Below are 131,425 nucleotides of genomic sequence, written 5' to 3'. Positions count from 1 at the left end.
GGGGTTCTACTTTCAAACAAGTCTTTGTACCTTATCCAAACATTATACAAAGCTTTCCTCACCATATGGTTCTTAAAACCTTTGTGCGCTTTTACCTTGTCATACCATATATATGCATGCCAACCAAATCTGTTATCAAATCCTTCAAGATCCAAAATGTCTGTATTCTCGAGGAGCAGCCAGTCTTTCAACCAGCAAAACGCTGCTGATTCATAGTAAAGTCTTAAGTCCGGCAGGGCAAAACCCCCTCTATCTTTTGCATCTGTTAATGTCTTAAATTTTATTCTCGGCTTTTTGCCCTGCCAAACAAACTTCGATATGTCTTTCTGCCACCTCTTGAAACAGTCCATCTTGTCTATTATTTGTAATGTCTGAAACAAAAATAACATTCTAGGCAATACATTCATTTTGATAACAGCAATTCTGCCTAACAAGGAAAGTTTCAGCCTTGACCATATGTCTAAATCTTTCTTGACTTCTGTCCAACATTTATCATAATTGTCTTTAAATAAATTCACATTTTTCGCTGTCAGATTCACCCCCAAGTACTTCACTTTTTTTGCTATCCCCAAACCTGTTTCATTCTGGAATGTCTCTTTCTCTTCATTTGTTAGATTTTTCTCCAAGACTTTAGTTTTTTGTTTATTCAATTTAAATCCTGCAACTTGACCAAATATCTCAATCAGTTCTAAAACTCTTTTTGTACTAGTGTTTGGCTGCTGCAAAGTCAAAACTAGGTCATCTGCAAATGCCCTTAGTTTGTACTCTCTCACTCCGACCTGAATTCCTTTAACCAACTGGTCCTTTCTAATCATATTTAACAATACCTCCAGGACCAATATGAAAAGTAGAGGGGAAATAGGGCATCCCTGTCGTGTTCCTTTCTCTATAGCTAACTCTTCCGTTACCACATTATTCACAATTAGCTTTGCCTTCTGTTCAGAGTATATTGCACCTATACCGTTTTCAAAACCTTGGCCTACCCCCATCCCATGGAGATTCTTTTTCATAAAACTCCAACAAATGTTGTCAAAGGCTTTCTCCGCGTCCACAAAAATCAAAACCGCTTTTCTGTTAATGTTCATTTCCAGCAGTTCCACAATGTCTATTATATTCCTCACATTGTCAGACATGTGTCTTCCCGGGAGAAAGCCAGTTTGGTCCTTATGAATCTCACCTATCAGTACTTTCTTCAGTCTTTTTGCTAGAATGTCTGCAAAAATTTTGTAATCCACGTTTAGTAATGATATTGGGCGGTAGTTCTTGACCTGATTCTTTTCAGTCTCAGTCTTTGGTATAAGTGAGATAAAAGCCTCTTTCCACGTTTCAGGTGCCTTTTTCCCCTCCAGAATTTCGTTACAGACTTCTTTCAATGGTTGCACTAAGCATTCTTTCAAAGCTTTATAATATCTGGCCGTCAAACCATCTGGTCCTGGAGACTTTCCCAGTTGTGCCTTTTGAATGGCCTCCTCTATTTCTTGTTCTGTTATCTTCTCATTCAAAGTCAACTTGCCCTGTTCTGAAATTTTAGGTAGTCCATGATTTTTAAGGAATTCATCTATTTCTTGTTCGTTCACTGGCCCTTGTGTGTATAATTTCCTAAAGAAACTTTGGAAACAATTGCTTATCTCATTTGGCTTATGAATATTCTTTCCCTCTATCTCCAAACAGGTGACTGTATTCAATTTTTGCCTCTTTTTCAATTGCCATGCAAGGAGCTTCCCGCATTTGTCTGCTGACTCAAAAGTCCTTTGTCTCATTTGTTTAATTTTCCATTCTATCTCTTGATTTGTCAGTTCCATGTATTGCGTCTGGTAATACTTTATCTCTCTCAAAATTTCTTGAGACTTTGGTTTTGACCTCAGTTTCTTTTCTCCTTCCTTCATTTTTTCTAAAATTCTTTCTTTCCTTTCATTTTGCTTTTTCCTCTTGATTGAATTCTGTTGTATCAGGAAGCCTCTCATCACGGCTTTACTCGCGTCCCAAATTGTTCTTTTTTCAACTTCTGTTCTCAAATTTATCTCAAAGTAATCTTTCAATGTCTTTAGGGCCTTTTTACAAAATTGTTCATCTCTAAATAAGGAGTCATTCATTCTCCATCTAAAGGATCCAGTTGTTGTCATTTTCATTTCCATCTTTACAGCGTTATGGTCGGAGCAGGTTTTTGGGCAGATTTCTACTTTCTTAATCTTTGTAGCCATCACACTAGATACCCAGATTTGGTCGATTCTTGTCCATGTCATTTTAGATTCCGAGAAAAAAGTTCCCTCTCTCTCGAGAGGGTTCCTTGTTCTCCAAATGTCAATCAAGTCCATGTTTTCCGTCATCTCAAAGAAAGTCTTTGGTAGTCTTCCTTCTTTAGATATTGTCTGTCTTTGTGCCTTATCCATATTTGTGGAGACCACTCCGTTCATGTCCCCCATCATTATTATTTTGTAGTCGAGATAGTCCAATAAAGTCTCATGCAACTTCTTAAAAAATTCTGCCTTCCCATCATTTGGTGCATATATTCCAATTATCAGGTATTTTCCCCCCTGAATCTGTACTTCAATTACCAGATATCTTCCTTCTTCATCCTTAAATTTCATTTTTGGGTCCAATTTTTCTTTTGCATAAATCACTACTCCTCTCTTTTTGACTTTATCAGAAGATATAAATTCTTGTCCTAATCTTTTGTTCACCAACAGTTTCCTGTGTGCTCTGGTTATGTGAGTTTCCTGTAGACATATCAGATCCAGATGTTCCCTTTTCAAAATGTGAAAAACTTGTCGTTTTTTTCTGGGAAGGTTCAAACCATTACAGTTCCAGCTAAGAAGTTGCAGAGACATTTTGTTTATTAGATGTTTGACCCTCCGACTGCTCCAAGCTTTTCTTCCTCTTCAGTTGGCGGTTGTGGTAGTCCAAATGATAAATTTGCAATGTCCGTTAGCCCTCCTCCTTCTGATGTTAATCCTTGTCCTTCTTTTGCCGGGTCCACCGTACCTTTCTGTAGGTCCTCTAGGTTTCTCTCCAAAAAGTGTTCTTTTTCCTGTACTGTTCTTATTCTTACTTTCTTCCCTTTGTAGTTAAAGGACAACCCCTGTGGAAATTCCCACCTGAAGGGTATAAAGTTCTTCCTCAACAAATTGGCCAAGTCTCTATAAAAAGTCCTCACTTCCAAGATGTATTTAGGGATGTCCTTAAAGATTTGGACTTGAATGTTTCCAATCACCAAAGCTTTTTGATAATGGAGGTTCAGTATCTTGTCTCTTTCCTCTTTGGTTCTGAAGGTAATCAGACAATCCCTTGACTTCTTGCTTTGCTTTCTACCAAGTCTGAAAGCAGTTGTTATCTCTACTTCATCTTCCTCCAGATCTCCTTGCCAATTTTCCAGAAATGCCTCTGTGAGAAATTCCGTCAGATTGTCCTCTTCGTTCTCTGGAACCTGTCTTAATTTCAAATTCCGTTCTTTCCGTTGTAGCTCCAGTAAGGAGAGGGCCGCTTCATGCTCATTCACCTTTTTCTCAATCGGCACCAGTTTTTCCTGTGTCTCCCCTGCAACAGTTTTTGCACTCTCTGCAATTTTCCTCGTTTCTGAAGATTCCTGAATCAGTCTATTTATAGATTCTGTATTGGTCGCCACTGATGTGGTGTTCAAATCCAATCTTGCTGTAAGTTCTGTCAATTTCTTTGAGTTTTCTGTAGATTGCTTTGTTAAGGCCTCTAGGGATTGATTTATTTTGGGCAGTGCCTGTGTCATAGATTCCATTGATGCTGCTGTCGCACTTTCCGGTGCAGGCACTGTGTTGCCAGAGATTGAGCCTCTTTTCTTTTGTGTTAGTTTAGCTTTAGATCTGGTTCTTATCTCCTCTGCCGTGCCACTCATATCCCAAGGCCGTTCTCACAGGAAAAACTTGCAATGGAAAATCCCACTGTTAGTCAGTTACTTTGCAGTTTTTTCCCTCTTAGTCCTCAAGAGGGAGCAATTAATAGTATCCAAGTTAGAGGAAACAAAGAAACAGAAAGCCGGATGTAAAAAATCTAAAGTCCGCCATTAAAGTTGTAAAACTTTTTCTCCAGTTAGATTTAGGTAGTCAAATATCTGTAACAAAGTCCCATTCAAGTCTTAAAAGTCTTAAAACTTTTTCACCATTTAAGGTATAGTCTATATCCACTTCAAAGTTATTTTAAAGAGCAGTTTTCCCGGTGTTAACTCCTGGCAGATCGTCCCCGGGGGTCAGGGCGGTGAAAAACTTTGTTTCCCTTTAAATTAAGAGTATCTTCACAAGACTGTCTTTTTCCCCCCTTCTCCTGCCGATCGGGAAGGAAGAGATACTTTTGACAGCTCAGGGTTGACAGTTCGCAACAAAGTTCCTTATAACTGCAGCGAGGTCTTTCGTTGCTTTAAGTTTCTGCAGTCCGGGGGGGGGGGGCAGACTTCCTTATTTTATGCCCTCCCGTTTTCAGCCAAATTTTCCCAATTTTAAAGGTCCCGTTTCTTTTTTTTCCCCGTTCTTACTCACGGGAATCCAGTCCAGATTTTCTTTCAGGAAGGAATCGGCACTCTCCGCTAATGGCGACGCGGCTTCACTCCGCAGGCTGGGTAGCGACTCTCAGCACCGCGCTCACTCCCGATGCCGCTCCGGAGCCTTTAAAAAGGCTCTTTCACAGTACCGGGGGGCGCAAAGGTGCCCCCCGAGTCTCCTTGCTCTCAGGCTTCAGCGCCTGGGATTTTAGGGGTCCCCCACTCGCCGTAACGGGTAAGACCCGAACTTGCGGAGCAGTCCTTCTCCGGAGCCCGGAGGTAGGACCGCCATTAAGCGCTGGCACCGACCGGAAGTCTAAAGAGCAGGTTTTCTGAGGAGAAAACAGCAGGGCAAGCAGTTGTGTGAATGATTGGATCCCAGCCAAGCAAAGCTGCTCAAAGGGAACACAGTCCTTCTCACACAGCCCTCCCGGAGCCAGCTCAGCTTTATGAGACTGGGATCGGATCAGATCCCAGCCTTGCAAAGGAGCACAGGGCTAGTTTGGGGAGGGTGGCATGAGTAAAAGGTAAAGGGACCCCTGACCATTAGGTCCAGTTGTGACCGACTCTGGGGTTGCGGCGCTCATCTCGCTTTATTGGCCGAGGCAGCCAGTGTACAGCTTCCGGGTCATGTGGCAAGCATGACTAAGCCGCTTCTGGCAAAACAGAGCAGCACACAGAAATGCCGTTTACCTTCCCGCTGGAGCGGCCTATTTATGCACTTTGATGTGCTTTCGAACTGCTAAGTTGGCAGGAAGTGGGACCGAGCAACGGGAGCTCACCCCATCACGGGGATTTGAACCGCCGACCTTCTGATCGGCAAGTCCTAGGCTCTGTGGCATGAGTAGCGCTCCCCTAAACACACCCAGGGTGATTGCCCCAGCAGTGCTCCTCATTCTATGCGCCCCTGCATACAAGGAATACAGATCTTAGCACCTCTGCTGGTTGTCATTTTATACATTTGCCTATTTCTGCCTAGCTTGCCAAAGCAGAGTGAGGAGCATGTTCTGAAGTGACTTCCAAAACATGTAAAAAAGAAAGCAAGATAGTAACTGGTGGTCACTTTGCACAATGAATGGAATGAAATGGCACTCACCCAGGGTCTGTGTTCCTTTGGAAAACAGACATGGTGGAAGCTGTCGTAGCTTAAAAAAATGGTTTATTCATCTATTTACACCTCCAGTCTGCATGGAGGGGGTCCAGATCTTACAGCATGGTCATTTCAAGAGGGGCTTGTTCCCCCACAGCAGTGCAGCATCAGAACTCCCAGCCTGCCTTCAGTCAGCCTGCCCAAGATGGATCCCAGTCATTGTTCTCCTTCATCCCAGAACACCTTGCTTGAAAACCCTCTTGGCCTGGCTACAGGCAGGGTCGTCCTCTTATATACCTGCTGGGGTTGACAAGGCATCTGACCCTCACCTGAATCTCATAGCTCTCTTGATTAGTTATCATTTAACTCTTGGGGGAAATAATTAGCATCACACGTCATGTGCATGGAAGTTGCTGAACCAATTAACCAACTAGAAGGGTTACTGTTAATAGCACCAGTTTTCCTATAACTTGTTATTACTGGATAGTTCTGATGAACTGCAAAAGCATTTTAAGTTTGCTTTCTGTTGTTACCCTGGAACTTTTCTTTACTAGTGCTACTTTGTTTTGTACGATTCCTTGCAAATGAAGGAAAACAACTTTTCTGCTTATATATGTTGATAATATAATTTTGGTTACTAAGGACAAACAAGATTGTACAAAAACAAGATTGGGTGCAGGCCTGGCCAGGACATAGGCATCCTGACTGTGACAAAGGTGACCTGTGTGCTTGCTTGGTTGATTAACAGCTGTTGGGAACTTCAAGGTCCCTGCTCTTCCTTCTTATGCTCTTTGTATTGGACCTGGAGACTCCAATAGAGAGCATTCCATGTCAAGAAGGAGGGCAAGTGGGCACTCTATCAAATGACAGGGCAGGAGCTACACGGAGCAGGGCCATTTCACTGGTGGTGCCCATTGTATGCCTCGCTCTTCCCAGACCTACTCTCTTTTGGCCTGTATTTTGGAGCTTTATAATTTAGGAAGACTATGGAAGCACTGGTTGACAAGTCTTATCAGTCGCTGATGTATGAGCAGATTTTATTTGCTGCTATTCTGGGCTCACCTAATAGCAACAGTTCTGCTACTCCTCCTTGCCAAAGTTGCGCTTTGTGCGTGGGGGGAAAGCAGCGGGTTTAACCCTTTGCGCGGAAGCCTGCTCTCATTTCATTTTAAAGCACATAAATATATATCAGTCATCCCCACCTCCACACAGTCTCCGCTTTTCTTTTCCCCCCAACCGCGATGGATGACGAGAAGGGCAGATGCCAGGAGCGCAAAAAGTGTAGCACAACAAGCAAGCCGGGCGGGAGATGTGATTGGGGGCAGGGGGGGAAGTGTTTCCAAGCCTCAGCCCCCACCCCAAAAGCAATCGCGGAGAGCGATGGCCGTGAATGAACTGCCGCTGCTGCCCCCCCAAAAAACACAGACACCGAGCAAGCCCTACAGCATGCCTAGAAGAAAGGAGGAAGAAGAGCCGAGTGGAAGAAGAGGAGACAACAGCTTGCTACCTACCTCCCGCCCTTTGCACCCTGCTGCCCGCTCCGGCCCCGCTTGCGCTGCTTGTCTTTTTTTCTTCTTCAAATCTATGCAATGTTGCACTTGACCTTCCCAGCTCGCCAGAGCCGCCGGCGCGAGACGGGAAGCCGAGGGGAGAGCAGCAGAGCCGGTGTGAGGCCCCAGCCAAGTGGGTGGGGCTCAAGTTGCCTGCAGCCCAGAAACTGGACGGGGATGGGAGCAGAGAAGATAGAGACTCTGTCTGGGCAGAGGCGAGGTCACGTGGCGGGGAGCCGCGCTCACCTCTTGCGAAAGAGAGGGGGTGGCAGAGGGTCTCTCTCCGACACGTCACACCACCGCCAAGCTCCCGGAGTGCGCATGGGCGTGCGCCCCAAAACAGTTGGAGCCTTCCTCCTCCCTGGCTGGCAGGGAGGGAGGGAGAGGAGCTGCTTCTTTTGAAAACCGGGAAATTTAAGGGACTTTATCAATCCGGGACAGCAGTGGGACATGGCGCTGGGATAAGGGACTGTCCCGCCAAATAAGGGACGGTTGACAGCTATGCCTAGAAGAAGGCTGGAGAAGGAAGGGTGTGTGTGTGTGTGTGTGTGTGTGTGTGTGTGTGTGTGTTTCTGTGTAAACCTCTGGCCTTTTGTACAGCTGGAAATGTCACCTACTATACATTTTCTCACCTGGCCCCACTTAGCACCGGCATGCTGTCCCCATAACATTGCCCCAGTGCAGCCCTTGCATTGAAAAGGTTTCCCCACCATTGGGGTAAATGAAAGTCAACGAGCCCGGTATGTATTTGTTTCCCTACAGTTCCTTTTTCTCAAGCGGAGACACACTTGGGAAGTTACTACATGTTTCTTTGAAGGCTGAGATGCCTCCTTCCTTCCACAGTTAGTGTGCTTTACAGGGCAGCATGACAGCATGCTGCTGACAGAGAAAGAGAAAAATCTGATATGATTTTTATTGAAAATTAATTGTACAATTTCTCGTTCTTTCTCTAGTAACACTGGCTTACCCTTTCTGAACCAGGCGTGGGGAAAATGAGCCAACACTACCATCTGCTGGTAGTAAATCATATATATTCCTCCTGGATTCACCATGATCTGTTATCTCACTGTTGCAATTGCTTGGTTTATTTTTTTTCATACAGAGAGAGCTTTGAATTATATCCTTGCATTGAAAAGTTCACAAGGTGGTATTCCCTTATTTTAAAAAGAAAGTGGACTCTGGTCCATGAAAGCTTATGACATAAAAATTTTGTTCGTATCCAGGGTCCTACAAGAATTAATTGCTGCTCATTTTGTTGCTTTTAATGAACTGCTCATTTGTATGATATATATTTGATGATGACTGTTCCTTGATTTATGTTTTCTGATGCTCCGAGTACGTTAGGAGGAGAACAGGATATAGAAATAAATAAACTGAGGTTTTCTGAGGTTTTGCTGCAATAGACAAACATCGCTGGAAATTTTGCCACTGATATCGACCCCTACAAATCATAGAATCACAAAATTCCCAGGTTCACCCAGACCCAGGAATTGGATTGCAGCTTGCCTGCCTATTTGGCCAATGGCAGGCGGGCTGCAGCCCCAGTCCCAACACTGGGGCAGATCCGACCGAAGCAGCAGGCTTCACTCTGGTTTGCCCCATGGATTTTAAGAAATAATTTTACCATTTCAATCTTCAAGGTGCCATATTTACAACAACATACTTCTTTACAATTTTGTAGGATGTAGGTAGAAATACAGATACATAAAATAATGCAAATTTGTCACAGCATCCTTCTGTTTGTTTGCTTAAAGAAGGTAGATTTCCATGAGGGGGGCGCTGAGTAATTTTTTTTTTCTGAAAAGGGAGCTGTAGGCCAAATAAGTTTGGAAACCTCTGGTGTAAATGTTTCACATTTTATCAAAACTCAAAGCGTAGGCATGGTGTCCAAATGTAACCACTTCTTCCTTAAAGGAAAACTTTCTCTAGTCCTTCCATAGAAAACAAGACATTCTAAACTGACAAACTGATGTAGCTATAGATATAGATGCAGAAAGATAGATATCCAACTTCTGCTAATGTGGGCACATGCAAATGTTTGTAATACAGTACAGTGGAACCTCGGTTCCCAAACACCCACGTTGTCAAAAGTTTCAGTTCTCGAACGCCAAAAACCCGGAAGTAAATGCTTCCATTTCTGAACATTCCTCGGAACTCGAACATCTAACACAACTTCTGCAGAGTGCAAGAAGCTCTTGCAACCAAACAGAAGCCACACCTCGGTTGTTAAATGTTTCAGAAGTCGAACGGTCTTCCAGACTCGATTACGTTTGACAACTGAGGTATCACTGTACATTAAATTCTTCTCTGTATGTATGTATGTATGACGAAGAATTCTGTGCAACTCAAAACTTGGCATGTTCTGAATTTATCCCACACAATTTATCCCTTTTCTTATTCAAGATCTTCTATGTCCTGGGGACTAAACAGTCAGTTTCTAGCCTCCTATGGTCACCTGATACACTGGTTGCCTTTGACTCCCATGGTTCTGCTCACATTGCTGCCCGTCAGTGGAAGGAAACAGCCAGAGAACAATCTTAGAGAGTGCTAGGCAACATAATAACAGGTGCTACAGCAGATCTCAACCTATAATTTGGAAAGCTCCAAAAGCAACTGCTGCAGTTCTTTAATGCAAACCATAACTAGCAGAGTTCTTAAGATACTGTGTTCCCCCAATTTACACCTTGCCCATGAGAAGATTTGTTACTTGATGCTAACAAGTTCGGGTGAGTTATTTTCCTTTGTTTGCTTTTAACAAGATGATCCCAGTTTAGTTGACTTCAATGGAATTACAGGAAGGTCTGCCCATCAAATGATTAATCCATTTCTTGAACAGATTTAGCCCCCAAAAAGCCTGCAAGGATCAAGAGATTGAAAACACCCTTCCTTCTTTTGATCACAGGGTTTGATGGTTCAATGGGGAAGAGATTTTCGCTATGTTTGCAATAGACTAGCTTTCTTTCTCATGTTAGCTGCTACTCATTCTTTCTTGCAGGAGAGTGTTTTCTTCACACCCCTCCGAAATGAGGACAACTAGAGTGTGTAGCCTAGCATATGCTGTAGAGTCTTCTATGACTCCTGTCTGCCAAACAGGGAGGCATTATTCAAAAGTAGAAAAATCAAAGAAGAAAAAGAAACCACCTAGAGTAGGGAACTAAAGTGCACTTCTTTTATTTCCATGTGATATTATGTTGTTTTGCAAAGGATAATTGAGCACCTTCACTACCCCTTTGTGTGGTCTGGCTGTACTGAAGCTCTAACACAGCTGGAGCTTTCTGACACAGAAAATTTATTTGCCCTAGCAAGCAGTTCCCATAACGTACCATGGTTGGACTCACAGCATTTCTGACAAGAGACAAGACCAAAATGGATGCCGAGCAGAAAAACTTGTGAAGTGCAGGAGGAAACAGCAACATGGGCACCTGATGGCCTAATTGCTGTCTATTGCTGGGAAAACAATTTTACTCAGTGACACAACCCTGGTACGCATCCCTATTACAAAACCCTATTATAAAATATCATCATAAAACATGTTCTCCGTTTGGCATGAGTCGAATGCCATGGTCCAGCTGATTCCACTTCATGCCATATTCTTAGGTTTGTTGGACGAGAACAGCTTTAGCTTCTGGTTATAATTGTTTTAATTATAGTGTGTTTCGCCTACTGCCTTGAAAACTGCAACTGATGTGTATGTATATATGATGGATGATTCAGTCTGCTTAGCACAGAGGCATCAGATGGCCCTTGTTTATACAAGTGCTTTTTTACTTTTTTTATTTTGTTTTTTGCTTAGCTCACATCTCTGTTGCAACAAAGCCAGCTGCATTCAAACAGAGAAAGAGAGAGAGGGAGAGGGAGAGAATGCAGTTCAGCAAACTGGTAGCGCAGGAGAAGAGGGGAATTGTGGAGCTTGTACGAAACCTGAGTTGGCTTTAAGAATCTCCAAGCAAAAATGCTGGATGGCTGATGTAAGTTTATGGGAGATTTGATATTCTGCCACTTGCTAGATAATGAACTGGCTGGGCCATCTGCCTTTGGAGAGGCGTAAGATGGCAGTGAACCCTTCATTTGCTTTTTTTTGCTAGAAATATATATTGAATGCTGAAATCAGGACATTTTGCTTATGTTTTAATGAGCCAAGATGATACTTCAAGCTCTATTCCCCTCCCACTGGTTTGGAAAATTGTTGCTTTTAAAAAATAATAATCCAGAGTCTGTGGAGCTTTTTGTCTAGTCATCAGGCAGGCTTCTATTTTTCTTCCATTCTTTTCCTTGTTGCCTCATTTGAGGACCCTTAGCCAACAGTTGCAGGATAAAATACTCAGAGCTGAAGTTGTTTGCATGGAAATAAATGCCAGCCAGTAAGTGGGCATTGCTCTCCAGAGGGAGAGTGCATTGAAACTAAGAGCAAATAAAAAGGGGATATAATCTGAGATTTTATGGGGGAGGGGGTATTTGCTCCAGAAATGTTGTGTGCATAGCAGAATTTAAATGCATGGACAAGCATTGCCCCTGTAAAATTCAGATTATAAGAAATATACAGTGGCTGGTTACTCACTTAAGAGAGTGTTTCAGCTGTAGAACAAACTACTTCAGGACATGGTGAGCGCTCCTTTGCTAGAAGCATTTAAGCAGAAGCTAGGAGACCACCTGTCAGGGATTCATCTTTAGCCATTGATCCTTGCAGTGGGGAGGAGTTGGTCAGGAAGACCTCTAAAATTTCTTCCAATTCTAGGATCAAATGCTAGGATTCTGTGCACCTCACAAATATGCTTGAATCTAGCTCTTGAACAAAAACATAACAGTCCAGTCATGATTATGATTATTTCTAATTATATTTTATTAAGTTTCAACATTTTTAACATATGCAGTCAAAACACAATTTCATATTTTCTCTTGTTTTTGTCGACTTCCCACCCCTTTTCCCCATGGAGTTGTTGTTTCTCTCCTTCTGCTGCATCCTATCTTCAAATCATAACCACAGTATTATAATCTAATTACTTCTGTTGCTCATAGCTCAAATCCTCCTTGCACGTTCCCCATATTGTAATATTCCCTGCAGTAAATAGTCCAAAAAAGGCACCCATTCTTCCATAAAACACACATTAGATTCTCTAAATTTTGCTGTTCGTTTTGCCAGTTCTGCATAGTCCATTATCTTACTTATCCATGAGGATTGAATAGGAAACATGATGTCATGTAAAATAGTATACAGTACTGATCCAGATTATCTAATAAAGGGGCAGACTGACTGCAGGGCAATCTTTACAATGGGCATGAATGACATATATGACCAGCTCAGGGCAGATGCTGTGGCTAGGGCACACTGCAGGCCCAGCACGGCTCGCGGGGCTAGTGCCTGCCAGTTGTGTCCTTCTCAGCCACCCTCTGGCAGCTGGCGCTCTGAGAGCCCAGCCCCAGGCCACACTGCTTTGGAGAGCAGCATGCCAGGCTCTGGGGTGTCTGGACTTATACATCACCTTGGGCTTAGGCGTGCCACCCCTAGAGGTAAGTGCCACCCGGGGCGCCCTGCCCTCTTGCCCCCTAGCTATGCTACTGTGTCACAGACTCTTCTTGTCCACTAACCCATTATCTATTCAGCTCCTGACATCTCCTCCTCCTCCCAGTCTTCTCCCTCCCCCCCCAACCACTCATCATTGTCCCACTACAAATCCTCTGGCTCTTAGCCTTCTTCCCTTGTGGATTCCGCAACTGGTGCCTCTCACCACTCGTGCATCCAGCCACTCAATGGCATTAAAGGGACCCCTGACCATTAGGTCCAGTCGTGACCGTCTCTGGGGTTGCGGTGCTCATCTCGCTTTATTGGCCGAGGGAGCTGGCGTACAGCTTCCGGGTCACGTGGCCAGCATGACTAAGCCGCTTCTGGCAAACCAGAGCAGCGCACGGAAACGCCGTTTACCTTCCCGCCAGAGCGGTACCTATTTATCTACTTGCACTTTGACGTGCTTTCGAACTGCTAGGTTGGCAGGAGCAGGGACCGAGCAACAGGAGCTCGCCCCATCACGGCGATTCGAACCACCAACCTTCTGATTGGCAAGTCCTAGGCTCTGTGGTTTAACCCACAGCACCACCTGCGTCCCTCCTGTCAATGGCGTTAGGGATAAATAAATAATTCTTTGTAACGTTTTCTGTTGCTTTGAACTTCTATGCAAATAAGGAACTATCTCATGCTGCATCAGCTATGTTCCTTTCCCTTTCCCCGTGTGCCCCCAAAATCTGCTCTGGAGGGTCCCCCCAACCCTGCAGAAGTGATCTGAGAGCATGTGGGCAGGGCTGGAGAGGGACCTCCTTTGAGCACACAGAAGTCTGTTGCGCCAGCAAAGCTGCAGCATTGGATATGGCCCAAGGAACAACTTCATCGCCGTAGCGTCTACAAGCGTAGCTTGGTCACCAAAAGAGCTCGGATGCAAATAATAATGATCAGGCAGACCCTGCACAACCAAAGAAACCATTTTTTAAAAACTCATTTTCAAATGGATATAGCCAGAAGGGAGGGTAAATAAGGAGGGTATTTCTGAGTTGTGTCAGAGGAAGGGAATGTGGGGCCCTGTTTTAGAAGGGGAGGGGAGGAAACAAGCAATCAATAAAGCTGAAGAAAACTGCCCTTCTTTTGGGAGATGTGATTTCTCTATTCTCCATGGGAGTGTGGGAAAAAGTGGTTTCACAATATATAATTATGTGTGAACCAGACAGTAGATAGGCAGTCAAAAACCTGGGAATCTTACACAACTCATGGATTAAATAAGAGCATTACCATCGGTGTACACAACCTAAGAATATACCGGTAAGTGGTATACTAACACTCTGTAGTTGCTGCAGTGTAGTATTTTTATCAACATGCTACAGTAACACTAATGGGATGATAACAAAATGCAAAAATAATGATAGTACATTAATTGCCATTGATGCGACTTAAGGGAATGAAATGTTGTCAGCATGGTGGGAAACAGGAGACAGGGCAGGTGCACACTTAATTCCAGAAGCTGTAAGTTTTCATATGTGTAGTGCATGTCTGAAGCTGCCGTAATGGCATAATGCTGTGTGTGCTTACTCAGTGTGTTCAGTTGGCCTTCCTTCCAAGTCAGCGTGCACAGGACTGCAGCATGGCAGGGCAGTCCCACATTCCTTTGCTGTGAACATCTTGTATATAAATATTTTTTACAAATAAAGATGAAGTGAAACAAGTTGCAAACAAGTGGCTTTGGAAACAGGAACTTCTGCTCAAGGCATTTGGGCTCTTCAATGCATTTTGCCACCTCATAAAGGTAAAGGGACCCCTGACCATTCACCTCATACTTGCCAGATAAAATCTCCATTCTAAGGCACTTCTTTGTTTTGGTGCCCTACCCAGGCTTCCTGGCCATCTCTTCTACTGCTGAGTAATTTGTACTCTGATAAGATTGCTCCTATCCCTTGCTAGTATTCTCCTGGGTTTGGGAGATTCCACTTAGATAAGGATGCCGCTGCTCTGCTTCCAGAAATTCAAGTCCTATCCATTTGCATATCTCCTTTCTCACATAGATTCATTTTACTTTCCAACCTGTGCATACTGGAGCCTTTGGTTTAAGGGCATGAGAAAGAAACAGAGATCTTGAATGGATGTGGGTGAGTGTGCAGGTTGGAGCCCATCTCTTCAGGTTGGTTAGAACCATACTAACCACCAAGAGGGCGCCTGAGGGGAAGAGAGCAGACAAAGATTCCAGTTCTGTCCCATTAGCTGGTTCTTCCAGCTCCTCTAGCTTGATCTCCTGTTTTTCTCTCCACCCTGCTCTTCTGCACCCCCCCCCTCCCTCTTGCTTTCTGTTCCAGATGCAGCATTCCTACCACCACTACTCTGTTGACAAATAACTTACTCTCCCCTCACCAAATACCTGAAAGGGGCTAGGCCTGCTCAAGGGTCCTTTTCTGCTGGTCACTCTGCTCCATGACTGGCTCTCCGGATGGTAAGTGCTTACTTCTGACCATCTTTTCCAATTCCACAGACTCACTTTCATACATACAAACAAACAAACAAACAAACAAACAAACAAACAACAAGTGTTGACAGGCTGGTCCTAGACCAGGAGTCAGCAAACTTTTCCAGCAGGGGGCCAGTCCACTGTCCCTCAGACCTTGTAGGGGGCTGGACTATTTGGGGGGGGGGTGAACGAATTCCTATGCCCCACAACTAACACAGAGGTGCATTTTAAATAAAAGGACACATTCTACTCATGTAAAAACAAGCTGATTCCTGGACTGTCTGTGGGCCGGATTTAGAAGGTGATTGGGCTGGATCTGGCCCCCGGGCCTTAGTTTGCCTACCCATGTCCTAGACCAAATGTATGGGATGCATGATTCTCAGACATGATTTATGATAAAAAAAATCAGGCTAGGATCAGATTAACTGTTTGTATTATTTGTTTCAACTGTTGACGAGATATTTAAGTAGCTAGCCTACACAGCATGTGTGCCCCCCCCAAGCCTGGCACCCCAGGGAAATTTAGGGTCAATTGGTCCTAAAACCAGCCCTGCATGCACGGCACTGGTTCACTCAAATACAACAGCATGGACCCATGAGAATCTCCCCCCACCCCCGCCTTCATGTGCCCTTGTCCTGTGCTGCAGCTTTGGATTCTTGGTGTAAGAAGTGACTCACTCAGCTATGTATGGCTCTTTTGGTGACTCAGTGGGGAATCAGTGACAAACGTTTGTAAAAAGCAGGTTGAAATATACGCTCTGTGCTCAGGTTTGCAGCTAAACAAGCAAGTGTGCAAACTGCTGGATCAGCTACTCTGTTTGTTGATGGTGGGGGTCAGTACAAAGAATTGAGGGCAAATAGAGAGGACTGTATCAGGGCTTGATTTCCCAGAACAAACTGTATATCTTCTTACGTATATCTGTATATCTCCCCTTTGGGAGAGGGGCAGACTCGCCATAATCTCTAGAGTCGGTAAAGAGATAGAATTTGAGCAAACTCATAAATTCACAAAGTAAGGAAAGTCTGGTTTGTTAAAACTAAGCCAAGTGCTGTTGCATTCAGTTTAGGAGCAGGTAGCTAGCCAGGGATAAGCCAAGCCAATGACAAAAGGCGTTGATAGCCCATCTAAGTAACCACCCAGGTGGCATTTGTGGTTTCTTTAGCCGGAGTTGAGGCTGTCTCACCTTGCCTGGGAGAAGCCCCACTCAGTGGCGTAGCGTGGGTTGTCAGCACCCGGGGCAAGGCAAGTAATTTGCGCCCCCTAACCCGTGGATTTGCGCCCCCTAACCCATGGATTTGCCCTAACCCCAGATGTTGCGCCCGGTGCGGCTGGCCCCCCCTGCACCCCCCATGCTACACCACTGGCCCCACTGAATTCAGTGGGACTTACTTCTGAGAACACAGGTTAGGATTGCACTGTAAGTCTATGAATGTGTATACACCATACATTTCAAGCACATGACTCCCCCCCCAAAAAAAAAACAATAATGGGAACTGTAGTTTGTTGAGGGTGATGGGAATTATAGCTATGTGAGGGGTAAACTACAATTCCCATTATTGTTTTCTCTCTGTGTGTGATTTACATCCTTTAACTATGCTTTAAATGTATGGTATCAGTAATATTTAATTTTCTACTGCACCTTTAGACCAAACATTAATTTGGGGACCCATTTCTCCTTTTTTCCTATTTTTAAAACCACCAACTTTAATGCTGTGTATCTTCTTTGTTTTACCCAGCATTTTCAGCAATGGCCATGAATTCACAAATGCGTCCCATTCTGACTCTTTTCATCTTTGCGGTTTTCCTCTCCATCCTATTCTACACCTCAAGACTATCGGATGAAAACATCCCAAGGGGATTCAACCAGTCGGCCACCTCGTTCTTAGCAGAAACTTGCAAAGCTATTACTGAAGGAAAAAAGCACTTCTCACCCCGAAAGATGCTGAAGACATCCTTTGGGGAATCCAACTGCAGTGACTACGTGACCCAAAGCCACTACATTACCAGACCCCTCTCTGCAGAAGAAGCTGCCTTTCCTTTAGCCTATGTGATAACCCTGCACAAAGAGTTTGATACTTTTGAGAGGCTCTTTAGGGCCATATATATGCCCCAAAATGTCTACTGTGTCCACGTGGACAAGAAGGCCACCCATGCGTTTAAGAGAAAGGTGGAGCAATTGCTAGGCTGTTTCCCCAATGCTTTCCTTGCTTCAAAATTGGAGCTGGTGGTTTATGCTGGGGTATCCAGGCTCCAGGCTGATCTGAACTGCATGAAGGATCTTGTAAAATCCAAAGTGCCCTGGAAATACCTTCTCAACGCTTGTGGGCAAGATTTCCCCTTGAGAACCAACAAGGAGATAGTTCGGTACCTGAAAGGGTTCAAAGGGCAGAACATCACTCCGGGGGTGTTGCCTCCACATCATATTCTCAAGAGGACAAAATACATCTACCGAGAACAGGTTTACAGCATCTTTTCCTTCATGCTGGGGACTTTTCTGCGGAAATCGCCACCTCCGCACAACCTGACCATCTATTTCGGCACTGCTTACATTGCACTTTCAAGGGAATTTGCAGACTTCATCCTCAACGACCGGAGGTCTCTTGATCTCCTTGAATGGTCTAAAGATACCTACAGTCCAGATGAACATTTCTGGGTGACACTCAACAGGCTGCCAGGTATGCTCCTTTTCCTTCAAAAAGTTGTTCTGTTGTTGATAATAACGGTGGTAATAATAATAGTGTTACAAACGTCAGGTGCCCACCCCCTCTGCCAAGCGATGGCAAGAGTTCATGGGGTTCCAAGCACTCACCCAGGGTCTGTGGTCCTTTGGAGAACTGAGACATGACGGAGACTGTCATAGCTTTAAGATTTACATCTTCAGTCTTCATGGAGGGAGTCCCAGTCTTCATGGAGGGAGTCCCAGTCAAGAGGGATTTGTTCCCTACAGCAGTGCAGCCAGCCTTCAGCCAGCCTGCCCAAAATGGATGCCAGTCCATCTTTCTCCAGCAACCCTTGCTCAAAACTCTCTTTTCCTATCATGCTCAGTTACCCTGGCAACCTTCCAAACCCCTGTCTCTGTTCACACCTCAGGGCATGGGGCAGGGGAGGACAGTTCTCTTGCGTTGCCAATGGCCCTCAGTGGCTCTGTATTGTTTCTTAATGGCCCTAGCTTGGCCAGGTCGTTTGCATAGGCTAGCCCAGGAATTCCTCTGCAGTTTGCATTTCTCCCTTCACATCTGAAATCATCAAAATCCTACAATTCATAAATTCCTACGGTCCCACACCCAATCTATAACAATATTAACCAACTTTTCAAGTCAAACTTCCAGTGATGGAAAGGAGGGATGGGGAACTGTAGTTGATTCCTCACAGAGCTACAATTCCCAGAACCCTTTCCAAACTACAGTTCCCAAGATTCTTGGGAGCAGTCATGAGCTTTAAATGTATGGTGTGTACTGTACGCAGCCAAAGATCCACAGCAGTTAACACTCCAGTAGTCAATGTTTGATGTGATGGTCCTGGGACAGGGTGGGAACTGTCATTATTTTTAGTTGGTCTGATATTGTATCCAGTCACTCCAGCCTCCAATAATTAGAGCCTAAGTGGCTTACAGAGCACATAGTTCTACATAAATACCTAATGCCCCCCCAAATTCTTTTTTGTAAGATCTGTGCATTTTATTTCTCAAGCAAAGTTTCAAAAAGGGATGTGTCCTTGACACACATACTGTGAAACTATTCTATAATCAAACCTTCCTGGAAAACTATGTAGATTTCAACTTTAGTTTGTTCTACTTCATTTAACCATGCGATATGAAGTCATTTCTCCACCGCATGGTCCTCCGGAACCAAATGCAAATCAAATACAAGCATCTGGAAAGATGACTGGAGTACTTCTGCTATCTGACAGAGGGCAGTCTAGAATAACACTTGAAAACTGGTTTGCCTTCAGAGGGAAGAACTTGAGATGAAGTTGATTAGGCAGAGCTGGCAGAAAAGGAGCAACCCTTCCACGCAACTGCGCAAAGTATCCTTCTGTCTCCCCATAGTGGAAACACATTACGTAACATCTAACATCGTGTTGTGTGTTCCCACCCCTGCACCACATTATTGGCTGCTGTAGAGTTCTGTGATTCTATGAAAGGAGGACCTGAATTTCCAAATTTATCTGGCAGGGCAAAAAGCCCCGAATAAAATTTAAAATACTAATTGATGCAAAAGAAAGAGGGGGGTTTGTCCTGCCAGATTTAAAGTTATATTATGAAGCTGCAGCTTTCTGCTGGATGAAAGATTGGTTACTCCTTGAGAACACTGATGTCCTAGATCTGGAAGGGTTCAATAACGCCTTCGGTTGGCATGCATACTTGTGGTATGACAAGGTAAAGTTTCATAAAATGTTTAAAAACCATATTGTCAGAAAAACAATATTTATTGTCTGGACAAAATATAAAGACTTACTAGAAAGTAAGACCCCGAGATGGCTATCACCAATGGAGGCTAAGGCCCGGAAGAGACTCAATATGGAGGCCGGTTGGCCGAAATATTGGGAAATAATAGAAAAAATTGGAGATAATTGGAGGTTGCAGAGCTTGGAGAAATTAAAGAATAAGGTGCAAGATTGGTTACATTACGCTCAAATTCAAGAGGTGTTTAAATTGGATAAAAAGATAGGATTCCAGGTGGAAAAGTCGAAATTAGAGACAGAACTGTTGGAACCAAAGACTAAGATACTTTCGAGAATGTATAACTTGCTGCTTAAATGGAACAATCAGGATGAGACTGTTAAATCAGCCATGATAAAATGGGCTCAGGATATTGGGCATAACATCATGTTTGAGGACTGGGAAAGGTTATGGACCACCGGAATAAAATTCACGGCTTGTAATGCCTTGAAGGAGAATATTATGAAAATGATATATAGGTGGTACATGACCCCAGTCAAGCTCGCAAAAATATACCACCTGTCTGATAATAAATGTTGGAAATGCAAGGAGGCTGAGGGGACATTTTTTCACCTCTGGTGGACATGCCCAAAAGTGAAGGCCTTCTGGGAAATGATCTATAATGAGTTAAAAAAGGTATTTAAATATACCTTTGTTAAGAAACCGGAGGCCTTCCTCCTGGGCATTGTCGGCCAGAAAGTGTTAAAGAAGGACAGAAGTTTCTTTATGTATGCGACAACAGCAGCAAGAATACTTATTGCAAAGCATTGGAAAACACAAGACTTGCCCACACTGGAAGAGTGGCAGACGCAATTGATGGACTATATGGAACTGGCTGAAATGACTAGCAGAATCCGAGACTTGGGAGAAGAAACAATGGAAGAGGACTGGAAGAAGTTCAAGGACTATTTACAAAAACAATATAAGTTGTATGAATGTTAAGAATTTGCGTGACTTAGAAAATTTTAGCTCCAGCAAATAGATTTTGTAAAATAGAAAATTAAGTTATAAGTAAGAAAAGGTCGAAATTTAAGGCAATATTATGTTTAAATTTAAGGTATGAGTAATTGATAAAAATTACTTTAAATCAAGAAGTAAAATATTTGGAAAGTATAAAATAAGGTTTGAAACAAGGTAATAATTTGCTGATATTTTTATTATAAATAATGCAGGGTAAAGGAGATGCGAGGAAGTCCAGTTAGTCATATAAAATTGTATTGAATGGTGGGGTTCTTTTTTTCTTAATCTTTTTTCTTTACTTCTTTCTGAGTTTTTTCTTTTCTTTTGGTGTACTTATTCTGGTTTTTTTGTGTACTATTTTTTTTTGGTGAAGGGATCTTGTATGTATATTGCTTATTTTGTATTTGAAAATTTAATAAAATATTTAAAAAAAAATGAATGTGGAGCTAAACATCTGGCAGCAGTGGAGATACTATAGAACCCACTGTGCTTGCAGAAGCTCCTAGCTAGAGCCCTTAGCATCACCAATTAAAGGTACCATGTATCAGATGATAGTAAAGGTGTCTGTCTGAGACCTTGGTGAGCCGATGTTAGTCAAGACTTAGTGCAAGTTAGTCATGGAGTATAGGGTGTTCAGTGGCCACTTGCCATGGTGGCATTGCTCTACCTCCAGGAATGGAGGCAGTATGCCTTTGAGCATCAGTTGCAAGGAATCACAAGTGGAGGAAGCGGGATGCCGGTGGTGCTGTGGGTTAAACCACAGAGCCACGGGCTTGCTGATCAGAAGGTTCGGTGGTTCAAATCCCCGTGATGTAGTGAGCTCCTGTTGCTCAGTCCCTGCTCCTGCCAACCTAGCAGTTCGAAAGCACTTCAAAGTGCAAGTAGAAAAATAGGTACCGCTCTGGCGGGAAGGCAAACGGCGTTTCCGTGTGCTGCTCCGGTTCGCTAGAAGCGGCTTAGTCATGCTGGCCACATGACCCGGAAGCGGTACGCCGGCTCCCTCAGCCAATAAAGCGAGATGAGCGCCGCAACCCCAGAGTCGGCCGCAACTGGACCTAATGGTCAGGGGTCCCTTTACCCTTTACCTTTTTACACACTGAGGCAGGGAAGGTTGCGGAGGAATCACTGAAGTCCTTGGGAAATGTGTGTGTGTGATGTTTGCCTGAAATTTCAGGAAATCTGGCTGCGTCTGCACCTTCTATTAATAGAGAGAGAACTAGAAATGCCAAAGGAGGAACAAGGAAGAAGAACCAGGAGCCAACAACTTCACTCTCTTTGCTGGTAAGAGAGGAGGTGGTTTTCATTCAGGGGACAGGAATGAGGATGAAACTTATCAAAAGAGACCCGAACCATAGTATTACAATGCATTACAGTCGTCATCATCACAGCAGCTTTCCCTGCAGCCCATATCGTGCTTAACTTCATCAATCTAGGGAAATGCAATAGATGGGGAAGAGATGGGTATCAGGATGGTAAGAGGGAAGGGCTTGTGTTGTTGTTTATGGAGCATTCAGTCTGATTTGTTTGTGCAAAGTTTGCAGGGAGGTCACATGACACCAGCTGTTTATTGATGATTCAGTCTGATGTGTTTGCAAGGAGGTTAAGGGATGCCACTGCAAGAAGTTGTTATCCCACACCAGGGTTCAGCAACCTTTTTCAGCCATGGGCCGGTCCACCGTCTCTCTGACCATGTGGTGGGCCGGACTATATTTTTTTTTTGGGGGGGTGAACGAATTCCTATGCCCCACAAATAACCCAGAGATGCATTTTAAATAAAAGCACACATTCTACTCATGTAAAAACATGCTGATTCCCGGACTGTCCGCGGGCCAGATTTAGAAGGCGATTGGGCCGCATCCAGCCCCCAGGCCTTAGTTTGCCTACCCGTCCCCCACTTTCCACCAGGGCATTTTCCTGTCACTTTCTTAACCACAAACAGTCCATGGGGCAGGAGGAGAGAGAAAGAGGGTTTGCTCTTCAGGAGCGCCTAATCTACTTTAACTGGGCAACCTGAATTTACAGGTATGCATTTTCATCCCACCCACAAAACAGTGACAGTCTGGAAGTGACCCTAGTGAAGAAATTGTGGGCTCCAGAGACCTGGAAAGAGGCATATATCACGTTTATCCCAAAACAGGATGCAGATCTAACACGAGTCAAAAATTATAGGCCGATTTCACTGCTGAACACAGATTACAAAATCTTTGCAGGAATCCTTGCGAGGAGGATGAAGACTATGTTACTAGAAACTATCCACAAAGATCAGGCGGGCTTTCTTCCAGGCAGGCAGATGAGGGACAATATAAGAAATATAATTAATATGTTAGAATATCTGTCTGCCAGGATCGACAAACAAGCTATAATGATGTTTGTGGACGCAGAGAAGGCATTCGACAATGTGGTATGGGACTTCATGCTGAAAAATCTGGAACATATGGAAGTGGGGAAAGATTTCCTTAATGGGATAAAAGCAATATACACAGAGCAGAAAGCTAAATTGATTATAAATAACATCGTGACAGAAGAAATAAAGATACAGAAAGGAACAAGACAGGGATGTCCACTTTCCCCGCTATTATTCATAACAGTGTTAGAAGTCCTTCTGAATTCAATCAGGCAATACAAAAAAATAAAAGGAGTGACAATTGGACAAAATGTGTATAAGACCAAAGCATTTGCAGACGATTTGGTAATAATGACTGAAGAACCAACAACTACAATAGAAGAAGTTCTAAAGGAAATAGATCAGTTCGGAGAGGTGGCAGGCTTCAAACTAAATAAGAGGAAAATGAAAATGATTGTTAAAAATGTGGATCAAAGTGTAACAGAAACAATTCAACATCAATCACAGATAGAGGTGGTCAAAAAAGTGAAATATCTTGGAATTTGGCTAACACCCAAAAATATAGATTTATTTAAAAATAATTATGAGCCGGTGTGGAGGGAAATAAGAAAGGACCTGGAAGTGTGGGGAGGACTGAAATTGTCATTCTGGGGAAGGATTAACACAATTAAGATGGATGTACTACCAAGGTTGCTGTTCCTATTCCAGACTATTCCTATAATTAAGGGGAGCCGAATCTTTAAAGAGTGGCAAAGAGTGCTCTCAAGATATATTTGGCAGGGCAAAAAACCTAGAATTCAATTTAAATTGTTAACAGATATAAAGGAAAGGGGAGGCTTTGCCCTGCCAGATCTGAAATTATACTACGAGGCATCATGCCTTTGTTGGTTAAAAGATTGGGTAAAGTTAGTGAACAATGAGCTACTCGACTTAGAGGGCTTCGACAATAGGTTCGGCTGGCATGCCTACTTATGGCACGATAAAAGGAAAGTACACAAGGGGTTTGAAAACCACATTTTTCGAGGCCCATTAATTGAAATATGGGAAAGGTATAAAAACCTGTTAGAATTTAAAGTTCCACACTGGCTATTACCTCTTGAAGCGATAAGTGTGAAGAAAATTAACATGAGATGTAATTGGGTAACATACAGTCAACTATTAATCAAAGAAGATGGGAAATGGAAACTAAAACCATATGAGCAGGTCAAGGAGTATGTATATGACTGGCTACAGTACTTCCAAGTTAACGAAATATTCAGAAAAGACAGCAAAGAAAGAGGGTATGCGGATAAAGACTCTAAATTTCAGATGGAGATTATAAACAATGATGTGAAAATAATATCTAAAATGTATAGGATGCTGTTAGACTGGAATTTAGGGGACGAGGAAGTCAAACCGGTAATGATTCGCTGGGCTAGGGATGTGGGTCATAGTATACAATTTGAGGACTGGGAAAAACTATGGAAGGACGGCCTAAATTTTACGGCGTGTATAACGATAAAGGAAAATGTCATGAAGATGTTTTATAGGTGGTATATAACACCTGTGAAATTATCGAAAATGTATAAGGTGTGTAATAAGTGCTGGAAATGCAATGACAAAGAGGGCTCCTTTTACCACATGTGGTGGGAATGTGGAAAAGTAAAACAATTTTGGGAAAAAATATATATTGAACTAAAGAAGATTTTAAAATATACGTTTACAAAGAAATCAGAAATCTTCCTGTTAGGGATATTAGGGAACGAGATTAAAAAAGAAAGATTGCAAATTTGTATACTATGCAGTTACAGCAGCAAGGGTAATATTAGCCCAGAAGTGGAAACAGCAGGAAATGCCAACGGTGGATGAGTGGAGATCAAAGTTATTAGACTACGCGGAGTTGGACAAATTGACAGGAAAGATCAGATATTTAAGAGACCAAAAGTTCATCAAGGAATGGGGAAAATATGTAGATTATCTGGAACACATAAGTGAGGGACAAACAACGCTAATGGGATTTAGAGAAGCACTGTGAAAGATTAAGAGTTATTGTACAAAGGGAATAGAAGAGAGAGAAATGTATAATGACAATATAAGCCAGAAAATGCGTAACTTTAATTATTACCACGAATGATTTACGGACAAGCTGAAGGAAGTCTCAAAAGAGACGGTAATGTAAAATTTCTGATGTAAAATTCTTAATTTGTGTATTTCCTTTTTTCTTTTTTTTTTGCTTTCTTTTCGGTTTCTTTTCTGTTTTTTTGGAATAAATTAATAAACATTTATATGAAAAAAAAGAAATTGTGGGCTCAGGCTGTTAAGAGGTGTGGAACAGAAGAAAAGGAGGCATGTGAATTAAGAGATTGTGTAAAGTTGTGAGGAAACAGGGATGGGGGTGTTAGAATGTGCAGCAACTCACTCTCTCCAGTGTAGCTATTAGAGATACAGCCTGGAGTTGTACTAAACTGAAAAGCGAAGCAACAACTTTGAAACAACAGTTGATTAGAAAAGAAAGAAAAGCAAACGGGAATTTGGGAAATGTTTATTGATTATAATGTTTGCAGAGAGACTAGATGAAGCTGGCTATTTAATAAGCATTCACCCTGATTTGTGCTGCATCAAAGCACACTTTCCAGTGCATTTTCCAGTGTGTGTGTGTGTGTGTGTGTGTGTGTGTGTGTGTGTGTTCCAATCTTTTCAAGAACTGGGTTGTTACACAAGACCTCCACCTGACTGTAACGGTGCAACCTGGATTTCTAAGTATGTGATTGATTCCCACCTGAAAGTAGTGATATCTGGAAGCGCCCTTGGTAAAGTAAGAAGTATAAAGGTCACATATGCCTTTTGGGGAATGTTTAGGTGGAGTAAACCTAATGGTTAGGGGACGCGGGTGGCGCTGTTGGTAAAACCTCAGCGCCTAGGACTTGCTGATCGCATGGTCGGCGGTTCGAATCCCCGCGGTGGGGTGAGCTCCCGTTGCTCGGTCCCAGCGCCTGCCAACCTAGCAGTTCGAAAGCACCCCCGGGTGCAAGTAGATTAATAGGGACCGCTTACTAGCGGGAAGGTAAACGGCGTTTCCGTGTGCTGCACTGGTGCTGGCTCGCCAGAGCAGCTTCGTCATGCTGGCCACGTGACCCGGAAGTGTCTGCGGACAGCGCTGGCTCCCGGACTATAGAGTGAGATGAGCGCACAACCCTAGAGTCTGTCAAGACTGGCCCGTACGGGCAGGGGTACCTTTACCTTTACCCTTTAAACCTAATGGTTGAATTCAATGTCATTTCTGCTTGCCTGATGGAACCATCTCCACTCTCTTCCTCCCTGTTCTATGGGCTCTCTCAGCCCCCCTAGAGCCAATCTGAGGAGCTCAGGGGTACTGGGGAGAAGGGGGAAAACCCTGTTGCACTAACAGGACTTGTTGCATTGGCTCCCACTACCTCAACTATTTAGTTGGATCCAACTCAACGACTTGATCTGGAGCTGTGTTGGTGGTAACAGCCCATTCCTGATTTGATAACTGGTTGCAACATGGTGGCATTCTCAGTTGAAGGTACAGCGCCACCACTCTTATCGTTGTTATGTGACTCTTTGTACAACCTTTGGACATTACAGATACCATCTTGGCCACGCTTCCTTACATTTGCAAAATCCAACTGCCACCCATAGCTTCTTCCCTATCGCACTCGGTAATCAACATTTCCTCTTTGATTTGGAGAGGGTGTTTTCATGTCTTTCATAATCTACCTCCAGGTAACGTATAGGGGTGCCCCATTAAAACAGGACTCTCTGCATTTTTCTCATCATATGGAGCAAGCACAGCTTCTCTCCCCCTAGCCCCCGGCCTCCAAATGCATTGGACAGAAGAAGCATGTCAGTAGAAGTGTCTGTCTTGCCATGTGGAGTCACTAACCCCTCCCCACCTTGTCATTCTGCACATGCAGAGAAAGCACACACACACTTTTTGCTTTTCCGTGGCCCTGGGTAAAAGTCAAACCCAGCAGAATAAAAATGGATCCTCTTGGTTTTACATGCCTCCCCCAAACTACCATCAGATTAAAGCTTACATTGGTAGACTCCAGAGTAAAAAGAGAAACAGATCCGGTGCCTGCCAGCACCACAACACCACTGAGCCAAGGCACAGGTCCTCATGGATCTCCTTGATTCTCACCTAGCATAACAATAAAGTCACCGACAAATAACAGAATACAACTGTGGACACAGACGTGGCCTGTTATTGGATTATGACTTTGAAGAGATCCCTTGTAAAAATTATTCCAATCCAAAAGGGAGTGGGATGGCTGGTTAGCTCAGTTGGTAGAGCATGAGACTCTTGATCTTAGGGTTGTGGGTTCGAGCCCCATGTTGGGCAAAAGAGTTCTGCATTGCAGGGGGCTGGACTAGAGGACCCTTGTGGTCCCTTCCAACTCTACAGTTCTATTATTCTATAAGGATCTATTACTCAGTTTTTGCACAATGGCAGCACTGGAAATACTCAGATCTGTGTTTTTTTATGAGTTATGTCAGTTTAGAATGTAAAACTGCACATGGTGAGAGTATTTTTTTGTCGCTGCTTATTAAGGTTAATAAATTGATGTTTGTTTTCTATCAGGAGTGTGGAATGTAGTAATCAAAACATGGAGTGAGGGGAGATGCCTGCTTTTCTGGCTTGTCTTATTACCACTTTTTGCATCTGAATGCTCTATTACCTTTATAAGGCATGTGTGTGTGTTTTCCTGTTTGAGGTTTTTAATCTGAACTCATCAAGAATAAGGCAATGGAATGGTGGTACAGTGCTTCCCAGCTGAAGTGTTGCAATGCAGTCTCCTAGGGAGATGCAACAGGAAGGGAGGGGTTGGTTAAGTTGATTGCAGCCAGGGTGGGGTGATTAACTGCTTTCCTGCCCATGGGGGCAAAATAGCAGGGTTCTCAAGAGGAATTGTTGCTGCGGGTATGAACATTTCCATGAGTACTTTCATGCCAAAACTCTCAAATCTTGAATCACTTCTTTTTTTTTTTTTAAGTGACTTCCTGACTTTTGATGATAACGTTGCAGATGGATATGTTACTTCCTTTTGAAAACAATTTAAATCTTGAATTCGTCCAAGCATGGGCATCTGAACAACTTTGCTATAAATCTTATTTTGCGTTTGAACCCCTTCCACACCTGGTCTCGCACTGAATGTTGCATTGTCAACCCAAGATCAGTTGATGAAAAGCCTACAGTAATATAAATGCTTTGCGATGTATAAAACTTGAATACCAATTTGCAAGGTGCTACCTATGGCCAGGGGACATGGGTGGCACTGTGGTCTAAACCACAGAGCCTAGGCCTTGCTGATTGGAAGGTCGGTGGTTTGAATCCCCGCAACAGGGTGAGCTCCTGTTCCTTGGTCCCAGCTCTTGCCAACCTAGCAGTTCAAAAGCATGTCAAGTGCAAGTAGATAAATAGGTACCACTCTGGCAGGAAGGTAAACAGCGTTTCCGTGTGCTGCTCTGGTTCGCCAGAAGCGGCTTAGTTGTGCTGGCCACATGACCCGGAAACGGTATGCTGGCTCCTTCGGCCAGTAAAGCGAGATGAGTGCCGCAACCCCAGAGTCGTCCGTGACTGGATTTAATGGTCAGGGGTCCCTTTACCTATGTCCAAGCCAGTAAAGGGTGAGAAAGTTCAACCAAATTAATGTGTGGGCTCGGGCAACCAGTTTATTCAGTGGTGTACAGACACACACACAGTCAGAAGTCACATCAGCTTATTTATAGCAACCTCCTCCTTCCTGAACTCAATTAATATTATATTTCATTTAAAAAATTTAAAGTGGCTGCTGTATAAGATAAACTAGGAAGGCTATATTTCTATACCTGTGAATAAGAAATAAATAAATGGTCAACAAGGTCAAAATAACACTAAGTGTGTTCTCTCTGTGCCAACATTTCCTCGTATTTGACAGCACAGTATTTTAAATGGCTAGCAGCCATGAGGCATAACATGACCTCAAACTGAGCATTAGGGAAGGCAGTACGGTAGTTAGTCATGCCTTCCTTATCCTTATCCTTAGCATTAGGATTAAATATTATTTTTTCAGCTTTTGGGGTAGATTTAAGAAGTTTAATATTTAAGTTAAACATAATGCAGAGCAATACAATCAACCCTCCTTTAAGTTATTGTCACCTCCTTTATGAATCATATGTTTTATAGATTGCTTTTTCTTTCTTTCTTATTTATGATTTTATTGTCTAAATTATGCCAATGAAGGCTGAATGAATGAATTGATGAATCATACGGGTGTGAATGTTAAGAATGTTTGGACAAATCAAATCAATCTTGGTTATATATTTGGCTTTGAAAGAAAACGATGACTGAAAGGTTGACTTGTCACAGACTTATGGGCTTGCCAGACAAGCAATATTGCTGCCAGAGTCCTTTTATTTTACACAAAGGTCAACTTCTGGATTCAGTATAAGAGTTGGGTAGCCAAAAGGGTAATTTCGGATAGGAGATGCAAGATTATAATAATTCTCTGCCTTAAAAATTGCACTGTAACAGCATTAGGCTGTGCCCATGCCACAGATGTACAAGAACTTCAGTTCTCTGCAGTAATCGTGATTCTAGGCTTGAAACTGTGAATTGCAATTGTATGAAAATGAGGGGGGGTTTGGGGGGGGACACAGAATCAACAACTTTGATATTTCATCCCCTCCTGGAAATGCTTCTGTTTCACTAGGTGTTTTTTGAGAGTGAATTTGCTTCAGTGTTAATAATTTGTTCCGCATTTTATTTTATAATTTTGTGACATTTTAATGATTTTAGTGCATACCACGTGATAGCTCTTTGAATGAGGTCATTGTTTATAAACACACTTATCAAGCAATATAAGTCATTATCAAAACCCACTAATTCACTTTCAGACCAGTTTACATTTGCAATGTAAAAAAAAAGGTAAAGGACCCCTGACAGTTAAGTCCAGTCACAGAGGACTCTGGGGTTACAGGGCTCATCTCGCTTTATGGGTCGAGGGAGCCGGCGTTTGTCCACAGAGAGTTTTTCCGGGTCATGTGGCCAGCATGACTAAGCCAATTCTGGTGCCACGGAACACCAAAACCAGAGTGGTACCTATTTATCTACTTGCACTATTGGGCGTGCTTTCGAACTGCTAGGTTGGCAGGAGCTGGGACCAAGGAACGGGAGCTCACCCCGTTGCAGGGATTTGAACCGCCAACCTTCTGATCGGCAAGCCCAAGAAGCAATTCACTAATTCACTTTCAGACCAGTTTAAATGTGCAATGTAGATATGCCAAATATTAACACAAATTTTAATGACATTTAAAACAATGAACTTTCAGACAAAGTAGTGCCATATCAGCAAATATTTCTATCACCTTAAGGCTTTCTCCAAAAGAAGTGTCATTGGTTCCCATTCCACTACATTAAGTTCTGAAGTGGTTGAGGGGATGCCAAGGATGCTTTCTTAGGGAGGAAAGTGAGCCCCATTGTATTCAATGGGACATACGTATACTCCCTGGAGTGTGCAGGACTGCAGTTGTGTTTATGTTGAAATATTGTACACACCTCTAAAGGCTAGCAAGAGGCACTATCACAATTCAAAGTAGGCAAAGAGGACTGGGGAGCAGTGTGGCTTGGGGAGAGGACGTGTGTGCCCCAGGGAGAGCATTTCAAGGCTGGATAGAAAGGGCATACCCTTGTTTCAAACATGGCAGCAGTGGCAGAGCTTCATGCTCCAGCACTGGGGGGTGGAGAGCAGGTGGGGGTGGGGCTGGCATGCATCCCAGGGGCGTGCTATGCCACCACAGGGGTGTGACGTGCGTCCTGGAGGCATGGAACACCACCCACAGGGGCATGGCATGTGTCCTGGGGGTGTGGCGCCCAGCGCGGCTGAGGGGTGCAACTGAGATGGCACCCCACTGGGATTGCGCTGCCAGTGGTAGTGCACTCCCCCCGCACTCCTCTTCTTCTGCCAGTGCATGGCGGGTTTTTCTTTGCATGAATCTACTCAACTACAGTGGTACCTCGGGTTACATACGCTTCAGGTTACATACGCTTCAGGTTACAGACTCCGCTAACCCAGAAATATTACCTCAGGTTAAGAACTTTGCTTCAGGATGAGAGCAGAAATCGTGCTCCCGTGGTGCGGCCGCAGTGGGAGGCCCCATTAGCTAAAGTGGTGCTTCAGGTTAAGAACAGTTTCAGGTTAAGAACAGACCTCCAGAACGAATTAAGTACTTAACTCGCGGTACCACTGTACTCTGCATGCATGGTTCCATTCTGTGATGCCAAACCAGGGTTTTTGTGTGTGAGAGAGACAAAGAATCCACTGCAGCATACTAGCACTTCTTACTTTGCTGCCCATGGCAGCCAGCTTGCGCTGGCACCTGTAGCACTTTTCTCAATGCAGTGTTACCTCGGGCTACATACGCTTCAGGTTACAGATGCTTCAGGTTACAGACTCCACTAACCCAGAAATAGTACCTCGGGTTAAGAACTTTGCTTCAGGATGAGAACAGAAATCGTGCTCCGGCGGCACGGCGGCAGCAGGAGGCCCCATTAGCTAAAGTGGTGCTTCAGGTTAAGAACAGACCTCCGGAATGAATTAAGTATGTAACCCGAGGTACCACTGTATATGCATACCAGAACAATTTTTATTTTATTTTAATAAAATAAAACCTGCTCCTTCTGCATTTTTCTTTCTTTCTGGTGCTGCTACTTACTCTCACACCTGTGTGTGTGTGTGTGTGTGTGTGTGTGTGTGTGTGTGTGTTCTCTCTCTCTCCCTCCCTCCCCCTCCTTCCCCTCTCCTCCTATTTACACAATTTTTCAACTGTTGCAAAATTTTGAAATTGCCACTAGCTTCTAGTGCTTGGCCAGCTCGTTCCTTCACCATTCAAAAGCCTGTGCAAACATGGAAATAAATAAGCAAAAACCTCTCCTCAGGGCACAGCCAAATTCCGCCTTTTAACACAAAGGTGTACAATCAATAAGAATTAAGTTTGCAGCACACCCAGAAACTGGTTTGCTTCCCCAAAAGATGTTGGGGGAAAACAGCAAGGCTGACCTGTCAGGCTCATGAAAAGCAGGAAGCGGAAACCTTAACCAAGCTAATAGTTACACAATCCAGCACTTGGAGCCATCTGTTACTGTCCACTGCTGGGTTAAAGGCTACAGGAGTCTAGGGCCACACACACCGGCTTTGGGCCTCGTATCAGATCCTTACAGAGCCCTGTCTCCTGCTTCACAAGGAGAATGAGAATGCAGGTTCACTGTCTTGAGCACTCTATAATATTGTAAAACACCACCCCAATCTCTGGAGCTGGATCTAGACGCAGCAAAGAAGCATTTCAGTTTAAAGAGTTGTAAACTTAAACAGGGAAAACAGGTAGAGGAAAAGTGGGATTCCACGTTGCCATCTGTGGGCACAATGTTATACTGCACATACAAAGCATATGAATCGCTTTTTCTTTACCAGTCTAGCTGAGTCCTGGCAAATGAGATATTCCAGCGTTTCCAGGTGCTCACCCAGGGTTCAGTTTCCTTGGAAGGACAGCAGATGCCATGGTGTCTTAATGATATAAGGCTTATTTACACATATATACAACCTGGGGCTAATATGGAGGGACACACAGTGTTAACACCCCAAGAGGTATTGCTTCTCCCATAGTCACAGCCTTGGGTTCAAGCAGAAATCAAGCATGGTTCTCATTCTCTCACTTCTGCCTGTTTATAACCCATCTCTCTCTCTCTCTCTCTCTCTCTCTCTCTCACACACACACCTACCTCTGACTTTTGTCTTTCTCACTACCAGCCAGGTGATGGAGGGACCCCCCCCACCTGCCCTCTGGCACAGAGCCACTTCCTCTGTTATGCTGAAAACACTATTTAAGCCATTATCTCACTAAGAAGCTTACCTGGCTAGTTCAATAATGGAATCCTCTATTAGATTTAACCCTCACTGGATTTTACCCCAGGAACTAGAAAGGCCTCAGGCATCATGCAGACTAACCACAAACCACGCACCCCACCCCCAGCTCACAACAATTTTATTTTGGGGTTTGGCAACCAGAACTGAACACATCATTCCAGGTTTAGCCACACCCCAGATTTGTACCAACAGTTTTATTTTCAAATCATTTCCTCTTCATTCCTAACACACAGAATACAACTCCCCCCCCCAAAGTTACTCCATACTTTAATTCAGCTGTCCATCTCTTTCTTAGCTGGTCAATGCCTGTTCAAGCCCCATAGGCATAAATGTGAAGTTTGGATTTCTTTTGCCACAAAGTTCCATCAACCCCAGGCAATACAGTCAATGATCAGGGAAGATGCAAGTTGTATTGCCGCAACATCTGATGGGCACCACATTAGATACCTCTGACCTAGAAGGAGTCATTGTTAACGCTGGAAATTTTCCTCTGTTCGTGTTTCCCTACATTTTATTATATACATTATATACTAGCGTTCAAATAGTAACATATAAATAAAAAGACACCTGTATTTAAGAAAAATCTTTTTGCAAGCTGAGTACAACATGTCACACACTGGTTTTATTAGTTTTGTTCCCCACCTTAGGTAAATTTGGACTTTGAATAACTAGGTTCTGTCCTAACCAGGAAGTATGTATAGCTCATGTTAACAGTAAATCCATTAAAAATAGCCCTAGTCTTTCACAATCCTCAAAGCCTGTACATGGGGTGTTAATTTCCTATGCTGGCTATTCATATCTGTAAGATTTCAGCCTTAAGACCTGTGTTTTATAGTAGTGTGTACTGGAAGGACAACACTAAAAAAAATCACTTTAGAATTTTGATTATGCATTTGAGGCACAAGTCAAAGTGAAGATATATCCTTTTTATTACTAAGCTATCTTATTTAATCTATCTTTTCAATAGGTTATTGATAGATATTGACATTTCTTTCAAAATACAGTGGGCTATGATGGGAAACCCATTATTATCAAAAACTGGGAAAGTACCTTGATCATCCTCTAGTCCAGGGTTTCCCAAACTTGGGTCTCCAGCTGTTTTGGACTACAATTCCCACCAACCCTGACCACTGGTCTTGCTAGCTAGGGATGATGGGATTTGTAGTCCAAAAACAGCTGGAGACCCCCGTTTGGGAAACCCTGTTCCAATAACCTGCTGATACAAGAAATTCATAATAGGGGACCATCTAGGCTCTGCTTTTAAAACTCCAATGAAGGAGCATCCACCAGGCCTGACCTGGGGGCAGGATAGGAGGAGAGGCGGTGGCGGCACCACTGGGCTGCCCAGTCTACCAGGGGAGCACCATACTTGCCCCGCCCCGGGAGCCAGCAGCCACTGCTACGCCACTGGTCCCTCATGTCCCTAAACTCTTGATTCATGCTGCTTGTGTCTGTGTGTGTGCATGTGAGCCGAGTTTGATGGGGAGGGGGGAACAAGCTGTCTTAGTCTCTGGGGAGAACTTCACTCCCCTCCCATACTGTTATACCAGAACCACCCTTGTTGCTCAGGGTGACAAAGCCCTCAACACTTCATATACAAGTACCCATTCAACAACTTGCAGAGAAGTAGCCAGTTTCAGTGCATTTCTGCAGAAGACGGAGGGATGTCCAACGCCATATGGCAAAATTTGATGCCTTCCATGGTACATAGGCCTACCAACTGAAGATAAAACACCTGATGCATCTCATGACTGGTCCATGACTGTCATCTGTTAGTCTTCAAGGTGCCATAAGACTCTTTTAAGGTATTCATTTATATTCGTGTAAACGTGGATATGAAGAACAGAGGTTTTGGTGACTGAAGTATAAAAGACATGTGGCGTAAACGGTGGAAGTCTTTTAAAACATTTTAATTAAGGCTGATATCTTGCAAGATGGAAATATATAGCCATATGCAAGTATAGATCTGAAACTGTTGTTTATGGTGAACACTTCTATTTTCTAAATTTCCATTTTAATTTTTTCTTTCTTCTTTTCTTCCTTTATTCCTTTTTTCTTTCTTCGTTTATTCTTTTTCCCCTCCCCCTCTTTCTTTCTGAATATTACTTTATAGATGTATAAATAACTATGTTTATGTGTGTATGTATGAAATTTGTTTCGTATTTCTTTTCTTATTTGATATTCTTTTTTTGTATTTCATAAAATTTATAAGAAAAAATAAAAATATATATTCGTGTAAACGTGGCTTGCTCAATGGAAAGAAGACCCTGGGTTGCTGTTCAGCTCTTTGTTTCCCAATATGCTCGCCTTGGCTTGCAGGCCTTCTTCTCCCTCCTTCACCCTGAGGGTTTCCCTTTCACATGCTAAGCGGGTCGGGCGCCCCAAACCTGCTCCACGCGCGCCCGGAGGATTCGGGCCCAAAACCGACAGGTGGGCGGGGAAGCCGCGGCGCCAGCAGCCAATCACACGGCCGGGAGCAAAGAAGAAGCCCGTTCCCCGAAGGCGGGGCCGAGCCGCTGAACCAAAGGGCTACCAAAGAAGAGCCGGCGAGGAGTCCGGCGAGGAGCGCGCGCAAAGAAGAGGCGGCAAAGAGAGAGGCTCTCGCGCCTCTGCGCTCTGAGGGAACGCACAGCCTGCTTCCATTGGGGCCGCTAGGAAGAGGCAGCCCGGCGAACAGGCTGAGCGAACACAAAAACCCTGCCTTGGCGACCTCGCTAGCCGTGGGCATGTGGGAAGAAGCCCCATGCAGCGCGGCGGCGCCCAGCTGAGGAGCCGCATGCCTCGCGCGCAGCAGGGCTGCAGCCGGCGGGAGCTCCTTCCTGAGGCGGCCGGCGGGGGGAAAGGCGCGCTGCGCCTGGCGGCTTGGGCGTCGCGCGCCACAATGCTGCCTCGCAGGCTCTCCTACCTTCTGGTAGCGCTCGCCCTCAGCAGCCTGACGGCGTTGCTGGTTTTCCTCCGCGGCCAGCCCGGCCCTCCGGGTCCCAAGGAGGAGGCCCGGCGGCCGCGGGGTCAGCAGCCCCGGCAGCAGCCCCAGCCTGGGAGAGAAGGCGACTTCCTCCGCGGGGCTTGCGGCGCCCTGGCCGCTGAGGAGAAGGCGTTCGTGTGGGGCAACCACCTGCGCACGCCCTTCGGGCAGTCGCCCGGCTGCGCCGAGTACGTGGAGGGCAGCCACTACGTCACGCGAGCCCTCTCGGAGGAAGAGGTCGCCTTCCCGCTCGCCTACGTCATCACCCTCCACAAAGAGTTCGCCACGTTCGAAAGAGTCTTCCGCGCGCTTTACGCGCCCCAGAACGTGTACTGCGTCCACGTGGACGAGAAGGTGTCCGGCGACTACAAGCAGAGCGTGGAGAGGCTGGTGGGCTGCTTCCCCAACGCCTTCCTCGTGTCCAAAGCCGAGCCGGTCATTTACGCGGGGATCTCGCGTCTCCAGGCCGACCTGAACTGCATGAAGGACTTGCTGCGCTCCGAGGTCCGCTGGAAGTATGTCCTCAACATGTGCGGCCAAGACTTCCCCTTGAAAACCAACAGGGAAGTCGTCCGCCACCTGAAAAGCTTCAAAGGGAAGAACATCACCCCCGGCATCCTCCCTCCTGAGCCGATCACCGTAAGGACCAAGTACGTTTACAAGGAGCACATAGGCAGAGAGTCCTCTTACATGAAAAGGACTGGTACCCTCAAATCACCTGCGCCCCACAATCTGACAATTTACTTTGGCTCTGCCTACATTGCCCTCACCAGGCCGTTTGTGGAGTTCCTTTTCCAGGACAAACGGGCCCTCGATTTGCTGGAATGGTCCAAGGACACCTACAGTCCGGATGAACATTACTGGGTGACGCTCAACAGGATACCAGGTACGTTAATGGCATCTGGCAGTTTCTGATTTGGGTGGTTTCTGGTCTCCCAAGGCGCGCGTATTTTCTTTTGTCCTGTAGGTAGGACTTGCTTGCTAAGAGCATTTCCAGATGGAGCCTCTTTAGCGTGGGAAATAATTCACTGCATCTCTCAGAATTCCAACTGTGAGCTGTCCAAACCACAGAGCAAAACCCTGTACAGCTTTCCACCTTGCTTTTATTTTTCAAGGACACATTTCCCACCCTTTCCAGTTCAAAAATAAATCACATTGTTCCCAGTGGTGCAGGGAATAATTGCCTGGATACAGGCACCGCTGTTAAGGGTTGATCACACAGGACCCAAGATTATTGAGCTCTGTAGTAATAACAGCATATGGAACTTAGTTCAAAGTCCTGCCCAACTTGGTAGATGCAGGATGAGAGGACAATGCCTCTTTCTTATAGATGGACAGATGTATCAGAAAGAAGGAAGTAGTGAAGTTTCCCAATAATCTTGTCCTGGGGCTATTTAATGTAATTTATTTGTGCGTGATCTGGAATTGAGGGTAAGCAGTGAGGTAGCCAGGATGAAAACTCAAGGAGGTAAAGCGCTGCAAAAGAATCTCACCAAATCTACGCCTGCAGGTGAGAAAAGGGAAAATGAAAGTGAATGTAAGTAGGTGTAAAATGATGCATATCTGGGGCAACCACACACACACAGCTTTCCATATGCACTTATGGGATCTGAGCTGGCTGTGATTAACAGCACCACAGGTATGTCTGGAATGCCTGCCAGTGGCTGTTAACATGAAAACTAACAGTGCAGTGATATGCCTATCTATTTAGAAGTAAGCTTCATTGAGTTAGGTATTGCCACCTAAATGTTAGAGCCTCCATGCCTCTCAAAACCAGTTGCTGGGTAACTTACAAAGGCGATGAGCTGTTGCCTCCACATTTTACATTTTTGGGCTTCCCTAGTGCATCTCCTTTCGAGGAAAGGTTAAGCTTAGCAGGAGAAAACCATGAGTAAGGAGAGGGTGGCATGATAGAGATGTGTAAAATTATGCGGAATGTGGAGAAAGCAGACAAACTTATTTCCTCCATCTTTCATAATGCGATAACTTGGGTTGCTTCAAATTAAGCTAAGAGTTGGAAGATTCAGGGCAGACAAAAAGGAATCACTTTTTCCACACAAAACCAAGCTAAAATATGTGGTTCATGTGATTTTACCATTGAAAAAGTGAATCCGTTCCTTTTGGCAATTGAAAACCTTAATTCCATGACAAGTTTGTAGCAAATGAATGGGCTGTGATGCTCCTAGCAACTGACAAAGCTCTATGAAACATTGCGTTAAGTGTTGAAATCGAGAAATGATATAATACTGTGCTTGATGGCAGGACCTAGGGCTCAGAACAGGCATGCAAACTTGGACTCCAAGCATGTTGATTATGGAAAAGATAAACAAATAAACCTGATATTGTGCTAGGCTTAACATATTTTAACAACGTCAGAATATTTTCAATGTTGTCTCCCTTGGTTACCTCATGTGGTCAGAAGAATGTGTGCAGTATATATTCGTTATGGTCTTCTGGTTTGTGATGCATTTCATTGCAGTAGTTGCAGTGATTTGGGGTGTCACACAGAATGTGAGGCACTCTCCCAAATCTTGCTTCAAAGGGAAACTCCACTCAGAGGCTTCCTAGCTTCATTTGCAGTGCCGGCCATGCCTCTATGCTGGCTTCATGCTGCATTCTCAGTAGAGTGTTATCTTTGGGTACTGAACCAGATAGTAAATCACACTTTCCTTTGACTTATAGAATCATAGAACTGTACAGTTGGAAGGGATCATGAGGGTCATCTAGTCCAAACCCCAGTAATATATACACTCCCCCCTCCCCACTTGTAGGTTATATAGTGGGTAAGCTTTAGACATAAAATGTGTCGTGAGATGCAACATGAAGATGCAAATGTGGCTGGTCATTCCACCATTTTCTACAGACCCTCATTCACTCCCCCGCCCCCCAATTTCCCCCCTTTTCTTATTTATTGAATCAGTCTTATTGTAGCCCACTCCCCCCCCCCCCCAAGTTTTCACTTTTCCTCTGAGAAAGATGTTTTCTTCATCTAACAGCCTGCTACCTTTGCTCTTTTGGTTGGGTACTACACAGTGGCCATACCAGCTCCCTGAAGGTACGGTAATAGCTAGTTAGTTGCCTCCTCTAACAAGCCCAGGCAGGTGAATTGGGCCTGTGGAGCAGCGTGGTTGCTATTATTGTCCATGCATCCTAGACACAGGAACATTTGGCACAGAGGGAATTCTCAGTGCCCTTGCCTTTTCTTCCTTTCAGATCTCTGGTTTCTCTTATTAATGTTGCTTCCCGAAAGAAATAAAATTGCAGAAGCTTTGTTCACCTGTGTGTGTGTGTGTGTGTGTGTGTGTGTGTGTGTGCACGCGCGCAATTTGAATTTGCACACTATTTTCCAAAGAAATATAATAGAACTTGAAAGAGGGGGACCCACCTCCAGTACATAAAGAAGGTTATTAGATGTCAGTGTCTTAATGCATTTCTGATAACTCAAAGGGATGTATCTGACTCGCCCACACTCACAGCTGACCTAATGAAATCAATAGTCTTAAGTTAATTGCATTTGATTTAAATCCATTCATTTCAGTGGGTCTACTCTGTGTATGTCTTGAATATAACTCAGTACAGGAGATTCCTGCAAAAGAAATACTGTATTTTGCCAAGAAACTTCTGTAGGTGCTCTGGCCAACTGATGATCTTGGAACATAAGAACCTCTACTGGATCAGGCCAATGGCCGAAATGGTTCTGTTGTTGTTGTTGTTTAGTTGTTTAGTCGTGTCCCACGCTTCGTGACCCCATGGACCAGAGCACGCCAGGCACTCCTGTCTTCCACTGTCTTCCGCAGTTTGGTCAAACTCATGCTGGTAGCTTCGAGAACACTGTCCAGCCACCTCGTCCTCTGTCGTCCCCTTCACCTTGTGCCATCCATCTTTCCCAACATCAGGGTCTGTTCTTGTAGTGGTCAACTAAATGCTTGTGGGAAGCACATAAGCAGAGCCTGAGCACAAGAGCACTTCCTCGACCTCAGCCCCCAGCAACTGATATTCAGAGGTATAGTGCTTCTGATAGTGGAGGTGCAACATGATCATCATGGCTAGTAGCCACTGATAGTCTTATCCTCCATGAATTTGTCTGATTTTCTAAATCAACCAAGTTGGTGGCCTTCACTGCCCACTGTGGGAGTGAGTTCCAGCATTTAACAGTGTGCATTGCTGAAGAATATCAACAATGGCCTTCATGGTGGAACTGGATGATTACTGTACTGGGTGCTGAAGCTTTCGAAAGGCACAGATTGCAGAATTATCTCATAAATCTGTTCGTTGGACTAAAAGGTCTGCTATGAATGTTCTGTAAACCTTGGGACCTCACAAATCAGGTTGTTCTGTGGTTTTGTGGCATGGAACATGTTGCTTTTCTGATGTTGTTAAATTCCATCTCCCATGAGACCCGGCTAGCGTCTTAGTGTATTTTTGGTCTCTGTGGAAGCCGCCCAGAGTGGCTGGGGAAACCCAGCCAGATGGGCGGGGTACAAATAATAAATTATTATTATTATTATTATTATTATTATTATTATTATTATTATTAGCATGGCCAATGGTCAAGGGCTGTAGGAGCTTTAGTCCAGCAACACTTGACAAACTGGACTCTGGCACACAAAGGCTTGTGCCATTACAAATTTGTCATTTTTTGCTGCAGTGGAGCAGCATCACTATCCCTTTGGAAACAGGACTGTGGAGAGGCAGAGAAGCTGAGCATCAGCACAAAGCAGGGATGGGGAAGCTGTAGCCCTCCAGTGCAGCCAATGGTCAAAGATGATGGGAGTAGGGGCCCAGGAGCATCCGGGGGACCATCAGTCCCCATCCCTGGCAGTCTGCAGAACATGAGACTCCTAATCTCAGGGTCGTGGGTTTGAGCCCTATCTTGGGCAAAAAAACTCCTTGCAGGGGGTTGGACGAGATGACCCACGTGGTCCCTTCCAACTCTGCAGCTTCTATGATCAGCCAACCAATCCTTCTAGGAATGCCCATGATGAGCAACCTGGTGAAGTAGCACAACCGCCCTGGCTGAAGCACACAACAGCTTTGATGTATCTCAACAGTACTTGCTACTTGTTGTGTAATTCATTTTCTAAGAGCCCAGCCCAGCTACTTTTCCTGACCTTTAAACCTCCCCTGAGGGCACTCCTTTGTTAGGAGCATTGCAAAGTGCTCATACTTGTCACCTGGGGTAAAGTAATGTTTCAACTATCTTTCAAATTATACCCTTTGGCAAAAAAAGAAAAGAAAACCTTGGATCTTGTGAAAGCTACACTGGCTGGAAAGACAGGTCAGCCCACCTGAGAGCTTCTGTTTCGCCCTTTCCATTGCTCCAAGCTATTTCCCAATCTTCAAGAGTGGAACCTGAACAACAACGAAATGTCCAGATATTTACATGTCCTTTCATCCATTTCCTAGGGGGCAAATGAGCCAGAGAAAAGGAAGCAAGGATCTTAGGCATAACCTTGGGGTAGGGGTGGGGAACAAAGTGTTTGGATGCCAGAAGTGAATCCAACACAGGTTTGAGATAGCATAAAATTGGTTTCACCATGATGAGATTTCCAAAGAAGCTGGCCTGAGGATTATAGTTTGGGGGGATGTCCCAAGTAGTACTCACCTGAAAACCCCCCAAAATTCCATTGGACTGCTGCTATTATTAGTTTATCTGCAGTGACTTTGATACAAAATAAGGTTCCCATATTTTTCTTGGCCTCCAGCAGTCTCCTATACACAAACTCCAGAAAAAGCCTCATGAACAATAAATATACATACATACGCACATCATTTTTTTGGATGCATTTCTATAGTTAAAACCATGCTCAAGGCAGCTTACAATATGAAAAAGAAACCAGAATTACAAAAGTTGAGAGAAACAATAAATAACACACATCAAAAAGCACACAACCAAATTGAACAGTTCCAAGATAAATCATAGTAAGATAGCCCAGAATATGGTCTCTGGCCTCTTCAGCAGCCTTAGCGTTTGTAGCTGGAGTCAGTCAGGGCCCCTCCCTCCCAGACCAGGTGGGAAAAGGCCTGCAAGGCAGGGAGGCAAGGTCTTCCAGGACTCACAGCCAATATGGAATCATCCAAAACAAGGCTTTGATCCTAAGCTAAGTTGACTGAAGGAAGTACATAGAAAGAGCATTTCTGTCCTTTCCTTCTGCCACTCTTCACACCCACATTTGCCAAGGCAGTGCCAAAGTGACTGCTGCCTCCAGGCCACCTCTGCCATCAGCAAAGCAGACTCGAGGAATCTGTGGCCTTCCAGATCTTGGTTGCGGGACTCCAAACTTCCATCAGCTGCAGCACCCTGCAGGGCCAGTGATTGGGGATGATAGGAGTTGTAACCCAGCGACATCCGGGAGGCCACAGGCTCCCCAGCCTAGCATTAAACCCAGTGCGGTGGGATGACTTGGGGGCCCTTCATGCAACTTTGCTGCGGTACCTAGCAGGTTGATAGACCAGCTAATAACCTGGGATTATTCTTTTTTATTCCTCTTGCTTGAAAACTAGCCCCACAATGACAGTCTTCCAAACTCAGTAGGCTATTCCTCTTCCATTGATTGTGGCGAGTAATGCCACAAGCACCAGAATGCCACTAGTTAAGGTTTGTTGTAGGGATGTGTAACCTTGGAGTTACTTACCATTTTTAATGAGATTCAGTTTCATTGGGGAACAAAGGAAGCCAACTAAGTATATCATCTAAGAATCAGTTCAGTATATATATCTGTGGTATTTGGAAGCTTAGCTGCTGAGCAGTGTCCTTGCAACACGCTGGGAATTATTATTGTGATCAGCCGACGCTGAGAGTCAGGAAAGAAGCCCATCTGCTTCTACCATAGGAAGGAAGTGGAAATATGGGGTTGAGAGTAAGTGACATTTATTGAGCATAATTTGCTGTTGCAGGTTTGTTGCAGAATGTTGTGCGTTGATTCTACTATTGCGTTGTAAATAATCTTATGCATGCCCTGTCTACTGTTACCTTAGTGCTTTCCCTCTACCCCAGAGATGGGTAAACAAGCAGATCAGAATCTGCTGGTAGATGTTTGTGTGATCTGTAGTAGATAGCCCTGGCTTTCTGACTCCCAGTTGCTTAACAACAGGAAGTAAAAGATGCAAGTTAAAAAACAAAATTCTCTGGGAGGAATTCAACATCATTATATGGCTAGCGGTGCATTTAGGGCAGTGTGACTGGTTCCCCTGCACTGGGCGCCAAGCCTAGGGGGTGCTGCAGGACATTGCAACTATAACGTAGTGAATTGAGCAGAACAGAAGATGAGAAGTGGGGGGTGCTGAATTTTGGGCCCACACAGAGCACTGCTGAAATTTGAAAGATCAAAATCTGCCTCTGCTATGGCCATTGTTCCACCAGTGCAAACATTTCAGTTTGCCAGGTGGAAGAGTCCCCCATCTCCCCCTTGCACTGTTTTTTTAGGAGGGTTCTCCCACCCACCTACTGAACCAATTTTGGGGGCACAAGGACAGGGGTAAGCAGCTCTGCATTACTAGAAGTCTTTGTGTGGGCTTCTGTTAGCAAGGCTCATTTGCCGAATCTTTCCCTCTGTGTTGTTCACCTATAACAGGCTTCCTCAACCTTGGCCCTCCAGATGTTTTTTGAGACTACAATTCCCATCATCCCTGACCACTGGTCCTGCTAGCTAGGGATCATGGGAGTTGTAGGCCAAAACCATCTGGAGGGCCGAGATTGAGGAAGCCTGACCTATAACATATTCATATTCATTGGTTCCCTTTTACCATATCTTAGTGCAACCCTGTGGGGTAGTTTTAGAGGTTTGTGCTTAGAATCCTTAATCTGCAGTAACTCAATACATATATACACCTGGAGAATTTGGGCTACAGTAGGTAAGGCTCCCATGCTCCAAAAGCACCGTTTTGCATTGTTCTGCAGCTGCTATTTTGCACCGGCTCTGATTGGTGGACCTTTGGGCCATAGTAAAAATGAAGTAGATGCCACAAATTTCACCTTTGCTGTACTCCATTCATGCCTGTGTGCAGTGCAACCAGTTCTGTTGACTCTCAGCATTTCTTCCAAAAGTTGGTATTGGGTCCAGGAACACAAACATTCCTCATGGCATTTGCAGGACGTATCATAAGCAGCACATGCAGACTGACCGGAGATAGTATTTCCTCCAGGCTCGTTCTTGTGCATGGACATTCAACTTTGTTTTACTGCAGGGTTCACAGGTCGACAGGAAAACCATACCTCCCTTTGTGATGCAGAAACTATTTGTACAGCTGGAGATTTTGGAAGTAACTTTTAGAGATCAGGATATGTGTGTTGTTTTTAACACAAGCTGGCTCGGGCAAAAGCCAGAGGCTTCCAAATAAAAACCTTTGCGTCTGAAGAAACTGAGATGAATGAGGATCTCCAACAGGGTGGCACAACAGTGTTCACTTCTTCAAGAGCGAACCACCTCATTTTAAGAATAAGACTTATCTTTCTCTTGTGTTCTCTCTTCAACAAACAGGTGTCCCCGGCTCCATGCCAGATGGTAGATGGGAAGGTGACCTGAGAGCTGTCAAGTGGAGCAATGATGAAACTAAACATGGAGGATGTCACGGTAAAGAACACGTAGTTTTGGCATTTTGTTTCAGTCAACTGCGGGAAGCTTGATTCTCCCCAGTGATTTTTTTTCCAAAACCATTGTTAACATCCATAAAGTTGGAAAGATAAAGATCCAGTTAGCAAGGTAATAGGGTAAAATGGGACTTTGTTTTTAGTAGACCTACATAAGACTGCTCAGCTGTCTCACGTACACAAGCACACCCTTGCTCGTTTGACTATATCTGGGAACAAATCTGTAGGAGTTGGGACTGTAAAGAAAAAGAAAAGGAGAAGAAAAATCAGATGCACAGAGGTGGAGGAAAGGGAAGAGTAGGAGGCAGAAAGAGTGGCATATTGAGAGGAGGGGCAGAAGGAAGGAAGGAAGGAGTAAAGAACAGGAGAAAAACAAAGATGTAATGAGCAGAAAACTATTGACAAAATAGAAAAGAAAAGAAGAGGAGCTAGAAAGAAAATAGAAGGGAAGGCGCACAAAACAATGGTTTTGAACTGCAGCCATAGGGATATTGAACAAGCTTAGAGGAAATGACAACAAGGAGGGTGCAGCAGCCAGAATTTTCCCGGAAAGGGAACTGCCTGCTACTCCCTTCCCTCAGTAGTGGTGCATTGTCATTTTGCACAGCCCCCGGGGATGGAGCCACCAGCCAGCGTAGAGGGAAGGGGGCTGCTTGGGGACAGGGATCCAGGGTGTGGTCGTTCCACCCCTCCTGAACGTCACACCTGAAGCAAACTGCCTCCCTTTGATTCCAGACAGGGCAGTCTCCTATTTCTGCTTCCTTTCTTTATTGCTCTTTTGTCTATTTCTCTGTAGCTTTGTGTACTTTGCTCATCCAGCCATGTAGCACTCATCTCCTTGAATCTGAAAGGAAAACAAAGACGGGAATGTGGTTTTGCTACACAGCAGAGATTTCCCTCTTGCAACACAGCTCTCGTTACTATGTGGTCACATTAAATGTTTCCATTGGTGATACACTGAGCTATCATATCTCCTCTCAGTCTCCTCTTTTCCAGGCTAAACATACCCAACTCCCTCAACCTTTCCTCATAAGGCTTGGTTTCCACACCCTTAATCATCTTGGTTGCCCTCCTCTGCACACATTCCAGCCTGTCAATATCCTCCTTAAATTGTGGCAGCCAGAACTGGACACAGGAGTGGTCTGACCAACTTAAGGTCTTGGGCACAGGCATGCATTCCAGGCCCTTCCTGTCTTGTCCACACACAAAAAAGAAGAAAAGTTTTTGTGTGTGATTATTTTTTTCTCCCCCTATTCCTTTGCAGGTCGTTATGTCAGAGCCATTTGTATCTATGGAACTGGTGATCTGAAGTGGCTGCTGAAATCCAAAAGCCTTTTTGCTAACAAGTTTGAACTGGAAACATACCCACCAACCGTGGAATGCCTGGAGTTGAGTGTTAGGGAGAGAACACTCAATCAGAGTGAGATACCAGTGGAACAAAGTTGGTACCTATAGGAAAAGATACCTTTTAAGTTGATGAACAGAAACAGTCATGGAAAGCCAGCATTTTGGCTGGACCATTCATCGCACCTTGAAGCTGTGCTTCTTCAGGATACTCAATACGAGCCGTTTTTATAACACTTTGAACACCTTTGCACTAAGGCTGAAACAAGATTTCAGGGCAATCAATATATTAGCTGGACTTCCTTGATATTTTAAAGATTGCCCAGAAAAAAACACTCAGGTATTATTTATTAATACTTTGGGAACTGGTTCGTATTAACCAAGAGAAAGACAGTGACTTCAGATTTCAAGCTGGTCATGTTAGAGCTTGCCCTTTGTTACAGTCAGGTCTCACTAAGTGATGGTTCAGGTCAGTGGATTAAAATTGACGACATCTCCTCAGCTTCAGCTTTCAACTCGTTAGCTTGGCAACTTGTGCCAGCTTCTGATGTCCTACATACAAGCATTGTACTTGATACTGAATTGACCTCTGCCAACAAATTGGAAACCTGGTTCCTGGACCTCCAGGATTCTCTCAGTAGAAGGAGAACCCCACATGTTAATCTCACCTCTTTAACCCAGGAAGTATTGCATGTATGGCAGGGTAGTGTGGGAAGTCTGAATCACAGCCCCAGAGGGTTAAGTAGGAGAGTGAAATAGAAACTCAGAGATGGGAGGGCAAATGTTTCTATTGGACCAGTTGCCTGTTTACACTTGCCATATTTGGCTTGACTGTTAATTGATCCCAGAAATAAAAAAGAAAGGGGCTATCAGTGGTGTCCAGGACCTAGTTCATTAGGCCCAACTCTCTTTGTGGCAAGGAACTGTTGCTTGGGAGAAACGAGACTGCTTTATTCAGAGGAAATGAGCCTAGGCACTATTGCACACATTCTGATAAAGTTAAGCCAGTTTTTTTTTTTTGTTTTTTTTTGTTTTTTTTTTTTTTTTGTCCCAGGTGAAGCCTCCAGGGTGGCACCATTGAGAATCCCAGCCTGTGTATGTGTGTACACAAATGCACATGGGAGGTGGGATGCAAACTGGGTCTTTGACTCGGGTGAAATAAAGTCTAGTTTCACCTCTGGTTAAGCAGAAGTCATTTCCACTTCTGAAAACATTTCTGCCCACAATCTAAATCTCCCAACTTCTGGGATTTAGAGAGAAGACAGAAAAGGTGATTAAGAAGTGCTTAAAAGCATTGGGGAGAAAGCTAAATAGCCCAGAGACATTTCTCTCTCCAGATGTTAAGATTATAAGATTACACACACACACACACACACACACACATTTTGTGCATGATTCCAAACTTCTCCCCATAAAAATGCAGAAGGGAGTGGTGGTTGGAATCTTGCACAAAATGTTTTATCCATCCCAATGTCCACCAGCTCTTCTGAATGCTTGAAAAAGGTGTGTTAACATTTGGGGTTGATGGATTTGTTAATAAAATGTCCACTTTGAAAACAGCCCTTCAACTTGTGATACAATTTTAGTTAAGCTCTTGCTGTGAAACATAACCTGTCTCAGATGTGATCCATTGACTGCTGCATTTTTGACTGAATCGTATGTTTTCCTACTAAGGAAGCACATTTGCACATACCAAGGACTGGAGGCTACTCACTGTAAAATAATAATAATAATAAAGTTGATTGGTTTCTTGTTAATTTGTAAAAGCAACCCTCACCAAACTGACAAGTTGCAGGTATAACTCAGTGTCTCCATGCTATGAAAAGTGTTACCTGCTAATTTCTACCAAATTGCTTTAAAATGCAAAGACCACTGTATGAATTGGTGGCAGAAGCTTGGGCCAGCTGTAGTAACAACTTTCAGGACAAGGAGTTCACCATTTGCATGGTATTGACCATGCCATAGGGGCTACAAACAGAAAGTGTGTGGATGCCAGAAAATCCAAATAATCTTCTGATTATTTTGAATATTTTAAAAACAACATGAGGTAGGATGGGTTGTCAACACTTTGGGAACAATGGGCATATTTGGAATGCTGAGAAAGACTGGCTGCTGTGGGCGCCAGTCACAAAATGGCTACCATGGAGGTTACGATCCTCAGAGGAAGGGCTGTATAGAAATTTAATAAACATATAATAATAATAATTTATTATTTATACCCTGCCCATCTGGCTGAGTTTCCCCAGTCACTCTGGGCTGCTCCCAGTCGAGTGTTAAAAACAATACAGCATTAAATATTTAAAACTTCCCTAAACAGGGCTGCCTTCAGATGTCGTCTAAACATCAGATAGTTGTTTATTTCCTTGACATCTGATGGGAGGGTGTTCCACAGGCGCTACTACCGAAAAGGCCCTCTGCCTGGTTCCCTGTCACCTCAGTTCTCGCAATGAGGGAACCGCCAGAAGGCCCTCTGCGCTGGATCAAACAAACAAATAGCAGACAGGGCTGTTTGCTAAGTGCTGCATATCAGGAATGTTGGGTGTACCTTGTGGAATCTCAGTCACAGAAAACAGCCATTTAGTAGAGTTGTCTTTACTAGGTTATCACCAACATACTCGCAAGGTTATCAGTGCATAGACAAACAGTAGTTAGGCTATCTGTCAAGATAGGGATGCAGCTGGGCCACTAGATGAAGCTGGTGGCCACTGATGCCACCTGAGCCTCAAGCAAAGGTTCCAGAAGAAGTCCCAAGCTATGTACCTGCTCCTTCAGAGGGAGCATAACCCCATCAGGAGCAGTTGTTACAAGTAGTCATCTCTCTCTGACCCCAGAGAGGGTTCTTTGCTTCAAAGTCCTTGCTCTGTTAGTCCACAGCCAAGTCCTTAGTTCATTGGCTTGCAAAGCTCTGCAACAGATAAAGAGGTTTCAAATTCTGAAGTCTGGCAATATCCCAACTTCTTCCTCAGATGTTCTCTTCGAAAAATCCGAACTTAAATCCACAACCCCAACAGAAAGCTTTCAACAATTCATGCAATCTCTTCCCACAACCCACACAGTATGTTGCCCTTGTATACATGAAGTTACTTGCCGAATCTGCCCAATAACACACATAAAGAGAGTTGCAAGGTGCATGCAGGTGCATTATGGGTGGTTGAGTTGTGTCTGCTGACTTATGGAGAATTAGCCCATTAACTGCATTACAAGGGACGCTAAGCAGTGTTGCTAGGCTATAGAATGAATGCTGAAATGCACATTATACAAATGAGATACTCCCAGGTGTTCCTGTCATCCTTTAAATAAATAAAGGTACAGAGAAACATATGAACCAGAACTGACCTTTGACCAACCTCCCGCCCCCCCCCCCATTCTTGAGGATGTGTGCATTGCAGCTACTTTTGACCTTTCTCAAGGTCAGATATGTAGAGGCGAATCTTTTCATAGCATGCTTAAAATAAAATTAAAAGTAGTGGAAACAGATTCTGCTGCCTAATTTGTGTGCATCAAGCTGTTGTTAAAAGGCACAGCAGACCCAAAGCTGCAACTGGAAATCAAGCAGTTGTTCACCATTAAAAAAAAAAAAAAGGATTATCAACTGCGTATTTTCCACACTGGCTTGTTTACTCCTATAAGTTCTGTCTAGGCAAAAACGATATCTGATAACAAGGAAGTGTAAAATAGAGACACCAATATTGTTTTGCATCGTTTGCCTTTTGAACAGCAAAAAGTTCATGAGTTTCCATCAACAGTTTTAAGGGCATGTCTTATCACTGGCATTTCTAAGCTGCTCTATGAGTCTTTTGGGTGAGTGAGCAGGAAATTAAATGAAAAAATAACAATGCACAGCTAAATCATAAAACCTGTTTAGTTAGAATTACAAACCCTCTCGGTTCAGCAAAGCTTTCTTCCTAGTGAGCAGGGTTAGGATTGCAGCTTGAATCTGTGCAGGTTACTCAAGAGCCAGCCGCACTTTGCTCAGTGGAAATTACTTCAAAGTTGGTGTGTTCAGGATTGCAGCTTTGGAGTCCTGTTGACTTCTGCAAGGCTGATCTTCTATCTGCAAAGGCTACAGGTGCCTTTCCTTAGGATCGCAACCTAAACTGGCAATGAGAATTCATGTTGTGGGGTGGGGGAATTACATGGTCAGTTCAGAACTGTTAAAACGACCTCTTTCCTCACACATATCACTATAATCAGTACAAATATATACAGGCAGAGGGGGTAGGTGTCATTCTCCAACCAATCTTTTCCCTGTTTCGTATACTTCATTCTAGGGACCTCTGTATGTTTTTGTGCAATGGAAATTAATAAAACATGTTATTCAGATGCATTCCATGATAACGGATTACTAGAAGAAACATGAACTTCCTTCCCCGCACTCTTTTAAATCCGTTAATTACATGTTTGTTCAGTTGCATTTATTGTATTTTAATGATCTGCTGGAAGCTGCCCAGAGTGGCTGAGGAAACCAAGCCAGATGGGCGGGGTATAAATAATAAATTATTGTTGTTGGCATTTATATTTATAGAGTTGCATTTATATAGTTCCCTGACCTTTTCCTGACACAGTTCTGATCTTTGTGAAGAGTTCATATATAATAATAATATTAACAACAGCTTCACACAACACCCTCCCTTTAAAATAATACATTGATCAAATCAGCTTCGTACATTTAAAGCACAAGGCTATCTCCAAAGAATCCAGGGACCTGTAGTTTACCCCTCACAGAGCTACCATCCCTAGCACCCTTAACAAACTACATTTCCCAGGATTCTTTGGGGGAAAACATTGTGTTTTCAATACATGGTCTGGATGTGACCAGGGTTAATTTCATGCCACCACTTAAGTAGGAAAGCCACTTCAGATTATTGTGTGCTCTGTTGTCACAGAGTGTGCCAGTGAGTAAAATCACACCATTCAATGTTGGACTTAACTCTTTATTAACAAAAACATGATCTCCACAGACCTGGCTGAAGGTCAGGTATAATGAGCACAGCAGCTCATTCCTTGTGGGTCTTACTCCATTAAATCAGTTGCTGAGACTAAGGTCCCTGCCTCCCCATAGCTGTCTATGTTACCTCCTCTCCAAGGTGTTTTCCAAACAATCAGAGACTGTGCCTGCGTGCAGCCAATCTCTTTGTCCTTTTCACGCCTCTCCTGATTCTGGGAGATAGGCAGGAAGAGCTTGTCACAGCAGGAGTCAGGAAGCGGAGACACCTGTGACTCTCCACCAGCCTGACTCATCTCTGTCTCTTGACCTTCCTCATTCCAGTCGCCAGCTTCAGCTTCTGATTCTTGACTTCTTTCTGCCACAGACTCTCCCAGCTCACCAAGCCCTTCTGCTTCCGACACCTACTCTTTCCAGTCTTCTCCCTCTGACCACTCATCATTGTCTCATCCCACTTCCCAAACTCTAAGCCTTCTTCCCTTGGTTGGTTTCCCAACCTGGTTCCTCCCACCATGCCTTTGCATCCAACCAGCCCGTGACAATTGTCCACACACAGTACACACAAACACACTTTCACACATATGTGATTAGGGCTGCTACTAATTCTACCTCAGTAGCTGTGCCTAACAACAGCTTGATCTACAGAAATAAGCAAAGGAGGCATTTCATCTCTCATGGCAATGTGGTAGTGAAAGGATTGGGTTGGGGAGATCTCCACTGAGCCACAAACTGGACTGACTCAAGACATATTGCTGACTGAGACAGAGCAAGACAGGATAATAATAATAATAATAATAATAATAATAATAATAATAATAATACATTTTATTTATACCCCACCCTCCCCGGCCAGAGCCGGGGTCAGGGCGGCTAACACCAATAAAATTTCAGTAAAAACATAAGAAAAAGAAAAAAACACACATTTAAAATACAGGTTAAAATGCAATTTAAAATGCAGCCTCATTTTAAAAGTCAAAATCAAAAGGGGAGGGAAACATAAGGGTCAGACTGAGTCCAAACCAAAGGCCAGGCGGAACAGCTCTGTCTTGCAGGCCCTGCGGAAAGATGTCAAGTCCCGCAGGGCCCTAGTCTCTTGTGACATAGCGTTCCACCAAGTTGGGGCCAGTACTGAAAAGGCACTGGCCCTAGTTGAGACCAAGCTAACCACCTTGTGACTTGTGACCTCCAAAATATTGTCATTTGTGGACCTAAAGGTCCTCCGCGGGGCATACCAGGAGAGGCGGTCCTGTAGGTATGTGGGTCCTAGGCCGCATAGAGCATAGAGGGTTACCCCCCCCCCCTTGTGCTATGGTCCACAGTACTTAAGACTAGTCAAGTTACTTTGGAACTTGAAGGCAGAAAACCACACACAAATGCCTCTTTCCAGCAGCAAAAATAGTCATAAATCAAAACTATCCATTTGCTGCCTTTCTACTCTTTCTCTTGCCTCACTCTGCCTAGTGGTAGGTCTATCCCTATCCACAAAGGCTTACTGGGCAACCTTGAGGCAGTCACTGTTCCTCAACCTAATCCACCTCACAGTGTTGTTGTGAATATAAAGGTGATGTATCCCTTTACAGCAGCCTGGAGTCTTGGAGGAAGTATGGGGACACAGAGCTGACAGGCGGGGTCTGACATTTATCTTGTGAAATCAGATAACTGCTGCAAAACAACCCACTGTGACAAAAGCCAGTTGCAAAGGTGCTGAGCATCGTAACCTCCACCGACCTTAATGGTATTTCATGCAGTTTGCACCCAATCTTTTCTGCAAAGAGGCACAACAGGTAAAGTAGATGCTGACTGCAAGCAAAACACCCGTGCACTATTACAAGCTGCATGTCATATGCCTATGATACTTTGCTTGAAAAGCTAGGGTTGCCCTCTTTCAAAAAGCAGAAACCTTTGCGAAACTTTCCTGTGAACAATGTTTCAAACTATGCTGGCAGAGCTGCCGTATCTTTTCAACACCTGCGAAATACGTTGCCCCTTTGTTTATTCTCCATCTAACACCAGGAAGCCCCAAAGGATTCCTCAGAGCACAAAAGATCCACTTTGCTTTGGAATCCTGGGTGTGTTTCTGTGATAGTTGCCACTGAGAATGCCTTTTGCCAGGCTGCTGCCACCAGCACCCTGAGCCTCTGAGGATGGAGGGCCTCCTCTGCCTGTCTCAGCATCCTGGAGGGATGCTGTAGAGAAGGAGGCAGTCTTCCATATATTTGAGGCCTGATTCATTTAGGGCTTTAAACACCAACTTAAGCACCTTGAACTGGGCCCAGGAACAAACCGACAACCGATGCAGCTGTTTTAAAACAGTGGTGATACGAGATCTAAATGGAACCCTAGCTGTTAATTGGGCTGCTGCATTTCTGAACCAACTGATGTCTCCAAGTCGTCTTCAAGGGCAGACCCCTTTACAGCGTGTTGTAGTAACAATCCAACCTGGAAGTAACTGGAGCATGGAGTACAGTGGCCAGATCATCTCCGTCCAAAAGGGATGTGCATCCAATCCATCACTGCCTCCATGCATGGATCTAACTAACACCTCAACCACCTCTCCTGATTCAGATGGAACAGAGAACGAGCAGGGTGCCATCGGCTCCTGGAGGCTTCGTATAGTGGTTCCCAATTAGGGGTCCACGGCCCCACCCCTTGCCTCCCACCCCTATTTTTTTGTCATTTTTGCATGGCAATATCACAAATTTTATGGTCTTTTTGTTCATTTTTACCAGACTTAAAATCCTTTGCTTATTAGGGACTACCCCGCATTTTGTTCAAAAAATTGCTTTGTAGAGGTAATTGCCATAGAGTTATCAAAATTTTCAAAAGTACAGGGTCCGTGGCTTGGCTTTTGAAAAATAGGGGGTCCTCAGTGATTAGCTAATTGGGAACCACTGATATAGATGAGAAATGACACAGGGGGATAAGATTGAACCCTGTGAGACACCCCAAGACAACTCCCATGTTGCTGAATGGAAGCTTTCCATGATGACTACATTCTGGAATTGAGATACTTTCCCAACCAAGTATGTGTGCACATTGAACTGTTTTTTTTCTTTGACTTGTAAGTGTCATAGCTACAAGTTTTAGGCATTGTTTCTGTAACCGTGGGTGTGCCTTTATTTTGATTGTGTTGTAGAACATACATGAGTAATAAGTGCCCTGTATAATATTTCACAAGATAATAAATAACTCATGCTCAAGCTACACCCACCTGAAGGCAAATATGTCAGTTAAGGTTCCATGGAATGCCTTTAGACATTGTACACTTAGGTAAAAAGGTAAAAGGAAAAGAATGGTTAAGTCCAGTCAAAGGTGACTATAGGGTTGCAGGACCCATCTCACTTTCAGGTCAAGGAAGCGGGCATTTGTCCACATACAGCTTTCTGGGTCATGTGGTCAGCATGACTAAACTGCTTCTGGTGCAACGGAACACCATGATGGACACCAGAGTGCACGGAAACGCCATTTACCTTCCCGCCGCAGCGGTACCTATTTATCTACTTGCACTGGTGTGCTTTCGAACTGCTAGGTTGGCAGGAGCTGAGACAAAGCAACGGGAGCTCACCCCGTCACGGGGATTCAAACCACCAACCTTCCAATTGGCAAGCCCAAGAGGCTTGGTGGTTTAGACCACAGCACCACCTGCGTCCCTGACATTCAATGATGTGCCATAACTTCAATCCCTCATTGACATCTGCTTCCACCTACATTGATTTTGCAGAAAACAACAAAACCAGAGTTTTCTTTCTTTCTTTTCTTTTTAAAATCTGTCCCCCGCCCCCCAGGCCTTCACATCTCTAAGTTAAGCCATGGCTTACTACTGCATAGCAGGGCAACAGAAGGATCTCTGGAGGAGTGCTGTGATCTCTCTGGGAGTGCACACATTTGCTGGTTCATGCTAAGTCATGGTTTGGCTAACTGTTATGTGCCAACCAGGTCTTAGGTGGCAATTCTATACAGTTACTTAGGCCCAAGTCCCATGGAACTCATTGGGGGCTTACTTCTAAAAAGGCATGTTTAGGACAGTGCTCTCAATAACACCAAATATTCTAGCTTGCTCTACTCAAATAATTATTTGATATTAAGGAGTTAAAGGCATAGGAGCTTATTCTGGCACTGAAAAGCAATTTCCTCCTATCCTTTTATAATCTGCAAACAAAGGATTGTTTTTTCATGGCTCTGAGTTTATGAGGAGAGTTTGAGATTCCCACGCATGCATATCTAGTTGCATTTAGTTAAAGGTCCTCAGTTTGCAGTTGTAATTTGTTTTGTGGAAACAAGATAAGTGGGGCGAGGCTGAAATTGCTTTTGAATTGAGAAGCTTCATCCCTTGGCCTTCCAATGCCATTAAAACCCAAGAAGAAAAAGGCCAGTTCATTAGAGGTGGCTGTGGTGAAAAGCGTGCTCTCTGTATATGCTCCGAAACACTCTTAACATTTCACTGAAATTTATAGAGAACTGAACCCTGGTATTCAAAGCAGTCTCTGCAGATGTGTGTGCAAAGGTAAAGAAAGAATGAAACCCAGCTTCAAAAGCCCTTCCTATTGGCCGATGAGTTGCAAATGACTGTGCGCGGTGGGGGTGTTTGCTAAAATGATTTCAAACTTTGCCATAAAGTATCCTGGACCAGGTCTCTCTCTCTCTCAGAGAATTAGACAAACACATTTTGATGGCCTGCACAAACCCCAAAACAAGTGCTGTCATATATTATTAGTGGTTGTTTCACAAGATCAGTCCTCAGATATAACATTTTTCCTGGTAATAGGAATTGTAATTGATTGCATGTTTGCTTCCTATATTCTAAATTATATATATATATATAAGAGCCATCACCTCCCATCCTCAAGCACATCTGCTTGGACATAGTTGGTACCATCCCTATGGGAAAGGGCCATAGCTAGTAGTAGGTAATCTGCCTTGCATGCAGAACATCCCAGGACTAGGTATAGGGCTGCCATAACTGGGATTTGGCCATAGCAAACAGTGTCTGGGCAGAAATCACTTTAAAAACAAACAAACAAACAAACAAACAAACAAACAGAAAAGTCTGGGGAAATCTGGAAGCATTGCAACCCACGTCGGAAGTGTAGATTTTGCAGAATTTAGCTTAAAAACTTCAATTTTATTTTATTTTGGGAGATTTTGCAAAAAAAATACACACCCAAAAAGTTCAATAACTTTGGGCAAAACTAAAAAAACAAAACTCAATACCCCCCCATACACCTGGAGAGCCATTGCCGCTCAGTGTAGACAAGACTGAATTAGCTGGACCAAGGGTCTGATTCATAGAATTGTAGAGCTGGAAGGGAGCCCGAGGGTCATCTAGTCCAACCCCCTGCAATGCAGGAATCAAATCTGAACCAGGATTCAGTTTAAAACAGCTTCTTATGCTCATGGGGTAACGCACGCACCTCTCCAAAAACAACAACAAAGGACGGCAGCTAAGCAAGAGAATCACCGCCGCACTGAGAGGGCTTGGCTCGTGAACTCCGGGCAAAGTGCCGCTCGTCCCTCCCTCTCGAGCACGGAAACTTCGGGCGTGCTGCTGGTTGTCCACGCTTGCGCGCTCCCGCAGCGGAGGGGACTCTGGGAGACCGAGTAGCTCGGCGTCAGTGGGGGAGGGGGAGCGTCCCGGGCAATCCTCACGCTGTGCGCCCTTGGAGGAAGAAGGTCAGTCTGGGGCACTGCGCTGTGCGCTCCGTTGCAGCAGGGGGGAATCCTTTGCCTTTGCTGCAACTTCCCTCTGAGTTACAATTTGGGGTTGGAGGAGTAGGAACTATGGATTCCGCCCCATTGCAATGGTCTATGGCTGCCTGGTTGGTGCAAATGTGGGGCGATTAAGCCAAAGTGGTGGATTTGCTTCCTAAATGGGGAAAAGAGATACCCTACTTTTCAGGTGCATCGGGGCACCTTGCTGCATTGGGCACGCTGCCCTCGCTTGCAGGAAGCACCCGATCATCACGAAGGTTGTGCCGCTGGCTAGACTCAGCCGGTCTCCGCCCATTGCCCGGCCTGTTTATTATTAGCCTATCTAAAGGTTACAGTTACAGTTCCGCCGCCGCCGGGATACAGTTGCTCTCTCTCCCGAATACTGACTGTTTCCTTACTGGGTGCTACATTGTTTTAGACTCCAGATCAGGCATAGGCAAACTCGGCCCTCCAGATGTTTTGGGACTGCAACTCCCATCATCCCTGACCACTGGTCCCGTTAGCTAGGGATGATGGGAGTTGTAGTCCCAAAACATCTGGAGGGCCGAGTTTGCCTATGCCTGCTCTAGATGCTGGTGGAGGCTCAGAGCCCCTGAACAGCTGCACGGCAGGTGGATGTTCAACAGGCGCAGCAGGGTGTAGAAGGGGTTAACTCTCCCTCCCCCCCCCCGCCACAACTTGTTTCAAGGCCCGTTCTGGTGGTTCACCTAATGCCAGCTGTTTTGCTGAGGTCCTTGCACCTGTTTGCTGGTTCTGACCCAGAAAAGCGCTTAGAATCATAGAATTGTAGCGTTGGAAGGGACCCCAAGGGTCATCTAGTCCAACCCCCAGCAATGCAGGATTCTTAGCTAAAGCATCCATGACAAGATGACCAACAAATCTCTGCTTAAAAATCTCCAAGGAAGGAGAAGTTCACAACCTCCCGAGGGTGTCCCTTCCACTGTCAAACAGCTCTTGTTGTCAGAAAGTTTTTCCTGATGTTTAGTCGGAATCTCCTTTCTTGTAAACTTTGAAGCCACTGGTTCATTTTGCCTTCTGAAGCAAGAGTGTCTTTTTCTGGATTACTTAACACAGAATAGTCATGCTCACCACCAGAGCCTGAGTAGACTTCGTATATTTTAAATGCGACTGCAGGGATTCTAGACTGCAACTAGAAGAATGGTCAACCCACCCAGAATGAATTAAAGAGATAGCTCAGTCTGCAAAGCATGAAATCCCAGGATTGTGGGTTTGAACCCCACATTGGGCAAAAGGTCCATGCTTTGCAGGGGGTAAGATTAGATGACCCTTGGGGTCTCCCCCAACTCTGATTATTAGCTCCTTTCTCGCTATGTGGTGGTCCCCTCTGGTGCCTTTCCCCTGACATAAAATTTTAATTTTAAATACAGTGGTACCTTGGGTTAAGTACTCAATTCGTTACGGAGGTCCGTTCTTAACCTGAAACTGTTCTTAACCTGAAGCACCACTTTAGCTAATGGGGACTCCCGCTGCTGCCGCGCCGCTGGAGCACGATTTCTGTTCTCATCCGGAAGCAAAGTTCTTAACCCGAGGTACTATTTCTGGGTTAGCGGAGTCTGTAACCTGAAGTGTATGTAACCTGAAGCGTATGTAACCCAAGGTACCACTGTAGATGGATGTGTGCTTTTTTACACCTGGATTTCCCCTGCAGATTTATGAACTGTAGTCAGGGGTAGATAAGCTACTGTTGTTTCATGACCTTCACTTCCCCTGTGGTGGGACTCATTCATTGGTACTGTTTTGTTGCCACCCTCCTTCTTCCAAGGACATTGAAGCAGAGCTCTCGCCTCAACAAATCTGCGTTCTGCTGTGTCAAAGTGTTGTGTTGGGAAGGTCACTTTCCCTAACATGGTAAGATCTGTCTTACAATGGAACTGACTGCAAAGAGGTAATGGTGGAGTCTCCCTTCCTGGAGGTCTTGAAGCAGAGGCTAGGAAGCCCTCTGGATTGAACTAAGCAGGCCACCAGGCTCCCTCCAATTCACTGATTTAGGCATCATTACCAGTAGGGAATGGCATGGTAGGGATGCAACACTCACCTGACCTCTCTCTGGCTGCATCACGGCTGCATACCTGGACAGAAAGGGGGAGAGGAGAGGAGCAGTGATGGTGGCGAGATCAGTGCAGTGCAAATGCGCCGGTGGAGCCAAGCCAATGCTCCTGCTGCCATGTTTGCACTGCACTGGCCTGGCTCTTGTTGACATGTCATGGTGATACTTGGTAGTTCTTAAATTTGCAAGTGAAATCCAAGTGTAAAACAGGTATATGCAAACATTTCAAGGCATGGAATGTGTACCTTTTTATCCTGTTGCCCTTGCCCCCCCCCCTTCAGCCTCCTCTGCGCAACATCACCTCCAAGAGAGGAGAAGCATTAAGATAAGGACGTATTGCTGTAAAAGAACCACGTGACCTTGGGAAGTGGAACCGCGTGCCCCTGGCAAACAAACAGGTGAGATGAAAGCCAGAGGAAGGAGAGAGGTAACTTTTGCTCTGAGTTACCTTCTACTGCCCCTTGCAAGAAGACGGGTCTGTAGCCCCTAAGCTTGCCTCTTGTGCGACTGTGTATACAATACCCCAATGCATGCTAAATAAGGGTATGTTTACAGTGCATTTAGACCTGGGAAATCTTGCGTTGGTTTTCCTGATTATAAGGCTAGCACTTCTGTCCCACTTGCTAATATATCATTCACGGTACCTGTCACATTCTGGAACTGTGGCTTTTGGATCAACATACTGGCAGGTCACATTAAATTTCATTCGCAAGTAGGCATGGCGTGACACGACAACAAACGTCATTGGGCAGTGTGACTACTCCCCCACTCTTTATGCACATACATGCGTCTGTTCCCCTATGATTCCCCCATGAAGACAGTGGGGGAGAAATGCATGCTGGTATTCTGCCCCACATTTCATCACTTTACGCCTGAGATTTTCTGGGCTAATGGGGGTTGCAAACATCTTTTTTTCCTGGAAGCAATTAACACAGAAATGGGTGCTAACATTCCATTATGTTCCACTCCAAAAGCATTTTTTTACTTTGTGCGAAAGCTCAGATATAATGTATTTAATAAGTTTTGATGAATGAATTAGGCATTGCAGCCTCCATTTTTAATAGCCATGAAATCCTTCACCATCAGCTCAGCTGAAAATATTTGAACATCGCATTTTCATCTTTATGTTCCAGAATGAGTACGGACTGGCTTGGCTATGGTTATGCAGCACTGGTTGCTTCAGGTGGAGTAATTGGCTATGCAAAAGCAGGTATAGTATTAAGAAGTCAGACCCTTTTTCTGTTTTTCCCATCCTTCATTCAGCATTATGACATGGACATTTGTGCTTCGTATCCTTTGCTGGTACAATAATTTTTAGTACGCACTTAGTATATGGCAATAAAGGGATGTGGTCCTCATTGTGCCAAACATTCAGGGATAGACACCAGCAATATAGCAATGCCAGCATTTTGGAATATAACATGCTGCAGTTTGCTTTCTTCCATGATTCGTAGTCCACATTGATTTGTTGCGGGAGCAAATAAATAAATCACAAAACTCAGAACTCACTTCATCCCCATTATCACCAAATGTTGAGAGATTCAGGGCAGACAAAATCATTTATTCACACAGCACATTAAAATCATTATTTCAATTATTATTTTAAGCAGCATGAGCAAGTAATGTGTTTTTTAATTGTACTTAAAAAAATTAAGCATGTGTTTTCTTCCCTGGGACCATTTGGTTAACGGTTCGTTAGAGTTTTTCCAAATAAGGTTGACTATGGACTTAGCACCCACAAGATGTAATGTCCTTTCATTGTCTTTTCTCAAAAAGAAATACTAGTTTGTAGATTTAATAATGGAACTCGCTTCCCAGAGGACCTCATTAGGCCGCCTCTGTTCTTCCTTGTCGACAAATTATTTTTCTGTTCCATGAGCCTTTCAGGGGCTAGATGAGTTTTAATTGCTGTTGGCTAGCTTGCCTTGAAAAGGGGCCTGTTGCTAGTAATTTGCGCCACTTTAAATTAATTTATTATGTGCTGTTTTTATTCTCTTTTAGGAGTCCGGTTTTAACGGTAGTGTTATTTTGTCTGTTGTGACATGAAGTAAAAAATTCAAACAGAAACTGAATGGCCAGCCCCTGTTCATTTGCATTTGTGTCCTCCCTCACTTTAGTAAGCCTTTCAATGCTGAAGAAATCCAAGGGAGTTTTGCTGCTGAGGCCGATACTACTCATTGGCCTTCCACAACCCTCTTATGCTTTTACTCTAGGTAGCGTTCCTTCTCTCGCTGCTGGTCTCTTGTTTGGTGGTTTAGCAGGCGTGGGTGCTTACCAGCAGTCTCAGGATCCCAAGAATGTTTGGCTTTCTCTGAGTAAGTATTTTATTTAGATTTGACTAAAACAACAACAGCCCACCCAATGTAATTCCTTCTTCTGCAATCTCTTCCCAAGTTCCCATTTTCTGCAAAGGAAATGGGATGTGGCATGCCCAGCAAGCCTCCCCCCATGTACAACTGCTGCCTAGTGTCCTTTCTCCATTTTTAAATAGCGGCAAATTCAAATTCTAAGCAATGAAACACAATGTGGGACCAGAAATTGCAGAATTTGGGGTTTTGATGTAAGAAATTATACAATTCCTTATGCAGGCTTGGGCTGTGGTCTTAACATGACCTCATGTCTTATGGCATGGGTAGGCAAACTAAGGCCCAGGGGCCGGATCCGGTCCAATTGCCTTCTCAATCCGGCCTGCGGACGGTCCAGGAATCAGACTGTTTTCACATGAGTAGAATGTGTCCTTTTATTTAAAATGCACCTCTGGGTTATTTGTGGGGCCTGCCTGGTGTTTTTACACGAGTAGAATGTGTGCTTTTATTTAAAATGCATCTTTAGGTTATTTGTGGGGCATAGGAATTCGTTCTTTAAAAAAAAAAAAAAAATTAGTTCAGCACCCCACAAGGTCTGAGGGAAAGTGGACTGGCCCCCTGCTGATAAAGTTTGGTGACCCGTGTCTTATGGTATCAGGTGATTCCTAGGTTGGCAGTCCCAACCTCTTTGAAAGTGTCCTACAGAGGGCTGGCCACCACTGGATCCAGGCAGGAGTCCAAGGGGTGGAGAGTGGAAAGGGGATTTGTCAGGTTCTGTGTCACCCATGAGGCAGGGCTGAGAGAAGAGGAGGAGTCCAGGTGGTCAGAGAGAGGAGGAGAGCAGGCAGAGAAAGAGTTGTGCTATCTCCAAGGTCAAGAAGAGGCTTAAAGTGACAGCAGCAGCTGGAGCTGCCTTGCAGAAGTCACCAGTTGCTTATGTGCACTACATCAGATGAGGGGGATTAACTAAGCTGGAAGGGGTGTCGTTGAGCTGTTGCTCCAATGGTCCAGGTTGCAGCACAAATCTGAAGAGGGAGGTGCCCAGCTAGCTATTTAGCAGGAGGGGTGCATATAATTACTGTAATTCAGGAGCTGATGTAATAGTTGCCAATAAAGAGCTAAACGCCCCAACGCTTGTCTTCACTGGAGCTGGGTGTGCTCAGAGGACACCCCTTGTCTTAAGGCACAGGACGTAACAGTTTGGCAGAGGCTAGACAGGTCTAGGTCTGCATGGGGGAAGCACCTGGGAACCTTATGCATCCAACCTTCAGCTCCACTGAACAAAATGCAGGATGCAAATGTAACACTTGAATGAAGCTTTGGCTTGCATTAAGCTTTACAGGTAATGTGGAATAATGTATCCTCCTCAATTCTTGTGATTTCCCCCCATTAGTTGCTTCTGGAACCTTAACCGGTGTGATGGGAATGAGGTTCTATAACTCCAGGAAATTCATGCCTGCAGGGTTAATTGCTGGTGCCAGGTACAAACTTCCATTTTCCCTCTCCATCTTTCCTGCCATGAACTATTGGTTTAATGGAATGTGGGTACCTGTAAGATATAGTTAACCCAGTCATAACATGGACTTGTCATTATCGTAAACTACAGTGAAACATTTATAGTACTGTGCTGTTTACTGAAATGTTGGTTTGTGTTTGAATTTAAACAGTCTGTTGATGGTGGGAAAACTTGGACTACAGCTGATGGAAAAACCCCTCCAGCCATAAGCGTGCAACAGATAAAAAAGCAAATAAAGTACCTGAAGACAGCTTTCAAGCCACATAAAAACAGCTGAAGTTTTTGACTTTTTAAAATATTGTTAGCATCTGGAGAAGATACTTAACTACAGAAGCAGACCAGCATATTATCTCTATTGGCTCCTTTTGCACAATTCTAAAGTGTCATAGCTACAAAATTACAGCTTCCACATCACACTTTTTAAATTAAAAAATGTACACATTTCTTCCCATAGCCCTGTGCACTTGAAGATTGTGAATGGGGAAAAAGTGGCAGTGATAACCACTGCTGCTGCTGTGTTATCTATCATAAATATTTCCTTAACTTGTATCATATTTCACTTCTCTGTCTTGAAAAACTGAAATTTTCGATGCTGCATAGAGGGACTTCTTAATATAAATTTGTATCTGTACTTACAGGGCTACTATCAAGGTGACTAATTTTGTTTAAGTGTCTACAAATAATATATATTTTAAAAATCAGGTGAAAGTTTGCTAAATCTGTTGAGGGTTTTTTTTTAAAGATAGTAGTAAATAAACCATTTATCCAATAATAAAAAACAATTAGTTCTAAGTACCTTTCAGGGTGGAAGGCAGATTTTGTTTTGTGCGTCTCTGTGTGTATGGGTGTGTTTTACTTGCTGGCTGCCCTTGGTCAGCAGTACCTGAAAATATATTATTCAGGTAAAGATACTAAATGCTTACACATATATACGTTGATGGTTAATTGCCTTTAAAGAGATCATGGTACTGATCCAGTGTTGATGTGGGTGCTGTGATATATCCATAGTAGTTGAATGGAATGAATACATTCCCAATATTGCATGAGGATAGCACTGCATTGCAGCCACTGAAGGGCACTATTTTATAACGCTCCAGAAAGACCCTAAAAGCAGATAAAGAACAGTCCTAAATGGCTTCATGAATACATAACCCCTTGCTGCTGAAGTAGCAAGAGAGCTGCTTCTTCCTTTGTCTGATTCAGGCAATTTTAGTCACACTGTAAACACAAGCAGTCCAGAAATTAAGTTATCACAATGACACTTTCTAAGTTTTCAAAATTTCCTGCCGCAACCAACATCTCAACTTTGAAGTCATGCACCCCTGTTAGCATAGGAGCCAACTCCTAGGGGCTGTGGGGGCTTTGGCCCCCACAATAAAATATTTGAGGGGGACATTCCCCAAAGTTGATGGGCATTGTCATTCACATGGTGTGTGTGCATTGTGTCATGTGATCAATTATGTGGGGCTTACCTGGGCCCCCACAATATTTTATTCAAGTTGACACTCCTGCTGTACCATTTCCCAGAAACTAAGCATGAAATCACACGTTCTAAAGGACACTGCCACAATGCCCCCTCTTGCCATAACATCATTTACGCTGTGGGCTGAGGTCAATTTCATGTTTCCATCCTAGCCCTACCTAGGGGGAAAACATACATAAGAATTATGTCTAGGTACAGAACAGAACACGGGTGGCGCTGTGGGTTAAACCACAGAGCCTAGGACTTGCTGATCAGAAGGTCGGCGGTTCGAATCCCCACGACGGGGTGAGCACCTGTTGCTCGGTCCCTGCTCCTGCCAACCTAGCAGTTCAAAAGCACGTCAAAGTGCAAGTAGATAAATAGGTATCATTCCGGCAGGAAGGTAAACGGCGTTTCCATGCGCTGCTCTGGTTCGCCAGAAGCGGCTTAGTCATGCTGTCCACATGACCTGGAAGTTGTGCGCTGGCTCCCTCGGCCAATAAAGCGAGATGAGCGCCGCAACCCCAGAGTCGGTCACGACTGGACCTAATGGTCAGGGGTCCCTTTACCTTTACAGAACAGAACAGAACAGTTCATTACAGGGATGGAACAGGTTCTCTGTAAATGTATAGCTTCAGCCTAAAGTTAAGACTCTCGTGTGTGTGTGTTCTAATGGAAGACTATTATAGTCTTGTGTATCTGGGAAGTTAACTTTATTATAAAAGAAAATGATTTTCAGCTGAAAACACCCCAGTCAGAAAGGCAAGTTCCTTGCTTTTTACTAACATACAAACCTGTAGATGGTTACCTACAATATAGCATTTCAGTGAAACTGCGTAAACCTGGAGAGACTGAAACCCCACTTAACACGAGGGAACTAGTACAGTATTAGTCTGATGTTCCTGCAACTCTGCATAGGAACATAATATTGCCTGCATAGCAGCAGCTTAGATAAACTACTGAATTAATATAATCACTTGCCCCTTTTTGCTACTAGTTAATTCAAGGTTTTCATGTTAAAACACACTTAACACATCAGTAAACTATTCAAATTATGAAAATGTGTTCAAGTGAGTTATAGCTTAAATCCTAATTCAAGCCTCAAATCAACCAATAAATACTCTACAACAGAACTGTACATTAAAAAACACATAAAAATACATGTTAGCCTGCAAATAACACTAACGTTTTACAAGTTAAAAATATACAATACAATACATGCTATTTTTTAAACTTTGGATTGTCAGGTTTAATACAACATAACATATTATAACATTTAGCAGTTAAAGCAGCAGACCTTATATATATATCCACAGTTTGTATCTCTGTTGTCTAGTATATTAGCAAATCTACTAAAAACAGAAATATACTGAAATAGCACATAGGTTTGGGGCCACTGTGTACTTTATGGCATCCAAAAGGGGAAAAGGAGGTCATAAATGTGTCCCTGGCCAGATAATGCAGCTAACTCTATGCTACAAGTATGAGATTTCAACGATAAATACGCTTCAGGAACTAGTAGGAAATTCTATAGTTGTTCAGCTTTGGTTACCAGGCAAAGGCACTACAGTAAGTAGGACTAACTAAAATTTCTGATTCAACAAAATTAGTGAAGAGTAAAAAAAAAAAACCCACAAAAACCCACAGTGGCCTAGACTTCCTGCAGACAATTTGTGACAAAACACCAGAACTCTGGTTCCATAAAGGTGGGGATAAAAGTTGCCTCCAGAGCACAAAGATTAAAGGTCTTCAGTCAGTAATTACAATTAAAATACCCATCTATTTCCTGGCTTGGCAATTATGCTAAACCTATTGGGTAAGAAACCAGGCTTTCTCAACACCATTCAGAGGTTGTATTTCTCAGTCACAAGATTAAACTTGCAGATGATCTCCAAGAAAACTTTCACCTCAATCCAGGGGCTCTTTAGGGTTCCAGTGCTCCTGTTCACACATCCTTTGTGCAATGAAAGGCTTCTTTCATTGCAGTGTCATGCAAAGGTAACAATCACCACATACATGTATCCAGTACACTTTTGCACATAACAGTCTGGGCATTAGGGCAAAAATGCTGTACAGATGAATCTCTTCCCTACTCACTTGTAAGTCAGACCCAGAGACAAGCTGTATACATTGGTCACTAGTTAAATAGTTTACAAGGTTTACAGCCTTCACAATACTTCTGCAGGATCCACATGCAAGGAGGGGTCCCATGCCTGCGTAATACCACATGAAATGGGCTCTTGGGGATACGTCACCTTTGTAAAACACTTATTTTCGTGGGCTCGCTGACTACGGATGGCTGAGGTGGGAAATCTGTGGCCCTCTAGATGTTGTTGGCCAGGATGATGGAAGTTGCGAGTCCAGCAACATCTCAAAGGCTGCAGCTTCCTCACCCCTGACGTATGGATTCACTCTCTGCAAACAAAAAGGTAGTTAAGGACATAGAGCAACCCAAAACAAAGTCAAATGGCTGTGGTTTAGTTCTGGACCCTTTGATGCTAGCTAGACAATGCAATAGAAGATTCTTCTCCAGCAACCATTATGACTTTCATTGTTCAAATCTGATTTTATCTGTAAATGTTCTGGAAGCAACATCTGTTTGAAAGTCACCCTTTACCCTACATTTTGCACATCTGCTCTTCTCCGCGTAGAAATGACTCACAGTTGCTCAATGGCAAATGTGCATTTGCTTTTTTTATGTCATTTAAAAACATTTTTAAAAGGAAACATCAAAGGGATCCAATAAAAACTTACCTAGAAAGAGTTGAAATACTCATTAGTTTTGGCAATATACTTTATAGAATACTTTGTAATGTAAACAAAATTAAACAACAACAACAACCCTACCTTAGAGACACTATTTTGAAGAACGCTTTCTAAGTAAAACGTATTTATTATTATTTTTCCCCCTAGAGGTAATAAAATACAGGCTCTCGGTTCTTTCCAGAATTGATATTCTATTAGTAGAAACGTGCTTTAAAGCGTCCCGGAAGTAAATGAAGGGAAGTGCATAACAGTCACAGTAAAGCATACATAGTGGGAGCAAGCCCTCCTATCGATGCCCGCCATATTTGGCCACCCAGTCAGTCCTTCCATGGATGGGTTGCACTGGAGGTGGGCGAGTTAAAATGTTCATGCCTTTCGCTGCTGGGTTGTATGTCGGCCCTGGTAACTGAGAACGAGCAGCTTTTGTTTTCCAAGCATATTCTGCATATTCTGAATAAAAAAACACAAAAGTCAATATAAGCCAGAATCCAGTGGCTAAAACTTACTTCTCTCTCTGTTAAACAGAGTAATAGGTTTTATTTTATTTTAATAAGTTTATAGTACACAATACTGAATATTACTATTCACCCAAAGGGGGGGGGGGATGTACTCTAGCTGTAATAGCACACATTGGTAACGAGCAGAGAAGGGAAAGAAGGGCGTTTATCTTCACTTTTTGCTGATGTAATGGCATATATGTCACTACCAAAGCCACACAACTAATCACCTATGCCAAAACCACAGAGTTCTACAGCAGTACAAGGACAGACAACAAAACAGCCTCAAGGTAAGCTATTTCATCCCTGGATAGTTTGGCTGTCTGCATCAGTGTTAGAAACTCAGATATATATAAGCTAGGCGCCAAATGGCTCCTTAAACCAGGGTTACAGTTGCCAAAACAGAATGCCTAGTTGCCCTTTTGGAGGCAGACGGCTTGAAAGTCACATTTTTCAATACAACTTTTGGGTTCCGGAAATTCATTTTGATTGTGCAGATAAAATATAATGGATAGAATTCTATAGGATGTGTTGCTAGTGTGTGAAAACAGTCCAGATCCAAGGATCCCCAGGCATGCACCTCCAGATGGTGGAGACATAAGCCACCATCCTGGCGCCCAGGCATCTTCACTTGGTTGCAATTTGCGCCTGGCAAATTTCAAACACTGGCCTGTATCATAACTGCTACTAATGGGAATATCTCTGGACCTTGTCATCCATCCAGCAATACCTTAAATTATAGAACACATTTGCTTTTTGCTATCACTCACAAGCGCCTAAATACCTATGAACCTACAAAACACATCTCTACAAAGAGCATGAATAAACATACACAACTCATTCAAATGCTATGGAAACAAACCTTTAATAGCATCAACATACTAAATATTGCCATACACAAGTTTTTAAACTGTCATATTACCCCACCCGCCTTATTAGACAAGCATACAAATACCTGTCCACACAACCAAAACATAAATGCAGATATCGGATTCCTTTCTAAGCTAACTTTAAATCATGTTTCAAACATACCAGCTGGACTAACAAAAGCACTTCTCAAAATCTTAATGAGTGTTTTCTTCACTGTGGCTATTAAACTTGTTTTCCTTAGCTTCTCCATTCTTTACTCTTTCCAAGAAGTTTGATCAAACTTGACATATGCCATGGGCTTATCTTAAAGTAGATGTGAAGAGTACTATCAGAACAATCCTATACAGATCTACTCAAGTCCAACTGCATTCAATTGAGCTTACTTCCCAGTAAGTGTGTATGGAAATGACGCCTAACCTATCACTTCCCCTCTAAAGAAGTTCAGCACTGCATGAAATAAAATGAAAATTAGATGCACAGCCCTAGGCAAGCCTCATTCATATCAGACAGCAGAGGTGATGTTGCTGAGAATGGTACCCAACCATGGTGCAAGGTAAACAATCTCTGGATCTCCCTAAACCAAAGCTTCCCAGAAGATGGAGAACTCCAGACTGAATTCACTTGCACTAAAAAGAATTGCCACCCTGTTCTTCTGAGTACCACCCACACAGACCAGCATAATAATAATAATAATAATAATAATAATAATAATTTATTATTTATACCCTGCCCATCTGGCTGGGTTTCCCCAGGCACTCTGGGCAGCTTCCAACAAAATATTAAAATACAATAGTCCTTAAATATTAAAAGCTTCCCTAAACAGGGCTGCCTTCAGCTGTCTTTCAGCTTGAGGCAGGTAAGCATTGCTTTGTGATGGGCATTGTCATTCAAATTGTGTGTGTGGAATCTTTTGTCTTTTGTCAATTAGGCAGGAAGGGGCTTACCCAGGCCCTTCAATATTATTTTCAAGTTGTCACCCGTGCAACTGCATATAATGAAGGTAATCCACTCTGCACATTTCAGCCAGCATTTGCCCAGATGTGCTTTCCATTAGGCAGCAGATTCAAACCCATAAACTTTTATCAATAGGGTATGCTGGATACACTGCTTTATTCATGCTCCTCATGACATCACCATCAGTTCTAAACAATTTATTTATCACACAGCTTCCTAACTTTACCTTTCTTTGTGTCACAGATAGTAGGAAGCTCTGACAGGCAAAATAAATGAAGTGATAAAAAGGTGAGAACATGACAAGAAAAATAAACATGTTTGCTGTACAAAGTGGGAGGAGAAAGCTAGAATACAATAGAATAGTTAAGCTTTCCCTCTGGGTGTTACAGAAAAAGATCTCCAGCTTTTTCCTGACAGAGTTTCTGTTCAATTAAAAGCTGCACAATGGGCAGAAATTCAGGGTGCCATGTTTTCCATACCATGGTGATTTAATGGGGAAACTGTAGCGGTTGGTATTTCTGAACACCAGGGAGCCATTATAGAACTGATCTCTCTTTCAGGAAAAAAAAGCTGGTGGGCAGGAGGGAAACTAGCAACCCTAGTTATGGGGCAAGGATTCCCACTGGTAACTGCATTCCTAAAGGTTGCAGAGTCAAGGAATAATTTTCTCCAACAAGCAACCAACAACTTCTAGTCCATGTATGTAAATGACTAGAGACAAACCCATTATGTGGAGACAGTTAAAAGGTGACTAGATATGGCACTAGCCAGACAGCACGTTTTGTGGAATAAGGGCTACAGAAATCGATGTGCCTCACACACTAGATCTGTAGTGAGTTGGGATACCCATCTCTCACTCTGCCTTTGATGTTTGTGGTTTTAAATGGTGTTTTTTTCCTTGTTGCAACTATCAAGGCCTAAGCAGAATAAGGAAGTGGGACCTTTTCACCCACTATGGCAGTACCTAAGTTTCCTACCTCAAGACTGCTCTGCCCACACCCTGGGTCCGCTCTCTCTCTCTAAAAAGCCACTTCCACAGCCCTTATATCCAGGTGGAGATAACGAGCCACCTGCAAATAGCGAGTCAGTAAAACACACACAGTTCTAGATCACCTTCCGAAACATGGGAGCGCCAAGTATTCCCAGCTTACTCCTTTGTAAACTTAAGCCCTTGTCAAAATAAAAATACACCGGCATCATGAATGTAATTCTGAAGAGTATAACATAAAATGTGTGTCCGGTATCGATAGAATATTTATTACTTTAAATAAGTATAGTGGCCAAGTGGTCCTGGAAGGTGAAGTAACAGGTTGCCAGCTGTTCAACTCACCTCTATAGGTTGTGATTTGATCAACGGCAATTGGCAAAGGATGCATTTTATCTCCACACCATGAAAAGTTTCACCTGCCAATTCCCTGCGTATCACCCCGCTTTTAAAAATCAACAGCTACAGGGCCCGGCTGAAGACTTGGCAACCCCAGGGTGAAGTTTCATTTAGTCTTAAAGTGCTGTAGTCTGCACTTAAGGAAATTTGTGGGCACTTAATCAAGGAAATTCGTGAACTTCTGATTCTTGCTTTTATGGTGCTTTAAAAAATACTCTCCAATTAATCAATGGTTCTTTGGCAAAGGGGTTTCAGGTGTGTATGACTTATCACAGACCATAAAGCAATACATTATTAGCCACACTTTAATATGGAGCCAAATCTTTAACTGCTGTACAAAAAAACCAAACACCCTATAAAGTTTTTAAACAGAAAGCCAATGTCAATGCTCAGTGGCAGTTGTGGAATTTACTGTTAACAAGATAAATGTTAGTTGTGGTGCAATACCCTATAAAAACAACTAGAAAGCTTTTTTTTTTTTTTTGCTAGCTCCTACTTAATGAGATAGGTGTGAACTTTAAATAATTGCCAATAGGAATCAAAACTAAATATGCCAAGCTGAAGTGAAGTTTTAATATGAAAATGGGCAAACTTATGCTTGAGAACAGTTTTATCACTGTAGTTCAGTTCAGTTAGTTATGGGTGGTGTTTATGCTACTCAGTAACAAAGTTATATTTGTGTCTTACAACAAAGAAAACAATTTAGCTACAAAATAAGATATAAAATTATAAAATCAAGACAACTAAAAAATAAAAACACACCTCATCGCACTCAAAATTAAAACCTTTGCAAGACCAGTCAAATGTTTCAGACATGATACATTAAGGGTGTTATTCAAGTAAGTGTTATTCAGAATAGACCTCCTGAAATTAATGGAGCAGTCATGCTCATTCATTTCAATGGGTCTAGTCTTGAGAAAAACCTTAAGCATAGCCATAGTGATAGAGGCTTCAGAAACACGTGATGGTTTGTTTCACTATAGATAAGACAATAATGCAATCTTACCAGTCGCTGATGGACCAAGAGGTGCTAGTTGTATCCTTTGACCAGCTGAACCAACCTCCTTTTTGTGAAAGGAAGGAATATATCCAGTGGTATTGTAAGCAGCTCCTACAAAGCCAGGATTTCCTGTGGAAACAAATTTTAAAAATAAATAAACCAGGGGGCGTTTCAAGCATCCAGCACATTCTTCCAAAGATCTGAAGGGTCATTTTAGGACTGTACTAGTCATTCAGAGGTATTCAAAGATGTGTTCACTGTTCGTAATTTTGTAACTTTCTTCTTGCCTAGAAACTTAGATGCAAGGGAGAAGTTTCCTGTGTGTCATAAGCATCCCCAGATAGACTGGTACATACAAAACTGGTACAAAGAATTATCAGCGGAATTAGATGCAAGCATTACATAAAGTGCAGGCAAACCACAAGACAGTAGAAATGCTGTGACGGAAAGTTGTTCAACACAAAAACCCCAATGATCAGTGGGTGCACCAAGTCCAGCTTTCTTCTCTCCAGGTCTTACTGGTTCATTCTTCAGTGTCAGTGTGCGTACAACTAAAAATGCAATCATACTGACAAGAAATAGTACTATCTATAGTTTTGAGGCAAGCGGCACTGCATTGGACGATCAGCTTCCGAAAAACGTTCCAAAACTGGAACACTTATGGTACTTCCGGGTGTTTGGCGTTTGGGAGCCGATTTGTTCGTGAACTAAGCCGTTTGAGAACTAAGGTTCCACTGTACAGTCTTGGTTTTAAGAAATTCAATCTCCAATGAAGCCCACTGGAGTCCTAATGCCAGCATCACACTTCTAGTGGTGCATCTTGCCCAAACACTGAACTCTTGATCAGAGACGTTTTCAGGGAGATTAATGCACACGGTTGTTTTTACTGTCGTTCTCTAGCCCCATGTATGCATCCAAGACCTCTCTGAAACAATAGTATCTGCAATAGTATCTGCATCAGAGGAACCGATTTATCTATGCAGTCTCAGAATGAATTATCATCAACCCTCCACTGATAGAAATGTTGACTTTTCCAATCCAGTATTAGGGGTCAAATGCACCCGAAGAAAGCCAGAGAAATAAAATACTGGGTGGAAGTCGTTAAGCACAACACTATTGGCTAATATCATGGAAATGTAGCTTGTCCTAGGTAGGACTTTAGTTATCTTAAATAAACAGGCAAGAACAATGATAACCAGCAAGGCGTCCATTTATTTATTTAATTCTGCTGCAGCAGGTCTTTACCCCTAGGTCAAAACCCAAAGGCACTGCCCCGAACAAAGAAATTGTCAAGCATTTTATACATTTTTTTAAAAAAAATCCAAATGATTTTTATTGGTTTTCATGTAAATACAAGAACCACATATAAATACAGTAACTTATACAGTGGTACATTCTTATTCAGTTTCATATGCAGTACACAGTGCACAAGCAATACGTTTACTTGGGCACTGTCAATTCAAGTATCCTCTCCGCAGAGATTCTTGTCTTGTGGGTGGAATAAAAGTATATTTTGTCTCATTTATAAAGGAAAAGAATGGAAGCCAAGGCTCACCAAAAGTGTCTATCTTTGAAGTGCCTTTAATTACCCTTCTATGGCGAGTAAGGTGTCCCAATAGACAAATATTATTCCAAATATTATTTACCCATATTTCTATGGGTTGTTTCCAGCATTGGGCATTTTTTTTGTAACTAGAAAATAATGAGCAAATATTTACAACATGTATCAAAACAATGAAAATATGGGTGTTCATCGGCTTTATCTAAATTTGTATCAATATTCTTTATTGCTGCTTATATCTGTCAGATGGCCGACCAACCTCTGCTTAAAAACCTCAAAGGAAGGAGAGTCCACCAGCTTGTGGGGGTCCGTTCCACTGTCAAACAGCTCTGTCTGAAAGTTCTTCCTGACCTTTAGTCAGAATCTCCTTTCTTGTAACTTGAAGCCATTGGTTCAGGTCCTACCCTCCAGAGCAGAAGAAAACAAGCTCTGCTCTGTGTATTCTTGGCTGTGTTGGGGTGAGGGAGTTATAATCAAAGGTGTAAGTTTTCAACAGAACATTGAATGCATGCAGATTTGCATTCTTAAACATAAGCGCTTCATTAGGTATATTTGAAAGTGGGGACATGTGGACAGCCTGCCAGGATACCCTGCAGATCTAAGTGTTGGGAAGGGGGGAAAGAGAAGAGGATGGCTAATTAACCGAAACCCAAGAAAAATTGTTTTACCAGTTTTATTTAGAAAACTTTTTTTTAAGGTAACCTCAATTGTCTTCCCCATCACAATTGGCTCCTTTGAATCCTTACTGCAGAAGGCAAAGCAGAGAGTTCAAAAGAAAACAGCTGAATCTTTTGCAAGCCATGTGGAAATGCATGAAACACGGAATACCTCCATCTCTGGAATCTAGTTAGAAATACAAAAGAGAAACAGACTGTCAGTGTGGGTAAGAAGAAAAGCTGCAACAACAAGAAGAAAATTAGAAAATATTAAATCCAAGCCTACAAATACGGAAAGATTAGGAAAGGGGAATCCTTACCTCTTCCAAGCACTGTCATTCACAGGTGGTTGTGTTCATCCTCATGCTTATATGGCCTCTCAGGCCTACAGATGGTTTGGAAGTGAATACAGAGGGAATTGTGTACTCTCTGCAATGGTATCATCCAGAGTGGGATGCAAGCCGTACTACTGTAAATTACGCAATATTCTGAGAATCATAGAATTGTAGAGTTGGAAGGAACCTTGTCATGCTGGCCACATGACCTGGAAGCTGTACGCTGGTTCCCTCGGCCAATAAAGCAAGATGAGCACCGCAACCCCAGAGTCGGCCACGACTGGACCTAATGGTCAGGGGTCCCTTTACATTTAAGGGACCCTGAGGGTCATCTCAGCCAAAGTATCCATGACAGATGGCCATCCAACCTCTGCTTAAAATCCTCCCTCATGAAAAAAGAGCAATCATCATTTGAAGCAGCACCTGGAACAATCCAGATGTTTGAAAAGATACACAGTATGCCAGAGAAACCCACCAGCTGATTACACACTACAGTGAAGGAACTGGAAACCTGATGGGAACCAGAATGGGGTATGCTACACTTTGTAAAGTGGGACGCGGGTGGCGCTGTGGGTAAAAGCCTCAGCGTCTAGGACTTGCCGATCGTCAGGTCGGTGGTTCGAATCCCCGTGGCGGGGTGCGCTCCCGTTCCTCGGTCCCAGCGCCTGCCAACCTAGCAGTTCGAAAGCACCCCCAAGTACAAGTAGATAAATAGGGACAGCTTACTAGCGGGAAGGTAAACGGCGTTTCCGTGTGCTGCGCTGGCTCGCCAGATGCAGCTTGTCACGCTGGCCACGTGACCCGGAAGTGTCTTCGGACAGTGCTGGCCCCCGGCCTCTTAAGTGAGATGGGCGCACAACCCTAGAGTCGGACACGACTGGGCAGGGGTACCTCTACCTTTACCTTTACACTTTGTAATTATTATGTTTGTATGCGCATACAAATCTCTCTCATCAAAGTAAGTGCTTCAGTACCTCAGCCCCAACCTTCTGCCATGGGAAAACCTACAGAAAGAAACATAGCATGCCACTGTAAGCATGATTCACACAGCTCTGCCACATTACAGCGGTACCTCGGGATGCTTCAGGTTACAGACTCCGCTAACCCAGAAATAGTACCTCGGGTTAAGAACTTTGCTTCAGGATGAGAACAGAAATCGTGCTCCAGTGGCATGAGGCCCCATTAGCTGAAGTGGTACCTCAGATTAAGAACAGTTTCAGGTTAAGAACAGACCTCCAGAACGAATTAAGTTCCTAACCCGAAGTACCACTGTATTAAAATGAATGGCATAAAGTTACGCACCCATTTGTGCCTAGCAAATTTAAACAAACCAACAGGAAATTAGAGGACTCCTTAAAGCCTCTCATACTTAAGCGAGTCTGTTTACACAATCAGGAAACTTTAGCACATTTCCCATGCATTTGTAGTGGATTGCGCCCTTTGCAAATTCAACAGAAGAATCACCATCTCAGTCACAAATATTCACTGGAGTGCAGCCCTAGTCAAAGGAAATTATTGGCATTTTCTTTTGCATATTTTCATCTTGTTTATACAACAAAACACAATAGGATACAGAAAGAAACACAATAAAAAGAGACATAAACAATATCAACATCATTATTCCTAGTTTTCAAAACACTAAGTCCATTGTAAATAACAAACAAACAAGGAGAAAGCAAGTAGAAGTAAATTAAAACTTTTTTCAAATAACTCCAGAGACCCTTGCTCAAATGTGTTGGAGAGTCACACAAGATATGTACGGTTTCTTAGGTCTTTAAAAACCTAATCCCAACAGTTATAGTTTGTACTTGATCTATAATGCTTGATGCAAAGTAAAAGGAGACAAAGTTCACTTTGGAACATATTGTTTACGCTCCATGACTACCATCTCTAATTCTATACACATTTACCAGGGGTAAGCTACATTTACTTCTAAATATACATGTATATGATTTCACTGTAAGGCAGCAATTCTGTGTGTATGTACCTGAGTGTATGCCCTATTGTACACACACAGGATTGCTCCGTAAAGATTTTTCTAAGTATAACTCCCTTTTCAGCTGAGGGAAAAGACACACCCTTCATGACACTGATTCTACTCAGTGTTCAAAAGAAGAGAAGAAGAAGAGTTTGGATTTGATATCCCGCCTTTCACTCCCTTTAAGGAGTCTCAAAGCGGCTAACATTCTCCTTTCCCTTCCTCCCCCACAACAAACACTCTGTGAGGTGAGTGGGGCTGAGAGACTTCAAAGAAGTGTGACTGGCCCAAGGTCACCCAGCAGCTGCATGTGGAGGAGCGGAGACACGAACCCGGTTCCCCAGATTACGAGACTACCGCTCTTAACCGGTAGTCCTACTTAAAAGGTCCTACTTCTGTCTTCCATATCCTTGGAATAATCTAAATATGTGCAAGTACCTCCTATTGCTGCCCAACAAGTCTGGCTTAGATTGCTTCCCTGAATTATCTGGACCTAGTTAGCCTTGAAGCATCTTCTCTGTGCCTGTGACACACAGTGATCCAGAGACTGGATGGATTGGTGGTGGCTGATTTTTCATTTTTTGGCAAACACGTTTGACCAGATGGCCCTGTGGAATCTTCCAAATCTCTTTGATAATAAAAGTGAACAAGGAAGCTTCTGCACACACAAGATTCTCTGTGCACATTGGAGATGCTGAGCTAAAGCCATGAAATATGTCAAACTAAAATACTACGGCTCAAAGGATACAATTAATGCCTTTTCAAAAGCAAATAAATAAATAAATACGATTTGAATATGGAAAAAACCCAAAAACTGCAAAGGTTAAGCACTGCCAAACTTAATTGCCAGGAATTACCTTTTGGGTCCTCTAATTTTTCATTCACTCTTTCTTTGCATGACAGTTTTTCAATTGGTTTAATTAAGTTTTCTTCTTCAGAGGAGGCAGTAAAACAGATGGAGGAAAAGAAAAGGATGAAAATAAATATCTTAGGCAAAACAGAATGAATGGATGAAACTAATGGAAGACACACACAAAAATAAATAAAAAAGCAATCTGGAATATAGCATGTGTGAGTGAGCCTCTAGGATGCCGTATCAGTTCTGTAAATGTTGAAAGATTCATCTCTAAAACAGGAGCTAGACCAGTGAATACTTATTACCAAGAATCAAACAAGCAAAGCAAAGGGTAATTGAGATTGGTTATGATCATAAGCATAATGAAGGAATAGGATACTGAAATACCAAATTACCTTTATTCATCCTAGAAAGAGAATATTACAGAATTCTAACAAATCTGTATTTAAATGCATAGTGTATTTTTCTTGTACAAAAAGGTTACAGGACAATCCTATACATGTCTCCTCAGAATTAAGCCCCGTAGACCAATTCTCATATAAGTATGCATAGGACTGCAGCCTTCGTATGTGCAGTCAGCTAATAATCATCAATACAGTAAAAGTAATTACTACTATTTGCTAACGGAAGAGTACTTCAAATAGGTTAAAGAAGACACTGAGTAAAGCTGATTTACCTGCCTCTAAAGCCCAGGCAGGATATTTATAATATTTTCATATATATTTTTATCTGCCCTGTATGATCATACAAAGGTTTAATACAAACCCAGAAAAATAAAGCAAATCTAGCCCCATGGACGCGGGTGGCGCTGTGGGTAAAACCTCAGCGCCTAGGACTTGCCAATCGTATGGTCGGCGGTTCGAATCCCCGCGGCGGGGTGAGCTCCCGTCGTTCGGTCCCAGCTCCTGCCCACCTAGCAGTTCGAAAGCACCCCTAAGTGCAAGTAGATAAATAGGTACCGCTTTATAGCGGGAAGGTAAACGGCGTTTCCGTGTGCTGCGCTGGTGCTGGTTTGCCAGTGCAGCTTCGTCACGCTGACCACGTGACCCGGAAGTGTCTCCGGACAGCGCTGGCCCCCGGCCTCTTAAGTGAGATGGGCGCACAACTCTAGAGTCGGACACGACTGGCCCGTACGGGCAGGGGTACCTTTACCTTTAGCCCCATGTAGGGCCATAGCAATACGACCTTTATTCCATGTGCTGTAAACGGATAAAGTGAGTGGTCTGAAGAAAAGAAAACATGACTTACCAGAAAACCCAGACCCTCCAAAATCACGATATACATAATGTCATTGTAACACAAGAGAAGCAGTCTTATTTATTTGAGATTTCTGATTATCTTGATATTTAGGGTATTATGCAAGGGTTTGAAATAAACTGCCATGGAACTGTAATCATAGCTGTTTAAAAAAAAAGCTCAACCTGAAAAACATTGTCTACATAGAAATAGGCTAGAACTTAGGTTATGCTGCTTTCAATAACTTAAAATGTTTAGAGATTAGTCAGATCTACAGTTTTAATTTTGAAGTAATTTGCTTTCTTTCGAAAAGCTCTTCTTTAATATTGTTTGAAACCAACAGAAGAATGATGGAGGTCAATTTACTTGTAAATTAACACAGGGTAAATATGAAAACTTCCCAGGCTGTGTTTCAGCATTATACTTAGCATATACTTGCCCCATACATGTCCCAGTTCCCTTCCTCGACTGAGAACCCCTCATACACACACATGCATCTGGACGCTGATGAATACCACAAAACACATTCTGACAAGAGGCATTTGACACAGCCATGTTCAGCACTATGTGGTGCAACGCTGATACAAATGGACAACCACCGTCTCAGGTTGCATACTTGCTGCTGTGCACATTGATAGTGGAATTAAAAATAGAACACTGAAAACACACGCTGCTTGAAAACCATCACAAAAATAACATAGTAAATAAATTTTACAAAATCTATAAAATATATCAGACAGGGGGGTACACAGAGATTTTTAACTATCCATTGCTTTAATTACCTGCACTGACTCTGCTGAAAGACAGTCCTCCAATTGGTGCCATCGGTTTTGAAAACAAGGAATTGTTCCAGTTACCGTGGGATCCTTCTTTACCGGCTGCTCCTGAGGAGACATTCTTAGGGTTTACACCTTAGAAAAATAATAATGATAACAGTTAGTATATGGTTGCCAATTCAGGGCATAGCCTATCAACAGCGCTGAAGTCACAATGTGCTTTTCAACACCTTTCACTGAAAACTGCCTCTTGAAATAAAGTTTGTTCTAGCTCCAATTATTCCTCTGACCTATGTATACTAGCAGAAGAAAAGGCACAAAAAACCCCCACCACCCACCCAATGTAATCAAAAGCATTAAAGAACTGCCTCCTTACCAGGTAGGTATCTTGACTGTTTTAAGTAGTACTGTTTTGCTGAAGTCGTTGATATTCCAGAGTCATTTCTCTTCAGAACTTTGTTTTCTCCTGATTGGCCAGATCTGGGGGACATACACCCAGGAACACTGAAAGTGAAGATAACCCATGACACAAATTAACTCTTGATCCAAAACAGTAGTGTTTTCCAGCATCTTAGGGATGCTGCATTTCCACATTCAGTGCAGAGTTGAAGCAGACCTAGAATGCAGATTCCATTTAATTTAATTGTATCCAAATTCAGAGTTCTGTCCAGCTCTTTGAGAATTGTTATTTTGGCAGCTCCCAAATCGTTAATCTTTCCCGTCCAGGTGTTATCAAAGAAACAGAGAGAAACCTCCTTCTGAAACTCCTTGTTGATTTATTCTTAAGCAGACTGTTTGCAATGTAGCCATATATCAGACAGTTAACAATTGACCTTTAGAATCCACCCAGTCCCCCCTCCGGGCCCTAGAGGGGGGCTGCCAAACATCCATTTAGCCCTCTCTCTCGCTCATAAAAAAACCCCCAAACTTCTTTTTGCAAACAGTTGTATATATATAATATTGTTTATTAGGCAAGAATGTCAAGAAGCTGTGTGGGAACAGTTAAAAAATGAAGCACTTCTGATAAAAAACCCTCTTTGTGATTCAAAGAGATACACTGACCATAATTCCACACTAAACCCGCAGGCAATGATTGCAATGTGTATGGATAGGTCCAGCCTGCCTTTGTGTATTTTGCTGCTTTTGTATAGGAGGCTCTCCAGACTTGGGATGGTAAAGCTCTGGGGTGTGTGGGTGGTCTCAAGTTAGCCCAGTGGGACATATTCTCCAAGCTACAACCACCTGTCCACCAACTGGGTGACGTCCGCTAAGGGGTAGGGTTCAAGCCTGCTGGGTGCTGCTTCGCCCACACTGTGGGTCAACGTTGAAAGGTGGATGGGACTGCCCACCTGTAAGTTACCTGATGTCAACATGACATCAGATGATTAACAAGTTACATGGTCCTGCCCATCTATCAATGTTGGCCTGTGGGGGTGGGTGGGGAATAAGTATCAGGCTCACTGGGCCAAAAGCTCTAGAGCAGCGGCTCTCAACCTGTGGTTCCCCAGATGTTGTTGGACTACAACTCCCATCATTCCTGAGCTCTGGCCTTGCTAGCTAGGGGTGATGGGAGTTGTAGTTCAACAACATCTGGGGACCCACAGGTTGAGAAAGGCTGCTCTAGAGCAGTGTTTCCCAACCTTGGGCCTCCAGCTGTTTTTGGACTACAACTCCCATCATCCCTAGCTAGCAAGACCAGTGGTCAGGGATGATGGGAATTGTAGTTCAAAAACAGCTGGAGGCACAAGGTTGGGAAACACTGCTCTAGAGAAACAACTCATCCTGTTTTTGGTCTTCAGGCTGCAAGTATTGCAGATTGCTTCCCTGCTCTCACACATACCAATTGTAAACTAGGAGGGAAAACAGAACAAAATATAATGCCTTACCTAAAAAGAGATTCCTTTGTTTTCTTTTCACTTAACATGGTGATGCTAGGCTTCTTAGAATACGAAATCCCAAATTCGGAGTCCTCCAAATTGTCCCAGCTATCCATCGCCTGTAACATAGTCTGGCCCCATCGGCGCCGGCAATTTTTTAGGCCTACTGCGCCATTTGACGGTCCTATGGCTATCTGCTTCTGTTTCAATTACACACACAAAAAAGGCTATATTATTTCTGAAACATCTTGCTACCTGTACATTACTATCCTAAGTTGGAAAGTGGTTGAAAGTATTTCTTGGTTTGTAGGAGTTCTGACTGCAAAACTAGAGTAAATCTGGTGTGCAGAGAGTGTACATGCTACAGGGTAAGGAAAGAAGTAAGCACCATGGAGAGAAAAACAAGAGATATCAGAGAAATCTTTATTAGTTTGCTTGAGGGAAAGGAGTGGCATGGGTACAAGTGGAAAGCGGCTTTGTAAAGAATGGATTTCAGAATAAAACACCAAGCCAAAATTTTACACAGAATGCTGCAGGTTATGCAGCCCTATTGAATTAATACGAATGTAAAAGGGGACTTCAGAGTAATTACTTATGTACTTTTGACTTGTTCATAGGTAAATAGCCACTTGACAGCAACTTACTGGTGTTGAATTTTTATTGATGGCTGGAAGGAATGATTGCTGCTGCTGCTTTGATGGTTGATGATTGGCTGCATTCTGTGGCAACTGAATTGCCTGGAGGGGCTGCTGGCTATTCTTTGATACACACTGCAGCTGAAACTTATCAAGGGCATCTGGTGAAGACTGAGATTCTGGCTTAGATACTGGTTCTAATTTTGATACAGGGTCCAGCTTAGATAGAGACAGCTTTGGATCTGCTGCTTGAATTGATTTGGGATGAGACTGTTTCTGATCCAAATATTGTGGCGGCGGTCCTAAAACTTGGCCCACTTGAAAGTAAGGATACTTCAATGCCTGAAGAAAGAGAGAATGCTGATAACTAGAATGCAGATAAAATGTCTACGATCATTCTAGCGTATGGCTGATATAACAGTTCTCCTTAAGCAAAATCTTATAGAAGCAAGTTTTGTGGCATGGACAATATCATGCACAGGACAGAACAGCCAAGGAGGAATTTTAACTGCATGTAAAACGGAGAAACTGGTGTAGCAGTCAGTGGTCCAAGGCAGGACATTCCCAATTCAAATATCAAATTAACCTTAAGTTCAACAGGCCCTGGGAAAGGAACAATTTCTCAGTTCCTTTACAACATAGGAATAGCATTACTGGTATACCTCACAGGGGTGGTATTATTAAGGTAACATATGAGGTGTGCTTTGTACGCTTGAAAGAACCTTCTATGGATTTTATCAACTTTGTTTTATTCCCACCCTTTACGGTTCACAATGACCGCTCCCCGCTTAAAACGGGGGGCGCCCTTTGCGTGGACGCGTGCAGCCCTGGATCTGGAGTGGCCCCATCAGCATAGGCTTTGCCTTCCCTCAGGTGGGATACCTGGAGGTCACCGCCTACTTCAGTGAGTTGTCCAATCCCACCTGGGGGAAGCGTTGCCAGGGAAACCAGACCAGGTAGGGGAGGGATTACCTGCCCACACAATAGAGGGAGGATCTTACCTGGTAATCCTCACTTGGCTCCAGAGCTTCTCCCACCCTACCCACCCTCAGTTAATGTCTTCTCTTGCAGGTTAACTTTTCTTCATAGGTTTTGCAGGTTAACCTTTCTCCACAGGTATGCGGGCGCTGCTATGATAAGGTCGCTGTTAAAGGGCCGGAAAGGAATTTCCCTGCATTGGCAGGTTTCGCCTTTCCCGTAGCAAAACGTCACAACTTTGGCGGTATCAGGCCTTGGGCGGAATCCTTTAGTCCATCTTCCTCTTTGCGGCGGCGATACCAGGGTTCCCCGTTAAAGGGGGTTTCTGAAGGGAGGCTTTGACCGTACGCCGAAAGGTCGTCATTGCTCTCCCCTGCGGCGGCGGCGTAACGGGGGCGGCTGTCTCTGCTTGAACATATGTTCTCCAGAGCCAGCCCATCCCCCCCACACACTGGATAACCCTGAAGCTCCCTAGGTCCCCGGCTGGGGACTGGGGAGGGAGAACGCCCAATGCCTGAGCCAAGGTCTACCCACATTTGAAATTTAATAAAGTTGTGGCCAATTTAATCCCATAGCACGTTGTCGAGAGTCGTTATTACACATGACGGGGGGGGGGACCACTCGGGATCTGGGACTCCGCCTGTCCACGCAATGCCATAAAAATAGGAAGCAAAACCAACCCAATACTGGATAAAACACCAAAGCCAGGTATAGCACTGAGCAACCACCTGAGGTCAATTGCTCCCCCTCTTTCCTTTTGATCTACAGGTTAAATCTTACATGGGCACTTGAAGGCCAGCAAGGAAGGATATGAAGATGCCTCTCTTGGAGGGTATCAGTCCACAAAGATGGAGCCACCACTAAGAATGACCTGCTCCTTACTGGTGACTATCTGATTTCCATAGAAGGAAAGGGTTTGTAACATGACTTTCAAAAATGAATTTAGAAGCCCCAAACTTTCTATTGGAGTGCTACTTTCTTTAAACTTTAAACTGCGATAGGGAATTAGATGTTGCTGACTTTATTTCCCACCATCCCTAACTACTGGCCATGCCAGCTGGTGCTGATAGGAGCAGTGGTCCAACTACTCATGATAATTAAAAAACAACAACACTATTTTGCAAATGACATACCTGACTTGCTGTAGGCCGTTTCTTTGGATCCCAGTTCAGCATTTCACACATAAGCTGTATTGCCTCATTACTGGCATTTGGAATGAGAGTCTTCAAGTTTAGGGAGACACATTGAGGGAAGCGAAAATTCATTGCAGTGGCAAGTTGGTATCCTTCTGGCCAATCATTCTGAGAAAAAGGCATACAACAGCAGTCATGAAACATCAGATAAGAAGAGGTTTCATTTTTTTTAAAAAGCTGGGGGGAATGAACTCTTCTAGACCAGGAATGGGCAGATTTCAGGCTTGCGGAATCTACTTTCTTTCTTATTAGAAATCTGAGAACCACCAATGGGAGCCTAGTGTAAAAGACATACAGGCAACTCCCCATTTACGCAGGGTGGGTGTTCCGAGGCACAGTTTGTATCCCCTTGTGGTGCCAAAAACAGCACATGTGTCAGTGGTCACATGCGTGCTGATCACACACAAATGGGGAGTTGCCTGCACATTTAAAATTAGAGAATTATGAACCCAGAAATTTGTTTTCAGTACAAAATTAAATGGAGCTCACATTCCTTCTACCCAAAAACACTGCTGGTTACCCGGCTTTCTTCCTTTCAGCAGTGTACCACTGTTAAACAACAGGAATAATAAATCATCGCCCCTATTTCACATTGCTCAGGAGCCTCCTCATAACCCACTGCAGAGGTGTGGAGGCAGAGAAGAGATGACAAACTTTCTGTTTGTGAACTTGCTTAATTTATCATATTTTTCGCTCTGTAAGACGCACCAGACCACAAGACGCACCTAGTTTTTGGAGAGGGAAAACAAGAAAAAAAATATTCTGAATCTCAGAAGCCAGAACAGCGAGAGGGATCGCTGCGCAGTGAAAGCAGCAATCCCTCTTGCTGTTCTGGCTTCTGGGATAGTTGCGCAGCCTGCATTCGCTCCATAAGACGCACACACATTTTCCCTTACTTTTTAGGAGGGAAAAAGTGAGTCTTATAGAGCAAAAAATATGGTAACTTAGTATCCAAGCCATTACATATTCTCAAAGCAGCTTACTTTCTTTGGAGTGCCTAACACCTGGCAAATTTTGAAGATTTCATCAACTTCACTTGTTCCTGGAAAAAGTGGTCTTAGTGTGTATAGTTCAGCCATTATGCTGCCAACAGCCCATATGTCGATAGGAGAACTATAAACAGAGGATCGCAGTAAAACCTCAGGTGCACGGTACCTGTGATGGTGAAGAGAAATAATTGAATACATTCATGCAGAGATGCAAAAGGTAAGTGAAGGTCATGCTGAATAACAACATAGTCCTAACCATGTCTATTCATAAGCAAGTTATGTTGAATTCAGTGGGGTTTACTTCCAGATAAAGTGGGGTTACAAATGCAGCCATACTTACCATCTGGTAGAAACATAATCTGTATATGGAGGCTGAGATCTAAGTTCTCTAGCCAGTCCAAAGTCAGCTATTTTAACAAGTTCAGGACCCATACAGAGAAGGTTTTCAGGTTTCATATCCCGGTGGAAAAATCCTGTAAATGTGAATATGGACAAAGAAATAATAAACAAACAAACAAACAAACCACAGTATCAACAACTATCTGAAATATGGAACTTGGGCATGGAATTCAAGTGGAAAATAAAAGTAATCTCTCTTGAATTAATTCTAAACTAGTTTACCATTTCTTATTTTTTAAAAAAATCTGTTCATCAAATTAAATACAGAGAAAGACTCTCCTCCCTGGAAGAGAGGGGAGTGGTTGTGGGCGGGAGACCGAGCTCCGCCCCTGGTAGGGGGCCTTAGCCCCCTCCCCTCCTTACCTGGCTGGCGCCCACGCCCACTGGAGGCAGCCAACCAGGTGCCTCCGGGGGGCGTGTGTAGCAGCTTAATGCTGTGGCACCAGCTCCGCCTCCTCCTCATTCGTCGTCGTCCCTCAACGAGTCACCCACCCTCCACTCCCATTTAGCTCAGGGTCTAGGTTTTTTGGCCTTGCTATGGACCTTAGGTTGGTTGCCCCGGTTGTCTGGGGGGCCTGGTAGGAATTTTTCCATTTGGCATTAGGCTTTTTGGTTTTTTCGCCTACCTCGTAGCAATCGTCACAACTTTTGTGGTATTGGTGGGTAGGTTAGGCATTGGATTCATGTGTTGTGCTGTGTCAAGGGCTAGGTGTGGCCATCGCCTATGCTATCTACCGTGGGTTATTCCGTTAAAGGAATCTGGCGGTCGTGTATTCCGTCCGATGCCTGCTTGGTGGGAGGCCATGGCACGACCCTCGGTGACATCAGGGGGTGAGCCTATAGTTGGATTGGCATCAACAGGCTCCACCTACTGTTGAATAAACCCACCTCCTATAGTCATCCAATGCCTAAGCCAATACCTTTTCACTGCTGTAATCAATAAAGTTGTGGCCTTTCCTTGCCCATTAACCTTATATCACGTGTCCTTGTGTATTTATTTCACATAGCGGGGGTCGGGCCCTCGATCCACAACATTCTGACCTGTAGCAGCTGGCATTCAGTAATTGTGACAACTAATTAAAGAATTTTAATTAAAGAATGATGAACCATCTGCTTTTAAACTAGGGCAAAATCCTGCAGTCCCAAAAATGGTGGTGGTGGGGTATTAAAAGGTCTGCCTGTGGCACTTGCATTTTAACTGCCAGAGCAAATCTATCTGTGATACTTGCACTTTACTGCTTCCTACTATTTTAAGGTATTGAACCGTATTTTTACCTACTCATATGTACTACTCAGTGTTAACATTGTGTTGGATCATACATTGGTATAAAGTTTTTAATGGTTCGGATTGCTTCAATGCAGGGATGGGAAACCTGTTGCCTGTCAGATATTGCTAGATTACAACACCCATCATCCCTGACCAATGTCCATGAGTAGCTGAAGCTGATACGAGTTCAGCAGCATCCTAAGGACCATAGGTTCCCCAGCCCTGCTTTTTATAAACATGCACTTTGTTACTGGGTCAAGCTTATCCAAAGACCATGCAGAACCCAAATATAAAGTCAACTTGAATTATGTGCTTAGGAGAATGTGCTTTGGGGGCATGGTCAGAGCACCTCAATAACCAGGGTCATCATTTGGAGCATGGTCAGGCCAGCTGAGAAGTGGCTGCATCTGGACCATCTCTCAACCATCACAGTTTGAATGACTATGCCAATTTGCCTCTTACTGCTCCCCAAGTGGTGCTGCCGATGAACGCATCAGCCCATAATAAAATTACCACCATCCATAATTTCATTTTTGATGAAGGGGTTAACTTGCAATGTATTAAGAAAACCTGGGTGGATCTACCTTGAACCAGCTCTGTCCACCTGGGCGTTTTGTACAGAACCAGCACAGGCTGGTGGGTTGGAAGGGGGCATCAGCCAAAAAAACTGCAATCTTTCTTTCAGGGAAGCCTGATTTGATACTTTCTTCCCCATGACAGAACAGGGATCTTATTAGTGTACCATCGATCCCACTACTAAACAGCTTCACTGTGGCCATGAAGTCCTGGGGCTGGCTTGGAGCTTCAGTCACCATGACAACCATGCGTCCGTCTCAGTACATCACTGGCCTAACCCATGCAGCAGGCCTAGATATTTATTTTTAATGCTACAGGGCCTTCTGCTTGAGGTCCAATGGTTGGATGGATGCAACTTGAGGTAAAATTAACATTGCCTTGAAAACTGAAGATTTAAGGATTTAAACATAACACTCTTTGGGTGGGTGGGGAATTGCCAGCTATCGTGTAGTGACAAATACACAGCTGTAGCTTTGTTTCAGAGGACCGTCTGAATTATGTATCAATCAGAAGGTTCCTTCTCCATTTGATCCACTGACACTGCATAACAGTAATAATATACACCAATCTTACTTTAACAAATCATGAAGCATTTCCCCCCAAGTTACAAATGCTTATCACTGTACATTTACTTTACTCAGATAAAGCAAGAATAGTGAAGTGTCTTACCGTGTTTATGGATGAAAGCTAACCCTTGTAATATCTGGTACATAATGTTCCTGATGACAGACTCAGGGAACAACTTATTTCTGAGAGGAAACAAATTGACAATGTCAGCAGATTTTTGTAACATTAAAGTTTTTTGTGCTTATGAAGCAGAAAATCTCTTTTTAAAATGTGGCAGACTTATATAAATGCAATAAATCAACACATAAAAGTGAACAGCCTGGATTTAACCATCCAAAATGGCATTCAGTTTTCATTTACTTCTTCTAGTGAATTAACACCACAACTTTTCTAAGGATGCCCAACAATATAAAATATAATAATATAAAATCACAATGATTGATGTTCACAATTATTCTAAACCTTTCTGCAACTCTTCCTATGTGTAAACAATTTAGCAATCTTCTCACTGATCTTCTCTAGGGGCGATATGAGAGCAAGCTTACATCCCCCCCTCCCAGGTATGTTCAGGTATACCAGTTCTGCCAGACATCCACAAATATGCACTAACATCTGAATAGAGCAAATGTGCATAAAAAGCAGTATGTGTAGGCTTGAACAGTGCAGTCAATATCCATGAACAATTTGGAAATCATGCAATTTGTACCTATGCGCACTGTGTTTTATGCACTCTTCAAACACATGGATGGATGTCTGGCAGATGGGTCTGATGAGCAGGGCAGAAAGCTGCAACCTTGCCGCTCTGCTGGTCCTCCCAAGTGATCCTATGGCTTTGATGACCACTTCATTTGAAAGCTGCTGGGTTAAAAATTCAATTTCATTTAATTTAATATTGACCATAGGGCACAACTGAATACAAAATATGGCTTTAAATAAATATTAAATAGTATGACATAATCTATATTACACTAGCTAAAGCGATAAATAGGTGAATTGATTAATCTGTACTTCTTGATGGCAATTTATGACATGCAACTCAACAAAAGCAACACAAGGTTTAGATAATCCCCAACATGTTGCTGACTAACGACAGTATTCAATTAAATATGTGCACTAGTGCATGGATTAGCACTATGGGACTTTCCCCCTCCCAGGCATACGCCACTCTGTTCCAAAATCTTCTCTGGAGGGTTCAGGAACTCCCAGAACAGATTTAGGGGGCACACAAGAGGAGGAGAGGGGCAGAACATTCCATTGTGCAAGGAGAAATCCTTGGGCTGAAAAAACGTTCTCTTACTGCAATGTTGAGTACAACTCTTACATAACAGTCTGACACTTTCTGGCTAACAAAGTAAATTAGTTTTCTCTGTCTATCAGAAATTGCAAGAGAAACGTGTTTCAGACTGACATACAGATAGGATTCCAAGGATGTCAAAAAGGTAACATACAAGGTTCTCGGTTTCTGTTGTGCCACATAAACAAGGCTCCCTTCCAAGACAAATCGAAAAGCATCCAATTAAAATTGAGTAAGAAAAAGGCTTTTCTCAGAGGAAAATAATTGACCTGCTTAAGATACCTGAAATTGCAATAATATTCAAATGCTCAATAGATCTGCTGTAAACCAACTAGGTCAGGTTCTTAGATATGTGAAACATGAACATTTCCCCTTTGATATTGTAATAATCACCTTTCTGTGCTGTACTGAGAACTGTGAACAGAGTTCTAGGGGGAAAAGCAAACAGGATGTTGTACCCACTGAGCAGTGGGTACCAGATCTAAGCAAAGTTTTAAAAGTGGACATACCTGTCTTTCATTAGCTGATAGAGATTTTCCTTCATATATTCAAACACGAAATAAAGATGGTCATTTTCTCGAATAACTTCTTTCAGCTTTATCACATTGGCATGATTAAGTTTTTTCAGAGACTGCAATACATCAGAGAAAATAATTATGATCATGTCATTGGTTCCAACACAGGCCTAAACAGTTATTTAGTAAATATGAGCATTACCTTGACTTCTCTAAGATTCATACATTCATCCCAAGAGTAGAACTTTCTTTTCATTCTGAAATAAAAGTCACAAGGAACCCATGCTTATTAGGTAAAAAGTGAAACACGCAAAGAGATAGAAAGTAGAGTAGATTATACAGAGCACTGAAATATTATTTCCCAATTCAGAAGTTACAACGTGCTCTACTTAATATCAGAACAAATTAAAAAGTCTTGGCAGCAATTTCAATGCAAGCTACTGAACAGAATTTGAAAAAGGTAAGAAATGAATGGGCAGTGTACACTCCATAACGGCTTATTCCAATCAGCATAACTTAAAATAAAGCAGGGCAGAAAGGGTCCCAATGCTGCAATTCAGCTAGCCAGAAGCAGCAGCCCAGCAAAAGGTAAAAAGCCATCTCAGAAGGCAAAGTGGGAGAAAAATGAGGTGGCTCAAAGAGCACAAGCCAACAGGGGGAAAAATTACATGTGATTTCTACTACTGCTTAAAGAGCATCCAGAATGAGGCTTCAGTCATTTACATATTTGTTGTTATTTATATTTTGTCAATGTTTCACTAACAGCAACCAACATCATATGCCGACTCCTTCCTACTTGGAAGTAATTCCCACTGACCTCAATGGGGCCTACTTCTGAGTAGACATGTGTAACATTGCACTGTCATGCATGAAGATTGAAGGGCACGTACCTTTTGATGGCCACAAGCTCCCCTGATTCATTGCTCTTCCCCATCAGTACACTGCCATATGTTCCATCCCCAAGTTGCTTCATGGTTGTGTAGCGATTCATTTTGTAAAAACAGGTTAGCCAAATCCTTAAAAATGCTCAAACTGCTTCTTTTTCAAGCAGGGACTTTTGAGAATGTTGCTGTTACATGGGCGAGTAATCTGTCATAGTACTTGCTTAAGTCATCAGTCTTCTTTTCCAGTATTATAATCACACTATCCGGAAATAACGTCGTAGTGAAGGGAATAATGCTGCCATTCTTACAAGAGTCCTTAACAGAAACAGATATTTTGTTTAAGTATTCTATGGGAAAGCATGTTACTATCATGCAACAAGCAAACTAAAACATTTTATATTTAAAAAGTAAACATGCAAAGTAGATTTGAGCTAAATCCAAGCAGAATGCCAAACTAGCTTTCCTGTAAAGTGGGAAAATTCCCTCTAGGATAAAAAGAGAGAGCAAGAAGGGCTAATACTACAGTAGAATCAAGTGAAACGACACTGCAGGTTCTGACTATTAATAATCATGATGACTAATTAATTATACAACATATTATTTCAAGCCAACATATAGGCTGCGATATTAGCAGTGCAATCCTATTCATGTTTACTCACAACTAAGTCCTCTAAGTCCTACTGAGTTTAATGGAACTTACTCCCAGGTAAGTGTGTATAGGATTGCTGCTTTAGACCATACCTAAACCCACTTACTAGAAAGTAAACACTACTTAACTTTGTGGGACTTACTATCACCATTTACTTAATTAGTGGGACTTAATTCTGCCATAGGATTGTGCAGGATGTCACCAAAGTGATCAAAGTTTTCATAGAATCATAGAGTTGGAAGAGACCACAAGGGCCATCGAGTCCAACCCCCTGCCAAGCAGGAAACACCATCAGAGCACTCCTGACATATGGTTGTCAAGCCTCTGCTTAAAGACCTCATTTCTAGACTGCCACAACACTAGCTACAATTCTAATACTCTACAATTTAATTATTAAATACAGGTTTCTAGCTCTCATGGAGGTAAAGAAAGCTCCAAAACATGATTCTATTAGGCATGTCAGAGTAGTTCCCAAACTGAGATGCTATAGCAGCACATATGCTACAGTGAATGCTTTTACAAGGAATGCTCCAAACAATGCAGTGAAGAAAAATTCCTAAAGCACACAAGAGGATCTTCAGTGACCAGGCTACTGCTTGTATGAAAAGAGATTCTCTGGTGGTGCTGAAACAGATGAAGCAAATATAGAACCCCCAAAAGGATACTTACACATAGTTGTCTGATAAATAATAAAAATAAAAATAATATAGTGAAAAACCGGAAGCCCGTGAAGCTGTTACCTAGCTGTATTTGAAGGCTACAAAGGAGACAATTGTGTCAAAATGGAATTAAAATGGAATTAACTGGGTAGCCGAGTTTTAGAGGATGGAACTGAAGGGCAAAAACATATGTGAAGTAAATTAAATGGTTTTGCAGCATTTCACAGCTGTTGGTATAATTTAATTGCATAACAGAGCTTTCAGAGGAAGTATGTAAGGAGAGAATAGGATGGTGGTGCAGGAATAAGCAAATGAAGTCCTTCTGTTTATTGCACATTCCACCCACTTCTCAATACTATTTTTAAAATCATTATTCTTAAGGACAATTCAAACAGGCACACAGAGCATAATCTGCAGGCCTCACAGCGTACAGTACTTCTGACTCTTACGCAGAACTTGGAGACAAGTGTATATCACATTCCCCTGGGAGTTTCCCAAGGGAGATGGAGAAAAAATGCTATTGTAAACAACAGATTGTTCCTCATTGTTCAAGACATGCTGCCAATAATCTCCTCAAGGAGGATCAAGGGAGGATTAAAGCAGAGGACAGATAAAGGTCAAGTTGCCATAATGCAAATGCGCCTAGCAGTATCAGAAAAATTGCAGAGAGCGATAGCTAGCCATGTATGAATCAAAGTAACACTGAACTTAATAATTGCCATCCTTTCAAGACAAATTTCAGTAAAAAGATAGTTACCAGAAATGCCATCTTTATGTTAAGGCGTAACCTTATGGAGAAAGCATCACAACTGAAAGAGAGCCTGCAGAAACTCTGATGCACATACATTTGTTTCCTAGAGATGGATAACTAGAAACTTTTCAAAAACAGAAGCCATACTTAGTGGGCAAAAAGCACATCAAAGTTGATGACACTGCCTGTAAAAATGCTATTCTAAAAATAAAATAGTACAACTGGCAGAACTAAAGCCTAAGTAATCAGTGCTGACTAACCACAGTCACTGCCAGTAAAACACACACATTCTAAAAAACCATCTGTGGAAATGTGCCATCCTTCAGGTAATTAAAGTCATTAGCAGCAACAACAGAAGATGCCTATATCACCTTTCTAGTTACTTGCTGAAGTGATTCTTCTAAACCAAGAGAACTACTATGGGACATTGGCTTGTCAATCTGCTACTGCAATCCTATACTTGTCTACGTAAGAAATAAACCCCACTAAGTTCAATGCGGCTCACCCTCAGGTCACGAGAATATAGGACTGTGTAACATACTAGCTCACAACAAAATGCCATTATTTTCAGTAACATTCACTGTTTATAATCAGGGCACAACAGCCAGATCCGAAGTCTATTGTCATTTTAGGGCTTTGTGATGACATCATATATAGGAAAGCTTAGAAAAGAACAACAGGAACATTGGCAAAATGGGAGAATGAGAGAGGGTGTGGATTTTGCCCAAATATTTGGAACTTCAGGATCTTTAGACTTCATTTGCTTGACTGAGCAAATGAAGAGGCACTAATTGGGACAATGACAGCGTACTCTCCATCAACACTTGTAGAGGGCATGAACTGGTTCCTTGCAGAAGGCCAATGAAATTACCGTATTTTTTGCTCTATAAGACTCACTTTTTCCCCTCCTAAAAAGTAAGGGGAAATGTGTGTGCGTCTTATGGAGCGAATGCAGGCTGCGCAACTATCCCAGAAGCCAGAACAGCAAGAGGGATTGCTGCTTTCACTGCGCAGCGATCCCTCTTGCTGTTCTGGCTTCTGAGATTCAGATTTTTTTTTTCTTGCTTTCCTTCTCCAAAAACTAGGTGAGTCTTGTGGTCTGGTGCATCTTATAGAGCGAAAAATACGGTAGGTTGAGGGACACAAGTTGCCTACCCCAGCAGCCAAGTATGGCAAAGCCATTCAACTCTACCATACTTTTAATGAAAACCACAGGTGTGCTACTGTGCGGAATTACATAAACAGCCTTAGATCTTGTGCTGTGGGAAGGAAAATCCCTTCTGTGCTCAAAGCAAGCATGTTGCACTGAACAGCAGCATCACAAAGGGGCTAGGGGAAAGCAGTAACTTAGTAGTGCTGATAGTTAACAGTTGCACCATTGGGTCCCTGCACTGGAAAGAAAGAAACAAGAAAATATCAGTTGATATTAGTGTCTTGTTTAGAATACTGCTTCACATTTTTTTAAATCGAAAAGCAGGTCACACTGATCACCTTCCAGAAAACTTCTCACAGATAAAGATAAACCTTATGAATGCTAAGCAATAAAAACCCAGATCAGGCTCACCTTGCAAACAATTTTGTCACTGGCTTCGTGAGAACTAGCAGTGACTGTTCAGTTCATTATTATTATTTTGTTTAAAAATTCAGTAACAAAAATTGACAGAAAATTCAGAAAACATTCAGAAAGGTAGCTGCTCACAGGCAAAACTCTTGCTCCATTGGCAATAGGAAACAGATGGTGTTTAAATGCATGGCAGGGGGAATTAATGCATACTCATATACTTGAAGAGATTTCATTTTGTTTTAGTTTCCTTTCCGTGTTTACTTTTACATGACAAACTGCTACTGTTGCTAAACAGTGACAAGTGGTAGTCAAGGTAGTAAACAAGGTAGTTTCACATATTTTTATTCAAGTGGAAACTGCACCCTTCATTCTGTGAATAAAGAACACTATTTGAACTCTTCTCTTCTTGGCATTTGTACATCTGTCATCATCCCCATAGTTAAGAGAAGACGCTGTCCCTACCCTTCTACGTTTCGTTCAGCACACCTAGAAACAATATGCATTCAATAATTTCACCCACTTTATTATAATCTGCTCTTAATTGTATTTACTTGAAAATGTTTATAAGTGATTTCAGTGGAGGGAACATTAAAAAAATACAGTTCTATCAAGTGCAGCATTAACCCTACCTATTGGAATCAATGTAGAATTTCTCTGCTTCAGATTGAGCTCAACATATATTTAGGGTTGCAGCCATAGTTCTAAATTATCTTAAGTTAATTGAAAATTTTAGATTTCTGAATCTCCAGCTCATAGTAAGTTTAAAATATTTCTTTTCCCATATGAAAAAGCTTATAAATGATGTTTGGCAGATTGTGGTTGATCTTTGTTTTGATCAGCATCTTGAAGGCAAAACCAATCCTCCCGCCATGGAATTTCAGCCCACAGCCTCCCACCAATAGTTCTATCTAACTCTGCAACGATCCTGTTATCACAAGTGAATAGAAAATACCTAAGTTTGGATGAGGAAGGTGAGAGCTGTGATTGGTCAAGCAAAACCTGCACAGGTGCTTCTTTTTATTTTTGGAGGGGTTGGGGGTTGATGACATACTGTAGATCAGTGTTTCCCAACCTTTTCCTAACCATGGTCCCCTTCTGACCTTGTTTCCTTCTTGTGGCCCTCCAGTCTTACCAGCAGATAGGGTAGGCAAGAGATTTTAAAGAAATACATTGTTGAGTTGGGATAGCTCAGTCCGTAGAGCATGAGACTCTTAATCTCAGGGCTGTGGGTTCAAGCCCCATGCTGGGTGAAAGATTCCTGCATTGCAGGGGGTTGCTCATGCTCTCTTCCAACTCTACAATACTATTATTCTACCATCTTACACCTCCCCATTACACCCGTCAGATCTCCTTCTTGGTAGTACAGTACACGTTTCGGACTGCACCGTCATTCTTGGAAATTTCAACCCACGCCTCATTAAGTACCCAAATTAAGTACTGTTAAGAGCCACTGTAACATAGTGGAAGAAAGTAATATTAGAGGCCCAGATTCAAACCCGCATACAGCTATGAAACTCAGTGGGTTGCCCACCTCCTTTCAGGCTTACCCACCCCTCCCTGCGTGGATAAAATAAGTGATGCGAGCCCCTGGGAGGGAAAAGTGAGATACATAAACGAAAAGAGCAATGTCGCTCCTATGCGTCCCACTGAAGCTGCTTCCCACTGAAATCGTCGCGATTCTAAAGGCCCTTATAGCTTTGGCTAGATCGCGCCTGAACTCTGAAGTCCCGCCCAAAGTTAACGGGAGCCTGGGAAGTAAAATCCCAAGTCACAAGAATCATGGAATCGTAGAGTTGGAAGGGGTCACCGGGGTCATCTAGACCAACCCCCTGCAATGCTTCTAACGGGGCTGTTCCAGAATAAGAGCGGGGTGTGTGTGTGTGTGTGTTAAAGGCTTTTTTTCTTTGCCTGCCCGCCTCGTCACCCTCCTTAATCCCTCCCTGCCTCCGCCGCCGCCTTTCGCCTCACTCACCGCTGAGCTGCTGGCCGCCTGCGGAGGCTCCGGGGCCGCCCCCTCCGGGTCCTCCTCCTTCTTCCCTTGGCCGCCTCATCCCAACCTCCGAACCACCAGCAGCTCCCTCGACTCTAAACCCGGCCAGGGGTCTAGAGCCGGCGGCGGCGGCAGCGTCAAGCAGCAAGCGGTGGCGGCGGCGACCCGTTTCCTAGGCAACACGAATCGCCGGCGCCAGCTCTCGAGGCACGCAGGCGGAGCGGGCGGGCCTAAGAGCAGTTGAGGAGGAGGAGGGCCGTAGGAACGAGAGGTGGGTGGCGGGGTGGCGCTCGAGCTCCGCGTCGTTGATCCTGATTGGCTTGGCGCTGACTTGAGTGACGGTTCGAGAACGGACGGCCCAGCAACTCGGGAGGGCGGGGCGGGCGGGCGCAAGCTGCGCGCGCGTGGCAGCTGCGGCGGCGATGACGCTTCCCACTTAAGCCTCCGAGCCGTAGAAAGGCGAGAAGGTCGCGCGCGCGCGTTCGACTTGTTGATTATGCGCGCACGCGCCGGCGAATTAAATAAAAAAAAAAAAGTGGCCTCTTCAAGAAGAAAGTGCGCGCGCACCTGCTTGTAGAATCGAGGGGGCGGTCCTTTGCGCGCTTGCGCAGGAGCGTCGTGCTGAATATTTCATCTTTCGAATTCCAAAAAATGAGGGGTGTTAAAAAGTTGTACAGTAATATGAACTTGGGAATTCAAAACACGTTTGGACTATGTTAATACGATCTAGTTTTGCTTGCTAAGTAAAATGTGTGTAACGTTGCGTAGAAATGATTGCCAAGTACTTGCAGTTTTATTATATATTGATTTTATTTTTTATTATTATTATTTAGCATTACCTGACATTTTCAGAAAATGAAATTAAAATTATTTGGTTTTCCAAGAGCAATTTATGTGCTTTTTTAAAAAATCAAACGTAGATTTACCAAGCAAAACGTCCCGTTGCTAAAGTAATATCGTAGCAGATTTGAATTCCTCACACCCAGAAACCCCTCGCTAAAGAAATGTGCAAAAAATAAGTTTCACCCCTAAAATGACACCCCCTATGCCCTGCACTGTTCAGTGTCCCCCCTCCGATAGCCACGATGGCTGTTCTCTGGACCCTCACCCTGGGAGGCAGCAATGCTTCTGAATGTCAGCTGTTGGAAACGCATACCCTCCAACATTTTTCTGATGAAAATAGGGACGTCCTATTTCCTAATACACTCAAACCTCGGTTCCCAAACGCCTCCATTTTGGCATGTTTTGGCTCCTGAACTCTGAAAACATGGAAGTAACTGCTCGGGTTTTCAAACGATTTTCGGAAGCCAAACGTGCTATGCAGCTTCCGTATTGAGGCTTCCACTTTCAGTTTTCAGTTGTCAAACATTTTGCAAGTCAAACTGTCTTCCGGAATGGATTACGTTCAACAACCGAGGTTTGACTGTAATAATAAGAATAAGAATACCCCGTCCATTTGACTAGATTGCCCCTGCCACTCTGGATAGCTTCCAAGATATATAAAAACATAATAAAACAAAAAAACTTTTTTAAAAAACAAAACAAAACTTCCCTATACAGTACAGAGCTGCATTCAGATGGCTTGAGGGGTTGGTTAACTCATTTATCCAATGAAAATAAGGATGTCCTCCCATGCCCTGCAACATTTCTTTAATGAAAATAGGGACATCTTAAGGAAAAGCGGGACATTCTGAGATCGAATCAGAAACCTGGGCAGCTTCTGTAAATCCGGGTCTGCCCCTGGAAAACAGGGACACTTGGAGGGTCTGGAAACCACAGGTGGGGAGGGATTGCTTGCAGCGCACATGTGTTGTTTGTGGTTTCCCCACAGGCATCTGGTTGGTCACTGAGGACGGGAAGATGGACCAGGTTGGCTGTTGGCCTGATCCAGCAGGACTCAACTTTCATTCCAAAAGGATGTGTCTACTACTACTCTGTGTATTTATATGGATGACTTGTGAGGCTGTGTACACATTACCCTTTTGCTTTGGCTCAAGTGTACTCCGGCTTTTGGGTAAAAAGGTAAAGGTATGAGGGACCCCTAACCATTAGGTCCAGTTGTGGCCGACTCTGGGGTTGCAGCGTTCATCTCGCTTTACTGGCCGAGGGAGTCAGCGTACAGCTTCCGGGTCATGTGGCCAGCATGACTAAGCCACTTCTGGTGAACCAGAGCAGCACACAGAAAAGCCGTTTACCTTCCCGCCAGAGCAGTACCTATTTATCTACTTGCACTTTGATGTGCTTTAGAAGTGCTAGGTGGGCAGGAGCAGGGACCGAGCAGCGGGAGCTCACTCTGTCGCGGGGATTTGAACCGCCGACCTTCTGATCGGCCAGTTCTAGGCTCTGTGGTTTAACCCACAGTGCCACCCACAGCTTTTGGGTACCTGAAGCCAAGTGCACACAGCATTAGCCACAAACCATAGGATCCTTCTGTTTATTGGTGCATTTCCCCTCAAACTAGCTTCCATCTGATTTAAAAACGCAAGCTGTGTTTGTGCTTGTGCAGATGGCAGCTTTTGTGTACAGTTTAGGAGTTCTGGCGGGGCCGCAGGGGTGGGAAAACAAAGCAGGTAACGTGCATTGGCTGAAGCGAAGCCACCCCTGCGTCCTCTCTGTACAGCAGATTAGAAGTGAAAATTCACTTGACTTACTTTTCTTTTTGCATTCAACTGTAAACCTGATCGGCTTCTTTGCTGCTGATATAGGCTTATGTTGACAGACAAATTGATTCTACAGCCAGTCAACTGGAAAGTCAGGGTAACAGAGTCAGTTTTCTGGAATCCAGAAGATAAACTGTTGAAAAGATGTTCAAAAGAAGTATTAAAACTAGTGCCATAAACCAAATTAGGCATGGAGCCCTACTGCTATTGTTTACATTAAATGTGGGAACACTTAATTCCTGGCTTAATGAGCAATTTAAACAAGGAGGAAAAGTTAAAAACATTAGCTATTTGGAGTTCAAATGGCTAAAAAACACATTGCCGGTTAAATAGCACTAACAAAATACAGTATCTTCCATACATGAAGATTTCAATCAGAACTCAGACTGCTTTATATCTCTGGGTAAAAACAGGAAGCTTTACTGCTCTGTACATCAACAAGATAAGAATTCCTAGCAAACAAGCATTTTCAAAGTCTTATCTTTCCCTGCAGCCACTGATTATTAGATAGGTGCAGTCATTTGATACCAAGAGCTGGCTCAGTGTTTATGCTTCAATACCTTCTCAAGGTAACTGTATTGTGCTACAGATTCAGTGCTGCTAGTGTTCTTTCACCTTATGCTAGTGTTCTTTCACCTTATGTTTTGCTTTATTGCATTTATAACTATGCATTATTGCATTTATGCTTCATTTTTGCAGGATATCTTTGTGAGAAGAAAAGGCTAAGGAGTAAACAAATCCAGAGTGGAGTCCCTAAGACCGATGGATGTCACCTTGTATGCCTCCTTCCAGTAACTGCTGCGGCCAAACTGGTGCCAAAAGTATTGCACAGCTTTCCTTTGGACCATACCAGTGAGGCCGAGAGAAGGGGAATCTTGGTGTCTGGGCAGCCTGGGACCTCCATACACACTGCCCAGGCTTGTGCCCCACTAACTGCTAACACAGCAGTTTGACATCACCCCTGGAGGTGCACTCCATTGCCTCTTGAGACAGACGGATGCCAAAAAACTCACCTTTCCCTCAAGGAGCTCAAGGTGGCATCCATATTTTTCACCCTTCCCCATTTTATTACCACAACAACCCTATGAGGTAGGTTAGGCTGTGAGTGTGTGACTGACCCAAGGTCACCTAGTGAGCTTCATGGCTGAGTAGGGATTTGAATCTGGGTTTCATTGGATTAAACTGTATACAGAATGTAGATGTATATCCTGTCCTGACAGAAGAAATTATATTTGTTTTGTTAATCGAAATATGAATGGATATGGAATGGAATCCCTATCTATTGAAATTGGGATTTCCCATAAAGTAACCTTTTTATGGCACAATCCTAATATATGGCTACTCAAGACAAGAACCATTATTTTCAGTGGGTGTAGAATTTCAGCTTTAAAGGTCTTTCCTTTCCTTCCACCACCATCCTCTCTCTCTCCCCGCTCCCCTCACACACATACCACATTTTAAGTAATACCTCTTTTTTGTCAGAACTTTACTAACATCTCTATAGGCAGTCTCATTGTAGATTAAAATTAAATCCACATTTCTCATGTTTCTATTGCATTCTTTTCCCTTTTTTTGCATTTTGTTGTGCCACATCACATGTCACATTTTTCATATTTGAAAGCACTTCTGAATAGGAAAAACTGAAACGTAGGACATCTGATGATACAGGGAAACACTGGCCAGTCACAGCTTGCAAGTGACAACAGTGAAAGAAATACTTGTATGGCTCTCTCCTACTTTTTGAACCCTTCAAGCAGCAGCAGTAATTATAAATACATTTCTACCAATCATGTGCCTTAGTTTCAAAGATACTAAATGCACTTAACGATATCATGTATTCCACCATCATATCTATAGTAGCCTCTGACAAGAAGAATTATTATTGATGCTTAATCTTTAAGTAGCAAAGGCATTGGGCAGTAGTTCTTTAGCAAGCTTAGCATTAAGAATAAATAACTATGATGTTGGTGTATTTGAGCTTGTGTGATCATGTTTACTGCACATGCCTGTGTTGCTCTTCATGGGTTATCTATCACACAGTTGCTTTTTGATGTTGTCCTTTGATAGCAGTTCTTAGGTTTCATAGATAATAGGTCAGTTTGACCTTAGAAGAACAACCTGCCAGTGTTTCCCAAAGCAATGGGATCAACAACATGTGCCGATCAGTTAGCACGTCATTTTGCCCCACAGACATAACAGCAGCAGCGTGCCTTGCTCTTGCTATGAACCAGGAAATGAAATGAAAGATAATAGGCAAGAGCTAAAAGATCCATGAAGAGCAACACAGTTTGCATTTTTACAAAAGAAGCTGGAAATGACAACATCCAAACGCACCTGCTCCCTGACTCATTTTACATTTCGCCATGTTCACGTTATGGGGCACCCAAGTTAGCTCCTATTTTAACTGAATATAACTTTTTGAAATGGACTTCAGGCATATTCCCCTACCAAGTTAATAAATAAATTCGTTGTTTAGTTTGAATTTATTCCGTATCCTACATTTCCTCTAAGGATCTCCAGGAGCTGCATGTGGTTCTGCCCCCTTCCCTTCAGCCTCATGACAACTTGGCTAGACTGTGTGACTAGCCCAAGGTCACCTAGTGAACTTTGATATCCGAGGGATAATTTGAACCTGGGTCTCTCCTAGTGTAGCACTCTTAGCTCAAGGGTAAGGGAAGGGGCCTTCTTTAGGCTGAGGGCCACCATCCCCTCCGGGGTAACCTTCTGAGGGCCACATGCAAGTGTTGGGGAGGACTAGCAATGTCATGGTCAATACAGGCCAAGTTCTTTACTTTCTTCACGGTTGCTTCTAGCTGAGAAATAACGGTTGCAATAGCAGTGCAGATTCCACAAAGCAAGGAACATTAGGCCATATTCCAGTGCCCACTTCCATAGCACTAAGCCATGTCCTTTAAAAAATGTTTCAAACTGATTTGGGCTACCACATAAAAACGAGACACAATTGAAGATGTTTACTTTTATTTTAGGAGCCTCTTAACTACATAGCAGCTGCTACTGAACAATTCTGATAATGCAATTATCTGTATTAATTAGAAGGGAAAATAAACAGCAAAGAAAACAAGCTTTCAATGAATACACGAAGGACAAAGGCTGCTCTGAGAATCTGTCTGTTGTGAATGTGGTACGGATGAGATCAATATACTGTATTATTTTTCTCACATTTCTATTCCAACCTTTCCTGCAGTGACCTCAGGGTGGCACATGCATGAGTGCAATCCATGTTATCCTTACAATTACCCCTGTGATATAGGCTCAGGGATGGTGTAATAGGCCCAATGAGTTTTATGGCAAGTGGGGCTTTGAGCCCCAGTCTTTCCAGTCCAAGTCTGACTTACTACCAAGATGATAACCACTGGATCAGTAGATCTTGTAAAAGGTATTTGTTGTAGGGAAATGACAACCCATTTAGGAGCAACAGGTAAATATTTTCAGGCACTCTGCAAAGAAAGTTTATGTCCGTTCCATACTTCATGATGCACGAAAATGTGCCCAAATTCATTTTACTGTTTTAATCTCACCTGCTAAACTGGCTTCCCATTCATGAGTACTGTATGGATCAAGAAGAATGGTTTTCCTGCAACCAAGCTTCCTTATGAGAAATATGGTCGTGTGAGCTAACCTTACACAACCTGGAGATCTAGGTGGCACTTGTATATGTGTTAAAATAGTTCCACTATCACTGTTTCTGTTTTATTGATTCATGAAAAGGTGCTTTTAAAAAGTACTGGGGAACCTATGAGACTCTGCATGTAGTTGGACTATAACTCCTGTAATCCCAGATCACTGGCCATATTGGCTGGGGCTGACGGGAGAGAATACAGCAACATCTGGAGGACCACAGGCTATTGAAATGGATGCTACAAGCCTTGGAAGCTTCCTTTCTCCATTCTGCTTAATTATCTAATCATAGAATTGTGAAGTTTGAAGGGACGCTGAGTCCATCCCTGTGCAATGCGGGAACACGCAGCTGTCCTATAAGGGATTAAACCTGCAACCATGGCATTATAAGCACCACACTCTACCCAACTGAGCTTTCTGGTCCATGCAGTGAATGAGGGCTGTTCTTTATGTTAGTTTCATTTTGTAGCTTTCATTGACGAAACTGATTGGAATATTTGTTGTTGCAGTGAAATATGGTTCTCCAGCATTGTCGTTGCTGCAGTGAAATTCAGCCCTCCAGGAACACAAATTCTGTTCCATGAAAATTATAGTGATATGTGCTTAGAATCAGAGAATTGTAGGGTTGGAAGTGATAAAAAAACCTTAAATAAAACTGATTCAAGTTCATAAAATATCATGTCTTGGAATGAAGGGCTGTATAAAAATGCAATAACTAAATAAAATTGTTTGATTTTCATCTTATATCTTCAAATTAATGTTTGACATAATAGCTTAATAAATTGATTTTTGAAGGTGATTTTGTTTATTACTTGTTGGTTGGTGGTTTTTCAGCCTTTAAAGAGTCACATTTTGATAGCATTTTATGCTGCCATAAAGACTGAATAGGTGCTTTCAACAGGGAGGTGGAGCATGTGGTCCTCCAGATTTTGTTGGACTTTGTCTCCCATAAACACAGACCATTGTCCCTGCTGGTTGGGGTTGATGGAATTTAAAGTCCAGCAACATCTGAAGAGCCATATAGGTTCCCCATCCTTACTTCAAAACCTAACCATAACCACACAAGGAGCTAATGTGAAATAATATCATTACAAAGGACACACACATACTGATAATTTATCATGTGCATGACAGATTTAAAAGAATAGAGGTTCACTGTTCACTCATGCAGTATCCATGTGTTTCCAGTGAGCATGCACAGCTGATGTTCTCAGTGATCTGCACTCACAATACTTTAAGCTGGAGTGATTTTGAGTAAAATACCAAAGTTTACAACGGTGTTTTGAGCCTATATAATTCTGGTACTGTACGTATTGTATACGCCAACAGCTTAAATTCTTGCAAATCTTTAGATGATACCCAACGAAGTCAATTTCAGATTTCAGTAGACCTCTGGTATGACTGACATTGCATCACCCTTTAACCTAGCCATGACTTAACTGCTGTGTGGTTTCTACATTGTGACTTTAATGTGTATGTTTAGAATGAATAACATGAGCCACAGTGTTGATCAGATCTCCCAAAGCCAACAGATTTCCCACAAAATATTTTATAATATATTGGTTTTTTTAAAAATCCTTATCTTCTTTCTCTCTCTCTCTCTCTCTCTCTCTCTATGTGTGTGTGTGTGTGTGTGTGCACAAATCTTGCCACACCTGAGGCTTAGTATTCAGTATTCTCAAATTGGAATGTTTGTCCTTCATATCCAGTATAAACTTTTCCTGCATCAGTACTATCCTGGCATTCATTCACTGATGCTATATGCTCCTCCTTATCAATTGTCAGAAAATGCTCACCAATCTCATTTGGTTTGCCCATTCCCCAGTCATCTTGAAGGCTTATCTCTCGACAGACATTCCCTGAAATGCTTTCTGCCAAGGAACAACTCATAAGATCTTTTGGATCATATAAACTGTCATCGTACTTCACAGGAGGCTTGTAGGCTTCAAGGGACATCTTAGTAGTTGTGGTTATAACAGTTTGCAAAGGCGGGCCTTCCAAAGAGGAATGACTGCTATATCTGCAAGCATATTCTTCACAGTAATGGGGATGGTTAACATTGACTTGACTCGATCCATCACTGTAGTTAGTTTCAGCTAAGGCCTGTTTTAGTCCATGATGTTTATGGGTGCCATCAAAGTTCTTTTCATGGGCATTTAGTGAATTTACATGGTACTGAAGTCCATTCAACACAACATGGTCAGCATCCCCTGGAATATCCATTGGATCTTTGTGAAATGCATACAGACTGGAACTGATGTAACCAGGAAATGAGCATTCATAGCCACAAGTTGGTTTAGATGTATAGATTTTGGGGCTCGAACGCTTCTGAAGCGGTGATAACACATCCTCTTGAAAGCTGGCTGCATCGTAGGTAATGTTGTAAGGTTCTATATTTTGAAATAAATGGTGAGGCTGAGCTAGGAGTGGCAAGCCGGTATCTGTAATTATGTTGATTTTTTCTGATCCTTCTTCACATCCCAGATGATGAATATAATGAAAGTGACTGCTGTTCTCAAAACACATTCCTGTCTGATGAGAAAATAAAAAGACTTCAGGAGAAATGGCTGCATGCACCAATGAAATATGGCAAATGGCTATTTCAGTTGTTGCCAGTTGTGGTTCAAATTAATTTTGCTCAGGTTTTTCAAATGAAGCATCAGAGATGGCTTCAAATGGCTATTTGACATCAGAAACACCTGGATCTAGTGCTGATGTTCTGTACACATCTTGGAATCACCATAAACATTTGTTGGATAATTTTATTGGTTTATTTCAAGCCTAGGGCATCTCCAGATAGGTCTTTTGCTGTGGATGTATGCAGCAGCAACCCACTGATGGGATTGAAGTGAAATTGTACTGATTTTGAAGTGGGCTATCTGCACCTCCTACTTCATAAATTATTATGTGATGTTCCTGCATCACTGCCTCCACACTAGCGTTGCTCCCCGCCCCTACAAATTAGACAACCCCCCAGCCCTTGCAACAGATATTGCTGCTCTTGCTAGCGCTGGACACACACACACACACACACACACACACACACACACCACTTCCCTGCTTTGCCAAAGGTGAGGAGTGAAGCAGATGTACATAGTGGCTGGGTAGCTGCCTGTCTATCCCCACGCACTGCAACTCGCAAACACTTATGCCTGGATAAATTTGTTAGTCTTTAAGTTGCCACAAAGCTCTCTGTTGTTCTGCAACCTTATAGTTACCTGAAAATCCAGAAGCCTTTTTTTCTGAGATGAATGAGAAGGTGGTGTTTGCTTTTTAAGGGCACTTCTTCGGATCTCTGTTTCTGATTTACTCTCTGGTCTAGGGTGGTCATGTATTCCCTTGGCCTGGAGAAATACGGACATGTGAATGTTCTTAGTTACAGGAAACATATGAGCATAGAGACATTTCAACCCATCCACAAACTAGTTAATTTGGAGTGATCTTATAACCAGTTTAATATGGTATGAAGGTCGTTTTCTTCTGTTGAAAGCCATGGTCAGGAACATTTAAAAGTCTGACCTTGTAACAAGAAATTGCTTTTTTAATCTATCTGGAGTTTTGTTAACGTCTGTGGATTGAAGTTTGTATCATTTATAAAAAATGATGACAACTTTTGTTGTGCAAGCCTCATTGAAACGAACCAGAGAAACTGATGAATGTGAGTGTTGGTAGTCTCCTCTGGCTCAGATGGACAGCTTATTTTCACCAGGACTTGTGCATTCAGGCCTAACTCTGTAGTACCGAGCTGAGATCAGGCACCCCTCCATTGAGCCGCAGGCACCTGGGGAAGAGCTTTGCATCCCAGCAGGCATTTTAAGTAAGTTGTATTAGGCCTATGTGGCTTCTATTGATTTAAACACCATATTATTTGATTAGTGCATTGTTCTATTGATTGATTTGTAAACTGCTTTGAGACCATTCATGGTAAAAAGTGGTCTATAAATATTGAGAATGAATAAACAAATGAAATAAATAGTGAATGCTGGATCAAACATAGGAAAGGATCCAGAGTGCTGCTTTGGACATGCCAAAGAGTTGAGGCATACCCATCGTGCCATATGATGACAAACTCTTTGAAATGTCCTTCCATTTCAAAAAAGTTTGCCATGAAACCTTGGGGCAACAATTTAGCTTCAAAGTCCTTGGGGCATAAATTGTTCATATAATTAATTGGATTCCGGCCACCATGTTTTTGGACCTCTAAATCAATGGCTTTGGAATTATGTCAATATTCAATATATCAAAGACCCAAAAGTTACATGGCCTGCCATCTTATCAATGCCAGGCTATTGCTGCAGACCCTCAGTGAGTGCAACATAATTAATTTCATTCAAAAGCACACAAAAAATGAAAAGGGTGAGTACAGGTGATTATCACAAGCAATTCCAGTACGAATTCCTTCTATGTGGTGCAGAAATACGATCATCGATTTTCCACCCACAAATTCCAAATCACTGAAGAGTAAAAAAAACACACAAGCTGCTCAAAATCCAAAAGCACTATTTATATTTTACCTGGAAAAATATTGCCTTGCCTTCATGTCTCCAGAAGTTAGTTACTGGGTAGCCGCTGTGCCCCCGGCAAGGAATTAATTCAAGAGCTGAATTGCAGTTTGGACAAAGTTTTTCTGTGAGACAGAGGGATAATTGGTTAAAGTGATGAACAGAAGGAAAGTCAGATTCAATCATTCTGTATTAAAATCTCCAGGCAGAATTACAGTACTGTATTTTTGAAGTAGATTTGATAAATGGTGGATTTATTAATTTAGAACCTCTAAAGTACAAACCTCTTCAGAACTGATCTTGCTTGTAACATAAAATGATTTATGAATCTGATAGCCTTCCACATTTTATGTACTCTCCAAAATTGAACCCACCACCAGCTCCTCCCCTCTGTAGCATTCCAGGAGCTTTCCATTGGTTTGTGTGTCAACACTTGCCACTCCAGCAATATTGCCTACTTTCCCCCAACAACCCAGAAGGGGAAGTCCTACAGGCAGGGTGGAATGACACGATCGTAAATTTACTTTGCACAGAAATACATTAGTAGGATGGTGTATAATAACAACGGTGACTTTGGTTTAAAGATGTTTGAAACCCTATTAATTGCAAGTGCTCTCAGTTGCCAGAATGAAAGGTAGGTCTCCTAGAGCTGGCTCAGATATCTTTGGCATTTGCAGGATGCTTACAACATGATTTTTGACATCCATGAGACAAAAGTGATCCTATAAGTACAATGCAGAAATAAAAGTTACACCACAACAAACAGTTATGCCTGCAGTTTTTCTAGGGATGGTATTGAAAGCAGATATTTGACTCCTGTTGGTTGTTACTCACAGATTCAAGATTACTGTTGGGTCTTCCTTGGATTCCTCAGATAAATTCCTTGGAAAGTGATGGAAATTCCAGGGTAATTTTTAATTAGGAAAGTGGTTTGCTGTTACAGGATCACTTCAAAACATCATCCCATGAGTGCCAAAACAATATCCTCTAAGGGGACTTTATAGTTGTACCTTGGATCTCCAACGGCTTAGTTGCCAAATTTTTTGGCTCCTGAACGATCGAAAACCGGAAGTGAGTGTTCCGGTTTTTGAACTTTTTTGGGAAGCTGGACATCCAACAGGGCTTCCAGGGCTTCCGATTGGTTGCAGGAGCTTCCTGCAGCCAATCAGAAGCTGTGCTTTGGCTTCCGAACTTTTTGGAAGTCGAATGGACTTCCAGTATGGATTCCGTTTGACTTCCAAGGCACCACCGTACTTTTAAAAACACAGAGAAAATATTTAATGGAGCTGTATTGAGGCTTGAAATCTCCTGGACAGATTTTCCTTGACTTTTTACATAAACCACCTTTCATCCAAAAACAGATTCCAAAGCGATACACAAAGAAATTTAAAATGGCGGAAATGTTATAACAAAAACCAGCACAATAAAATTAAGAGGAATGAAGCCGTCCAACCAGCTAAAAATGCCACCATCTAACATGCCTCTGCAAATAAGAAGACTTTAACCTGGCATCAATAATGTTACAGCATGGATGCCAGGTGTACCTCCCTGAGGATGCCATTTGACTGAACTCTCTGCTGTAAACACCACAAAGGTCCCCTATGGCTCCCAAATCAGAGCAAGATGCAACAGCTTTTGGGTGGCTTCCCCCATCACAATTCTCTCACTTTGCTGCTTCTGGCGAGCCTTGTCGCATATGGCAGGCCGGAGCTGCAGCTTGGCCCCATCCAACAGGGTACAGTCCCCGGCACATGCCACCACACCGAGGCAGGACTTCTTGAGGATCTGGCAGTTGTGGTTATTGGTGTTGCGCATGGCCCACCCGCTGAGGTGGCGCTGTGCGTTTTTATCCTCATTGGAGTAGATAAACCGCAAATAGCCGTCGGGCCACTCCTGGAAGGAATCAAAGTGCTTGGGCTCCTGCATCAGCGGCAAAGGGAGGAGAGAAAGAGGAACGGATGGAGGCTATATTAGCAAAGCATCTCATTAAGGTGAAAACCAGTCTGGGCCTTTAACATTTCTACACACACACATACACACACACACACACACACACACACACACAATGTATTAACAAAATAATGCAAGCAGCGGCTCAAATGCACATGTGAAGATCCACCATGACAGCAACTTCCCAAAACCGTGTCCAGTTCAGCTCCACACTTAGATCCCAGATTAATGCTGCAAGTCTACACATTCCATTGAAATCAGTTAGATTTATAATTGTGGGCTTGTAAATGTGCAAATGTCACAGGCTCAAGCAGCTAATGCAGTTTCCTTGTGACTTTATTGGTGATGAACAATGCAATTCTCCTCTATGGGCTTTATTATTCAAGCTATACCTCCCTCCTTGAACTGTACCTGTGGTAACTTGGGATCATTGATATCCCAGGTTAACTTCATCCCATAGGAGCAGGTGTAGTCTGAGTCCTTTGACATGTTAACCATGGATCTAGGTAAATAATATAACAAAAAAGATACAGCAAAAAGTAAAGATTAATCTGGAGATAAAGATTAACCTTAAGCTGTAAAGAAGGCCATAATTACCTTATATTTACTTTATTTTTTATTTACCAGAATTTATATATATATATAATATTCTGTTAGAGGTAAACCTCTATGCGGTTTACCTAACATATAAAATGTGCATTAAAGGCAGATGTTAAAATTAGCCTTCTTTTCCCCCAAAATAAAACCAGCAGTTAAAAAAACCACTACAAACTAAAATGTCCTATTAAAATACACATCATATTTAGACATTTGGGTAGGCTTGCTTAAATGAATAAGAGTTTAGCAGTGGTAGAGAAGGTGCTTGTCTAAGGACAATGGGCAGGGAGGTGCTGCCAAACTGAAGGATGGAAATCCTTGTAATTCCCACATTTCTAAGTGGTTGAGCAGGCATTTATGGAGGAAGGTGATCCTCATGTCCCATCTAAGAGGAGGGGAGGGGAATTTAAGAGAATCATGCAATTCCTAAGGCCAGGCAGCAAGTTCATGGTTGATGTGGGAGTTGATATAGATGATTTCTGCTCCCAGTTCACCATTCTCACCCATGGCCCAACAGTCCTCAGCAGCTGCTCTGGAGTGGCAGTTAAAGGGCTGCAGTCTCCAAATCCCTACTCAGCCACGAAGCTACTTGAATGCCCCTGGGCCAGTTTCTATTTATCGGAGTGGCCTACCTCACAGGACTGCTATTTGCAGCGGGTGGGAGAAATCATGTGAGCAGCTCTGGGCTCCTTGGAGGAGAGGCAGACATAAATAAATACCCCAGCACCTCCCTTTGTAAGGTGCCCATGTCTGTACGCAGCGGTTCTCAAACTGTGGGTCCCCAGATGCTGTTGGACTACAACTTCCATCATCCCTGAGCTCTGACCTTGCTAGCTAGGGGTGATGGGAGTTGTAGTCCAACAACATATGGGGACCCACAGGTTGAGAAAGGCTGCTCTACAGTGATGGCAAAAGAGAACAAACCGAAAGGGATGAAAGTGAGGATGAGAGACGAGACAGGACAGGACAGGAGAGGGAATCAAGGGTGTTGCACAACCTGCCTTAAACAGCGGCGTCCTCGTCTTGCCTTTGCGTTTGGCCGCTGTCCGTCCCTTGTGGTGCTGAAATGAACCCGCTGTTGCCCTTACCCTCTCGAGCTCCGCTTCTGATCTGCTCTCACTCTGCGAAGGGGATCTTTTTTGTCCCCGACCTTCACCCTCCCACATAGCTGTCCTCCGAGGTGTGAAAAGCACGTGGGGGGAGGGAGGGCGACTCCTCCTTCTCCTTCAGCCCCGGAGCTGAAGGCTCAGGAATCCAGTATTCTCCGCCCCGCACGCACAAAAAATTAATTAAAACAAACAAACAAAAAAACCAAGCCCCTCAATAGGGTGCCGATCCCCAAGGCAGCAAAGGTGTGCTCTGAATGGGAGGCTGCAATGCGAAATCCGCTTACTCAGAAGAAGTCCGTTCGCCTGACTACAGTTCAGTAACTACTACTACAATAACTACTACAATAACTTATAATTTAGGATGATTATCATTACGCATTCCGGCATTTTAGCACTCTCTTCGGCCAAAAACAGCTTCCAAATTGCGCTCCACAAAACCGCGTTGAGCTTCAGCGTCGGCTCAGAACTGCTGAATGGATTTCCAGCGCTGAGTGGATTTTAACTCAGCTGCGCGCTCAACTCGAAGAGGGTGTATAGTTATCTAAGTAGTGCTTAGGCTTGCCAACCTGGCGCCCTCCAGATGTTTTGGACTAGAACGCCAGATGTTTTGGATGGTGATTGGAGGCACCAGGTTGAGCAAAAGCTGAACTACAGGAAATATTAATTGGAGGTTTTTAAACCGAGGTTGGCTGGCCATCTGTCTGGGATTCTTTAGGTGAGATTCCTGCATTGCAGGGGGTTGGCCCAGATGAGGTCGCTTCCTTGAGGTCCCTTCCAACTCTACAATTCTATTATTCACTGTCCCTGAAATGGTTAGATACAAAGGAGCTTAACAACTACAACGAAGGCAGCTGGAGTTGGAAGCGATCAAGTGCAATCCGAACCATGTCTGCTTAGAAGTAAGTCCTATTGAATTCCATGGGATTTACTCCCAGTCAGGTAAGTGGAGAAAGGACTGCAGCCTGAATTAGAACATGAATTAGACCACGCACCATGTTGGTTCTCTCATATCCAGTGGTGGAAAACCGCAAGGCTCTGCAAAGTTGTTGTTTGATATCCTTTGCAACGACTCCAGGCAAGCTCTCTTTAATCTTCTAATGTTAATTCTGCAATGTGACAAAATTCCATCACACCGATGGCGGCAGGCAGGGAGAGAGAGGGGGGGGGAGCCACTTCCGCACGCTGACAGCGAAAAGTATTGTTTCATAACGATTTTGCATTTTTCCTATGATGTTAGTTGGTTCACAGTTTTTAAACCGATAGGCAGGTAACACATCTTTGAGTTAATTAAACAAACCTCTGCTGTGTTCTATAAGTTACAAAAGCCTAGACTCCTGAGCACACTGAATACTTTCCTGCCTTCTCTTTTTTTACTTTCGATTTTGCCTTTTATTCGCCGATACCATCCTGAAGACATTTAAGCCAGCTCTCTGGCACGTAAAACGACGATCCAATACACAATTACCTGGGAGTAAATCTCATAGAACTCAGTGGTTCTTACCTTTGAGGAGACACTTTAAATAACGTCAGCGTTTGACGCTCAGCATTGTGCAGGGCACTGGCTGCGATCGTATCCGATGCACACTTACGTGGCAGGTAACGTAGGCGTTATTAATTTCTGCCCCCCAGTTTTGCTAAAATACCCTAAAAACTTTACAAGCTTCTGGGGTATTTTAGCAAACCTGCAGGGCTGAAATTAAAAACGTATTTATTCCGCCGCAGTCTCGATCCCTAAACACACTTGCTAAGGAGTGAGTCCCAATGAAGAAAATGGGATCCACTTCTGAGGGGGGGAAACGCGCGCAGTATTCCGCTACCGCGCATTCTCAAAAGCAGACGACGCGGCTGCGTACAATCAGCGGACTTGGTTCTGCCTAGCACAAACCTCTTGGAAAAGGATCATTCTGTTAATACGGTAAAATATATCACGGGGTATATTCTGCTTTTTATATATATTTTTGATTTTTGTCCCCGAAACAAGCATCCTAAATAAACTCAGCGTAATAGTTGCGACAGAGTTTGTTCTAAAATTACGAACTGCTAGGATCTACTGTATTTTGTTGTGGCCAATAATAAAAGAAATCGCCACCCCTCGACCGTTTGGCAATATATGACGCGAAACTTTATAGATTTTTGTTCTCCAATAAAAACAATAAAATGCCAGTTATTTTATTTTCGGATTACTGGAACGAGAATCATATTGACAATGTTCTTCCTTTGTCTTTACTTCCCTCGCTTTGCGTTACATTCTTTCAATTTTTTGTGACCATTAATTTATCAATGCTAGACCTGATTTATGAATGTATGTTTTTATTTCATTGGCCGCTTTTCCATCTGTCTGTCTGTTTAAAGCATGAATAAAATAATGACCCTGGAGGCGTGTTTTCTGAAAGATGTTCCTAAACATTTTTTAAAGCATAGATTATTGTTTGTTTAATGTTAACCTCCATAGTTATTGTGAAGCAAAACTAAAGTGGCACCTGTTGAACTGGTCATGACGCATCCACAACACCGTTTTACATGCGCCGGTAACTAAGTTTTACTCAAGAGTCAGAGTAGACTCGTTAATGAACATGCATAAAACTTAGTTGACTACCATCCTTTATAGCTGCTATGTAAAAGAGCAGTCCTATACGTCACTGTAGTTTGCTCCAAGGGAAACGGGTATAGGATTGCTAAACCTAAAGCTCACAAGATGGCTATAATGGGCGAAAAATCCGGTTGCGGTAGGCTTATTTTTTGGCAGGATCCTAAGGTCTCCAACACAAGGGAACTTCCTTTTGAGCAGACAAGTCTAGACTTGCCCTATAAACTGCGTTCTTGGTAGTGGTGCCCTCAAGGGAGTATGAAATTCCAATTTTCCTTTGTGATTGGAGATTTTAATCTGCCTTGGATACAGAAAATATTAACCTTTGGGCTTCAATCATATATAGGCACGCCTTCACTTAGGAAGTCATTAAATCCAGTAGGTCTGCGTAAACGTACTGCAAAATCCCTTCTGCGTTTGCAACACCTCCACCGAAGTGACCCTTTAAATCCAGCTCTGTAGGCTTGTCATCCAGGCAGAATGAAAGGCGCACAACTCTTTCGGGACTCAGCAATCCCGCTTCCTTCCTCTCCCTTTTAAGTCGGGGACAGAAGTAAGACTTCCTCTCGGCGGGGTTTATAAGGCGCACCGGATTGCAACCGTGGCGCGGAACTCCATCTCTTCTCGTTCTGCCTACTTACAAAATAATGTCCCCATCCTAAACGCATAATTGATAAACCAGTCCTAGGTACATATGCGCAGCAGCAGGGAATAAAATCCCCCTGCACCCCCCGGAATCAATGCCTACTAGGAAGGGATGCATATCTTTCCTTTCAGGAAATCGCCTCTTAAAGTAACCCCTCCGACGCAAGGGGGGGGGGGAGAGTGGATCGGGCTCCGAGCGCGCTCAGCCACCCTTAATTCACGCCCTTGGGCGCAGGTGGCAGCATCAGCTGCGCGTGGAACGCGCGTCAGACGCTGCCCGAACGCTTATTAAGGCCGCGCTTGGCGCGCGCGCCACTCTTTCCTGGAGGATTTGGAGCCGGCCATGCAGGATCAGGTCGGTGGGCCGCTTGCAGGCCCGCGGGAGGGGCTCTGTTGACTGGTGTAAAGACTGGGTCTCCAGCATAGTGCTCATGACAGTTGTGGTGGCAAGCCTGCTGTGGGCTTTTGTTTGGAGAGTGTGCCCCATGGGCCCTCCCCACGGGGGATCCTTCTCAAGTACACATGCGTCTGATTAGGCTGACCTGAGATTAACCCCTTGGAGATGCATAGGGTCACCTTGCAAAACGCTCAAGGTGGGGGTTACCCAATGAGCCTCAAAGGTCTTTTTTTTCCTGGGATTTTGGCTGACTTTTCTTTGCTGCAAATGGGTGGTGATATATTTTTTTTTGCTGCTGGGGACACATTGAAAATCTATGCCCCATCTTTTAATCAAATACTACCAGGAGTGGCTTACAGCAGATGAAATACCCTGCAGGAGGAGGAGCTGCTTCTGAACACCAGCTGCTGGAAATCACAGGAGGGGAGAGAGCCCCTGTGCTCTGCTCCTGTTTCTGGGCTTTCCATTGATGCTTTTCTTGTGTTTACTTAAAAACAATTCTGGCAGAAGTTCACTGATGCTCTTTCTTGAGGACATCTCCAGTCTTTTTTGCAGTGATCGACATAAGTACTGGAATTACCGAGGTGGGTGGGGAGGCATTGCGGAGAGGGCCATCACCTCTACCTTTCCTAATGCTCTTGGGGTGGGGGCCTAGTGGGCAAAATTGGTGAGGATGAGCAGCTGGGCAAGTGAGCCTCCATTAAGGGCCCCCCTGCCATTTCTGCCCACAATTTGAGCTCTGGGGAGATATTTCTAATCAAAATTTGTATGTTTGAAATGATTATGTGTGTGTGTCCCCCTCACGTATAGGAAGAAGAGAGTAGAGAAAATGATGATGGTGACATGCCGGACAGATCTGAATACTATGTAAATATCACCATGTGCACAACATTGTTCAGTCAGCTTAAAATCAGATGTCTTTGTTTTAGAGACACTCATCTTTTCAGCATATTGAGGGCCAAATGAGCCCCACTCAAAGAAGCTCACACAAGACTTCCACCATTGTCCTCCCCCCCCCCCAACTCTTCCAAATTGGCTTGTGTGTGTTTCAGGAGAAGCACCAGAGAAGAGTGTAGGGAGAAGTGTGGTGAGCAAGCTAAAAAGCTTGTGCTGATGGAGCCATTTCCATAGCGCTATGTTGAATTTCTCACTCTGTTTTCAAAGTTGGTATGGACCAGGAAGTGGATAGACCAATGGTGGGAAAGCTACCGTAATCTGTCCATAATTGAGAGGCTACAATTTTTTCCAAAAGTTGTTTCTGCATGTTTTATTCTAGCTAGAGTCATTACTGAGCGATGCCTTCAAGGGAAAAGGATTTCAGAAAATAAAAGAAATAATCCAAGGGAATGATATTTATCCTCAGAAGTACAGCAAACAACTGTTAAACCAACTGGACAAAGTTCTAAAAAAGGCAAGTAGGAAAAAGCTCCATTGTTTCAGCTGCAATTCTGTAGCTGCTTTCTGAAGAGTAAGCCCCACTGAACTCAATGAGGCTCGCTTCTGAGTAGACATTTATAGGACTGCACTGTTAATCTCTTAAAGTTCAGTCTATTGAATTGCTTGTTTATGCAGTAATGCGGGATTTCCCTCCATCCTAGGAACTGGACAAAAATGAGTTCACAAATGTATCCCTATTGTTGAAGTGCATTCAGCAGTATTGTAGAAGTGATCCTCGAGATGGTGTAAATTTGCTTCTTCAGGAGGGATTGATAGCAAAGATAAGTAACCCTATGCGTGAATGGTTGTTTAAGTGCTATGCTGTGTATAAACCATACTAATGCTCCATGAAACAGAAATTTCCTTGTTTTAAGAACTGGTGATCTTAGCCCAGAGCTGACCAAACCAAACTTCTAAAAAGCCCTCCTTTCCATTGTGGATTGATTATCTCCCCTCCCCCTCCCCCCCGCGCACCCCCAAACCATTTAATTTTTTTGCAGTCAGTTTGTTTGACCTCATTTTGTTACTTGTGGACAAGGATAACAACCTTCCTTTTTTGTTTTATGCAGCTAGGCATGGTTCTGTGAAGATTTGTGTTATTTCATTGAAAGAAGAAATTGGTTTCATAAATTGGGAATAACCTCCATAAGACAGGCAGGCAATATCCATGGGCAGCTTTTATCTTGCTCTTCATCCCTCCCTGTATAATGAAAACACTCGTGGGTCCCCATAGCTGTATAATTGTCTTCTTTCTCCTAGCTGCATTTCTGTAAGTAGAAAACTAGCTTTGAGACATTCCTTTGACTTTGCATCTTGTTTGTTTTACATGGTCATTTGGTTTGAAAGAACCAGAGAATTTCTGAGCCTGATAGAACCAAGTGAAAGTACATTCTTGGTCCACCTTGTTGAAGACTTCTTCGATACTGCCTTGGTAAGTGCACAGAGACAAATGTGCTGTGTTGCGGTCTTTTGGCAACCATATTTGTGCGCCATGAGGCGGCTGGTTATGAACCCCACAAATCTCCCTTTTCCCTGTAGCCATGCCCATTTGTGACCTTTATTTTGAAAAAGTGCTTTTTGGACCTGACCTTTTCCCACATGGACGTAGGGATGGGGGAGCCTGTGGCCTGCCGGAATTTCAGACTCCAACTCCCATGAGTCCCAGCCAGCATGGCCAAAGGTCAGGGATGGTGGGAGCTGTAGTCCAACAACGTCTGGAGGAACAAGTTCCCCAGCTAGTGGTAAGCTAATGCTTTCCTTGTATGTTTATAATGGACTGCATGGATGCAGCTTTGTGCAATACTAGGACATCATGGTAATGTGGAAAGCCATCCTGTGAGCCTGTTAATATGCAAAGATGCATGTGGATGTTGTGCAGACCCTCCAAGTGTTCCTGTTTTCCAGGGACAGTCCTGGATTTACAGAAGCCGTAGCAGTTTCTGATTTAGTCCCAGATTGTCCCACTTTTCCTTAAGATGTCCTTATTTTAATCAGAGAAATGTTGGAGGGTACGGAGTTTTGTCACACACACCCCCGAGCCAAAGAGATAACTATACAACCTTTAGAAGGCATCTGTATGTATAGGGACTTTATAAAAAATGTTTAATTATGTTTCTATATATGTTGGAAGTTGCCCAGAGTGGCTGGGGTAACCCCATCGGATGTGCGGGGTATAATTATTATTATTATTATTATTATTATTATTATTATTATTATTATTGAATACGATGTCCCTTTCTTTATTGGAGAAATGTTGGAGGGTGTGGTTGTCCAAGCTAAGGCTGATTTTGATAAATGCTCCCAGTGACAAACTGGACAATGGAAGTTGCTTCTGGGCTTTCAGTGCCCCATGTGCCTGCAGGAACATTATGTTCACTTCCCATATGGTTCATCTGCATTGTAGCAAGTACCCATGCCAGCGCCACCGGGTGGCAATGCTAGTGCGGCCAGCATCCATGACATCTGTGGGATAAATGTGGGATGCTGCTTCAGATTTTCCTGTGAAGACCCAACCATGCAATTTTTGCTGGAAGCTATGTTGTTCAAAGTAGATAGCAGTTGGCCCTAACTTGTCATCGTACTACGCAGCATTTTTACAAAACCTGCATGGAAAAATGGGAATGTAGAAAATGCATGTGAAAATCTGTACATGGTTGAAATGCATTGCATGAATGACAATGATAATAATTCAGGACGAGTCTAAATTTGAAATAAAACTCAGTGTTGAGGAGCAGAAACTTGTTCTGTTTGAACCTGGCCGGTATTACGGTTAAGCACACTTTACAATGCTGTGATATATTAGTACTGGTATGTAAGTTTTATAAACTGGGCAGTATTTTGAATGTGCTACATTTTGATGCATGCCAATAAGGTATTAACTTTGAGTTATATCCATTCTGTTTCTCTTCCCATCCCCACGACATCTTGTTTTCAGATTATTGGCAAAACCAACGTTGAAGGTCAGTCGCTAAATACCTTTAAGTATCTGATTATGACTTATTATCAGAGCAGTCCCAAGGCAACATGACAAAAGACAAATACAAAAATTACATTTTTAAAGAAATGGCGGTTTGAAGTAGAGAGAATTTATGACTGTTCAATGCATATGATTTGTGACTACAATACTATGCATACCTCTCCAGGAGTAAATCCAATGGAACACATTGAGATTTACTACTGTATAAACATGCAATGTTTTTGTTGAGCTTTCTTTCTAAATTGTTTTGAGTCCTTGTGGAGAATAGGAGTAAACAAAAGAAATGAGGCTGCCAGGTTTATTTAGACTGAATTAGACAACCAATTAATACTTTGGATCAGTGGTTCCCAATTAGCTAAGTACTGAGGAGCCCCTGTTTTTCAAAAGCCATGGACCCCCTAATTTGGAAAATTTTGATATCTCTATGGTAGTTTTTGTTATGTGAATGGTGCCACGGACCCCCTGGTGTCTGCGGACCACCAGTAGGAAACCACTGTTTAGATCATTCTAGTGGGTCCCCTCCAGTTAATCAGACTGAGAGATTAGGATACTGTTGTGTGTTTTTGATGTTTTGTTTCTGATGCTTTGCTGTACTAAGGAATTGGAATGGGGGACACACTAGAAATGGATTTTCCTTCTGTTGTCTTCCGTATTGAGAAAGTCACACACACTTCAGTAATGCTCAAATATATTTAATTGACTAAAAGCAAATTATTGATCGTCTAAAAATGATCTAATCTGTGTACAGCTCTAGTAAAAATGCAGTAGGTATTTAAACTTCTACAATGAGGGAGCAAAAAGCAAACCTCTTGTACAGTGGTACCTCGGGTTAAGTACTTAATTCGTTCCGGAGGTCCGTTCTTAACCTGAAACTGTTCTTAACCCGAAGCACCACTTTAGCTAATGGGGCCTCTTGCTGCCGCCGCGCCGCCGGAGCACGGTTTCTGTTCTTATCCTGAAGCAAAGTTCTTAACCCAAGGTACTATTTCTGGGTTAGCAGAGTCTGTAACCTGAAGCGTATGTAACCTGAAGTGTATGTAACCCGAGGTACCACTGTACAATATTACAAAAAGCAGGTAGCACTGATTTGGGAAGATTGCTACAGTATTCCAATAAGAGAGACTGTGGCACTGCTTTGAAACTTAGAGGTCTTGCTGCCTAACTGGTAACAAATGTGTGTTTCTCTCCCAACTTTTCTGTTATAGGGAAAAAGCAGTTGCTGGAGTCTTTCATACCATATTTAGGACATCTAGCTGCTGATTCTCATGTGAGCTGTTTCCTTCGGCAGGAGGTCAGTTTCAAACAAGGAATATGTGAAATGATTTCTAGGAAGTAAGTCAAAGTCATTAGTTACTTATTCTTGTCTTTCTATATTTCTTACACTTCCTGCATCAAAGGCTTTGAGAACCTTAAACACTCTGCTGGATAACATTGGAAAAGAGGAGAAAAAGAAGTTTGCCGGGTCTGAAGAGATGTGTCTGCTTATGTAAGCATCTTTGTCACATGTGGACTTGATCCTTGTGTGTCTTCTGTGCTCTGTTAGGTGCTAGGAAGGAATCTTTCCCCTCTTCTTTCCCAGAATTTCTTATTATATCTACTTAAGAGAAAGTTTGAATTTTTGCTGAAGTAAATGAGACATTTGCATCCAATAATGTCTTGCATTTGTGCAGTGTGGCTAGCCTATGTGGTCCTGCAGCTGTTTTTGGACTACAACTCCCATTATCCCTGACTCAACTAGACCAAACCCACCACTGGCTACCTAAGAACATAAGACTAGTCTATTGGACCAGGCCTATGGCCCATCTAGTCCAGTTTTCACAGTGTTACTGGGAAACATATGGAGACAGTTTCAGTTTTTGTATACCGCAGCACTGTGCCTGTAGTTGAAGATCCGTATGACTGTTCAAGTGAATAACTTCCTTTTATGAATGGTGCATTTGAATATTAGGGAGAAAGGCATTTGGTTGCTGTGGCCCTAAACTGCCACGTTGCTTTGAAAAGATTAAATTGGACAGTCTGGGCAAAAGTTCACTTTCAGTCCACTCCTTTTATGCATGTTTGGTTTCTTGGTTTTGACTGATCCAAACGACAAGAAAGAAGATTCCACCTAAACATTAGGAAGAACTTCCTGACAGTAAGAGCTGTTCGACAGTGGAATTTGCTGCCAAGGAGTGTGGTGGAGTCTCCTTCTTTGGAGGTCTTTAAGCAGAGGCTTGACAACCATATGTCAGGAGTGCTCTGATGGTGTTTCCTGCTTGGCAGGGGGTTGGACTCGATGGCCCTTGTGGTCTCTTCCAACTCTATGATTCTATGATTCTATGTTCATACCTTATGTCTAAATATTTAATCCCCAATTGTCTCTCTCTCTCAGGCTTAAAGCTCATTAATGGGTTATGTCGTTTCAGGAAACAACTTGCAAAAGCAATTCTGGATGTCGGTGGTAAGAAAAACTTAGCATCTTGGTTGGGGCTGGGTACCTGTTTCGACGAGGCCTTAGACATCTGATGCTAAAATCCAAGAATACGGAAACTCCTGTGTAGAGTGGTGCTTTTCAACTGATGTTAGCTGTAAAACTAAGCTGCTGCCTAAGAATTGAGTGGGACGCAGGTGGCGCTGTGGGTTAAACCACAGAGCCTAGGACTTGCCGATCAGAAGGTCGGCGGTTCGAATCCCTGCGACAGGGTGAGCTCCCATTGCTCGGTCCCAGTTCCTGCCCACCTAGCAGTTCGAAAGCACATCAAAGTGCAAGTAGATAAATAGGTCCCGCTCCAGCGGGATGGTAAACGGTGTTTCTGTGCCCTGCTCTGGTTCGCCAGAAGCAGCTTAGTCATGCTGGCCACATGACCCGGAAGCTGTACACCAGCTCCCTCGGCCAATAAAGCGAGATGAGCACCGCAACCCTAGAGTCGGCCACGACTGGACCTAATGGTGGTGTCCCCTTACCTTTACCTTAAGAATTGAGTGAAGCCACCCACATGTCACCTGATGTCCCAGTGAAATGTTGTTACCAGTTTTTGCCCACTCAGATGATCAGGACTTACAAAGCACTTTTACCTGCCTCACATCTAATGGCGTAGATGATGCCAGGTGAGCAAAAACAGGTGGGCAAAAACAGTTCATGGGCCAAATGCAAAGACTTGGTCGGCCTGATTAGTTCCAGGGAATGCTAGGGTGAGATTGTTGTAGCTTCCCTGCCCTCACTAGTTGCTCTAATATCTGATACACCCCATTCTTCTTCTTATTCCTGTATTGTGTTAAGGGAATACCGACTAGGCATGGGTTTAACTGCTGTCTCTAAAGAACAAGAATTAATCTGAAGCAGCTCCTATTCAGAAATGCTATGTGCAAACAAGTATTTTGATATGAGTAACATTTTAAGCAATAGGTTCTTTGGAAAGGTGAGATCTCTTACCTAGCAGTAGAATTAAATTAGGTGCATTAGTGGCGCTAGTTCTAATTCCCATGTTTTTTTATGGGACAAAAGTGGCAAACCTTTGTTGAGTCGTAGCCAATGAACCTGTAATGGTTGCACATGACTATTCTCGGAAATGCAAAAGTCATAAGACTGTAGTAATAAATCACATTTTCCTTTAGCAAGATAAATAGTGTAGCAATAGCATCAAACTTCCCAGGAGGGAAAACAAGCTGCATTTTAAAATACTGGAATAATGGACTCGGGCAAAGGCTGAATATAAAGCGGAATAGTTCTTGATCTAAACTTGTAGCGCAAGGAAGGATGGAAGGAAGTTTTTCATCACTTGGTAAGATACTTTGCATATGGGATGCTGAATATATTGTTTTCAAGAACTCTTTTCTTTGTGCAGACTATGATATCCAGATTGCTATTGTGGAAGCCCTGTTCAGGATAATGTTGAAAAAGCTGAGAGACGATCTTGTTCACAACTGGTTTGAAGATCAATACCTTGCTAAGGCTTTTAGAGAAATCAAAGAAAGAGATTTTGAGACAGTAAGGGTTTTTGTTCTTTCGGCTTCTTGTTTTTGCTAATCTTCAAATGTATAGCAACAGCGCAATTTTTTGTGAAAGAGTATAGCAAACTGGTTTCTCTCCCTTTTCACTGAATTAATGGATGTCATCTGCTAACGGTGCATTCTCAGTGAAGAAAATCAAGCATCGCTGGTTGTCTTTAAAACAACTCTGAAGCTGATTGATTTGTGATACTCAGGCCTTCTGAATGCATTTTGCATTTGTACGGTGGCTTATGTGCCACTGGGAAGAGCATGCAATGTTTATTTTTTTAAAAAATGGAATTGGCGTTGGAACAATTTTTGAAAATGATTGTCACATTCTGCTTTGCTCCCCCCCCCCCCTTGAAGGATTCCAGGTTATTTCTTAACAAATTGAATGAAAGACTTGGAGATAAAAGAAGGTAAGGACTTGCCACGAACATGCTCACCTGAGAGAGTTTGAGCACCCATTTATCACAGGCTTTTGCAGGTTTTGTTTACTGGCTCTATTTCTGGGCTTATCGACAGAAGTAACTGGGCACCCCAGGCTCTTTCCTCCCCACCCAATGTAGGCACATCCCTTCTGAGGTGCTGCTGAGGCAAGCTTACGAGGAGTCCAAGTTCTCCCGTTCAGGCCAGTAAGGCATAAACTCCAGTGTCTAGGCGTGTGAAGTTATGTTGCAGAACTACACCAGTCTTGAGCACTGAAAGCATGGAGGTAGAAAGATGTAGCAGTACAGATCATGTCAAGATACAAATTCAGCTTCAGAATGGATGGTAGTTTGCAGAGTTGGTCTTAAAAGCTTCAAAAGTTACAAAGCTAAGAATCAGCATGCTGTCACCTTGATACTTAAATGGGAGACAATCTGGATGGTGAGTTTTTCGGTTGATCTCGCTCATGCACACATGGAGGAGACATTGGGGTGGAATTTTCCTGTGGAAGGCTTATCCAGTTGAGCCCAAAAGTACAGGGCTTAGTCATGTACAAATATTGGGTCAGCTTAGTGGGGGAAGTCATCTTTGAAGCTGGCCCTGCCAATCATGGGGTTTAGCTAATTATGTAGATATATTATTTCATGGTTTCAGTATTGGGCATTTTGGATAGTAAGGTCTTAATACTTAGAATCATAGAATTGCAGAGATGGAAGGGAGCCTGAGGATCATCTAGTCCAGCAGTTCTCAACCTGTGGGTCCCCAGATGTTGTTGAACTACAACTCCCATCATTCCTGAGCTCTGGCCTTGCTAGCTAGGGGTGATGGGAGTTGTAGTTCAAGAACATCTGGGGACCCACAGGTTGAGAAAGGCTGATCTAGTCCAACTCCCTGCAATGCTGGAATATGCATCCCTCCCATACAGGGATCGAACCTACAACCTTGGCGTTATCAGCACCACGCTCTAAGCAACTTAAAAAACAACGATGAATATTCAGGCTATTGAACGGCATTTTCACATTAAGTAGCGCATTTGACATGCTTGGAATGATTTCTGAAATTTGACGGTAGGCTAAGGCCATGGATGTGAAATAAATTTACTTTTGAGTTCTGTCTGCTTCCCAACATATAAGTCTCCCTTTCCTCAAGCTTCTAAACAGCTTGAAAGGGCAAACTTTCTTTCAGAGGAGATGGGAGATGGTTTATGATTCCCTTGTTGTTGAAATCTGCTGGGTGTTTTCCCAGAGGCATGGAAAGGGCTATGTGGCCACGTCAGAAGCTGGAAGTCATGTGTGCATGTCTGCTTCCCATGCCAGTGTTGTCCCCCAGTGCGACGCTGGCTCAGGAAGTATCCATATTGGCAACCTCTTTCACTTGATACGCTGATATGATTGCCTTGGTAGTAGTGTGGAAAGGAAAGGACCTTACTTAATGAAGTGTGAATTGCTGATGGGGCATGGGAAGAGATGCGGGCCCACGTTGTTTGCCATGGCAGATGGTGTTGATGTGAGCTGGTGCTGACCTGCCTTGAAGTTCTCCAAACAGATGGGCTAGCTTAGGCTCAATCACCACCTCTCATGTTCAGTCTTGCTGTAGGTCATTGCTAACTTGGAGGCCTGCCACTGCAGTTGTACATTAAGCGGCTTCTGATGCTGTGAGAGAACAGCATGGGCACGTAGATCACAGGGAGTGAACGGGTCACCCTCCATACAGTGGTACCTCGGGTTACAAACGCTTCGGGTTACAAACACTTCAGGTTACAGACTCCGCTAACCTGGAAGTGATGAGAACAGAAATGGCGCGGCGGCAGCGGGAGGCCCCATTAGCTAAAGTGGTACCTCAGGTTAAGAACAGTTTCAGATTAAGAACGGACCTCCGGAACGAATTAAGTTCTTAACCAGAGGTACCACTGTATATTGTTATATTTCAGGTCCCATCAGCCCCAGCCAGCATGCCTAGTGGTCAGGGGTGGTAGCAATCTTAGTCCAGTAACATTTTTGTAGGACACCAAACTGACTACCCCCTGGCATGCATACGGTTACACATCTCGGACATGTTTGTACTCATCCATTTCCATGCTCAGGCTTGCCAGCACTGCTTGTGGGGCATTTTCTACCTGTTTGGGCTGTACTTAGCATTGTCTGCTTTAAATAAAAATGTTGTGAAAGGCATTTATTATTATTATTGAAAGATTTTTCATAAGTAACAAAAGTACATTCGGTGTCTCTGTTTTAAGCATCCTTCATACAAATCAGTGACAGTCATTTTGAGACATTTTTTGTTGTAGATAATGTGGGGTGGGGGGCGAGGTGGGGAGGGAGAGGGGAGAAAGTAGAGAAAGAGAAAGTTTGGAGGGAGACGAGCTATTTCCATAGCTATGAGATGGGGGAAGCAGGGGTCGGAGCAGACTGTATTTGAGACCAATATCCTAGTGGCGAATTTGTTCTTTTGCAGGGTTTACTCAGTTCCATGCAAAGCTGCTGCTGCTGATACGAACATGGTAATGCTTAAAAATCGCTGTGATATTGCATTAAGCTCGATTATGCTTAATAGGGCTCCTATGGCCTTCTTCAGGTATTCTGCATCTGAGCAGTGTAAATACATGAGAGGGAGGTGGTGGGGAGCAGCCTGCCACCTCCATCGTTGTCTTGGTTGCTGTCTACAAGTGGGAGGGCAGACTTCTGAAACTAAAAGCTCCCTGTCCTCTTAGAGGCTCCCCAAGTGTTTTTAGACTTCTCATTTTTCCAGGGACCTAAAATGTACATGAGGCTCTCCCTTCTGTCTCACAAAAGACCACAAGAAAAGAGTGCTTGATCCTGCTTGAAATCAGAAAAAACTACTTGCTGAATTGTCAGTGCCTTTTTTATTCTAGGCAGCTAACTCTTTAACTATATTAAAGCTGGCCAACTTGGGAAAACCTGCATTTTACAATGTAGCTGTCCATGTGCAGCAAAGGCTAAGCGGCCTCGTTTCTCTTGCAAGCCACCTTTGGGGGAGATGTTTTGGGAGAGATGGAGAAAGGAAGGCTTAAGCACTACCACTGACAATTGGTGTTGGGACCCCCATGGTGGTCAAAGCAGTACTTGTGCAAGGGAGAGGGGGACAGTCATGGCTTTGTAACGTATGTGGCTTGTTTCTTGTGTTCCCGGGCCTAAACCATTAAGCAAGATATTGACAATTTGTAGAGGGCTATCCATGTTAGTTGCAGCAAAAACATCAGCATCTTATGACGACACCTTGAAGATGAACAAATGTGGCTTAAGCTTTCATGTACTAAAGTCCACAGGTTATTAAGTTTTTCCTTTCTTTCTGAAAACAAGCAGAAAAGTTTCCTTTTTCTTTCCAAGTTACAGAAACCAGCTGATGACAAACTAAAGGAGTTTTGGATTGACTTCAATTTTGGAAGTGAGAGCATTACTTTCTACGTGGACAGCCTTGAGGTAAAAAGAAAAGAAAAAGATAATGAGCCCCTTTGCCCTTGGCTGCTCTTAGCTGTACTAAAATAACGGACACAATTTTACTTCAAATATCCTTTCAGGGTGGTCTTTGGGAGTCAGTGAGGTTGGCAAAGGAAGCAGTTAGTAGCTATCGTCTGACAGGTGAGACTCCTCATACGCTCAAAGGAAACATATATGTGTAAACTGAGCTTGTGCGAATGGAGAGAAATCTTAGTTACTGTTGACAGGAAATAGACACTTGCTGTGTGAATCCAGATGTGAAGCAGGAAGAGTGTTTTAGATTCTTAAGGTGTTTTGTGGGGAGACATGAGTGGCTTCAGATTCAAGAGAGCCTTTTTCTGGAATTTTCTTGCTCTGCTCTCCCTAGTTATCCCACTCTGTGTAGATGACAGGAGTGGCCATCTTTCCATAGGCAAATAATGGTAACTTTTGACATGTAGGGGGAAGATAGCAGATACGGAAATACACCATGAGGTTTTCTTGGGTTTGGAGAAAGGTTAAACCATTATTGCAGCTGCAATTGTTTTTGTGGTCTGCCTTTGTGGTGCATTATTTATGCTGTTCGAACAAAGTGTTGGCATCTTCTAGAAAACATGCATTTTTCTTTTCTTCTAAAGAGGAAGGGGGAGAAAAGATTCTTAAAATGGTCTTGAAGGATCCCACGGCCATCAACAAAAAAGAAGTAAAAAAGATACAAATTCACTTTGATAGCCAGTTTGATGTGTTGACACAGCTCTTCAATGTCATGGGAAAGGATAAAGTGATGGCAAGTATTTCTCCCCCTCCCTTCACTTGACCTTTGTTCAGAACCCTTCTGTGGTCTTGGATTTTGTGTGTCATGTTGGTTCCCTTTATGGACGTTAATATAACAGCCAAGTGCTCAGGTCATTTGTTAAATAAGGTAAAGGTAAAGGGACCCCTGACCATTAGGTCCAGTCGTGGCCGACTCCGGGGTTGCGGCGCTCATCTTGCTTTATTGGCCGAGGGAGGTGGCGTACAGCTTCCGGGTCATGTGGCCAGCATGACTAAGCTGCTTCTGGCGAACCAGAGCAGTGCACGGAAATGCCGTTTACCTTCCCGCCGGAGTGGTACCTATTTATCTACTTGCACTTTGACGTGCTTTCGAACTGCTAGGTTGGCAGGAGCAGGGACCGAGCAGGAGCAGGGACCGAGCAACGGGAGCTCACCCCGTCACAGGGATTCAAACCGCCGACCTTCTGATCGGCAAGTCCTAGGCTTTGTGGTTTAACCCACAGCGCCACCCGCATCCCCATTTGTTAAATAAGCACAACTAATACCTGCTCCATTTGCCTCATGTTATAAAGCATTGGCTGGTTGCTTAATAATAACAACAAAATTCAAGACTGGAAAGCTGCAGATTCTGAACTTGGCAGGCATTTTTTCATTTCCTACAACTTTTCTCCATGAGCGAGTGCTTTTCCTGGATTAAACTCTGCTTTTCCAACAACTTAATTGGACAGATAGTGCTTGAACAAGACGACGATAACTGCAGTGGAGATCAGCCACAGCAAAGTACAATAGGTGAGTGCCTTTTGAATGTGCCAGTATTAGTATCCAAGTCAGATGTGATGCTTAATTGTAGCCTTCCTGGGTCCTCTGGCCATTGGATGCTAGATGTCTGGTACCCAAGGAGAGGGTCTCTTCCTTGTGGCACCTTGTGGTTGTAATTCCAGGTGCATCGCAGTGAGGATTGCCTGGTGCCAACTGTGATTACTTTTTTGGTGCTGTGCAAAGTCGTCTTTATTTGCTCAGGCAATCAGCATGCTTTATAATAGCCAGTCGATTACGTGTGTCTTGCAGATTTACTGATTTTAACTGTGGCTGTTGCTTCTGTGATTTGTACTGAATGCTTTTTTTGTTGTTGCTCATCACCCTGAGGAGTTTTGTACTGGAGGGCAGCCTGTAAATTTACTGATAGAGTCTTAACTGGTCTCAGCCATGTATGTACATGTCCTCAATCTTACCTTTTGCCATATCCTGTATATAAAGATCCCCATCTGTACAACAGCAGCAATTTTAGCCCCCCCCCAAAAAAAGAGGACTCTTTCTAGGCCTTTCCCCCTTTTGTGTTGGTTTAATTTCACAACTGTTGTGTGCTTCTTCCTTGCACTCTCTTGGCTATTGCTTCAGGAGACTTGAGTGTGGAAGCATCATTATTCTTTTTAATATTACACACACACACACACACACACACACACACACACACACACTTATTGATATAAACACATACAGAATACAGCCCTTGTTTTTATCCACGACCGGAGTTCACTGAGATTGAGAAGACAGGGTTGCATTGCTGCCTCTTCGCCTTTCCACAGCTGGCATTCCAGAAGCATTCCTTTTTAGAGTTATGCCTCCCTATCTTCACAGGGAGAATTAAACAAAGGGTAAATTGAGATTTGGGTTGGGCTTTCCCTTGGTCTTGGCGCCACGCTTCATTTGCAGTAAGAGCCATCTCTCTCCCAGGGTATTGGGGTCAAGGGTGTTTTTTTAAACACACGGCTTGTGCAAATGTTTCTGATGAGAGAAATAGTTTGTGCATCCGAAGCATCCCAACTGAACATGCCCGACTGAGCCGGTTTTCTCAATAAAGAAGTCATTGACAAGTCAAGATGGACCATGGCAAAGAGGGGCCAGAAGTGAGGGGTCTATGTGTGTGGTTGGAGACTTCATGTCTCTTCTGTTTACATCCTGAGTATGTTTACATCAGGGGCTGTATGGGTGGCACCAGAGCTAATCATGAAGAAAAAAAGTCTTAATCTGGAACAAATGCCTCCTTCCTTTAGTTTTCACCAGGCATAGGCAAACTCCGGCCCTCCAGATGTTTGGGACTACAATTCCCATCACCCCTAGCTAACAGGACTCATGGTCAGGGATGATGGGAATTGTAGTCCCAAACATCTGGAGGGCCGGAGTTTGCCTATGCCTGATTTTCACCATAGCTGCCTCTTTAGAGCCTCGTTCAAGCCTATTCTGAGTTTGGTGGGGTTCATGTCAAGTATTTTTCTTATTTACTACAAGTAACTAATACAACTACAGTACTGGAAAGCAAGTGAAATTAATCATTTGTGACCAGGGCTTTTTTCTATCCAGAATGGAAGCCTCCCCTCCCCTCAGCTGAACAGCCTCAACAAGCCTCTGGCTGGCGAGGAGACACCCAGAGCCCGAAGATTATCCTCTTTGAGCTCTGGGGTGGGTCTGCTGGGGAATGTGCATTCTGGCACCTTTTTTTCTGGGGCGGATAGCACTGTTTGAGACTATAGTGTGACATAGAATGTAGAATACACACACATATATTCATTACACTTCAGCTGGGGTTGAGGCTTTTTCCCAACCAAACCATACAATTATGAAAATGTTTATATTCTTTCAAATTAAATGTGGCTACTTCTGATAGTTCTGAAACTGCATAGAAAGAGGAAAATGCTTTTAAAAGCTGCGGGAAAGAAAGAGGAATTTAAAAATGGGAACTCTGGAAGGATGGTAAAATGGGGCAGCTTCTGGAGGTATTGGGGTGTGTGGAATAAAATGCATTTGCACCCTTAGGCAACAGCATGCCTAGAAAATTCGTCTAGACTGCTGATTTTTTAATTATTATCATTTTTTTACAGTGGTAAGCAGACATGTGGAGAGTGGAAAAGATCTTGTCGGTTCAGATTCCTTACTGAACGTTTCAACATTACTGTCAGTTACAGCTACATCCGTGAGCATATTTGGGGGGGAAATTTGCCAGATGGGGTTGTCGCAGTTGCTGGGTGCCCAGCTTACTGTTATTTCCTTTGCTGCTGAATACAAGTGAATACAAAATTACATAGAGCCATGTGACATCATAGCTCAGTCGGTAGAGCATGAGACTCTTAATCTCAGGGTTGTGGGTTTGAGCTCCTTGTTGGGCAGAAAGATTCCTGCATTGCAGAGGGTTGGACTTAGATGACCCTCATGGTCTCTTCCAACTCTACAATTCTCTTATTCCGTTCTATGAAGTACCCATCAAAATCCAGTATCCCCAACCCTCATAATGTCCTCAACTGACAGCTGCTGTAAAATTGTCAACTCAGCAGCCATGTATGAACGAGAGAAGTGAAAAGGTGGGATCTGAGAAAATAAAGAAGGTGTTGGAAAAAGCTGCTGTGTGTCAGAAGAAGCACTGCAGTAGCTGAAGCAAGGTCACCTAAATGGGGTTGGAGTGTTACTGTCTGAAGAGTTACTTTAAAAGTTCCCAAAAAAGTACATTGCTGCAAAGAGGGTGGCAAAAAACAAAACAAAACACCCCAACAGGATTTGTTGGGACAGATGGGGGAGGGAGGAGGATCTTGATAATTAATTCACTGTATATTTCGGAAAGTTGTTTGTTTGATATGCATTTGTATGCCTCAATTTTGCATGATGGTTCCTGAGATCAAGGAACAGGTTTTCAACTATGTTTGGATACAGTGGGAGCCATTTTGAAACAAGTCTATGGCCCAAACCTTTCAAAACGGTACTGATCCCCCCCCCCCCCCGTTTCTTAGAATTCTTGAGCAAAGCCAGGTATGAACCTGCTAGTAGTATAATATTTGTTTATCCTGGTTAGCTTTCCCAGTAAGTCCATACAAATGCTACCGCACATCATTGTTTGGCCCTGTATATATGAAGGAATGTCTCTACCCCCATCGTCCAGTTCTGAGGGCCTTCTGATAGTTCCTTCACTGTGAGAAGTGAATTTATAGGGAACCAGGCAGAGGGCCTTCTTGGTAGTGGCTCCCACTCTGGGGAACGCTCTCCTGTCAGATATCTCCTGTCAGATATATTAGTTTTCCTAAGAGATCTGAAAGCAGTCCTGTGTCGGGAACTTTTTAATGTTCAATTATGTTTTTAAATCTGTTGGAAGCCGCCCAGAGTAGCCGGGGCAACCCAGTCAGATGGGCGAGGTACAAATAGTAGTAGTAGTACAGTCACACCTCGGGTTACAGATGCTTCAGGTTGCGTTTTTTTGGGTTACAGACTGCCAGAACCCGGAAGTACTGGAACGGATTACTTCTGGGTTTTGGCAGTTGCGCATGCGCAGAAGCGCCGAATTGCAACCCGGACGTGTACAGATGCGTTGCTGCGGGTTGCGAACGCTGCGGGTTGCGAACATGCATGCCACACGGATCACATTCACAACCCGAGCGTCCACTGTACTAGTTAATAATAATTAGTCAACATTTAAATGCTTGTATTAGTTATTCATCACCTGAAAGAAGAAGAAAATCTTGTTATGTAGGACTTCCCTGATTTTGCCCAAAGGCAAGTCTGCTTAAAAGTCTGTTTCCATCTCTAGCCTGGAAAAATACATTTCTAACTGGTGTAAATATCTATTTTCTTACATCTCCCAAACAGACATTTATAAATGTCCTCTGTTGATGCTCATCCACTACCTTTTTCTTTCTAGCAGAAAACCATTGCTCCTGCAGATGCCCCTGCAACTAGAGAGAGTCAGCTGACAGAAAAACAAAATGACAGTCAAGGTCAGAATGGTTCTTGCTGTTTCCTGTTCCAAGGCTGCAATCTTAACCATGTCTACTCAGAAGTAAGTCCCGCTTAATTCAGTGGGGCTTGCTCCCAGATAAATGAGGTTAAGATTGCAGCCTGTGTATGATTACTTAACAAGAAGGTTATTATTTAAACCAGTAGGACTTTACTTCAGAAAGTAAATGAATTTAGGGTTGGGTTTCAGAGTTTATAAACTCTGCTGATTTAGTTTTCTCTCCCTTTTTCAACTGAAAGCTTCTGGTGATGTAGGTGCAGTTCCTGGAACAAATGCTTTGAAAACTCCTCCGCCATTGAACACAAGTGCACCGAAAGCCTCTCCGCTGAGTCGAAAGGACAGGGCTGTGTAAGTGCAGCCGTAGAGATCTCTATTAAAAGAACGTTTTATTGTGGGATGTTCAGTTGTCTGACAGTCCATCGGACTGCTTTGCAGCTTCATCAGTTTATACAGAAAGTGTCACGAGGGGTGGGGGGCAAATTTTTAGACCTGGGTTTGAACTTGTGCCTTGTACAGGAAAAATTACGAGGCATCTTAGCATGGTCACTCAGCTAACCTACTTCACGGGGATTGTAATAAAAAAGAATGTACGTTTGTGTGTTGCCCTATTTGGAAGTCAATAACATTGGACCTAAGTACCGTATTTTTTGCTCTATAAGTAAAAGGTAAAGGTACCCCTGCCCGTACGGGCCAGTCTTGACAGACT

The 131,425-nt window shown here is 43.3% G+C and overlaps 5 protein-coding genes across 13 annotated transcripts; 3 read left to right on the top strand and 2 right to left on the bottom strand.

The window, feature by feature from the left end:
* The first annotated feature begins 10,985 nt into the window (after positions 1-10,985).
* GCNT2 (glucosaminyl (N-acetyl) transferase 2 (I blood group)) lies at positions 10,986-46,173 on the top strand. Of its 2 annotated transcripts, XM_077933297.1 has the most exons (5): positions 10,986-11,112; positions 14,975-15,108; positions 16,860-17,798; positions 44,219-44,311; positions 45,593-46,173. In XM_077933297.1, the coding sequence occupies exons 2-5, from the start codon at positions 15,090-15,092 to the stop codon at positions 45,781-45,783; spliced, it is 1,242 nt and encodes a 413-aa protein (XP_077789423.1). In that variant the 5' UTR covers positions 10,986-11,112; positions 14,975-15,089; the 3' UTR covers positions 45,784-46,173. The 2 variants fall into 2 exon arrangements, with proteins under 2 accessions (XP_077789423.1, XP_028593581.2); XM_028737748.2 differs by lacking the exons at positions 10,986-11,112; positions 14,975-15,108; positions 16,860-17,798 and adding an exon at positions 35,296-36,624.
* A 9,960-nt stretch (positions 46,174-56,133) lies between these two features.
* Positions 56,134-63,011, top strand: LOC114600910 (transmembrane protein 14C-like). Of its 2 annotated transcripts, none has more exons than XM_028737747.2 (6): positions 56,134-56,287; positions 58,676-58,792; positions 59,528-59,604; positions 60,608-60,709; positions 62,094-62,181; positions 62,368-63,011. In XM_028737747.2, the coding sequence occupies exons 3-6, from the start codon at positions 59,529-59,531 to the stop codon at positions 62,423-62,425; spliced, it is 324 nt and encodes a 107-aa protein (XP_028593580.1). In that variant the 5' UTR covers positions 56,134-56,287; positions 58,676-58,792; position 59,528; the 3' UTR covers positions 62,426-63,011. The 2 variants fall into 2 exon arrangements, with proteins under 2 accessions (XP_028593580.1, XP_077789421.1); XM_077933295.1 differs by lacking the exon at positions 56,134-56,287 and adding an exon at positions 58,140-58,195.
* Positions 63,012-64,369: 1,358 nt separating this feature from the next.
* On the bottom strand, positions 64,370-95,700 carry MAK (male germ cell associated kinase). Of its 7 annotated transcripts, XM_028737740.2 has the most exons (16): positions 95,317-95,700; positions 89,728-90,036; positions 89,040-89,094; positions 88,832-88,953; positions 87,131-87,210; positions 84,560-84,692; positions 84,214-84,385; positions 83,171-83,338; positions 81,069-81,401; positions 80,434-80,624; positions 78,924-79,051; positions 78,554-78,682; positions 76,537-76,611; positions 71,156-71,278; positions 69,743-69,835; positions 66,745-66,894 (listed from the first exon to the last, which is right to left on the bottom strand). In XM_028737740.2, the coding sequence occupies exons 2-15, from the start codon at positions 89,826-89,828 to the stop codon at positions 69,744-69,746; spliced, it is 1,902 nt and encodes a 633-aa protein (XP_028593573.1). In that variant the 5' UTR covers positions 89,829-90,036; positions 95,317-95,700; the 3' UTR covers positions 66,745-66,894; position 69,743. The 7 variants fall into 7 exon arrangements, with proteins under 7 accessions (XP_028593571.1, XP_028593572.1, XP_028593575.1 ...); XM_028737738.2 differs by lacking the exon at positions 69,743-69,835 and having other exon boundaries at positions 64,370-66,894; positions 95,317-95,697; XM_028737739.2 differs by lacking the exon at positions 69,743-69,835 and having other exon boundaries at positions 64,370-66,894; positions 76,537-76,608; positions 95,317-95,697.
* Positions 95,701-103,276: 7,576 nt separating this feature from the next.
* On the bottom strand, positions 103,277-108,574 carry GCM2 (glial cells missing transcription factor 2). The gene is made up of 5 exons (XM_028735828.2): positions 108,497-108,574; positions 107,803-108,055; positions 106,148-106,260; positions 104,852-104,977; positions 103,277-104,165 (listed from the first exon to the last, which is right to left on the bottom strand). Exons 1-5 carry the CDS (start codon positions 108,572-108,574, stop codon positions 103,296-103,298), a joined length of 1,440 nt encoding a protein of 479 aa, XP_028591661.2. The 3' UTR covers positions 103,277-103,295.
* A 2,135-nt stretch (positions 108,575-110,709) lies between these two features.
* SYCP2L (synaptonemal complex protein 2 like) lies at positions 110,710-121,725 on the top strand. The gene is made up of 11 exons (XM_077932625.1): positions 110,710-110,730; positions 114,231-114,287; positions 114,697-114,831; positions 115,019-115,161; positions 115,617-115,788; positions 117,292-117,316; positions 118,539-118,624; positions 118,731-118,819; positions 119,739-119,773; positions 121,158-121,300; positions 121,669-121,725. Exons 1-11 carry the CDS (start codon positions 110,710-110,712, stop codon positions 121,723-121,725), a joined length of 963 nt encoding a protein of 320 aa, XP_077788751.1.
* The last annotated feature ends 9,700 nt before the right edge of the window (positions 121,726-131,425 follow it).

This window comes from Podarcis muralis, chromosome 8 (genome assembly GCF_964188315.1).
Source record: "Podarcis muralis chromosome 8, rPodMur119.hap1.1, whole genome shotgun sequence".
In the NCBI taxonomy this organism is placed as follows: Eukaryota; Metazoa; Chordata; class Lepidosauria; order Squamata; family Lacertidae; genus Podarcis; species Podarcis muralis.
Note: the sequence above shows the minus strand (reverse complement) of the source record. Positions and strands in the feature narration are given on the sequence as shown.

Coding starts and splice junctions, on each gene's coding strand:
- GCNT2 (XM_028737748.2), top strand. CDS start 35,517: ATGCAGCGCGGCGGCGCCCAGCTGAGGAGCCGCATGCCTCGCGCGCAG. Junction 36,625..44,218: donor GACGCTCAACAGGATACCAG/GTACGTTAATGG, acceptor TTCAACAAACAG/GTGTCCCCGGCTCCATGCCA. Junction 44,312..45,592: donor TAAACATGGAGGATGTCACG/GTAAAGAACACG, acceptor ATTCCTTTGCAG/GTCGTTATGTCAGAGCCATT.
- LOC114600910 (XM_028737747.2), top strand. CDS start 59,529: ATGAGTACGGACTGGCTTGGCTATGGTTATGCAGCACTGGTTGCTTCA. Junction 60,710..62,093: donor GAATGTTTGGCTTTCTCTGA/GTAAGTATTTTA, acceptor TCCCCCCATTAG/TTGCTTCTGGAACCTTAACC. Junction 62,182..62,367: donor GGGTTAATTGCTGGTGCCAG/GTACAAACTTCC, acceptor GAATTTAAACAG/TCTGTTGATGGTGGGAAAAC.
- MAK (XM_028737738.2), bottom strand. CDS start 89,828: ATGAATCGCTACACAACCATGAAGCAACTTGGGGATGGAACATATGGC. Junction 89,095..89,727: donor GAGCTTGTGGCCATCAAAAG/GTACGTGCCCTT, acceptor CTTTTATTTCAG/AATGAAAAGAAAGTTCTACT. Junction 78,683..78,923: donor ACAGTCAAGATACCTACCTG/GTAAGGAGGCAG, acceptor TATTTTTCTAAG/GTGTAAACCCTAAGAATGTC.
- GCM2 (XM_028735828.2), bottom strand. CDS start 108,574: ATGTCAAAGGACTCAGACTACACCTGCTCCTATGGGATGAAGTTAACC. Junction 106,261..107,802: donor GGCTCGCCAGAAGCAGCAAA/GTGAGAGAATTG, acceptor TCTGTCTCACAG/AAAAACTTTGTCCAAACTGC. Junction 104,166..104,851: donor AAAGGCTTCTGGATTTTCAG/GTAACTATAAGG, acceptor TTTTCTCATCAG/ACAGGAATGTGTTTTGAGAA.
- SYCP2L (XM_077932625.1), top strand. CDS start 110,710: ATGGGATTTACTCCCAGTCAG. Junction 117,317..118,538: donor TGGCAAAACCAACGTTGAAG/GTCAGTCGCTAA, acceptor TTTCTGTTATAG/GGAAAAAGCAGTTGCTGGAG. Junction 118,820..119,738: donor GAAGAGATGTGTCTGCTTAT/GTAAGCATCTTT, acceptor ATGTCGTTTCAG/GAAACAACTTGCAAAAGCAA.